Source organism: Phyllostomus hastatus, unplaced genomic scaffold (genome assembly GCF_019186645.2).
Source record: "Phyllostomus hastatus isolate PE091 unplaced genomic scaffold, TTU_PhHast_1.1 phas_contig_86, whole genome shotgun sequence".
Taxonomy (NCBI): domain Eukaryota; kingdom Metazoa; phylum Chordata; class Mammalia; order Chiroptera; family Phyllostomidae; genus Phyllostomus; species Phyllostomus hastatus.
Window position 1 is genome coordinate 40,204,999 of NW_025333977.1, and position 144,179 is coordinate 40,349,177.

At 39.7% G+C, this 144,179-nt stretch overlaps 1 protein-coding gene, 1 non-coding gene and 1 pseudogene across 5 annotated transcripts; 2 read left to right on the top strand and 1 right to left on the bottom strand.

Moving 5' to 3' along the window:
- Positions 1-4,279: 4,279 nt before the first annotated feature.
- OPA1 (OPA1 mitochondrial dynamin like GTPase) lies at positions 4,280-97,194 on the top strand. 4 transcript variants are annotated; one of them, XM_045851058.1, is made up of 31 exons: positions 4,280-4,516; positions 15,736-16,057; positions 16,721-16,817; positions 18,492-18,599; positions 19,101-19,154; positions 19,828-19,895; positions 29,286-29,396; positions 33,259-33,312; positions 36,698-36,802; positions 38,396-38,482; positions 39,721-39,834; positions 44,509-44,589; positions 44,717-44,791; positions 45,375-45,446; positions 45,529-45,628; positions 45,963-46,093; positions 48,945-49,017; positions 49,111-49,183; positions 50,124-50,239; positions 51,095-51,159; positions 52,172-52,248; positions 56,211-56,376; positions 58,635-58,787; positions 64,179-64,287; positions 64,775-64,854; positions 67,970-68,110; positions 69,562-69,678; positions 70,988-71,081; positions 71,586-71,696; positions 92,051-92,125; positions 94,191-97,194. In XM_045851058.1, exons 1-30 carry the CDS (start codon positions 4,485-4,487, stop codon positions 92,113-92,115), a joined length of 3,051 nt encoding a protein of 1,016 aa, XP_045707014.1. In that variant the 5' UTR covers positions 4,280-4,484; the 3' UTR covers positions 92,116-92,125; positions 94,191-97,194. The 4 variants fall into 4 exon arrangements, with proteins under 4 accessions (XP_045707014.1, XP_045707016.1, XP_045707015.1 ...); XM_045851060.1 differs by lacking the exon at positions 29,286-29,396; XM_045851059.1 differs by lacking the exon at positions 19,101-19,154.
- LOC123826890 lies at positions 60,425-63,136 on the bottom strand (annotated as a pseudogene).
- Positions 78,212-78,318, top strand: LOC123827685. The gene has a single exon (XR_006787325.1). It is a non-coding gene; the product is annotated as a U6 spliceosomal RNA (small nuclear RNA).
- Positions 97,195-144,179: the final 46,985 nt, after the last annotated feature.

Genomic DNA, 144,179 nt, shown 5'->3' on the forward strand with positions numbered 1-144,179 from the left:
ATATAAAGAGTAGAGAAATCAATAAACAAAGGTTTTGGTGGTTACACATGCATTTTTTTCTTTTGTATAATTTTCTATATTTTGTAAATTTCTAGAAGGAACATGTTCTATATCATCAGAAAAAGAAAATTATATATGTGTATATGCATATATATACATACTCATATATACTATGTGCATATATATAGACACACATACATATATAGTCAGAGACAATATACATGTGGGTGGAGATGCTTGGAGTCAGAGACTATATATATATATGTATATATAGTCTGTATATGTGTTTATATGTGTGTGTATATAGTCTCTGTGTATATATATTCTATGCATATGTATATAATCTCTGACTCTGCACATCAGCACCCACAGTGAAGAAAGGAGAATAGGGGACCCAAGCTTTGTGTTGGCCACACCCAAAGCTGTCTTCTCCTCAGTCTCTGTGTTACTGGATCTTTAACCTTAGTGACCCTTTCTTCCTGAAACATAGTCATCTTCTGATCCTCACTCTTACACTAATAAGACTGCCTTTCTGTCAGATGCATTTTATTTTTTCTTATATTATTTTTACAAGAAACATGAGAACTTTTAAAATTTATATAAAGCAAACTTTCAAACACATGTAAAGTGAACGGAGAAGTATAATGAATCCCCACGTACCTGCCACCAAGCTTCCACAATTATCAGCATTTTGGCATTCTTATTTCATTCAGTCTCCATCTACTTTGCCCCTCCCACGCATTGTTTTTTATAGATTTATGTAAATCTATATTTATCTGAAATGTGAAATGCACAAATCTTAGTTGTACATTTTGACAAGAGGGCACATTCATGTAACTCAGATTCTTATCATGAACATTTTCACTTCCCTAGAAAGTTCTCCAAAATTCCATTCCCACTCCCAACACTAATTTTCTGTTTTAGAATGTCACATAAATGGAGTCAGGTGGAAGGCCCTCTTTTGAGTTCAGCATGTCTGTTAGACTTCATGCGGTTACATGCATTAGCAGTTCATTCCTGTTTGTTATATTACCTCATACAAATTTATTTATCTGTGTTCTTGTTAATGAACATATTTGGTTTGGATTACTGTGAGTAAAACTGCTATGAACATTTTTGTACAAGTCTTTTAATATGTTTTTATTTCTCAGATAAATTCCTAAGAATGGACTTGCTGGACCAAAGAGGAGGTGTATGCTTAAGTTTGTAAGAAATGCCAAATACTTTTTAGTGGTTGTACTATTTTACGCCCCTCTCCCACCCCAGCAGTGTCTGAGAGTTCTGGTTGCCCCACACCCTCACCAAACTTGGTATTGTAAGGTTGTTGTTGTTGTTGTTTTTTAAGTTTTAGCAGTTTTAGTGGAGATATAGTGGTACTTCACCATGGTTTTAATACATATTTCCCCAATGACTAATAACATTGACATTTTGTTTACGTATTCTTTGGCTATGCATACACACACATACTTATATAAATACAAGTATATCTTTGTACAGTGTTGGAATTTTTTGTTAATTATTAATTGGGTTCTGTCAGCCTATTTTGGTTGCTATAACAAAATATCATAAACTGGGTGGCTTATAAGGGAAAGAAATGTATTTCTAACAGTTCTGGAGGCTGGAAAATCCAAAATCAAGGTGTCATTCTGGTTTGGGGAGATGTCAGCAAGGAGAGAGGACTAAGACCAAATATATAGTTCTCATACAAATCACAATATTACACAGCACTTCACGAGGGTGCACCCACTAAAAATACTTTCCTGGGTCAGGCATGTAAGATGAATAATGTAGGTGTGTTTGTGGAAAAATACCATCTTAAATTGTATTCTTTCCACATCACATAATTTATTTGCATAGTCATGTTCTTAATTTCTGGGGGAAAAAAACACCAAAAAGCTCTTTTTTTGTTGTTTTGGAAACATCTGACCCTCTTGGTCTTTCATTTTTTTTTCCACTTTTGATATAAAACAAGTAGTGATTCCCTTTCCTCTGACTTTACTAAACACTTGAGGAAGAAATGTGAACTCCTGGAGAAGACATGCACATCGGAGGGACAGAACTACCCCCTGGCTCCTTGTTTCACCTGTTTTTTTTTCTCTCTTTCTTTTCTTCTTTTTTTGCATGTAGGCTTGATGTTGTCAGACCTGATATTTTAAGAAAAGCCAGGATTTTTCTATTGTAAAAGTCCTTGGTTTTTAAATGTTGACAGCAGATCCAATATTATTTTTAATATTCTGAGTAGGTCAACACAAGCCAAATAAAATGGGTCTGCAGGCTGAATTTGGATCAATGGTGGCAGTTTGATTATAATATTCTGCCCCTTTTCCTCATCTGATACTATGCATTAGAGATTACTCCTTATTAGGACAAAGATATCTAACTCACAGGTTCTTTGGCTAGTGAGAGTGTAATTTATTTCATTAGCGCTTATCTATGGACATTTATGTTGTTGAATTAGTTAAACAAAGGGGCCATTAGACGGCGATGGTTCTAATGTCTTGTCAGCCTACTAAGCAAACCAGAATCTAAGCCTGTAAGTGCTTTAAGGTTAATAAATCAAAACCTGAGAAAACCAATATACCCAACCAACTAGGCTTTCCCATATAAGGCAACCACTTAAGCTATAGCCGATCGAATCATTTTCTCGCTTTACGGCCTTGCCCCCAGAGAATCTGCCCCCTAGCTCCTGCTGGTGCAGCTCTCCTAACCACTTCCAGTTTGGTGCTGCCGGACTCAACTTTTGATCAAATGAACTCTTAAAATTTTTAATTTGCCTCAGTTCATCTTTTAACTACATTGATTCAAATCTTTTGCTATTTCATGCAGTGAAGAAATAAACATCATCATGCATACACTTTTGCACATACATGGGAGTGTTTGAGTAAGATGGATGCCTAGAAGTATTGTTGCAAAACAAGGGCTGTGTAAAATGTAAAGATAACCCATTTATGAAAGGGGTTGCTGTTACTTGGTTTCTTTTTTTTTCCCTCAAACAACTAGGAAATAACAGTAACAAAGAAGTTTTCGTGCGACTTTACAATCCTGGATAGAGCTACAGTTTGCACAGGTAATGATAGCAAGCTCCTATCTGGACCTACCATTAAAACAGTCACCACAGTAAATATCATAAAGAAAATTCCCAGAGTCTTGTGTTTGGGAAATTCGCTACTAAAAGCTGGGTCTGTACTTGATGTTGTTGTGAATAGATGGATACTAATTTAGGATTCTGAGCTGAAAAGGCATTGTTTTATGCTTTGTTTGTGTGTGGGAGGGAGCCAGTGCCCTTCAAGTGAAATGGGGGACACCAGACTAATTACCTTTTACAGGCCTCATTCCTTTTATGGGCCGCAGTTTCCTCATTAAACACAAAATGATAAGAGTCGCGGGGTGTGGGGAGGAGGGGCGGCGAAGGGTATTTAGAGCCCTAGAATGGACTTAGATTACTTAGGGAAAGAATGAAGTTAGAAAGGGGAAGGGGCCCAAGATCTCTGAGACCTGGGACTCTCCAAAATTTATGGGTTTGGAAGAAGAGGAGAACCCAGCAAAGGAGAGTAAGGAGCAGCAGCTCCTGGAGAACAAGGAGAAGGTCATGTCCTGAAAGCCAAGACTAAGGAGAGGTCTGATCCCCCAACACTGGGCTGAAAGCCAAGAGGTCTATTACTACTGGCAACATGGAACTGTTGGAGACGTTGACACGGACCATTTCAGCAAACTGGTGAGATTAAATACCACATGAAAGCTGGTTAAAGAGTGCCTGGACGAAATTGTTATTGACGCCTTTATAAACTGCACAAGCTTATTCCAAACCCACAGCTGGCCTGATTGATCTGAGCCCCTTTCACATATGACCTTGGGATAGTCCGTGACTTCTCCCGCATCCCTGACGTTGTTGTGAAAGTGCTGTGTAACCAAGCACGCCGAATTAAGGAGTGGGGCAAAGGAGCAACCATTGGTCTTTATTACTCTATCACTGCCCTCATTTTGTACTCTCTGGGATCCTTCATGCTCCCTCAATACCTAATTTCTTGAATAGGTACCACCCAGTGAGATTTTATATATTAGGATTCCCTGCCCCTAGCTTTATCAGTACGTCCTTGCCCAACTCTCGACCTCTCCCTTCCTCACGCCTTTAACCTGCGAGGCTCAGAATTTCAACTCGGAAACAAAGAGGGTGAAGAGGGCTGGGGGAAGGAAAATAGACTCGTGAAGGCTCTGAGCGCATGCGCTAGTCCCCCTCGGCCCTTTTGTGCTGCTCCCCTGGAAAGGGTGAGGTGTCTGTTTGCCTGACGGACCGAGTACGGGTGCCGGACGGGCTCTCGCGGAAGTCCATGCGCCATTGGGAGGGTTGCAGCGGCTTCCTTGTGTCCTTGTTGCCCAGGGACTTTTCCTGGGTCATTCCTAGAGCCGGAGCCGGACTGGGACTGACCCCGGGCTCCTGCGTAGCCATCTCAGCGCCTGTGTGACCTCCTCGCTGGAGAGGAGAGATGTGGCGTCTACGCCGGGCCGCCGTGGCCTGGTAAGTGCAGCCTCCGACCTGGCCCCGTTATTTCTAGGGCTCCGGAAAACGAGTTTGCCCCATCACTACTAACAGAATGTGCAAATAACTCTTAATACAGACGGAGAGTGGCTGGAGGATTCTGGGGTATTTTTAAGGACCCGCAGTGACAGGAGCCCTGACTGGGCTTACCTGAGGTGCCAGCTCCAGTACCGGCCTTGTCCTTGTCCCCATGCCACTTGAAGATTCTGGGCACCTTTCAGTCTTGGCCTGTCTATTGTCCCTGCCCTTTTACCCTTCTGACCTCGCTGTTATCTCTGTCTCCGGTTGCTTCTTGTTTTTGCCCTCTCCCTCCCCGGTCTATCCTTGTGTCATCCTTTCCGCGTCTCTTTTAATCCTTCGATCTCCACGCCAGGCGTACATTGCTCCTGCAGGTATTTTTGCTCTTCTCCCGGGGTGAGGGAGACCCTGCCTCTTTCCCTAGTCCGCTGAGTGAACCAGGATTTGGGAGTCAGATCTGGAGCAGTGATGCATATGGTGTCAGAGGTGGTGATCAGAGATACCTTCTTAATAGCAGCTTCCCCCCACCCCCACCCTCGGAGTCCGGGAAAAGAGACTTGGTTTTGGATGCGCGATAGTAAATGTGGCACCACCTTTTTAATAACACTGTTACTGTTGTCCGGGCCTGGTTTAATCCTAAATAGGAAATCTTAGAAGTCTTTTCGTTTTTATGTGTTACTATATGCATTTTAATGAGATTAAAATGACTTCACATGTAGTTGTATTTCAGTATGCTTAGGTACTTCAGAGTTAACTCATTTAGGCATTCGATAATAAGCAGTACACACCAAGCTAGGCTGAAAAAACTTGGTTTTCCTGAATTAACCTCTTGAAATTTTTTCCAGAATGTTTTAAATGGTAAAGGTAATTTATAGTATTTATAAGGAATAGAATCCATTTATTTCATGAAGCTTAACTTGAGTTTAAATTCAGAACTGGATGACATACAATAGTTATCATTTTTGTCAACTAGAATCATTAAATTATTCCTAATCATGAAACTTTAATTTCTAAGTAAATCCACAGCCCTCGGTACTAAAGTTATTTACAACTTCTTTATTTCTACTCAGTATGTACTGGGGAAACATATCTAACTTTTTTAAAATAAAAAGAGAAAAGACTTTGCCGAAAAATAGCATACTTTGTTCGAGCAATTATGTAGGAAAAACTTTAAACCTGGATTTATAAACAAACTGATAAATAACATATTTGTTTATTCAGTTGGATGCTATTGGGCTAAACTGTTTCTCAAGTTACTATGGAGTCCATAGAATTGTAGTTTTAAAATGTCATCTTATGTGGGTGGCACAGTTTAGCTCCCTGCAGAAGGAGAGATGTGGAAAGTCAGAACCCCCAAACTCAGGAATTTTTCTTTTGCTGTAGTTCTTTTCATGTTATAAAGAAGTACATTTAATTTCCCATTGTTTAGCAGATGGGACTATAAACATTTTTTGACATATATATCTAAATGCATGCTGATAGACATGTAAGAAGACCAACGACCAACATTTATTTAGGTCCAATAAATATTTATATAAAATTGTTGAAAAAGAATTACATATTAGGGAATGATGTCCATGTTAAAAGAGATGGTAGAGGAGAGAAAATAGACGATTTTGGGGGGAAACCTTATGTTGGTTGATGTTTGATTTTTAGTTTGGCTCATAGCAGTCTGTTCAAAATCCTTTTCCTTCAGGACAGTGAAGGTGTTGCTACACTTTTTTCCAGCATCATTTATTACTAACACAAACTCTCAAGACAATCTGATTTTTGTATTTGAAGGTATCCTGTTTTTCCCTTCATGGAAGCTTTTAGGATCTTGGCCTTATCTTAAAATTCTCAAGGCTTTGTCCAGGTGTGGGTCTTACCCCTTTGCCACTCTCTACCCCTCCCACCCCCACTCATCTGGCCTAGCGCTCCATGGGCCTTTCTGTTTAAAAAGAGTCTTCGTTCTGGGAAATTTTTCTTCTCTTAGTTTTTTCCCTTTTATTTTTTCCTGTTTTTTTTTCCTTTTTAGACAGTTATTATATGAATATTGTTTTACTTAGATTGATCCTGTAGTCCATGATTTCCAAAATATGATCTGTACCCACCTTCTGTTAAAGAAGCATGCACGCGCCACAACGTGTGTATGTGCACACCTTTAAAAATTATAGATGTACCTCTGTACCAAGTACTTTATTTACAGTGCAAGTCTACCCCAATATAATCTTAAAGGACAAGATACAAGAAACAAACAAACAAAAACTCTGTATCTAGAAGCTTTGCTATTTTCCTCCTGAACCCCAGTGGATCATTTTATGAATCCCGTGGGTGCGCATTTTGGATGCCACTTCCGTGAGTCACTTAGCTTTTCTCTCATGGCTTTTACTTTTTTTAATATATATTTTAAGTTCTGGTGAATTGTCTGGTATTGCTGATAGATAGATATCTCACTACAGCTTTAATTTCCATGAACTCCTATTTAACATTTATTAGTTAAATCTTAAGAGATTGTAATTCTGTAAATATTGTATTGTTCTCCAGTTGCTATTTTTAATAACAGCCTGCTTCTGTTTTATATCTACAATATCTTAAGGAAGCCACCTGAGAGTATTAATTAGAATTTGGTACCTTCGCTCTTCTCAAGATTAATAATGTTGTTTATCTTGGTTCTTAGCTTAAGAGCTGCTGGTTTTCTGCAGGAACCTAGTATCTAATTATATTTAAACATGATGGATTAATAATGATTGATACAGGTACCTGTGTGGGTTACCCCTGAATGAAAAGGTTGATTTAGCAAACTCTTTTAGGTGTGTGATGTGGCAGCTAGCAGGCTTCATTTTAGAGTTTTTAGGGAGTGGGCAGGCTATCGGATCTCGTTATAAATGCCAGTATTGTTGGGGCCTGCTCTGGGAAGAATCCCTTCTCCCTCCCCCACCCCATTCCCACACACACTGGGGAGCCTTAGTTCTTCCCTGTCAGATTGCAGAGCCTAGGGGTAAGCGTTGCTGTTAACACCCAACTACACTGGAGTAGGATGGAGGGTGACCAAACCACCTTTCCCCAGCTGGTGCTTTGGTGAATCTCAATTTCTTCTTCTCTTTTCATTCTGTTACCTGTATTTCAAGAGGACCCTATTGAGAAAAATAGTCTGTCCTGTGTGAGCATTGACCTTTTAGATCATTATGAATTGGAAACTCTTGAAGTAATCTTGAGGATGCCATAAGTACTAGGATTTTGTTTTACATCAATTATCTCTTTCAGGAGACTAATTGTTTTTGCCCTCCTTAAAGAAGTCATTACATTCAATGTTGTTGTGTGATAACATTGATGAGGTGCCGTGGGAACTTCACTCTTGTTTGCATCTATTAGCTTATGGTAAAATTGGTTTCATTACACAAATTTTAGCTTCAGGTTGCAGAACCAGAACCTACTGATGACATTAAATGAGGACTTACTGAAATGAAAAATAAAAATAACTTAGGGATATTACCATTCAGCCCTGGAGTTAATCTGTTTGGTTATATATTTAGATTAATACTTTTCTTTCTTTTTTTATTTTTAAAGATTTTATTTATTTACTTTTAGGCAGAGGGGAAGGGAGAGAGAAAGAGAGAGAGAGAAACATCAATGTGTGGTTGCCTCTCATGTGCCGCCCACTGGGGACCCAGCAGCAACTCAGGCATGTGTCCCGACTGGGAATTGAACCAGCGACCCTTTGGTTCAGTCCACTGAGCCACACTAGCCAGCACGGAGTAACACTTTTCTAAAGTGTTAAAGTAATTTCTAAAAATGCCGAAAAATTCTGTGAGGGTTAAAGAGCTATTCATTCATATATTAGTGGAGCTTAGTGCAATTAATGTTGAAATTACATTTATTGAGCACTTTTTCTTTGGTCATTGCTATGTTCTTTAACTTCAAAAAAAATTTGCTGTTTAATTATCCCAATGGCATATGTTCATTAAGCAAATTTATTGAGTGCCTACTATGTGTGAGGCATTGGGCTAGGCTTTAGAAACATAATGGTAAGCAGGACTCTGGCTATATGGAGATTGCAGTTTAATGGTGCAGACCAATATTAATTCAGTAATTATACTATCATGTAATATAGATTTTATGAGCACTGAAGATAAAAGATACAGGGAACCAAGAACTGTAGTAGGGAGACTTGAATAAGAATGAAGGTTAAGGGAGAGGAGGAGTGCTCGAGGTAAAGTTCTTACGGGAGTTAACAGGAGTAATAGGAAGAGAGGAGTAAGTAGGTAGAGAGTTTGCCTACGAACAGTGGACATTAAAGCTCTGATGGGGGACAGAGTATGGCACTATTGGGGAACTACATGAACACCTGCCTGGAGGTGGGAGGGAGGGAGACTGGGACCAGTCTGTGGAGGGCTTTGTAGACCAGGAGTTTGGATGTTGTTGTAAATGCTGAGGTTGGGGGGAATTTAAAAGATTTTTGCAGGTGAGTGAGAGTGATAGATTGACATTTCAGAAGCGTACTCTGGTTGTGCTGTGGAGAATGCCTTCGCACAGACCCACGTGAGGAATGGTAGTGGAAGTGGGAGAAGTGGGAGATTTGAGATCTGCGTTGAAGTAGAAGTGGCAGAACTTGAGGGTGAGGGAGGTATCAAGAGTGGTCCCCAGGTTTGTGGCTTATGTGACTGGATAGGTACTTACGCATTTTCTGAGATAATGAGTATTGGAAGAAAGTCAGAGTTTTGGGGGGAAGGAGAAGGAGAAATATCAAGGTTTTAGATATCTTGAATTTGAGTTATTTTTTTTTATATCTAAGTAATGTTGAGTAGGCAATTGAACAGCAAGTCCTGGAACTTAACTATTTATATTGGACATACACTTGAGAAACATGGGTATATAGATGGTAATTGAGGACATAGGTGAGAATAAGTGTCTACAAAGAATGTATACAGTGAGAAGAGAAGTGGGTTTAGAGCTAAGCCTTAATAAACTCCTAACATTTAAAAGGTAGTTGGGGAGGAGGCAAGTGAAAAGTGATGCCCAGTGAGGTAAGAATAAAATTAGAGACTGCTAGGAAAGGGAGAGTGCCAGCACTGAGGAGGTGTCAACATTGTCAGATATTGCCGAGAAAGTTAAACTGAGAGTTGAAAAACCAAATGTCCATTGGAAAGCTTTTGGTGCACTTTGTAAGTGCCATTTCTCCGCAATGATACAAATTAAAATTAGGTTGATTTGGCTTTTAATGACTAGCAAGGGAAAGGAAATGGGGTCATTTTTTCTCTTCTCTCCTTTAAGATGAGAGACGACTTAAAAGACAGGAGAAAGAGAATTCAAAACAGGTCTTCTCTGGGAGGAGCACTTGCTGTATAATCTTACAATGGTTGTTGGAAGAGCGGGGAACTAGAGGATATATGTGTAGCTGGGGTAGGTGAACCGCATGTTGCCTTCTGATGGCTTCCATTCTCTCTGTGAAGTAGGGGGAAAGATCATCTACTGAGAGTTGGAGGAAGGATGGGGAGATGTGGGCAGCTAGAGAAGAGGGAAATGTGAGAAATGGTCCTAGCGGAGAGTAGAAGAATGTATTGAAAGGAGAAATGAAGTAGAACTGTCAGAGGTCTTGAGGGCCTAGGTGAGATGTCTGTTGAGTAGGGAGAAGAGTGATAATAAGGATCATCCCGGGTTTATATTTTGTCAGTTAAGTTAAACAAAAGTCAGAGGGTAAGGGAGCCTGGTGTATTTGCCCAAGAGTTGTTGAAACTATGAACTAGGGAATTTAAGGTCGATTAAGCAGGTAAATAGATCAGATGGGAACTAATAGGTACGAAGATACAGTGTCAGTGACTTGGTTGTCCCACAGGGTCAAAGATGGTTTTAGTGGTAGAGAATTATGGTCTGAGAATAATTAGTGATTACTGACTAGAACAGTCTGATAGAGCTATTATTTCATTTTAACAGGTGGGAAAACTGTAATAGCATAGTCAATAAACTATATTTAAAAAAAGAAAAACTGAGGCTTGGGTAAATTTATAATTTGCCTTTGATTGCCCAACTAGTAAGCAGTGAAGTTGTGATTGGAACCAAAGTTTATCCAATTCAAAACATTTAAGTGGATATAGGAATAGAGTTGAAAGAAATTTGAGCTAAATGTTATGGAACCATGAGGTATTCCCATAGTTGATTATCTCTTGAGTATTTTTATATCTGTAAATGGTACTTTAGTTGTCCCAGGTAAAACCTCATGGTTATTACTTACTCTTCTTTCCTCTCTTCTTACGTCTAGTCTGTCAGTCTGATACACCTTTCTTTCCCTTTCCTTTCTCACTGCTGCCGCCTCCCTTTAGTTCCTTCTCTCTTGTATGTGGGCAACTAAAATAAGATCACCTTTTCTCTCCACTTCTGATCTACTTACCTGTCTTCCAATCTCACATTGTGGCTATGTGATTTCGGGCTGTCATAAGAAAGTGCCATGCACTGGGTAGCTTAAGCACGAACATTTATTTGTCATAGTTCTAGAAGCTAAGAAGTTCAAGATCAAGACAGCAGCAAACCTGGTGTCTGGCGAGGGCCTGCTTCCTGGTTTAGAGACAGCCATCTTCTCCTTGTTTCCTTACATGGTGGGGAGAGTCCTGTGCTCTCTGTCCCCTTGGAAAGGGCATCAGTCTCATCATGGAAGCTCTGTCGTCAGGACCACAGGACCACCTGAAAACCTAATTACTCCCCACCAAGACCCCCCCTCCAGCTACTGCCAGTCACACTATGGATTAGACTTCAACATATGAATTTGGGGGAGACCTATACATTCAGTCTGTAGCACATTGCCTTTAATATCTGTTAAAATTATTGTTTAATTCATATTCTACTCAGAAATATTCATTGGCTCTCTGTTGCCTACAAAATAAAGTTGAAACTCAGCCCGGTGTTCAGTGGCTCTGTAGTTTGTTCTCAGACCTCCTTTCCAATCCACCTTCCGCAGTGTACCTTTCATGCCAGCTCATTAGGCCTGTGCCATTTCATTGTCTTAGTTCCGTACCCTTCCCTTTGTCTGGAATTTCTTTCCCTATTTTTTTATTCTTCCCACCTAATTAAGCTTTACTTCTGGGAATTATTCACTGACCACCCTAACTCCTAGGGATCACTCACTTTCCCATGAACTCTTGTACCCTTTAACTGTCTCTACTCCTTTGATATAGAGACATTCGGTATGTTATTAATTTTAAGGAGTGTATGATTGCTGGGATAGAGCCCATTTTGAAACTAAAATGGGGACTTTGCTGTCTATATGCTGAGTTTGAGGTCAGGAGAATTTAGTTTCTTGACATAACTTACATATTATAAGGTAGGAGAAATTATGGTTTATCTTAAATCATAATATCTCAAACTCTGAAGTCACAGTTTTTTTCAAACTATAAGAGGAAGTTTATTTAGAAAGCCCCAGAGGTAGAAGAAGTGAGCGGTAGAAGAAATGGGCTCAGGAAATAAGTTACAGTGGCATAAAGAAAGGGGCCCTCGGAGCTGAGGAGAAAGAGGGGCAAGGAAAGCGCAGCTGGGGAGAAGGGGCGGGGAAAGGTGCAGGTGCGCTCTGTGGAGAGAGTCTCTGGAGTCAGGGCTTTTAAAAAGTTTGCAGAATGTTCACCAAATTCTAAAAAGATAAATATTTTTTATGATCAGAAATAATTTTTACATGTAGAATTATAAATGAGCAATCTACTTAAACCCCCAATGTGTATTTTCTCCTACTATTACATCCTGTTTCCCTCAGGTTTCCTAAGTTGGAGGGGTCCTGTAGAGTCTTAAATCAGAGCAAGGCCCGGTTTCAGTCATCCTGCGGTTCCAGAGCAGGTGGCTGATGCTCCAAGATATCCACAGCCTCTTCTCTGAGGCCACACCTGTTTGCATATTCACTATTTCCCGCACTCTTACTCACTAGTGTCTCCTGTGGGAAGAATTTGGGCAATATTGACAGACTGAATTCAGTTTCAGTCCCTCTTCCACCATTTACTAGTCATTCTTCCTTAGACAAGACACTTTAAAAAGGCAAATTGGTAAAATAAGGATATTTACCATACCAGGTTTTTCTGAACATTAATGGTAGCATTTGTGAATACATCTAGCATAATGCCTGGCATTTAGGTACCCCTTTCCCCCACTATCCTTCTTCACAAATTGTTCGTGTGTTTCTTGATTGTTTTTTCTAAAGAAATTGCTAGTCCAGTGTAATGAATTAATATTTTAAGACTGCTGGGAACTGGGTCTGCCCCATAATAAGCACTCTGAATGTATGTTGAATAAGATAAATGATCAGTCATGTGGTTGTTGGTGTTCAATTTTCATTCTCTGCCAGGAGGAGGAGGGCTTACACAGTAACATGTACATTTATTTTTTAATTTTTGTTTTTATTGTATTTTTCCATTACCATTTATTCCCTTATATACTCTTCTGCCTCCATCTACCTCCCAGTAATGTATACATTTGGAATCTCTTCTCCTTTGGGTGTTTGTTTGTTTGTTTGTTTGTTTGTTTAGTCTTGGCTACTCTCATTTTTCTGGGGAGCCAGATGCCTGAGGTGTTGATGGTTTTTCCTTAATTTCCATCCCTGGTCTGTCCCATAGCTGATCCTCCACGGCAGGTGGCTGGTGGAGGCTGGTAATCAGTGGTCACAGGCAGTCCTTGAAGCTGACTGGCCTGGGTAATTCCTCCCATTCATCTGCCAATAGCAATCAAGGCCCAACTATAAGAGGAGGGTGTACTTAACCCACCCAAAGTGTGCTCCTTCAGTACCCAGGTTGGGTAGGGGAGGCTGTGCCACTGGACCCTATAGGACACCTACTACATTAGGTCACACTACTAAGATGAGGAGTCATAGCAGCTCTACCTAATACCTAGAAACAAAACACGGGTAGGCTGCCAAAATGAAGAGACAAAGAAATATGGCTAATATGACAGAACAGATCAAACTCCAGAAAAAGAACTAAACAAAATGGAAAGAAACTATCAGATGCCGAGTTCAAGACACAGGTCATAAGGAGGCTCAAGAAACTTAGTGAGGACCTCAACAGCATAAAAAAGATCCAGACAGAAATCAAGGATGCACTAATTAAAATAAAAAGCAATTTATAGAAAAACAATGGTAGAGTGGATAAAACCAAGTATCAAATCAATAATTTGGAATGTAAGGAATCAAAAAACAATCACACAGAACAAGAAGAAAAAAGAATCCAAAAAAATGAGGCTAATATAAGCTGCCTCAGGGACAACTTCAAGGGGTCTAACACTCATATCATAATGGTGCCAGAAAGAGAAGAGAAAGAGCAAGAAATTGGAAATCTATTTGAAAAAGTAATGAAAGAAAAACTTCCCTGATTTGGTGAAGGAAATAGACATGCAAGCCCAGGAGGCACGGAGAGTCCCAAACAGGATGGATGCAAAGAGGCCCACTCCAAGACACATCATAATTAACATGTCAGAGGTTAAAGATAAGGAGAGAATCTTAAAAGCAGTAGAAAAGCAGTTACCTACCTACAGGGGAATTCCCATAAGACTGTCAGCTGATTTCTTAAACTTTGCAGTCTAGAAGGGATTGGCAAGAAACAGTCAAAGTCATGAAAAGCGGGACCTACAGCCAAGATTGCTCTACCCAGCAGAGCTGTCATTAGGATGGAAGGGCAGATAAAGAGCTTCCCAGACAAGAAACTAAAGGAGTGTATCATCACCGAACCATTATTATATGAAATACAAAGGGACTTATGTAAAAGAAGAACAACATCAAAACTAAACAATACAATGGCAATAAATACATATCTATTAACAATTGGATGTAAAAAACATACTAAGCAAACAAGAAGAACAGAGAGAGACCCATGGATACAGAGAGCAGTTTGATATTTGCCAGATTGAGGGGGAAGGGTATGGTAGAATAGGTGAAGATGTAAGGGGATTAAGAAGTACAAATAGGTAGTTACAGAATAGCCATGGGGACATAAAGTACAGTGTGGGAAAGGGAGTAGCCAGTGAACCTATGCATGACCCATGGGCATGAACAATGGTGTGGGAATTGCCTCAGGGAATGTAGGGTGCTGGATAGAGGGGACAAAGGGGGGAAATGGGGATAACTGTAATAGCATAATCAATAAAATATAATAAAAAATAAAGCAAAAGTTGGCGTGCATTTTGTTTTTGACTTTTACTTACAATGAGTAGCATTAATAAAATAAATCCCCACCATATTTGTTTTTGATTGCAGTTCCTGGGATCATAGCCCCCAAGCGGTAAATTAGAGAGTAGGCTGTGGAGTCCCACTGCCTGGGTTTGAAACCTGCCTTTACTCTTTATGTTAGTGTGCACTTAGGCGAGTTATTTACTTCTGTATGCCACCTTTTCCTCTTTTATGAAATGAGGACAATTCATCCTAAGATTATTAGCAGGATTATGTGAGGTAGCACATGCTGCAACAGTGCCTGGCTCATAGCAAATGTAAAAATGTGGTAAAATATTTAATGACCTGTGACCCCTCTCCACTGCTGTCCCCCCCCCACCACAGCAACCCAGATAAGCTTCATTTGGACTATAAGGTGCACCCCCCTTTCCTCCCAAATTTGGAAAAAAGTGCGTCTTAATAGTCTGAAAAATATGGTGTAACATTCTACAAAATCCTAGGCACCTCAAAAAAATTTAATGTAATGTAATGTTGTGAGGACAAAAAAATAAAAATAAAGCTGCAAGATGAAAGGTAACATGAATAAAAGTCAAATGCAAAGTGTGACCCTGGACCAGTGAAAAATCTGCAACAAAGGACATTGGTGGTATTACTTGTCCAAATTGGCACAATTTGCAAAAAAGAATGTGTAGATGGTAGTTTTCCATTAATGTTACCAATTTCTTGATTTTAATTGTATCAAGTTTTTGTAAGAGGATATCCTTGTTGCTGAAAAAACACACAAGTATTTAGAGTAAAGGGGCATGAGCCTGCAACCTGCTCAAGTGTACAGATCAGAAAAAAAGTGTGTGTGTGTGTGTGTATGTGTAGAGACAGAGAAGGATAAACCAAACGTGGCAAAATGTTAAAAAAAAAAAGTTAATGAATATAAGCTGTTGTATGACATAATTTGGATTGGCCACATGTACACATGTATGTGTGTTTTCCCTTTTGTGTATTGCTCTTTTCATATCATTTCCTTGTGTTGTCGCTCTGTCTAATCTTTCTCTCATGCCCGTTTTTCTTTCAGTGAGGTCTGCCAGTCCCTAGTGAAATATAGCTCTGGAATAAAAGGAAGACTACCGCTACAAAAAGTGCATCTGGTTTCACGAAGTATTTATCATTCACATCATCATCCTACCTTAAAGCTTCAAAGACCCCAACTCAGGACATCTTTTCAGCAGTTTTCTTCTCTAACTAACCATCCTCTACATAGATTGAAACTTTCTCCAATTAAATATGGCTACCAGCCTCGCAGGAATTTTTGGCCAGCAAGGTTAGCTGCAAGGCTCTTAAAACTTCGATATCTCATACTGGGATCTGCTGTCGGGGGTGGCTATACAGCCAAAAAGGTGAGTTTAACTTTCCTACTGCTTGTCCAGTTATTCAGCATGCTTATTTTAAGGTTTTATAGCATTAAGTAATTTTTCTTTAGTGCAGTAAAATATAATTGGATGTTTAAGTATTTATTATGTCCCTGCTATATGCTAGATTATTTTAATGGTGTGAATAGTAATAGGAAAATGCCTTCTTAATCTTAGTTGTAGTTATCAGAGATAAAAGTGGCCTAGTGGAAGGAACACTGTGCTGGGAGTGAGAACACTGTGGTTTGATTTTCAGTGTTGCCATTTAGTTGCACAGATAGGACACTTAAATGGTAGATTCATGCAACCACTTCTCGGCTGGGACGAGAGGCAAAGTGTCCTGACCCTCGGCCTGTTTCCCTTCTATTCCACAGTGTTGTTCAAAGCTGTGTCTTGAAACCTGTTTGAAATGGTAATACATTTTGAAATTTTGCATTTTTCATATTCAGTAAAGGAATATTTACATTTTTATGTGCTCACTTGTTATTTTGTTTTTAGAAGAGTTGAGGCCACTTTGTTTCTAAAACTTTTGAACATAATGCACCCTTCTTAGTAGGTTAGCAGGTTTTAATTAAATACATAAAAATAGTTTTTCTTGTATTTTTATATGACATTCAGAGCATTTAATTGGCATTCTTTCTTATCTTTTAGACTTTTGATCAGTGGAAAGATATGATACCAGACCTTAGTGACTATAAATGGATTGTGCCTGACATTGTTTGGGAGATTGATGAGTATATCGATTTAGGTTTGTATTATCAACATTAAAATACTTGTTTTTTGGTCGTGTCTATAAGAAAGAGAACTAGTTTCGTTGAGATAGTTTCCTAACTCATGAGTTGAATGTTTAGTGGTTGTATTTTAATGATAAAAATAATAGAATATCAAAGAAAAATTTATGAGAAAAAAAGTATTCACTAATCCATCACTTTAACAAAGCTGCCACTGTTTTTATGGAACATTTTCTTTTCATTGTACTTATTCTGTGTATTTAATTAATATTTTATTTTGCTACCTAACACATTTTGTTAACATTTTCCATACTGCCAAGTAACCTTCTCAAACATCACTTTCAATGTTGTATGTTACCCAGAACTGATGCATTATAACCCCACAGCTAGTTATAACCTTAACTAGCTTTTTCTGAATGGGTACCTTGGTTACCTGTATTTTTGGAAACAACGTTCTTTAAAAGTCTGATCTTGTCCAGAGTAATTTCTCCCTATTGTCAGCCACTGTCCCCATTTTCTAATAGGTGAAACAAAGTATTTTGGTAGTTGTGATTGTTGGTAAGCCATGGTGTTCTTTAAAAAAATTTTTTTTGGATGAAATTTTTTCCTCAGTCTTTTTAAACTATCTAATGTCTTTTAGCTTACGTGTATTTGAGGTTGGAATTAATGTCTACATACACTTATTCAGAGCACTTTCTTAAAGGTAAAACTCTGCAGTGTTGACAAAGGTATTTGCAGGAAAAGTACTCTTTCAAATTATTTTTCTAATATTCCAGTACCCTGGTGTAGTGGCTGAGAGCCTGCGTTCTGAACCTAGAGTCCTGGCCTTGACCCCTGCCTGTCTCCCCCACTCCTTCCCTGTGTGTTTGGTCAGCTGCAGACCCTCTGAGCCCTGGTCCTCTCTTGGTCGGCAGGGTTGATGGAAGCCATTTTGCAGAGTTGCTCTGACAATTGTTAATGCATTTAGAGCACTCAGAATAATTGCTGGCATATATTATTATTTTGAGAATATTTATACATTTGGGTCTTCTCCAGAGAAAATGAGAAAAGTTCTTCCTAATGCAGAAGACTCTGTAAAGTTGTACTAGACTTAGACAAAATAGTTGAATGTTTTTAAGCAAAAATAAATGTGTTGACCATTTTATAAACAAAGCTAGCTAAAGTAAAATAGAAGCTTGTCTTGGGCTCTTAATTATTTCCAATTGGTCTCAGGGACTATGAAAAGAGGGAGAGAGTTCTTTTGAAATTCTGTTCTTGAACTTGAACTGGGATGTGATCACGTTTGGGAGTAGACCAAATACTATAGAGATGTTTTTCTTTTTTTTTCTTCTTTGATTCTTTGCCTCTTTGCTGTGACTTCCTCCCAAAAAGTACTTCTGATTCCAGTCCAATGTTAACATTAATACAGTGCTTCTCTCTCAAGGCATTTAACTTAAAAATCCAAAGTCTTTATCTAAACCATATGTTTGGTGAGCCTTTTTAAAAATTTCATGGCTTTTAGAATATCATCAGAATAACACATTGTTTCAGATATGTCTAGTATTCGTAGAATAATAGGGAGAAGATGGGAAAAGATTTTAATTTAAATGTATATGATATTTATATTTTATTCATGTTTTAGTGGTCAAATTATTGCTTTGACATTATAAATGAGTTGGCTTTTTTGTTGTTGGTTTTTTTTTGGTGTTCAGAGAAAATTAGAAAATCCCTTCCTAATTCAGAGGACCTTTCAAAGTTGGCTCCTGACTTTGACAAGATTGTTGAAAGTCTCAGCTTATTGAAGGACTTTTTCACCACAGGTAAGGAAGGACCTGTGTTTGATCTCATTTAAAATGTTCACAGAAGAAAAATAATTAAATGTATTCATTTGTTTATTCCCATCTTTTAAATGAAAACATTTAGTACAAATGTAACATAGTTTTTGAAAAAATATATATATCTATATAAACACAAAGTTTTATTGTGCAGTGATTTTAATTTTTGTTTAAACCAATAGAATGAAAGTTTGCAACAACTTAAACAAGCTAGGCTTTAGTCAGTGAGAGAAAAATATCACTTTCTTGACAAGTAGATGAGACTTCCTATGTGTTTGCTTTTCATATTGGTTAGAGCCAATTTGGTGATTTTAAAACATTTAATTATGATGGACCACAATGAGTAGAATTTACTAAGGTTAATCTTGGTGTATTTGCCCAATTATTGCCCTATCTTGATATACATCTGAGATCTCAGACATCTTTGTATGCTAATTCCTGTTAAAGTTTTACATTTGTATTTCCCCCTTTGCTGATTTTTCACAGGTCACAAATTGGTTAGTGAAGTCATAGGAGCTTCTGACCTGCTTCTCTTGTTAGGTGTGTAAACAGACATTTTTGCTGACCTTACCATGCCTTTTAAATGCTTCTAATAAACTACTTGCAAAGAAAATTGCAAACCAAATTTATAATGCTGCTTATGCTGAACTTCAAAACCCCAGAACTATATTGGGCAAATTCATTTTCCTTTAGGGACAAATAATAAAATAATTATTTTGTAGTAAAACTAAAATTTCTAAATATGTATCTGTATTTTAAGATTAAAGCTATTAAAAAGAATTTGCTTTACCAGAATATTTCTTGAAATTAATCTGATTAGTTTTGATAATTGAAATGAAAAGTAATTTTAGTTTGTCTCATCTGTCCTGTCATAGGTGACATTTTAAATTTATTTTTTACTCTGTGTATTCTTTACATAATGGCAGTGGTATAAACCGAACTGTAAGTACTTTCATATAAAATACTTCTTATCAAAGATTGTCTTATTTTTTCTTGTAATTTTCACTGATAGTTTAAAAAACGTGTTAAACATGTGCTATATTAAAAACATATGTATAGGTTACCAGTGTGTTCCTTAAAACGAGACTGCTTTTCAAAAGCAGTGATATTCACTCTGAAAATCCATTCACCTTTTAATTGACTAAACGTAATTTGGAATTTAGATTATTAACACCACTGGAAAATTTAAAGGACTGCATGTTTATCTTTGAAGGTTCATCTGGAGAAACAGCATTTAGAGCAACAGATCATGGATCTGAAAGTGACAAGCATTATAGAAAGGCAAGTATAAACAAGAATTCTTCATGTAGGTAGTCTTGTAAGATTTCAACAGGTTTTTAACCTACAAGGAAGATTTGAAAATGGTAACATCTGAGGAGCAAATACAAAACACTTAAGTAGAGTATTGTTACTAACCTTAGTACAGAGTGCAAGGTATATATAGCAGTTTTAGAAGTATAATTGGAGAAGCCTGTTTCTCTCAGATACGTTCTGTGAAATATTAATTTCAAGGGTTTGTCTGTAACAAAGGGTTTTGTGGTTAAATATGTATGGGAGAAGCTGGTAAAAGTACAACAAGCAGGCCTCCTTTCTTCTCCTTAGTTTCTCAGATCGTAATGTACTCATGTGCTCCGGGAGAAGCCAGTGTGCAGGGTTTTCCAGGTTGATTTAGCATGGAAACTCTTTTTCATGAAGTATCTTCTAGGGACACGTGTTTTATGGCATGCACTTATGGGAAATATTAAAGGAGTAGGAAATAGATTATTAGAGAATAAATTAATTCTGTTACATTGATAGTCAACAAAATTATGTATGTAGTTATTTAGGGTTTGTCATTTTTAAGACATGCAATAACAAAATCCATATGAAAGTTTTAAGAGAATTGCTTATGTAGAATAGCTTATACATTGCTCTATATTTATATTTTAACCTTACATTTTATTAGTCTTTTACGTTTTGGAATTTGTAAGATAACTGATACCTTGAATATTAAAAATAAGATAGATAGATAGATAGATAGATATCTGGAAAAATACTCTATAAACATTTTTAAAGGTGTATTTGTTTTTAGAGGGAGGGGAAGAGAGGGAGAGAAACATCAATGTGTGGTTGCTTCTCACACACCTCCATCTGGAGACCTGGCCTGCAATCCGGGCATGTGCCCTGACTAGGAATTGAACTGGCAACCCTTTGGTTCACAGACTGGCACTTAGTCCACTGAACCACACCAACCAGGGCTCTATGAACATTTTGAAATTAAATAAGGACTGTGTAGCTTTTTACTGAAGGTTATTATGGTTTTAATAAAATAATCGAGAAGAAATTATTTATGTTTTTTTAAGAAGCAGGAAGAAAATAATTTCTTTGTGTAGGTTCCTATCTCTCTGCCTGTCCTTTAACTTTTAACTTTTTATTCAAAGTTTTCATGATATTTCAGAAGATTTTTTGTCTTTCCTTTTAACTTCATTTTTCGGAAAAAAAAATACATTTTGAAATGTGTGTGTGTGTGCATATGTTTATGTGCATTTGCTTTTTAACTTGATCTTTTTTGATACCTTTTCCATTGGCTGCACTGTAATCAAAGGATACCCTTGATTCATGCTGCTGGGGGAGAAAAAAATTGAATGGAAATTAGCTGATTATGTACAGCTTATTTTGAGCCAAGTCCTTGGCCCTTAAGGCAGGTACCCTTACTGTACAGAGAGGAGCTAATCTAATTGAGCAGAAGGGGAACCTCTGTTACAGATATGGTAGTGTGTTTTCAAGTGACAAGATCTTGTTGCCTAGATTGGTTAGTGGAGGTCTGCATCTTTGCTTTTCTCTGATATGGCCTAGGATTGTATTGGTGAATGAGAAATCTGTTTAGGGCCTGACTCAGATGATTCCTCTCAAGTCCTACTAAGGTGATAAATGAATGATCAATAGAAGATCAGGAGCTCTACGTGATAGAAGAAGCAAGAGAAGGGATCTTAGGGAACTTAAATATACTGGGCTGGCCAAAAAGTCTGTTTAGTTTTTTCCATAAAATAAATAGTGTTTATTTTGAACACTTATTTTGAAAATGAAAAGATACATTTTACATTTGCACCAATATCTCTATTGATCTGGATATTTTGAGTATATCGGCTCTCTCCCACTATTGACTTCTAGTGGGTAGAAGCCAGGGGTGCTGCTAAACATTTTCCAATACATGAGACAGCCCCACAGCAAAGGATTGTTTGGCCAAAATGTCAATAGTACCAAGAAACTTCACAAACCACTTTTGACATGTTTGATCAATCACAGGACCTTGTCCATACACTGCACAGATCTTTTTTTGCCTTTAAGTTGCATCTTTTCTTGAAATAATAAAGTATAATATTCTGGAAATGTTGCTTGTTTTCTTCCATCTTCAGTATTAAAGTAGCTGTACAAAAATTCATCAATTTTGAAAAGTTTTTTAAAAAAATATGCTCTGATATAACAGCTGTCACAATCCAATCTAACAAAGTTGTTTCAAATGAGGTTAAAGACAACTAAGCACTTCTACAGCCATTATATGGAAAAGCTGAACAAACTTTTTGGCCAACCGAATATTTACAGATTTGATTTTATACTATAGAAAGCAAATTTATTGCTTTATTTTGCAATTTACTCCTTTGCTTGTTTGAAGATAAATGCCCTTTTAGACTATTTTCTTTTAATTTTCTCTTAGTTTATAGTGATTATCTTGCCCATTAAAAAACTGACATTATTTTTAACTATAGTAAATCTAGAGTTGGAATTAAGCCGCTTTCTTTACAGGCTAAATCAAATTGTAGCAAATGCTGGTATAAAAAATTACTATACAGAAAAAGCATTTTCAGCCTCTACTAGTGGATCTAATTTTATTAATAAGCAGCCTGATAGTTTCAAGACTTGACTCTTACCTGTGATACTTGAGAATAATGAACCGTTCAGACAAGATGTAGAAAAACTGATTTTAAGAGACCTTTCTACAATTTGATGGTTTAGGGTAATGAAGGAGAGACCTTAGCTTAGCCCTGGCCTTTTTGGGAGTACTTTAAAATATCAAGTTTGAAAATTTGGGCAATGATCGGAGGTGGTAGGTTAGCATCCAGAGTTTAGCTGACACCTTTTTGATTGGTTCAGTCTGGTGTCTGAAAGCTCCAGATTTAAAATGGTGTTCAGGGTTCAAAGCAGTCATGCCTTAGCTTAACGATTGTCTGGTTTGTGCCTAAGTTTCTGGCTAGACTTCTATTAGAAATGTAAAAGTAAATGCGAACCAAATTTTTAAAAATAATGGTAACAAATTGAAAACATTTCTACCAGTAGAACTAAAAAAAAAGATGTGTTTTCTAATACAAGAACACATCTGGAGAAGTGCTGGCAAGTAGAGGAACAGTTAGGACCTTTCAGAGTCAACTGACGTGGGAATGGTGGGGAGTTGAGGGGACACAGATGTCAGATTGTTTGACTTGAGTCAGAGTGAACAGCGTAATGGAGTGATGACCTGTGGTCTTCAGTCTGGGGTCGCTGGACCCTTGGGTGTTCTGGAAGGTTGTAATGGAGGTCTTCAAGAAGTCTACAGAAAGCATACCTTTGCACATAACAATGTATGGGCTGACTAGACTCAAGTTCTTTGATTTTTGCCTGGATTTATACCCATTCATTTTATGGACAATAGTTACTCATATGTTGCTGAAAAGTTCTGATATGTATCTTTCATAAATAAAAAATGGAAAAAACACTGAAACCACTTTTTAATAAATGCTTTTTGTTAATCAAAAAATTTAAAACTTGTATCCTCTTTAAAATATTAGAAGGAGCCCATAGTGTGAACTGAGTAATATTTTTGAGACTTGGAGACTTTTAGAACTACCTAAAAACAAGTTAGAAAATGGAATGGTGAGCCTATTTTAGTGAATTAACTTATCAATAGATTTCTGTATAATAGTCATAATACATTCTGGGTGACAAGACTACTTTGTGTATCTCCTTTAGATTCAGTAAGATTGTTACATTCTAGTGAAAATTAATTTGTTAAATGAGATGTTTTATTATCTGTGCTTTTGTTCTGTGTTTCTGATTGTTAATGACCATATCCCAGAAATAAGGGTGCGGTCATTCTGAAGGTTACAAGCACAATTACAATTTATAGAAAATATTTGGAGGGCCTTTTAAAAGTCTAAATCATGAAAAGGGATATTACTGCTTTAAATATCATTAAACAGTAATATGTTACTGCTCTTTCTTTTCACATTACTTTATTTCTTATTTGTGTGGCTTATGTTGTACCTTCTAGCTGATATAGCTCTTTCCTTTTCCTCTGCCCAATTTCCACTCATCCTAAAAGCCCAGCTCGTTTGTCACGTTCATTAAGGCTTCTGTAATCATTTTAGTTGAATTAATTATGCTCTTAACGTTTAAAACACTTGCGAAATGTAACACTATTTTGATTTGCATTCTTGCTGTTGATAGGATGTTTCTACCACAGAATCGCTGTTCTCAGAGCACCTAGGATAGTGCTGAGCCCTTAGCAAAATCATTTGGTTAATTTAACTCAGTAGAAGAGACTAATTTAAAGTAATAAATTTGATCAACGCCAGCAAGAGTGGGCCCAGAGATTTTATGCAATGTGTCTTTGGTCTGATTACCTATGAATTTCTCTTCACCTTCAACATTTGGCAGCTATTGAGAAGGACAAGAATTATGAAGGTAGTGCATATACAACTAAATTTGTAACAAAGCAGTGTTGCTTAAATAGTATTTACATTTCTGGGATTCCTTATGTAACAAATGTGGTAACTGGCAAAATGCAGTTCTCACAACCAGCACTACATCAGGTAACTACCAACTTAAGAAACTTGAGTTGCCTGGGCATCTAACAGCTAGCAATTTATGCTTGGTTGGATTCCTAGCCAGGAAGCCAAATCACTTGTTTAGTGAATGAGTCGGTGGGAAGCAAAGGGATCAGAGGAAGAAAAGCAGGGACGATCTCATGAGGACAAGTGGAGTGGCAAATCAGGCAACCTTGTTTTATTCCTTAGTAGTAAGCACACTGCATTTTTATGTCATTTAAAAAACATTAAATATATACTGTGTACATACACAGTGCAGGAAATTTACAACAAGGGGGATTTTGTAGGAATTGTAATATTCTTAATACTTTTGCTAATAGACTGATTTGTTTATCTCTTAAAATTATTGTAGCCCTGGCTAGAGTAGCTCAGTGGATTGAGTGCAGGCCTGCGAACCAAAGCATTGTTGGTTTTTTTGATTCCCAGTCAGGACACGTGCCTGGGTTTCGGGCCAGGTCCCCAGTAGGGGCCACTTGAGAGGCAACCAACCACACACTGATGTTTCTCTCCCTTACCCTCACTCTAAAAATAAATAAAATCTTTAAAAAAAAATTAAAAAATTATTGTAGAAATTTTCCAAATAGTAAAATTGGATATAGTATTTCTGAACTGGAGCAAGTTAAATAATACAAGTTGAAAGACACATTTCCTTCTGATAACCAATAATAAACATTTTCATTTCCCTATAAATATCATGAACAGTTATATATTACTGGGAGATTTAAAAAATAGTAAAATAGTTCTTTTTAGGTTGTTAAATAACAGAGTTATTCAAGCTGAAAAGTAGTTTGATGACTAGAAATATTTTGTAAATGTAAGAGGAAAGATATCTTCACTTTCATAAAGTTCTTTTCTGACCCCAAGTTACTTATAAAAGTAATATAACAGGGTTTGGCAGACTTTCCCTTAAAGGGCCACAGCGTAAATATTTAAGTTTGTAGGTCCTAAGACCTCTGTGGGCAACTTAGCCAGCCCACCATAATTTGCCTACTCCTCTAAAGGGTAATTTAAATATGCCTTCCAAAGTATTGTAGTATTACCACTTTCTTCTTTAAAATGTAGATTGAATCTGGAGGGTCAAAGGTCCTTTAAAAATGGTGAGACCAAAGTGGTAACCGAATGGTGTCATGTGCAGATTTTGTAGTCACACTGCCTGTGTTCAGATCCTGCTTTTCCTGCGTTCTGAGCTGTGTGGCCTTGGACAAGTCCCCTAGCTTCTCTGAGTTACTGTTCAATCTTTGTTAAAAGGGTTGTTGTGAGGATTCTGGGAAGCCCTTTAGCACAAGATCAGGCACATAATAAAACTAGGTAAGTTTTGGCTGTTAGGGTGATGATGATGATGATGATGGTGATGATGATGATGATGATGATGATGATGATGATGATGATCACCGTCATCACTGTTGCCTTACACTTTCAGTGCATGAGTTAACGTATTTATTTCCTCCTCTTTTCTTAATATCAGTGGAGTGTGCTTTCGGGATTGCAAAAAATGGGAAAATGGATTGTAGGGTTGAAGTGTAGCTTATGTACAGAATAGGCATTTTTTAGGAAACCAATTTGGTTTTACGCTGGAAACTTTGTGTGCAGCATTCAGTAAAAGTAGGTTGTGGTTCGAGTCGCTCAAACAAAAGACGTGTCAAGCCCTGCTCCAGGTGCTGGCTCTAATACGTGCAATGTGTCAGGCATTACACTAGGTGCTAGGTATAAAAACAAACAGGATAAGGGTTCTGCTTTGCTATAAATTTTTAAAATGTGTGAAAACTGTAGTATTTTAAATGTATTCACATATGTATGACTTGAAATTTCCAGATTATTTAAATTTTTTTCTATCAAATAAAGTTTTGGTTTTTGCAGCATTTTCAGTTGATACTTTGGTTTCTGGAGTTATCACTGATTTTCTTGATATTACATTATAATTTTTAAATTTATTTTTAGAGAGAGGGGAAGGGAGGTAGAAAGGGAAAGAAACATCAATTGGTTGCCTCTTGTACACACCCCAGCTGGGGACCGAACCCACAGCCCAGGCATGTGCCCTGACTGGGAATTTAATGGGTGATGCTCAACCAACTTAGCCACACCAACTGGGGCCAACGTTGTAATTTTTTTAATTACACGTACTGAGGACTCCGTACGTGAAATATGAGACTGAGAGTTGCAGTGTCAAGGTGACAGTAGCTAGAGGGTTAGAGAGTATATTGTCTGTAGTTATTTACAGTAACTTAATTGTTATTTATAACAATTGTATTTGATATATGTATATATATCTTTAAAAAATATGTGCCATTTCTTAAGAGAAAAATGTCTGAGTTTGGGAAAATATTTATTGGAAAAAAATGTGTTTTGTCCATTTGAGGAGTGTGTCTTGCTTAGTGGATACACGTATTTCTCCCCTTCCTTATTCCGCATGGCCTTAACTGAGAAGATGCACAGCCTACTGCCTGGTATTCAGGGCGAGATTTAGTGCCTGAAATTGGATAAGGGTAACATCCTTTAGTCATGTAGCATAGTGTAAATAGCTTTTTCTATTTTTCTGTGTCTGATTTTTATTTTCTTCCTACTTCTTTCAGGAGGTAACAGTAAATTTCAGCTCTATTCACGTAACAGTGCTTCTTTCAGTATCAGACTTGGAAGGAAAGTGAAGTATCACTAGAAAGGGGGTGTTTTCTTGTAATGTAATAGACATGAGAGTATTTACCATACAATTTGTGTATGTATATATAAGCAATAAATTAGGGAGGGGTTTTTAAGCTATAAATAAAAAAGAACCATGTGCTGATAGACCAGCACAGTTAAGAAACTTGGATGATTAGAAGTAACTATGATAAATGATTTAATAAATAAAAATAAGTTGGGCCTTTCTGTTTGATGAACGTCAATGATACAAAAAATGAAAAACATGACACAAGAAATCATGGGAATGATGAGGGTAGTGAGTTGGCATTGTCTTTCTTTGATAAACTTTTCAGTGACCATAAAACTATTTACTTAAAAGATACATCTTTATAAATAAGATTTTTATAAATATATTTTACGTTCACTTTGAAAACAGATGTTGAAATTTCAGTTATGTTACTTGCCACTCTGATGTTCTCTTGTCATGCAGAAATATCAACTAGTTTCATCCTTTGATTTATAGTAAGGCAGCCGGTGTCATTATTATGGGCAATGATTGTAGTTTCATGTGTGAAAACTAAGAATCAAACAAAATTAAAATCCCCAAAATTATAAGCTAATACTTTCCCTTAGTTTAAAATGCTTTTTTTGTTTGTATTTACTTCTTTTCTGAAAAACTTTTTTATTTTTCTAAGTCTTTGGGTTATATGAAGTAAACCTAGTTATAAAGAAAGCCCCTGGGTAGAACTACTAATTAAAATTTGAATGTATTTTATCTTAAGAGACTTTCTAATTAAATTATACGAAATAAAATGTTTTTAGCAGTTGTTATAAAAAGCTCTGAAGCTGTCTGAAACTCCTAATTTAAATTATTGAGTTATTTTAATTAATATCAGTTTAACTTTTTACTTTTATAATCTGGTGAATATCTAGCCCATTGTTCTCCCAGAACACCACTCTTGTGCAGGTTAGCGACCTAATTCATTGGAACTTGATCTTTTTTAGGGTTTCTAATTGAGAAAACATTAGGCTTGTGACATTGTCAATTCTTACTTGTCTTTTCTCCCACATTCCTCACCATCACTTGTCTAATAGCACAGTAAATAAAAATGCCGTACAGAAAATGACATGTATTTCAGTATTATGGCACATGTGAATACATTGTGATAAAAACTGCACCAGATTAACATTTCATGATTATTAAATGGAATAAGTTTTAAACATTGAAATGGTGATTATTTTGCACATAGGCCCAAATTGGTATATTTCTTATTTTTAATTTTTATAATAATTGTTAATTGTGTAGTGTTATGGTGCTTTTGCTTTAGTAATTAATATATTCTATATTGTCAGAGGCTATTTTTATTTAATGTCAAAACAGCTCATAAAATGAAAATTTAGTCAAACTACTTATTTGGTACTGTCTAAAGTCAAAACTGCTTAAAACATTTTTTAATTTGCAAAAAGAAAAGCTCTAAATTTTAGTCAAGTAAGCTTGTGTGTATAGGCATATAGAATATATGGATTAATGTAAAACCTTGATTAACTTGATGCTCAGAAACTCAAATTAATAGTTTTGAAAGACTATACCTTTTAATTGAAGACATCAGATATCAAGAAAAAAGATTTACTGAAAAATAATAATTCAGTAAGTAAGTAAACCACTATGTATTCTCCATTCAGTCCTATGAGAATTATAGTTGAGAATGAAAAGATTTAGGCCTGTAAGGTCAACACTGTTCAAGAACTGTGTCTTTTTTCCCCCTCTATGTATCAAGTCTAGATCATACACTAGCTTATATTGGCCCTTCAGAAATAAGGGTTGACATAATTTGTTTCCTGTTACTAGGAAATTTACTTAATTACAGCACCAACTTCCTGAAGATTCCAGTTAGTCTAGGTTTTATTGTAGGTTGATAATATATATCTGGTTCATTTTATTCAGCAAACAGTCACTTATTACATTTTCCTTTTCACTTTTTAAACTATGCTGTTTTTTATTTCTGAGACATCTAATTTTACTGAGGGGGAAAAATGGAAATGTAGTTACAGAGTCCAGTTATATAGTGGCTCTAAAAGTACATAAATATTTCCATTTTTTGTTGTATGCTGTCCATTCCTCCCTAACTTACATCTGTTCCTTTCTTGTGCTCTTTGGTTTAACATTGTTCTCCTCCCCAATTTTCCTCTTCTCCTCATTGTAAACTCATGGCAGGGTCTGCTTGGTGAGCTCATTCTCTTACAACAGCAAATTCAAGAACACGAAGAAGAAGCACGCAGAGCTGCTGGCCAATATAGCACGAGCTATGCCCAACAGAAGCGCAAGGTGATGGATGGTTTAAGGGGGCTACTGATGTGTTGACATTAATCAACCATTTCTACCAAGATCATGTCACCTTAATCCATTGAGAGATTCCAATTAGGAGAAGTTATTTTTGACAAAGTAAAAATATGAACGATACATAATACAAATAGGTAACTTGCCTGGAGTGGGTACACATACCCAAAATGTATATTCTCCAAGAATTAGATTAACTGTGAGGGTCCATGGCTCTGGGACCCTCACAGTATTTAGGGGAGGATTGTGAATTGCGATTTACTTGGTCCAGTTATTTAGTCATCCTAAGTTCATAGCACCTTGTCTGTTTACTTGTTTTCTAAGTTTTTATTTCTAAAATGAAAAGGATTACTACGGTGACCATGTTAAATTTAAAGAATGAAATGTATTTGTTGTAACTGAAATGGATCAGCAGAGAACAATTTTTTTTATAGAAGAATACTATTTTGATTTAACTTTTGGGAATATTCTTATACAGACTGATAAACTCATTGCATTAAGTTTGTCCACATTCATCAATAAAGTCAGCACAAATTGTACCTTGGATCACTGAGAAAAACATTAGAAATCTGATCTAATTCTGGTCACTAAAGAACAGGTTCTAATAAAAATCAGCATAATCTATACAAATATTTGGTTTTAGGTGCAATCAAGAAGTCCTTAAAAATGTGCTTTTGGCTGTTAGATGACCCCACAGCGTAGATCCCCAAGGTCAGTTGTTCTAAAGGGACGTCCGAGTCAGAATGAAATGAATGTAATGATGTTAAAGTTACACTCTGATGAAGTCAACTAATGATCAGTTACTGTGACAGAAAAGTTTTAAAGTTATGTACAAATCAACCTCAGGAAAAATTATTCATCCAAACATATAGTTAGCTTCCTGTAGGTTCTGATATTGGATTCAGCCAACATTACAGATGATGATTTAGTGCACTTCCACTGGCTCACTTTATCTCACTTGGTGGTGGCTAATACTTGAGAGCACGTACCCCAGTTTCCTTCATGTTTTCAGTGTTACTTCCTGGCTTTTCTCAGTTCCATGGCTGTGGGATCAACAGCTGTATATTGCTTAACTTTCAGTGAATGAATAACATAGGTAGATAATAGAAAATAAATTATTTCCTTACTTCATTAAAGCATGTGCGTTACCAAGGAAAGAGCTCATGCAGTGACAGTAGATTAACCTGCCATTGCTGCTTTTGCCTCCTGTGAATATGCACACATGCATAGAAACTTGTATGAACCTGTTGTATATGGATTTTGGTATTTCAGAATGGCTTGCTTAGTAGGAAGAGATACTTAAAATCTTAAATTCAGGCTTGATTGTGAGGAGCTAGCAAAGGTTTCTGTGTTCCAGCTTTAGTTTGGTTTTCTGTAGAGGGTTCTGCTCTTTCTCCATAAGTTTCACAGCCCTGGAATTGTAGAAAAATCCCAGTTTCAAAACCATTGACACCCATTTCTGTCAGAGTGAGTTTAAAGTTAATTTAGTAATGCAAACTGAATATATTAAACAATAGGACAAGAACTTATTCTTGTCATAAAATGGTTGAATTTTATCAGCAAAGTGCATCAAAATAAAATATACCCAGATTGTTAGTTAAGACCTTAAACAAGTCACAGATTAAAAATAGCATGTGCTAGTCTCTTAGGAAAATATGTAAAAGTATCTTCTCATTAATCTTTAATACTTATTTTGTAAACCTAAAGGTTTTTACCTTGTTTCCTAGAAAATATTAGGTGTAGTTCTTGACTCCATTGTCACTTGTAATGTAACATTAATTTTGATGCTCCATTAAGCTAAGCGGATAGAAGGTAAAACTGTGCATGAGTTATTCTTAACAATCATGCCAGAAGGGCAAATGATAAATCTGAATACTAAAATAGGAATTCCTAAAATAGGAATTTATAGAAATCTTAACAGTCATGATACTAAGTGCCATTAGCATAAGATTGTGCTTGTAATGGTCTAATAACCTTATATCATTTTAATTTTTGTATACCCTTCTTATTTTACCAAATTACTCAGTTAACTTTCTAAGCCCTTGGCTTATAGTAAACAGTCTAGTGACTTTTTTTGTATAATTGTATGAGCTTCCTAATTATTGCCCTACTGTGTAGAATAATGGTGAACTTTCTATTGTAATTTAGGATATATTGCATGAAATCATTAAATATTCTCATTCAAACTAAAACAGTTTGTGCTAATGCTGTTTATACATTTCATACTAATTTAGCTACTGTTGGATGAATATTTAATGGAACAAAGTAAATCAAAGTACCTTTTAAAATGAATTGGGAATTTAATCAACATAACAGAAATTTTATGATCTCATTGATCTCATTGTTTTATGATCTCAGAGTGATTGCATGCTATATGATCAAAATGTGGAATTATTTTTTTCTTTATTAGCCTTCAATATTTGTTCTTTGGTTTGTGGGCTCTTCTCCAACTTTCTTGGTTCCTGACATTTTAAGAGGCTATTAATAATAATTCCTGTCCAATCTATGTAAACACACAGTAAAATAAAAAAAGTTTTCTATCCCCAAGTCTCTGCTTGCTATACAGGAATGAGAAAACAACAGTAAAGTTTGTTTTATATTATCTTTTTTCTAATTACTGAACCATATTTGCAGATTTTTTGGCATAGGCTTTTAAGGAAAAAAAGAGTATGTACCTATTATTGCCAGCAAGCTTTGTAATTTTTACTTAAAAGAAGTATTTGGGGAAATTTTTGAGAAAGTATTTGGAAATAGGAATTAAAATCTCGAAACAACTGCATTGCATGGATGAGAATTATTAATGCCTTCTTAAGCAAATTACTTAAAATTTTTTCATATACATTTACTACAATGATGTCTTGATTGCTTAAATAGCCAATGAATGACAAGGATTTACATGAATTTTAACATGGTTTTTATGTCCTATGAAATAAATTCATGTTTACAAATTTTGATTGTCAGAAAGTAGACAATTATTTTGAAAGACCAAGGAGGACATTTTCTGCACCTCACCAAGGAGTCAAAGTGCAGTTACGTGGATTTGTCATAAGTGACATCATTTTGATTAAAATTGATCATTGTGTTTTATATTTACAACTGTATTGTGACTACTTTAAAGCCTATTATACAGTAAAGTTCTTTGTCGTTTTGGAATATTTCATCTTAGAACCATTAGTATTAATAACAATTTGAAGTAGTTTCCACAATACCTGTGGATTTTGTCCTACTTTTGTTTTATGTACAAATTAATTTTAGTTGCTTTACTTGACTTTGTTGCAACTGATGCATTTGCTATGTGTTAGCAGACCATGCAGTAGAACTGGACTTAAAAACAATCATCTGGCTCCACTAGAGCTCTGAAAATGCAAATTCTTTGCATTTATTAAATACTTCCCTACTTACAGAAGGGAAATAGATAGTATTTCCTTAAAATGTACACTATGATCAATGGACTTCTTCAGTACCTGTAAATAATAACATGTATCTGACTTCCCAAACACATTTCTGTAGGGCTATCAATGCTTTATTTCTCCATGCATCCAACTGCCTGTGCCTGGGTACAAAACAGGCTATGAAGAACTAGCAAGCCCTTTATAAGAAAAGACTAGAATGTCAACAGGAAAATGTTGTTTTCTAAGGTTTTTACTTAATGTAAAATTTTGATGAGCTATTTTTATTGATGAATACAGTTGTTTTTTACTTAAATATCATTTGATTTAAAATTTGCTTTGATTAAATATGCATGCAAAGTCAGCTTTTACTCTTAAAAATACTTTTTCAAAATTTTAACTTACTGTACACTCAATATCAAACTAATTCTACTTAAAGTTAATTTATTTTAAATATTTAGGTGTCAGACAAAGAGAAAATTGACCAACTTCAAGAAGAACTTCTGCATACCCAGGTAATTCTGATGAGTGAAAAGAACCAGGGATGTTTTTATAAGTTGATGTGGAGATCTATTTTTTTAGCAAAGTGAAATTTGGAATGGTTTAATGATAGAATGTTATTCTCAGTGCATGCAAAAGCTAAGTGAGAAATAAGGAACAAAGAAGGACCTTATAAATGTGGTTGACTCATTTATGTTTGAAAACCTACTTTTGAGTGAATCTTGTGCTTCTAATTTTTAAGAAAAACTATGGAAAAATGAAAGAAAGTGGCTTGTCCTTATGTAAACCTATGCTTGCATTTTTACATTTATAGGCTAATTAATTTAGGTAACAGCTACTAATTAAATCAAGTCACAATTGAGTTTACCACTGTTCTAGTGAGCTCTCAGGAACTTTTTCCTTTGCTTCTCTAAAGCCCAAAACCAATCAGATAAGTTTTCTAAGGGTATTTCTGGCACTACTTTGAAAAGCTATTCTCATAATTGATTATAAAGTTATTATTATTATTATTATTTTCAAGATGTGTTGTTCTGTGCAACGTACCAAATAGGTAACATTCCAGTACAAAATTGCCTCGTCACCCACTTCATTGTTAGTTATTCTACATAGATAACAATAATTTGCAATATTTAAGATATTTTTACTTGGGGTCTCTCTTTGTAGGGGAAAAATTCAGCATTGGGTAATCTAGCTGAAATTAATTAGCATACTTTGAGTCACAGGTTTCCTTAATATCTATGAATTGATTCTCACATGTTAGAATTGCCTGTGTTCTGGGCATAACTGTGTATGTATTTTTAAGCCTTCCTAGCCAAGCAGTTTCAATCTGCAGCCAGAGGCTAAGAGTCATTGGTCACAGTGTGGTCTCTGGAGCAGTAGCATCTACCAAGTAGTACTTGTTAGAAATGCAGATTATAGGCCCCATTCCAGACACAATGAATCAGAAACTCTGAGAGTGGAATCCAGTGATCTTTGTTTTTAAAAGCCCTCCAGTGATTCTGATACATTCTTCCATTTGAGAGTTACTGGTCTAGAGCTTTAGAGGACAGCACAGTAACACATCTCTGTAAAATTGCTACGGAATGGAACCTGTACCAAAGAATGATTTCATCCCCAGAAATTTCGTAGATCTGTTATTGATTCCATATTTACAAAGAACTGAGCCCGAGGAAATCCTACCTACCACCCTTAGAACATTCATTGATATTAACCCTTGGACTTGTGTGCAGTGATAGTTGATAGCCACTGAGCATTGGCACAAACACTGTATGGAGAATTTATGGTATAATTAAACCTGGGGTTATCTGTATCAGTGATATCCAATAGAAATACAATGTAAGCCACACGTGTAATTTAAAATTTTCACATTCCTATGTGAATAGGAATGCAGAGAATTGATTTTAATAATATATTTTACTTAACACAGTAAATCCCAAATAGTATCATTTAAACATGTAATTAGAATAAAAAATGTTAGGTGCTTTATTTAATTATTTACTTACTGAATCATAGAAATCTGATATGTATTTTACACTTAACAGCACATCACAACTTGAACTGGCCACATTTTATATGCTTAATAGCTGCATGTGACTAGTGGCTACCATACTAGACAGGAAAGATCTAATTCTTAAATGCTGCAACAATTTTGTTATATGCAAGGTCTGTCTGGAAAGTATCCAGCCATGTACTATGAAAAGAGACATTTACTGAAGAAGATATAAGAAACATTGTACATGGGACAGTGGTGCCTCAGTTTCCTCCAAAGTAGGCACCTGGGACCTCACTCAGTTCTCCCAGTCACCATCAGCTGCCCCATTGTATTTTCTGGAATCTCATTGACAGTCTGAAATTTCTTCCCTTTCAAAGGAGATTTTACTTTTGGGAACAGGCAGAAATCACAAAGCACCAAATCTGGGTTGTAGGGTTGCCGAGTCACCTGGGTAATTTGATGTTTTGCAAATAAAACTCTGCACAAGATGTGATGTATGAGCAGGTGTGCTGTGGTGATGAAACTGCCAATCACCAGTTGCCCATAGCTGGGACCTTCCAAATCATCTGAATAGTTTCAGGGGAGGAACGCCCAAGCTTGACCACACAGTACACGTGCTCATTCAACAGCGTCTACCACCCCCACTGACTTGTACAGTGAAGTCGTCATTGTTCATGCCTGTGTATTCTGGTCCACTCTCCTTGTCTGCTAGGTTATATTGATGTCACACAAACCATTCTCATTAAAGTAACAGTGGTTGGGCTTTTTCTAGATAGACCTTATATACCACTATTTTTATATACTATTACTACATAAAAGTGAGTAAGTTCTGTAAAAAAAAAAAAAAGGTGTATAGTATAGTATAATCTAACCTATAGGTCTGTTTGTTTCATACTATATAGTTAAACTACATAATTTGTTTTTCTTTAATTTGGCTTAAATTGGACATTCTCTGAGGATAGAATCATGATTTTCTATCATGTCCTCAGATGATCACAACCTTAAAAAGTAATTCTAAGAAATATTTTCCATTATAAAAGGCATGATATTTTAAGTTGAACATAAACATTCTGCTGGTTGTGGGATGGAATAATTCTTAATAGTTTTCCAAACCTTGTTAATGCTTAGAGAAGAAATAATAATGTATAAACTGAAAGGACCAATTACAAAAGGTCACATTTATTTAAGAAAAGTGTGTAGCCAAGCACATACGTCAACAAAACAACCTGCTTAAATATATTAATTCTTCTTAAAATCTGTTTTTATATCAGCATTTTAAAAGTTAATGTACAATCTCTGGCCACAGAAGTTTACCAAAACTTGGAAGAGTTTGAGCCCTTGACTCAAACCTCTGTTCAGAACTCTGAACCTTTGCCTCACGTGAAGGCTTCAGGAAGTCAGTGCAGGTGACACAGTCACTAAAGGGCCTGGCACATGCACATAATGCATGCTCAGGTACTGTTAGCTACTACTCTTTTATACCATTTCAGTTAAAACATAAAATAATTCAGGGAATGGGAAGAATTTGAATTTTTGTCAACTACCCCTGTAATGAAGACTCAAAATTTTGATGTAAAAGGAAATGTTGCTTCATGAGATATACCTAAGGACAGTCTTCTTTAAATGCTTCCATTTCTAGCATTTTAAAATAATTTCTTCATTGTAAATAGAATTTTCCATGTGAAATGTCCAATTATAATAGAAAATTATAATGAGTTTCAATTTGTATAATATTCATAATTTACTTTATTCACTCAACACTTTCGTAGGAGCTTTTTAAATGAAATAATTTATTGTAAATAGGAGATAACAACTTTAACGATTTTGGAAGCTTTTAATTTAGACTTAATTAATGTTATTTATTAACCTGTCTTTTTCCATATAGTTATGGCATTATTTTGTTTCAGTTAAAGTACCAGAGAATCTTGGAACGATTAGAAAAAGAGAACAAAGAATTGAGAAAATTAGTGTTGCAGAAAGATGACAAAGGCATCCATCACAGAAAGCTTAAGGTATTTTAAGTTTTTCTTCATTCGCTGTAGTTCTCAGAACTTGGCCACTTCACACTGCGCGTTCACGAACACCAGTGTGTGAGGAACCATGCAGTGCTCTGTGCTGCTCTGCTTTCTCACCTGATATCCCTCGGGGTAGGGAGGTTCTCTCCCTGTATTAGGACAGTTTACAAACTGTAGTTTTCAACATTTGTTTTAAACTGTGTCCATTAAGTCTACATACTTTTAACAGGCATTTCTCATCAATCAGTTTATTTTCTGAAATTCCTAGTTTATCTTTAGGCCAGTTTCATTTCTGTAGCTATAAAATCAGAATTCTGAGTGGATGGACATTTATATATGACTTACCATCATTGCCTAACCAGTTTTTCCAGAGTGAATGATTAGGCTATTTTCTTCAGTTTTAAGAAAGTTAATATTTTCTTCTGGAAAGTTCCTTAGGCATTTAAAGAATTTTTGTAAAAGCATATGCTGGTACTGTTATCAGCATATTGATAATTACGATTATCAGTAAATTAAATTTTATTATTGTTCACTAAACCAAGCTGTATGTGCTAAATTAAATTGAAGTAATTCTTTTAACTTCCATATACATAAACTGGATTTGTATGTAGCAAAACTCCATAAATCATGGCACATACATTTGGTAGCCTTGGTCCAAAGAAATGTAATTGTAGTTTAACCAACACGTATTAGTAGTTCTGACTTTAAATCATGACTGCATAAAACAAATAAATAGCATGTTTTATTTACAGATTACGCATGGCAATTGAGAAAAGTTATGTCCAAGTGTTAATATATTTTGAGAGTTTATCTCAGAAACAGCATTTTCTGTCATAAAATTAAGTGGCAATGAAAATTTAAAGAGTTTTTTGTTTATTTTTCAGTAGAGGGATAACAGTTGCTTCCCATTTATTATTTCTAGGTGTTAAGAGATTAAATCAAATATTTATTTGAACCTTGTCATTTGCCAGGTACCGTGTTCGATCCCGTTTCTCCGTACAGGGAGAAACAGTGCGAATGCCTGCCCCCGGTGCTCGCAGTTTAGTCTGCCCGGTTGTCAAGCACACTTGCTCGTGCTTACTGATTTAAGAGTCCTTTTGGTGATTCTTTCTCCACTTCAATGCTCTTTTCAGCCTTTCTTCCCCGAGGCCCCCACTCCCCCCGCCCCCCACCATCCATTTATCTATCTCTGTCTCTGTATCTGATACATACACCACATTTGGTAGAAGATGATTTCCTTTCAGTTGGTCACCTGGCCCATTATTTGGCTTTTATGGTATTAATGGTATGACTTTGTTGGGCATTTAATATTAACTTTTCAATATTAAATAGTAACTTCCCTCTTTCACTATTTAATTAGATTAGGAAACCTGAATTAATGTACTTTAATAATCAGTGACTCTCAAAATAAATTGGATAAGAAGAAATGGAATTTTATTCTATACTGTTTTACTATTAATATATTTATATAGAAAAAACTATGATGATTATGTGAAACCATTTTGAATTGATCAACTTTTTTTTCTCAACACATCTGTGGTATTTTTTAAATGTTTTCACTGTTTAATGTTAGTGTTTTTAATTTTATAGAAATCTTTGATTGACATGTATTCTGAAGTTCTCGATGTTCTATCTGATTATGATGCCAGTTATAATACACAAGATCATCTGCCAAGGGTAAGTGAAAAATTAATATATAGTGAATTATTATGCCCATTAGCAAAAAAATACTTTAGGTTTTAAGAAAGTTGTGTGTATATATATGCATATAAGTGGGGATTCCCCAAAACACCTGGAATTTATTTATAAAAGTTGTGTATTTATTCTTACACATTTAAACTTCAGTCACCATAAAAGTTACTCTCCATTTGAGGCAATACACCTATCGAGATGTTTTTTCTCTGCTCAAAACAGTTTTTGAACTTACTGATTTTGATGCCTTTTAGTGCTTTTTTGTTTCACCTCTTTGACATCAGTAAAACGTTTACCTTTAAGGATTTATTTCATCCAGGAAAAAAAAAGTCACTCATTGAAAGATCAGGTGAATAGGGAAGGCAGGGCATGGGGTCCATGCCATTTTTGGTCAGAAACTGCTGAAAACTCAGCATGGTGTGGGCAAGTGTGCCCATATGTCACCCATCATGAAATGGACAAATGCAGTGAAAGAGTCTTCCAAAAAAATTTTTTCCACTGAAGCTGAATTCAGCCTCTCACAACAACGCCAGCTGGTACACTGATACAGATGGGTTCCTAGAGCACTTACCTAGCAGGAGAAGCCTGTACTATAAGGGGCCCATCCTCCAGAAGACAATTTCAGTTTTATTTGGGTCCCCCCCTCATATACATACACACAATACATACACATGCATATATACACACATAGACTTAATCAGAGACATACATTTTACCTATATGTTATATATGTATTCCAGATGATGTCTTAAGTATTGAATGTTGTTTGAGTATTTTGATATATTGAACTTAACATTTATATGTAATAAAAGAAGGCTATTAGATATATGGCATTATATATTCATAATATCCATGATATTAAAGTACCTGAGCAATGGATAAAATTTGGCACATGAGTGAAATTTAACCTCATAGAATTGAAAATGTCTTTGTAAGCAGTAAACTAACTATGGGAAAGATTTGTAGAGCATGAATAATTTTAGAAACAATGGTTTAAATTAATGTAGGTTTTTAATAAAAATTCAGCTATAAATGGATCCAATTCATGTTTTCCTATTTATATTTTCAGTGTGCATACATGTATCAGCTATCATTTTTTCATGGACGATACTATCATTTAACTGTAGATATTTTAAAAGACTAAAAAAATCTCAGCAGCATTGCAAATTAAGTAGATGCTGATATTGAATAACATGAGTAAGTGTGACTTGTTTTGTGGTAAGGTTGTCGTGGTTGGAGATCAGAGTGCAGGAAAAACTAGTGTGTTGGAAATGATTGCTCAAGCACGAATATTCCCGCGAGGATCTGGGGAGATGATGACACGGTCTCCAGTTAAGGTAAGAAAACGGGCCATCCGAATGACGTTCCTTAGGAAAGGAGCCGCTTCAGTGAGCTTTGTTTATTGTGTTGAAGAATTTTCACTACAGAAAGAATTGACACATAGCATTTGGAATTATTCCTATTATAGAAGTCAGTAGAAGGCACAGCCAGCAGGCCAGTGTGACCGGAGCTGAGTGAGTGAGGAGAGAGTGATGGGAGAAGAGGACAGTGGCACAGGCTATACTTAGGCCTTTGGAGTTTACTCTGAGTAAGAGAATGAGAATCTTGGAATTAGAGTAAGTAAACATAGATAATTCCCTGGCTTTCATGTAAAAAAGGGTAGAGAAATGGGACAGTAGCGGTTGAAATATGTTGGCTCAGTGGAGTGTTTTTAAAGATATTTACATGCTATATGTAATGCCATAGTTGGGGGAAAATGATGCAAAAGAGAGGGAACAGAGGGAGCAGAGTCATTGAGGTAAAAGAGGCATGGACTCCGTGTACAAGTTGTCCGCGTATAGACGCCCTAACAATTCATCCATGGTCACAGGAAGGAAATCCATGGCTACAAAGTCTTTCATTCACAGGATATTTATTAGGTGCTTAATATGTGCCAGCACCGTCCTAGGCAGTGTGCTGGTGGACAAAACAAAGACCTTCACCATAACAGAGGAGAAGTTCTAGCAGAGAGAGATAAGTAGGGGACATAGTAAGTGACTAAATTACATGTTATGTTAGAAGGTGGTAAGTGTGCAAAAAAGAAAAAAGTGGAGCCAGACAGTGGGAATGATGGTGCTAAGGTGTGGGTGCTTAGTTGAACTAAGACTTGGAGAAAGTGAGGGAGGGACTAGTGTGGCTATCTAGTTGAAGAGTGTTTTCATACAGTGAGAAAGCTAATGCAAAGCCTCTGACAAAGATGGCGATTATGTTCAAGGCCAGTGTGGCAAGAACAGTGAAAAGGAGTTAGGTGATGAGATCAAAGGATTAACGTGGTGGCAGGGGGCGGGGGGGGGGGGTAGTGGTGTCAAGGGAGCAGATTATTAGAGCCTTGTAAGTCATCGTGCAAACTTTGGTTTTTATTTTGAATAGAATCAAGCCAATGGAGGGTTTTGAGCAGAGTAACATTACTTTTTAAAAGGGTCACTATGACTGCTGTGTTGAAAATAGACATAGGCCCTGACCAATGTAACTCTCTTGGTTGGGGGTCATCCCACAAAGTGAAAGGTCGCCAGTTCGTTTCCTGGTCAGGGCACATGCCTCGGTTGCAGGTTTGGTCCCCAGTCAGGGTGCGTATGAGAGGCAACCAATTGATGTTTCTTTCTCACATTGGTGATTCTCTCCCTCTCTTCACCCACCCCCCCCCCAAAAATAAAATAAAATAAAGAAAGAAAGAAAAGAGACATAAGCAAGAGAGGTAGAACCAGGAAGACCATGTAGGAAGCTGTTGGAGCGTCCAGATGATACTTGGACCAGAGAAGTAGCAGTGAAGGTGATAGAAAATCATTGAATCTATTATGAAAGTAAAATCAACATGATTTTTTGACATATTTGATATGGAAAGAGAGAAGGTTAGTTGTCAGGATAGCTTGAGGTTTTTGACCCAAATAAATTAAAGCATGTCATTGGCAGGGGGGAGTCTGGATTATAGTGAGTTTGCTTTGGGGAAGAAAATCAGGAATTTTGGACTTGCTAAGGGGTGTTAACAAATTAGCAGTTGGATATACAAGTTTGGAGCACAGTTTGAGCTAGAAACTTAAATTTAGGAGTCGTAATCAAATATCTAAATGTAGTGTATGAAGCCAGTGTCTCACTGGATAGGATCGCCGGGGTGGTGAGCAGAGATAGAGAAGACAGAACGAAGGAGTGTGTCCCAGGCACTCGAACATTAAGAGACTGAGGGAGTTGGAAACAACGAAGGAGCCTGCGTAGGAGAACCAGTGTGGTAGGAAGGAAACCAGAACAGTGCAGTTGGTGTCCTGAAAGTCAGGGGAAGAAAATATGCGGGAGAAGGGAGTGACTGGCAAGGTCAGTGCTGCTGAGAATCAGAGAAAATGACGACCGAGAACTGATTATTGAGTTTATAGTAGAGGCAAGTAAGTAGAAATGTGGAAGTTTCCTTCTGATTGCTTCCACTTCATCAGTGACCTCAGAACCTGGATTATCAGCTGTTAAGTAAAGAGAGGGGAGAAGGTATTGAAAATTGAGTAAAAGGAAAGTGTGAAGTCTGTTCTGGGCAAGTGGTGAGTTGGTACGGGAAGTTGAGAAATACCGGGATTGCTGAGGGGTACTGACATCCCCATTAAGATCCATGGTCACAAACTTAAGAGCGAACTGTATGGTTGTGTTTTATTTTTCTTTTAGTGCAGCTGGTGAGTGTACTCCTCAGAGTAACTTAGGAGTTGGAAAATTGGTGTCACCAAGAATGAACGCCAGAGTAGTGGCAGAAAAGGAGGCCATGAGACTGATGCTAAAATCTTTTAGAAATAGAGCCAGTTCATAACTGCAACCAGCAGTCCAGTATGATTCATACAGCGCACACGTTTGGGATCTGACTGAATTCAGCCAAGTCGTGTTGAGCTAGTTCTTTTTCATTGTTCACTGGGAATGGTTTTCAGCCGTATGCCACAGAATTTAGAAACATGCGGTACCTGACCAGTCAGGGGCACTTACCTCTTTTCCCTCAGATTGTCAAATAAATAAATGACAACAGCCAACACAACAATAGCCATCTGGCGCAAGTGAATCAAATTTATACCTATTTTTTTTAGATTGGCAAAAAATACATAGTTTTCTGTGTGCCACAGAATTTTAGTAATTAGTTTATGTATGCCATGAGATGAAAAAGGTTAAAAATAGCTGTTCTATGGTGTCAATTGAATGTACCACACTTTACAGATCCATTTTATATTGATGGGCATTTGGGATACTTTTAATTTAGAAAGAAAAAAATGAACTGACCATACCTGATATAATGTTCTGTGGACTGTAACAGCATTGTAAACCAACCCCCACATTGTACATTGTGATCAGCACCCTAATTGTAGTGGCTGTGGTGATGTTGTATTTTAGGAAGAGCTCACTTTCTTCATGCAGCATGGACAGAATGCTGGAAACCCATTAGGCTGGTCATCTTTTCCAGTTTCCCTTGCTCCTCTAGTGTTTGTCAGGACTTCTCTTCCTTGGTAGACTCTGATTTCTACATTCTTCTTCCCTAGGACTGCATAGCATGTTAGCCTCATTAGCAGCAGCTTTCTGCTTCATTTCTTTTTTTTTTTTTTGCAATTTTTAAAAATTTTAATTGTTGTTCAAGTACAGTTTTCTGTCTTTTACTCCCATCCCAGCCCATCCCCCAATCCTCCCCACCTCCCTCCCATTTCCACCCCCCTCTAGTTTTTGTCCTTGTGTCCTTTATACTTGTTCCTGTAAACCCTTCGCCTTTTCCCCTGAAATTCCCTCCCCTCTTTCCTCTGGTCACTGTCAGCCTGTTCTCTATCTCAGTGTCTTTGGTTATATTTTGTTTGTTTGTTTTGTTGTTTAGATTCCTGTTAAAGGTGAGATCATATGATATTTGTCTTTCACTGCCTGGCTTATTTCACTTAGCATAATACCTTAAAGGGAAATTGTGTGCAGACTGTGGGGCTTGGAATTTGGAGATTCATTTCTGCTGTACATTTCTGTCTGGGTTCTCTGGGACTTTGGTACTCTAAGACGTGGCTGCTTGAAAACCCTGGCTCCTCAACCCAGTGTAACTGCTGTAAGTCTTGAACTTTTCTCTTGGGCTGCTCTGTGCCACAAATCAGCAAATGCCCTGAGGAAAAACAGCTGCAGGAATATGCCCCCCAGACCCTTTGGGGTCTTGGACTCAGGCCACAGTGCTCTCTGATTCCTTCAAGCAGCTGGTTTTGGTTTGTTATCTAACCTGTTTGCCTCATCTCAGTAGAGGGAATTGTGTTTTAAAATCAGATCATTATAGTGAAGCTTGAAAAGTAACACTTAAAAAAATCAAGGAATGTGAAATTAAGAAATTGAAACCACTGACTGTTAATCTATAAGTTGTTAGAGAGTTTCTTGCTCAAATGATGCTCCTTGGGGGAAAGCCGCCTCAGCTGTCCTGTGCTGAGTACCACTCTCTTCTTTGGCACCCTAGGTTTTGCTACACTGTTCTGATATCTCTGGATATACCTGTCCTAGAATGGAGATATATATACACACACACACACACACATAATAATCTAAAGCAGGGACAGTCGCTTCTTCATGTGTCCCCACCTACAACACTTGACACAGTTACCTCTCAGTAAACAGATGTTAAATAAATGAATTGTCCTTTTCCTAAATTTACATGTGAAGTTAAATGCAAGATTTTCAATTGATGGTTTTGTGTTCAGTATACAACATTGAATGTGACACAAGAAGGGCAGCAGCATTTTAGGTCATCAAAGATATAAAGTAGTCAGCAACGTTGTTGGGCAATCACAATACATGTGACAGATGTGTGGACAATACAGATAGAGAATTCTGTGGTCTCCATGCTGCCATGTTGGCAGCCCCCAGGGATGCTCCTCGTGTGTGTAGTGTGAAGGGGCGCCTGGACATGTGCAATGAAGTGGCTTTATCTAGACCATGTAAATGCTGTGGGAATGAATATAGATTGTAACTCATTATTACATCTCAATTTCTGTTAATTTCAGGTGACTCTGAGTGAAGGTCCTCACCACGTAGCCCTGTTTAAAGATAGTTCAAGAGAGTTTGATCTTACCAAAGAGGAAGATGTAAGTAGCATTCATGTGAGGTTTATATGTGTAACTTTATAGGCTGCATAAACTTATACAAGACAACTTAATGGAGTGTTTGGTAACTGAAGATTTTCTTAGGACTTCATTGTTTTTCTACTTACAGCTTGCAGCATTAAGACATGAGATAGAACTTAGAATGAGGAAGAATGTGAAAGAAGGCTGTACTGTTAGCCCCGAGGTAAGTGTTGCAATTCATTTCAACAATGTTTTATGGAAATCTAATGGTTGTGATTCGAAATAAATCATGGTTTGGCATTGACATTTAGATTGCCACTCTTCCAAGATAACAGGTTTGGGTTTTTTTTTAGTATTCCAAATAATGTATCACTTTGTGGGTAATTATCTAGCAGCAACACCTGGGAACATTTTAGGAACCCACATTCTAAGGCTGCACCCAGGACACATCAAATGATAAATTGAATTTAGGGCCCACCAGTGTGTAGTAACAGCTCTCCAGGTGATCCTGATTAGCCCTGAAGCTGGAGAACCACTGCTCTAGTTAAGTCTCCCAAATTTACACACACACACACACACACACACACACACACACACACACACACACAAAACCATGGAAACCTAGAGAGATTTAGTGGCTTGCCCAAAATATAGTTACATTTAGGATCCAAAAAAAATAACATTTTTTTCTGAGCACCATATCTGAATGGATAAGGTATAGAATTTTCAGAATATATATGACCAAAGAATTCCTCACAAGCTTCCTCCAAATTAGTTTTTCTTTTTCTTTTTTTCCCCCTGAGTAGACCATATCTCTGAATGTAAAAGGCCCTGGACTGCAGAGGATGGTGCTTGTTGACTTGCCAGGTGTGATTAGTGTAAGTATACATAGAACTCGTATTTTATCTTATTCCTGTTGTGGAAAACATTTATAATGACACTTAAATCCTTTTCTTTAAGACTGTGACATCAGGCATGGCTCCTGACACAAAGGAAACTATTTTCAGTATCAGCAAAGCTTATATGCAGAATCCTAATGCCATCATCCTGTGTATTCAAGGTAAATCTTATCAAAAGAATTTAACTGCACTGATAAGCTTCCCTTAGCAATCCAAGCTTTGCTGTAAATATGCAGACTATGTAAACATACAAGACGAATATGTTTCACCATCTCTTATTCATTTCACTAGTACATAGAATTGAGATCGGGGGTATTTTGATAAATTTCACTGTATACAGGCATCATAGAAATTGTTATTGGCTAGTGTATCTTTTCGTAACAAAGATGAGTTAAGAAAATCTTCCTTAGTATAATGTAGACACAAAGATGTAGCTTGTGGGAGTTTTTAAAAGTCCACTGTGCAATTATTAAGTGTTGTTTTTAATTTTTTCAGATGGATCTGTGGATGCTGAACGCAGCATTGTTACAGACTTGGTCAGTCAAATGGATCCTCATGGGAAAAGGACCATATTTGTTTTGACCAAAGTAGACCTGGCAGAGAAAAATGTGGCCAGTCCGAGCAGGGTGAGGCCAGCAGATTGTCTGTACAAGCTCCCGCTGTGACAGGGGCTGTTTGTAAATTTTAAAAAGTCCTTATGGAACACTTTATGGATTTTTCTTGGTTCTCTGTAAAAACAAAGCATTGGAAAGTTACAGTAAAGTACTTAGGTACAATTTCGAGGTGTAAATAAAATTCCATAATTATAGTTAATTTGCTTTACAAATACTTAAACTGCGCATGTTGCATACTCCACTTTAAATAATTTTTCATGCTGACATACAGTCATTAACCTTATTTGTGGTGCTTCTCTTTAAATTTTCTAATTGTTGTTCATAAATTGATTTAAAACAAGTGACAATATATCTGAGAACAGACTGAGACCAGAAAAAGAAACAAAACAAAACAAAACAAACAGCTAGTGACAATACAGATTCCTTTTGGACTAGATGCTTTTTTTTTTCGTAGTGTATTAACATCTTTCCTAACCGATCAAAGACTGTATGGCAGATTTTTGTATTAGAGAAGGCATTACACTAGATGCCAGGTGTCAGCATTCTTATCTATGCTCCAACACTAAAGGAGTGTATGCCTGGGCCAATCTTGTTATTTTTTCAGTAATTAGTGCACAATCCAGCCAGTGATTTTCAACTGCTGTGCTGCTGCAGGCACACTGGTGTGCCACTAGGATTTTTAAAACATGCAGTACTTGACTATTTAGTCAGGGGCACTAACCTTTTTTAACTTATATTGTCAAATAAAAAATAACAACAGCCAATACAGCAATATCCATTTGTTGTAAATGAATCAAAATTATACCAATTTTTTGGTGTGTTACAGAATTTTAGTAATTAGTTTATGTGTGCCATGAGATGAAAAAGGTTGAAAATCTCTGGTCTAGGTAATCTCTAGGGTCATTTTCATTTCTGCAATTCTGTGACTCTGACTTCTGTACATAGTGGTCAGTGTTCTTCCTCTCTGCTTCTTGTAGCAAGGAAAGAAGTTTATTTCAAGGTAGCATGTATAAGTGTTACCAAGGAGCAGGCCTTGACTTGGGTCATGCTCTCTACTTAATTGTAAAGGTATAAGGTGCCCTGGTTAAGAGTGCAGAAACTGTAGCCAGATTGCCTGATTTCAAATCCTAGCTCTACTCTTTGTTAGCTGTGTAACCTTGGATAAGTTATTTAACATCTTAGTGGGTTAGGCTCTCATTTGTTGGAAATGAAGATGTTAATGGTATGGGCTCATAAGTTGTCAAGGTTTAATGAGTTGAATGTTTGTTTTAAAAATAATCAAAATAATCCTTGGCACAAAAGTGTTATACACATGGTGGCTGTTGTCTGTTCTCATTGTTATTATATCTTTATCCCTCATGGAACAACAACTTTAGATATAATTGCCCATCCCTCATGCTACTGCTTAGAATTGTCTCCTTTCCACCTGAGACTTTTTGAGACTGTATCTCTCTATTGGGCTTCAGAGACAGATCACTCCTACATTGACTCATTGTCTAAGAAGGACCCACAGGACTAAAACACATAGGCATGCTTAACACTGAAGATTTATTACAATGAAAGGAGACAAAGCAAAGTCACAATGGGAAAAGGCACAAGAGATGATGTCTAGAGGAAACCAGACTCATGTTTTCCCAGTAGAGTCACAGAGGACATGCCTAGTCCCTCCAGCAACAGGTTACTCATTAAAGACTCAGCACCTAAGCTTTTATTGGGGCCTGGTTTTGTGGGCACCCTCAAGTACCAAAATTCCAGACGCCCAAAGGAAAGCAGATGTTCAGCATAAACCACACTGCTTGCACAATGAGCTACTGTTATTTAAGGAAAGTTTTATATTAATATAGGGAGTTGTTTACTAGCTAAGTTCCCAGATACCAGACTAGGACAAGCAGGCCTTTCTAAGGACAGCATTCTCAGGCCTGCTGTGTTAACTCTCAACTCTATGACCTTTGCTTTGCCTTGTTTTATGGGTAAGGCCTGCTGTGGCAGTATTAGTCCTGATATGGACACGGGGAGAAGTGAGGTAAAAGTAAATTTCTGTGCTTTTTGCCCATCTCTTCAATCCTTTCGTTTCTTTGTCTTCTTTTCTAGGATAGTGAGTCTGTATTTCTTTTGAAATGCAATTGAAGCTTATATAGCAGTCCTTTTTTATACCAGAGTCAGCGTCAGCTTAGGGATGTGACCTGTATTGGAAGAGGGATTCTTACATCAGTAAGTCTTCATCTGAATGGGCTTCTGGAGTAGGAACTCTGACCTTGTACAGATGATAAGTCTCTGTGCAAATGTGAACTTTCTACGGAAAAAGTCTGTAATTTTCATTACGTTTAAAAAAATATTTTTTACCCTAAAAGAGTTGAGAACCCATGGATTCAATTTTTTTTTAAAGTTAAAAAAAAGACAGTTCAACCTGGTTAGACTTTAGGTATTTCAGGAAGAATATGGGGAAATAATAGCAGCTGCCATTTACTGAATCTTCTGCACTCCTGGCACTGTGTTAAGTATCATTTTCACTTCTTAACAACCACTTTGAACAAGCTGTAGTGTATTTAATGCCACATAGCTAGTTAAGTGGCTTAGTAGAAATTCAAACAAAGGCCTGACTCCAAAACACTACACATTATTGCAGGTTTTAATTTGGTACTTGTGTTTTAATAATACATTTTTAATATACTAAAGTTAAATATATTTAGTTTTTCCTCAAATAGCAATTGAACTGCATTTTAATATTTTTGTATAATTTACATATTTAAATGAACATATATGTATATAGCATTATTAAATTTGCTTTCTAAATAGTATATAATGTTCTTTAAAATTATGTAAGCCTTCATCTCACATTTATTCTTCTCACTTTTAAAAATAGATTCAGCAGATAATTGAAGGAAAACTCTTCCCAATGAAAGCTCTGGGTTATTTTGCTGTTGTAACGGGAAAAGGTATGCAGAGATGGATTGCTGTAATTGAAGCTTTTGTTGTTTTCAAGTAATGAACATTAATTTTCTTAGAACTTTACCACCATCTTTCCCTAGGCAACAGCTCTGAAAGCATAGAAGCAATAAGAGAATATGAAGAAGAATTTTTTCAGAATTCAAAGCTCCTAAAGTAGGTATCTTGTCTAAAAATTTAAAGATGTTATAGCGAGGGGCTAGTTTAAACTATTTTTACTTAAAAGTTAGTTTATAATTGTTAGTTTGACATTGACTCTCCAAAATTTTTCCCAAATGGTGATCTGTACCTACTAAGCAAGTCCTCTAGCTACTCTGGCAGGATGGGGAGCAGGTCATCACGTGGTGCTGTCCATGCCGACACAGCAAACTGGCCCTGGTAGTGTGGGCAATGAGAGACTGCATGGACACCTCTGAAGCTGATTGACTTTTAAAGTGATTTTTAAAAACAAACACTTCATTTTAAATACATTTAGTCTTTCACTTACAGTATTAGGGAAGGTTGAAATTGGACTGAAGATGTCAAAGGGATATTCCTAAATAAATATTGACAGAAATTAACAGAAAATAAATAAGATACTAACAGAAAAAGCAAAAGCATGAGCTAAAGAGCAACTGGTTTATAGTAAAACTTTACATGTAGAGAGTCTCTTGAAGTAGAAAAGTGTGTTCACTCTATATTGGTATGGTAAATCAAGGTAGTTCTTATAATCTCAAGTATTATCCAGTGGGACAGGAGCTGGCAAGCACATAGAACTGCTGTCCAATACAGCACAGCAGTCACTATCCTTGCATGTTCGTTTAAATCTAAATTAGTTAACATAAAATTGAATTAAATTAAATTAAAAGTTCAGTTCTCAGTCACACTAACCATACATTTCAAGGGCTCAATAACCCCATCTGGCTAGTAGTGCCTGCCCTATTGTATAGTTCAGATATAGAACATTTTCTTCATCACAGAAAATTTTATTGGACAATGTTGGCATAAAATGTATACGTGGCTGTTCTCAGTAGCTTACTGTAATGAGCACATTCTCAAACTTAGTATAGTCCTTTCACCATTTTACATATACTTTAACTCTTGTTACTTTCTGCAGGGCAAGCATGCTAAAAGCACACCAAGTGACTACAAGAAATTTAAGCCTTGCTGTATCGGACTGCTTTTGGAAAATGGTACGAGAGTCGGTTGAACAACAGGCTGATAGTTTTAAAGGTAAGTTGGGTTTCTGAAATAAGGCAACATATTTAGATATTGCATTACCTGGCAATTTTAGGCACTCATCAGGTTCTTTACTCCCTTTTTTTAACAGTTGTGTTTTAGTTCACGTGCTATCAGATGGTATGTGGAAAGTAGAAAGAATACAGTCTTCAGTTGTAGCACTGCAAGAATAGGATTTTTTCCTTTCAGAGGGAATATTGCTGGGAGCACGTGAGAGTTTAAACACATTATAAAGTTTACAGGAATGTATGGGAGAAAATGCTTAGCTAACTACAGTGAAGTCAGAGTCCCCTCTAAGGAGGAAATGGATTAGGAATCAGAGCAGCCTGTGCTTCAGCTCGTCCCTGAGTCCTGTACTTTCCTGCTCCATGGCTTCCATGGTTTCATTTGGTGAGAGTGTACATTTCTTCTCTTTTCCCATTTAGATATCCTACCTATTTATTCCATTTAGTCCCTGAGCAACCTTGTGAGTATTGTTATTGTTCCCATTTCACGGAAGAGAAAATTGAGGCACAGAGTACCTTACCCAAGTAACATACCCAGTGTCACACAGTGGCAGACCCAGGATTTGAATCTTAGTGGTGTGAACCCAGAGTCCATGCTCTTAGCTGCTGTACTAACTGCTTCAGTTGTGTGTTTTGTGGATTGAAAATGGAGAAACTAGAGTCAAGGAGATTCGTTTGGGAAATTTGCAGTAATGAGATTCTGAGATGTTGAGAGCCCAGAGTACTCAGGAGCTATAGGAGCATTCAGTTAATGCAGGAGATATGCAAAGTAGCCTTTAGCTTAGCCACTGCATCTGGGGAGAAAGACAGTCCTCAAACTTGAACATCTTTCCTTCTTCCTCAGCAACACGTTTTAACCTTGAAACTGAGTGGAAGAATAACTACCCTCGCCTGCGAGAGCTTGACCGGGTAATATTTGTGCACTTCGTGTATTTTGAATATATGTAATCTGGAGATTTTCCACTGATGTGCCATAACAATTTTTAAAACATGCAATACCTGGCTAGTCAGGGGCACTGACCTCTTTTCCATTAGTGTCAAATCAAGAAATGACAACAGCCAATACAACAATAGCCATCAGGTGTGAATGAATCAAATTATACCTTTTTTTTTGGTCAGATTGACAAAAAATGTATTTTGGCTGTGCCACAGAATTTTGGTAATTAGTTTTTGTGTGCCGTGAGATGAAAAGGGTGGAAATCACTGGTCTAACCCAGTTTTGTGCTCTGACAAGAGTTACGTTGGCAGGTCAAATTCGGTAAGCCAAATTGCTTTGGCTTTGACCGTGATTACTAATGTAGAGCTGCAAGAATACATTTCCAGGAACAGTTATCATTTCTGCCGTAATTTAAATTCTTTTTCATAATAGTAAAACATAATTAGGGACCATGGGATGTCAAAACAAGCATTTAAAAATATTTTCTGAGATGAATATTTTCAAGGTCTTAGAGAATTAATGTATTTATGTAAATGTAAACTTTTAAAAGTTATACATCAGTTTTTTTACCTTTTCAACATTTATTGTGGAAGAATGCACTTCAGTTTAGTGGGATTTAAATTCTGTTTTTTCTTGATTTTAAAATGCCATTGTTTACACCATTAGTTTACTAATATACTAAATTAATATATATTGATACTTTCATATAACATTTGTGTGGAAAATTTATCTGAACAAATGTTATGTGAAGTTAAGTGAATAAAGTAGACATTTGTTTCATTTTCTTTGTCCTTATCTGGATATTGGGGTTTTTGAAAAAGAGATTAGGATAGAAGAGCATTATTTGCTGGTCATGCATGCTTCGGACCTGAGCTCATCCTACTGGCTTGTCAGAGGCCTTCTTTGTAGTCATCTCTGAAGATCATGGCAGAGCACATTGACTGTCTCATGAAAATCTTACTTACTTGTATCTGTGTTGCCCAGAATGAACTATTTGAAAAAGCTAAAAATGAGATCCTCGATGAAGTTATCAGTCTGAGCCAGGTTACACCAAAACATTGGTGAGTATTGGACCTTTTCTCAAAGACTTTACTATGTGAATTATAATGAAATACTAAAATTTAAATTGATAAAGCAGTGATTTATTGTAGCCTTGGCTCATCCCCAAAACATAGGCAAGAACATAAAAGTATTATAGTCCAATTAACTACTTACATAGAATAAACTATATGTTTAGTGTCTTTCAGAAGAGATATTCTGAAAGATAGCTTTATACTTTTTTTTTAATCTTGCTTCATCTTAGGCTTTTCTTTTTAATATGTTTTATACAAGTCACATTTCAAATTGAATCCTGTTTGAATTTTTTTAATAACAAGTAAATGTATCATTTTGAAAAACACTCATACAAATCTTTCAAGGCAAACTATTACCTTCATATTATGTTTTATGTAAATTTGGTCACTCTCAAATGTGTTGGAGTAGACACTGTAGCCAGAGTAGTGCAAATATACTATGTCTAAATAGCCTTGAGATTCTTGCAATCATATGTCAGTTAACAAATTCCTTGTGCATATCTTATCTTTCTAATGAAGTCTGTAATGTTTTAAAGAATTTATCACTCTTATAGCATAATTATTTTTACTGCCATTCATTACAAAATTTCTCTACCTCTTCCATTTGCTTAGTTGAAGATTATCAAAATTGACCTTGTGTAGTAGTGTCCATTACTTAAGTTTGAATTCGGTATTACTAGTTTCCCCATCTTGGTGCCCTTCCTCAAGAGTGAAGCCTTTTCTCTCATCAGATAGTCACAATTGATCTTGACCTCCTCTCCTTTTAAAAGAAAAGGATTCTGATCTGTACTTGTTGACTGATTATATATAACACAACTTATCTTTGTTTTTGTTTGTATTGTAAGCCAGTTCTTTGGCTTTCTGTAAGCCAATTCATTTTTGATGTAGCAAGAGATAGATGTGTGTGCGTGTTCCAATTCTGTCCAAAAAGTATCCAGCCATCTCATATGAAAAAGAGACATTTACTGGAGAAGATACAAGGTACAAGAAACATTGTATATAGGACAATGATGCCTCAGTCCTCGGCAAAGTAGGCATCTTGGGACCTCACACAGTCCTCCTAGTTGCCACCAGTTGCCCTGTCATATTTCCCTGAATCTCATCAACACTCTGAAATCTCTTCCTTTTCAAAGATGATTTTAGTTTTGGGAAAAGCCAGAAGTTGCAGGGCACCAAATAGGGCAATGGGTCACCTGGGTGATTTGATGTTTCACCAAAACACCCTGCATGAGATGTGATGCATGAGCACATGGGTTGTCGTGATGAAGCTGCCAATCACTAATTACCCATAGCTGCGACCTTCTGAATCATTTGAATAATTTCCATGGAGGATTGTTCAAGTTTAATGCAAAATTTTATGCAGATTCATTGCTACACTCGCTCATTTTAAATGTGACAGACACAGGACACATGCTCACTCAATGACATCCGCCAGCCCCACTGACTAGTACAGTATAGTCATCATTGTTCCCACATGGGCATTCCAGTCCTTGCTCCTTGGCTGCCAGGTTACATTGATGTCGTGCAAACCATTCTCATTATATTAGCAATGGCTGGACTTTTTCCGGACAGCCTGTGTGTGTGTGTGTGTGTGTGTGTGTGTGTGTGTGTGTGTACCCACAGAAAATGAATATAATACTACTTGCCTTACTTGGTTGTGTGAGGATAATGTACATAAAAGGTGATTTGTAGGCTGTAATAACTAGTAATGCTATTTATGGGAGAAAAATGTGTTTCTGTACATTTCTGACATCATCAAATGGCATGGTTGGTTTTTACTGGACAGATCAAGTCTGAAATGAAAGTATACCAGCACTAGAGCAAGCCTTGAAGGTAAATCTCCTTTATTTAACACATAGGTGGCCGAGGAGGATTGTGAAGGGACAGGGAACCTATACTGCCAGATTGCTTGTTCAGATCGCAAGGGAGAGAACTAGGACCTCTGGCTACTAGAGATTTATTCTGTGTGCTGCTGGATCAGATGATTTTGTGCATTTTCTTCATTTTTTCTCCCAGGCTCTATAGCTTAACACAAGCATTGATCAAAATAGCATATCCTAATCTTAACTATTCATGCCACATTGAATTCAACTGCAGTGAGCCCAAAATGTTTTATTTTTCTGACATGATTGGTGCTGTGTCTTAGGTAGTATCTTTCTGCTGCATAATGCCTGATATGATATTTTATAATATGTGCCTAAGATGCCTATAATTATTTAAGTCACAGGACTTTTTAATCTATATACAGTGATCTGGAAGCAGTGTTATAAGCATTTTATGTCCTAACATAAAATGTTATGTTCTTATATATATTCCACTATACTTTAACAATACTTTAAGAAAGTTATTGGGGGGATTAGGCTTGACATATGGTGTATTATAGTGAGAAATAGCCTCTCAACATTTTCGTGAAATATATCTGATCATTAGGAATCAATTACTGACATTAAGCAGGAGATAAATTGATATATCATTAACATTATGTGACCATCATCACAGATATATATTTTTAAAAATTTTATTTATTTATTTTAGAGAGATGGGGAAGGGAGGGAGAAAGAGAGGGAGTGAAACATCAGTGTGTGGTTGCCTCTAGCACACCCCATACTGGGAATATGGCCTGCAACCCAAGCATGTGCCCTGACTAGGAATCAAACCAGTGATGCTTTGGTTCACAGGCTAGATATATTTTTTTAATTTGTCATTTAGAAGGATAGCTGGCTGGATTTATAGAAACACTTTTTTTTTAAAAGAAATGGTATCATAGTATGGATCCAATGTTTGGTGAAAGGTATTAAGTTTATTTTGTTGAAGTTAAAAGACCTCTTGATAAGCAGAATGTTTTTGTACACTGTAGTTTTATATTACAGTAGAAATTAGTTTGGGAGATGCCAAATGAATATTTTCTTGAGATTTCAACTTTTTTCTTGATTGAAGTAGTTGTCTTTTTCTTATAGAGATTTTCCTGTAAAATAACCTTTATGGCAGAATTTTCCATTTCATTGCACATCTTTTATATTGTTATCTTAGTCATGAAGTGTTGAACAATATTACCTAGCAATATCCTGTAATATCTCTCTTGTGCTGTGGTTGATAAAATTACACCAACTTTTCAGCCTTGGACTCCAGTTCACAGTCAACACATATAATGTATATATTAATAATAAGCAAACAAGCCAATGAAGAGATGCTTAGAATTATTAGTCACTGGGGAAATGTAAATTAAAATCACAATATTTTACCACTATAAATCTATTTGGATGACTAATGTTAAAAGAGCTAACCACACCAAGTGTCGACAAGGTGTAGGTCTAGAGTTCTCACACTCTGCTGGGAGGAATGTAAAATGGTCCCACCATTTTGGAAAAGTTTGGCAGTATCTTAAAAAGTTAAATATATAATTACGATATGATCAGCTATGCCACCTCTAGACCCTCTAGACTATGTACCCAAGAAGAATAAAAGAATGTCCATACAAAAACTTGTATGTGAATGTTCATAGCAGCTTTATTTGTAATGGGCAGAAACTAGAAACAACCCAAATGACCATCTGCAAGTGAATAAACAGATTAATGTAATGGAATACTACACAGCAATAAAAAGAAGTGAAATAATAATGTATATACCATATGTAAATCTCAAAATAATTATGCTGAGTGAAAAAAGACAAAATAAGAGTGCATGCCATATGGTTGCATTTATATAAAATTCTGGAAAATATAAACTAAATCTGTAGTGACAGAAAACAGATCCAGTGGTTACAACTTTCGGGGATGATGCGTAAGTTCATTATCTTGACCGTAGTGATGCATGGGTGTGTACATATGTCAACACTTTAAATATATGCAGTTTTTTGTAAGTTAGTGATACTTATGATAAAGCTGTTTTTAAGAACTTAATATTATATTTAAATTTAGTGTTCTTGAAGCTTTTTGTTTTTTAAATTTCAGGGAGGAGATCCTTCAGCAATCTTTGTGGGAAAGAGTGTCAACTCATGTGATTGAAAACATCTATCTTCCAGCTGCACAGACCATGAATTCGGGGACTTTTAACACCACCGTGGATATCAAGCTCAAACAGTGGACTGATAAACAGCTTCCTAATAAAGCAGTAGAGGTTAGGATATAATTTAATTAAATGGGTAAGAAGCATTATCTGAAGGGAGTAGGAGCTGTGAAGTTTAGATTGTATTCCCATCACAGCCACTATCTTTCTTTTTATCTATATACTCCATTTATTCTTCATTCCTCATCTTTGTGTTGGGATTATAAAGCATATAATGTATATATTAATAATAAGCAAAGTTTAATACTGCTACCAGTTACTACTGTTATAAAACTTGACTAAATGTTATAAAACTTTGTTATGGTGTTGGTGTAAGGATGTTGTTTCTCTTCCAAAGGTAACATTTAACAAAATGACCAAAATTTGCTTAAATGTGAAATATTTTAACTTATTCTGTGGATAAAGATTCCATAAGGACATGTTTAATGGATTAAATATTTCATATATTGATTTTCTGCAAGGCTCACTTATACTTAATAATTTACTTGTGTCTTGCCAGAAGGTTAGACTAAAAATTATAAGAAAGTGCATTAAAAAAATGCATTTCTGTTACTCGTGTGTCTTGGCCCTGCCACTGAGTAGTGGTATGATCCTTGGGCTGGTTGCTTAAGGTTTCTGTTTCCTTGTCTACAAAATAAGGGTGATAATGTCGCCTACCTCATAGATTGTTATAAGGAGAAAATGAGTTAATGTATGTGAAATACATAGACAATACCTGGCCCGTAGTGATTGTTCAGTAAATGCAGCTGCTGTTACAATGACGATGATGATGACCATCATCCAGATTGATCAGCCATGCATGTTACTCTGAAGAACGATTGTTCTAACAGTCGGTGTGTCCAGCACTTCTGTGTGAGGATGTGCACAAAATTAGAATCAGTGTTAAAAATAATTTTGTTTTTCACACCTTAGAAACAAAATGTTTCTGATTAGGTGTTTCATACCTTTCCTATCCCTTTTCAGTCCTAGCTTCTTCACCTCTGACCTCAATTTCCTTAAGCCTCCCTACAAGAGAACTCTGGTAGTCATACCACCTAAGCTGCGTGTTGCTGACCCCTGGTCAGTTCTCCACACATTCACCCCTACAGTAGTTAGAGCTGCTGCTACTGCTTCACCAGCTCTCCTCGCTACTGATCAACCCTAACATTTTGGGGCCCTGTCTCATGACAGGATATTTTTATATGCTACGGTTCAAGCAGTGGAAGCAGTCGTAGAAATGGCAGTGGTTCTGTCTCCTGCTGCTTTGCACCTTCACACCTAGTAGTGGTACAAAAATACAGATCCGCTGAAGGTCTAGAAACATCCATTTTAATACTCACTGTGTATTCTTGGACAGACACCTTCCTTTATACCATAATTTCTTCATATTTCAAATGAAGAAGGCTAAATATAAAATACCATTAACTGGTCTACTTTAACTTTAAGTATAGTTCTTAATTACTTTTGGCACTGCTCTTCCTCTCACTATTCATGTAATTAGGAGTTTGCTATAATACAAGGCTGAATAACACTCAGCTATGTTGGAGAGCATTGATACACTGCTTCACATGTTTGTACAAAGACAAAAATGTGAGGAAGACTAAATCATTAAGAAGTTTTATCCCTGGCTGGTGTGGCTCAGTAGATTGAGTGCTGGCCTGCAAACCAAAGGGTTGCCAGTTCGATTCCCAGTCAGGGCACATGCCTGGGTTCAGACCAGGTCCCCAGATGGGAGTGTGCAAGAGGCAGCCACACACTGATGTTTTACTCCCTCTCTTTCTTTTTCCCTTCCCCTCTGTCTAAAAATAAATAAATAAAATCTAAAAAAAGACAAAAGAAATTTTAAACTTTGTACAGTGTGGAAGAGGCAAGCAAACTCAGGCGTTGTAGAAAATGAAATAAGTGAATTAAGCCTGGTAGCTGGCTAGAGTGTACGCCCTGTCTGAAGGAGCAGCTCCCATTCAGCTTTGGCAGGTGGTGGTGTCAGGGAATGTGAGTATAGTGTTGCCAGATAGCTCCAGAAAGGCCGGAAATGTAGATTTGTATGTGAAGTCTCTCAATTTTTAAATACTGGGTACTAATTTTAAAAAATTTTAAACACTCTGTATGTCTAGCACCACATGTCAGGAATTCAAATCTGTCCCACCAGATACCAGGGTAAGATCACTAAGCTAGAGTTTATATTTGCTGACTTTAAAATGTGGGCTCACGTGTATTTTCTGATAAGCTGATTTATCGCATCTTTTTGACCTAAAGTCATCTGTTAATTTTTCATGTTACACATTAAATGAAAGTATGTAATATAAATTTTTTGTTTTAAATAATTCTAGGTTGCTTGGGAGACACTACAAGAAGAATTTTCCCGCTTCATGACAGAACCAAAAGGAAAAGAGCATGACGACATATTTGATAAACTGAAAGAGGCTGTTAAGGAAGAAAGTATTAAACGCCACAAGTGGAATGATTTTGCAGAGGACAGTTTGGTATGTCATTTGTATATTAGGGTGTCTGCCTCATACCGGTTTCTCAAATTGATATTTGTATAGGAGACTATTTTTACGTGACTGAGTTGGATTTCGAATTTAAAATAATGAAGGAAAGAAATAGATTTATGGTATGTAATCGACCCTTTGACATTTCTCTGCACTTCTATAATTGTCTTCTGTTATTTCTTTCCTGGCTGTCATTTCAGAAAAAAAAAGTCAAAACTTCTCAGTAAACAGGCTTCTGTAAACTTCAGCAAATTATTATCCATTAGCCTGAACTAATAGCTGCCTCTCATTTTACTCTCTGTGTCAATGAAAGGAATTAGATGTGTTGATTTGTAATGGATTTGAGACATGAGATGTTAGACTCCCAAAATCATAATGCTAACTACCGTGTGTTGAATGCATACAAAGTACCAGAAACTCTGCTGTGTATTTTGTAAGCATTATTCTAGTTCTTTTTTTTTTTCAGAACCTATTCCAATTTCATTTTATAACAGTATTGCAGAAAGCAAAATGCCATTTAATACAACTTAAAGCTGCTGTAAATCTAATCTGGCATAATTACTATACACAGGGTCAAAAGCAAAGGAAAAGATGTTCAATACAGTTAATAAATCCTTATCAGGCATTTGGTATCAGCTTTAAATGGTCTAGCTCTCTTACAACCATCAAAAAACCGCTCCTGCCTCTACCAACTCCTCTCCCCAGTGTCCTCAAACCTGTGGGAATTACCGAACTATCTGAACGAGACAGGCATGCTCAGTAACAGAAGGTCAGCTTTGCATGTAGTGTTCTACACAAATGCTCCAGCAATGGGAAGTAGTGAAATGTGGAAATGTAAAGAAAGAAAGCACTAAAGTTTTAAGCAGCCTGAGTATTTAGAAAGGAAGAAACAGTTTTCTCTTTCTCTGTGCTCCTGGTTCTGGAATGCTGCCAAAGAGCATGTGTCTGAGAAGTGCTAGCTCTGTGGGGCGACGGCGTCTCTCAACTCTGTGCGTGGTCAGCAGAATTCTTCCTGATGTCTAGTCTGTCGCTTTTGACTCTGTTCACAGTAAAAAGTCACAGAACTGGAAAGTCAGAAGGGTTCAATGTAAAAAGATATCCCCAATGAATTTCTCAAACATTAGAAAATTTTCAAGCTGTAAGAAATGTTTTTAATTTATATTAATTTTTTTTCATACAATTTATTTACTGCAATCTGAAAACTCTAAATATTTACTGTAATTCAATGGGAATTCAATGAGAAGCATCTGGGAGAAGGAAAGTCGTTACCTAAATTAGTCAGTTTCCTTTCCGCACAATAGCACCTGTTCAAGTAAACAGCACCTTATCAAATGAGCCAGAAAAAGCAGGTGGTTGTACACAAAGTAAACTGGAAACAAAACAGATCTCCCTAATTTAAAAAAGAAAGAACCAAGAATATGTAGAAGTGGTTATAAAACAAAATAATATATTAAAATGCAAAGGAACAGTGCAGGCGAGACCTGTTAAGGTAAGGTTTGGTGCTGGCATTTTAATCCTTCAGGCTTCTGGTCACTGTGACTGTTCGTAGTATAAATTTGCTGGAATAGTGGTATGGCATGAAGACCGAAGTGGTCAAAATTCTTCAGGCTCATGAAGTTGAATGTTGTTTAAAAAATGGATTTGTGCACTTGCTCTCCCTCCTGCAGTTCCGTTTCTTTGTGCTGCACCACTCTCGTGAACAGCAGGTGGGGCGCTGCCGTCTGGCTCCCCGACGGCCTGGGCCAGCGCCTGCTCATGATCAGCATCTGTATCTCCTGTGATCATGATGCGATTCTCAGTTCTGGTTTCAGATATCCCACCTTTCATAGTCTTGGTGATGTGTGTGGTTGTGGTTGTCAACACAGAATCCAATATGATGGTCTGTACCGTTATTAACATGTGTGAGATTAACATGTGTGAGATTAACATGTGTCAGATTAACATCTGTACCGTTATTAACAGCTGCCCCACCATCAATCTGTGGAGACTCCTGTGATGGCTTTGATGTCAGTTTGGACAATAGGGACTTCTTTGCTGGAGATTTCTGTCCTTTATGGGGCATCAGAAGTGTTTACCTTCTCTGTCTTTACCATGGGTGGCTCTGAACAAGAAATAATTTGAGGCAATACATCAATGTTAGCATGAGACATCTGTCCATTAACTTTGTGATACTTGTCCTCTGTGTCTTCGCTCACATCTTCCTTGATAGTGCCTTCGTGTACACTGTCCTCTGCAGAGGTCTTTGGGGCGGCCACATTTTCCTGGGTCACTGTTTCTACTGTGCTCACACCGGCACCTGCTCGTTTGCCTGGGCTGGCTCCTGACACTGGCTGCTCCCTCTCTACTGTCTTGGCTGCTCAGCCCCAGTTCTCCCTCCACCTCTTCTTCATACTCCTCCTATTCTTCCTCTTTGGTGCCCTCAGTCACACAGTGTTGGGGCTGTACACTCCCCCACCTTCCTCCTCGCCCTCACTGCCGCTTCTGCTTTCTGAAGACAGGGAGGTGGAGTCTTTGTGTCAGAGGCTCCACCTTACAGATCTCCTCAGGACCCACTCCCAGGTGATATCTCTTTGCTGTTCATTTCTTCCGTGACTATTTTCATCTTTCCCAACCCCTGCCTATTTCTTCTCCTCCTCTACATTCAGAGTCTCACGTGAGTTCTTTTCTTCAGTGAGTTGTACATGTGGGGCTTTAGTGGGGCTTCTGATGTCCCTTCTCCCATCCTCATTCTGTACCACGGCAATGCTGACAACTCCACAGCCAAGTGCTGAAACCCCCCAGCAGGGCCAGGAAAATCCTTCGTAGATAAGGCTTTGGTCCACAACACCAGTAGAGATCCATCCAGAATTCTGGAGACCTGCTTACTCAATTTGCCCTGGGCTGTCAATACAGATACTTGCCTGGTGGGTCTAGGCCTGGGTGCAGCCACTGTAGTGAAATTTAGACCCTAAGGTCAGGAATTTGGCCTTTGGTGGCTGGCTGCCGAAGACACAAGCCTGTAAAAAGTATGATATTTCACATACACTTTCCATAGCCTTTCCACAGCCGGTTCGGCAGTTTGAATCCAGCGGTGCTTTCAAACTGTTCCAGCTCTACTGGCCTAACTTTAATGTAAAAGTTACTACACTAACAGGAAATTTTCTGGATTTTCAGCCAAGCAAAATGATTGATTCTCAGTCTTTGTAAGTGAGGAGCCCATTAGCACACAGGCCCTGCTTAATGTTCACACCTTCTGAGTCCTTGGCACGATGTAGGTCAATTCCATACATGGAAAGCCTCTTTGCGTTTTCTATTACTGAGAATCAGCTTGTGCTGGAGATAAGCTTCTGTGCATTTTTTGCAGCTCTGCTGCCTTCTCTTCCAGCTCCTTCATCTGGGAGGGGGCAGAATGAAGTCACTGAGGTCATGATGGGCGTGCTCTTCCAGGTCATAGTCTCCAAGCAGCCTGTAGTGTGGAGATCCCGGGAGGGTGTCAGTCACAGAAGGGCAGGGCAGATGGACAGAGGCAGTGTCCTGCCGGAGCTGAAAGCGCAGGAAGTATCTGGCGATATCTTCAGCAGTTGTCTCGTTTGTCTTGCAGGATCTAGCCAGTTTTTCTGCTCATAGATTTCCTGAAACAAAAGTCCAGCGTAGTCCTCCAAGAGGAGGAGCACACACTTTTTCAAGTAACACTTACCCTTAGTGTATTTTCCAGGTCCCAACTGTACTGGAGGCCATCTAGGAGGGTCACTTTACAGTTCTGGTCTTTTTGATGGCTTTTTGAGCAGCCTTCTCTACTTTTAGCTTATTGGTCTACACTTTCTTTGTCTCCCTTTTTGCTGCTGCTTCTGATTTGTCTTCTTGTATCTTCTTTACCTTCTCCTCCTCTCTCTCCTTCCTTCCTTCTTCAGCGTGCCGTGCGTCAGTACTGCTCACTGAAGGTGTCTTTCCTCGACACCAACTTTAATGACCCGTTGTTTTCTCGAAGCTGTTTCTTCAGCATCACCCTTGGCCTGCCCCTCTTCTTCAGGAAGATTCCTCTGTATCTAAAACCTGTTCTTCCACAAGCTTGGGTAGGCTTTTTTTTATCTCCTCCATCTCTGGCCACTACTAAATTATAGGACTTTTGTTTCTTAAGTTACAGGTTATGAATCGAGAAATGCTTCTACTCTCAGACAGACTCTTCCACCTCCTCAGGCGGTGTGGACTACATGGGCTTTTAGCTGGAGGAGGTGATTGGGAATCCTTTTCCTCTTCTGGATCACATGACTGATTCTGCTGATTTTCTCCTTGGTTGTATCTGCTCCCAGCTGGTCAGATTCCTTGTTCTCTTCAGAGGCAGAGCCTACATCAGAAGTCATGGCCACAGCTAATGCCATGGCCAGTTTGTGGTTGCTGTTTTGCCTCACAGTTGTTTTCTAGCCACGAGCTACTACTAGCTGTTCGAACCTTCTGGCAGCAACACAGGAAACTACCCTTGTCACCCATTATCCCACAAAAATATAGTCAATTTCTAGGCCTGTTTAGTTCTTAAGCATACTGTATATTGTTGTTGTTGGCATAGCTGGGATATAAGCCCCATTTGGTTTAATTATAAAACCTGACTCCAAACCTCCACCACCTGATAAAATCTTTTGTTACATTTGACATTCTCATCACCATAATCAAACCTTATTAGGCACCTGCTCTGCTCAGACAGTTGAGAGGCACTGTTGAATGATAAGATGAAGCAGTTTTTTAGGAAAATGCAAAGCTGATTGTGGACTGGTTATAATCATAATTTTTTAGAAGAAATAGTTGTTTTCATATTTATTCTTATTAGCACCCTTATCAAGATTGGCTTTGGGAGAGAATAGTGCCATATTCACTCATTCATTCACTAACCACAAAATTTGGAAACTAATTTTCTTACAATAAATAGCATTTACTTAAGAGTGCTTTGACCTTATAAGCTTTCCTCCATTACATTTTCCATTGCTGTTACCAATAAGATAAAGGTTATTATTTTTCCCCTTTTTGTTTTTTTTTTAAATGCTAACATATAAGTCATATGACCAAAAGGAGAGGTAGAGATGGACTGAACTGCTAACTCCTGAACACTAGGGTTTTCTAGGTGAGGATTTTATGTAGTTAAAGGTGTAATATGACCCCCTCTCCCCCAGTGATCTTAAAGATCGTCAGCTCATTTAATTTGGGCAGGAAAAAAGTCTCCGTTTGTTTTTTAGACAGGAAGCTGACAAATAGATAATAGGACCTTCTGTGTTTATGTGGAAGGAACATACTTTCATGTTGTTTTAGGTACATCTGTTATTTTGGATATTTGCTTAGCTGTCAATTTGAATAAAATTACTAAACAATAAGACACAGATCAAATTAACTGTTTTTCTTTCCATGTTATTTCAGAGAGTCATTCAGCACAATGCTCTAGAAGACCGGTCCATCTCTGACAAGCAGCAGTGGGATGCAGCTATTTACTTCATGGAAGAGGCCCTGCAGGCTCGTCTCAAGGATAGTAAGTGGGGACATGGGCTGCTGAGTTCTGAGTATTCCCAGTGACGAAGGAATCACCCAACTTCAAAGAACATTTGTTTAAAAAATTAGTATTTCAAGGTCTTTGTTATTAATACTGCAGTTGAATATTATCTGTGGGATTTTTTTGGTCGACTGCTTAGTAACTAAAATATTCAATAAATTAGAAACATGTTTATAAGTGCCGATTATCTAAAAAGCTATATTCAAACTATTTTAGTGTTTTCTATTATACTTATGAGAACTTTACAAGCAATTGTGTTTTTCATAGGTTGTAAACATATAATTAAATTTTTTCTGATATATTCACCCTATCAATCATATAATTTTTCTTCATTTTAACTGACTTTAGATTGATATATCACCTTAAAGTAGTTAAGAAAGCCAGAATATTATGTTATAATGCATGTACTTGGTAAATGATAAAATTCATTATGAATTTTTTTAAAAGAATTTTTTTAAATTTTTAGCTGAAAATGCAATTGAAAACATGGTAGGTCCAGATTGGAAAAAGAGATGGTTATACTGGAAGAATCGGACCCAAGAACAGGTAAAAACAAATCTCTGTTCTTATGATGATAAAATTTTATTCATTTTAATTCAAGCAGTAAAATATAACCTTTGCACGTCTCTAGAGCAGTCTTAATAATTTCAAATGTTTGTGTCAGCCTTTCTTAGATATAAAATCTTTAAAATAAACAGTAAACTGTTTACCTTATACATGAAAGATATTTTATAAGTGAAGTAGCTTGCTATTGAAAGAAAGGGGAGATGAAAAATGCCCCTTTTGTGATCACTTTGTTCATTTCAATTTCCTATTTATGATAAATTGAAGATTAAAGTTATGAAAAAAGAAAAAGAATAACAAGGATTTCAGAGGATGTAGAATAAATATGGTTAGAATAAAAATAGAATTTTTTTAACTTTATTTTATCATCTTTGGATTTTTTTGTGAGTTGTCCATTTATGTTCTTTTACACTTTTTGTTCTTGTGTTCACAAAATAAGTATAAAATTTCAGACAGGAACTAGAATTTTGGAATTCACTTATTTACATTTAATGAGCACTTCAGAAGAACAAAATGGTGTAAATAACTTTACAAATGCATAAAAGAAGTAAAATGTGTAAATTATTGAAGTCCCTATCCTCCACTCTTTTTATTCCTATTGTTGTGGCTTTTTTTTCTATCTAGCATTCAGTCTTACACCACTGTCTCATTCTTGTTTGTTCCTTAAGTAAAAGAGTGTAGACAGAATACAGAGCGAGAATGCATAAAGGCCGGAGGTGATGAGTGAGAAGAAGAGGTGCATCCGACCCACTCTGCTGTTTCTGAGTCCATGTGATTGGAGAGGGAGATAGAGATATGGAAATAATGAAAGAGGAGCTAAAGAGAATGAAATATTACAAAATTACACATTATTCCTATTTTCTTATTTATTTTATTTTTATTTTAAATAGAGTCAGTTTAATTTTACGATCAACACCTATTTTTTTCTAGTTTCTTTTGTTTCTTGTTTTATAAGCTATCAGATGAGTCCCAATTTGTCTTAAAATAGTGAAGGGACAGTATCCTCTTCTTTTTTTCTGAAATGATTTTTGTGGAAAGAAAGAGTCTTTAGGAGACTGAGAGAAGCTGGAGAAGCAGACCGAGGTAATGATGGGCTATGCCTGTGTTCATTCCGGGTGCGTCAGCTATCCCTGCTGTACGTACACACAGACTGAGAGCAGGCGGTCTGCCAGAAGAAACCTCCAGGGGACCCATCAGAGGTTTCTGACTTTGAGACAGAAGGAGGCATTAGTTGGAATAAAAGCAGTGTACAGCAAATAAACACTGAAGAAAAATGATGTCTGACCTTCAAGTCCTAATGCAATAGGCTTAGAGTCTCCAGACAATTAATGAGGGCAAAACTTGCCTCAGTGACTTGTGGTAAATATGCTTTTGCCAAACACTCTAAGACAGAAATGATTCCTGGTTGTAAGTTATTTTTCTCAGGAACTTAAACCCATAGGGGTCCCTTCAAGAGAAGCAGAAGAATTCGTTTTAAGGCCATACGCATATCTGCATCCTAGAAGAGGAATAAGGAAACCCTTTAGAGAATAGCATTCACCTCCCTGGGTTTCAGGGCAGGGCATATGTAAGACTCAGGATCACTTTAGAACACAGGCCTTAATTTGGATCATAGAGGGGGTAAATCGAATCACCTGGGAGGTGTTTGTGTATGTTTGTTTAATTCTCTCAAAACAAAGCCTACTGTCAGACTCCTGTGGAGTTCTTCGTGGCTCTCTAACCTTGCTAACCCTCCCACTCCCAGTTGAAAACCACTGTTCTAGACCTCATACCTGGAAATTACAGTAAGGAACAGATTCTAGAGGAGGTTGGGAATGTCTTTGGGTCTCACTTTGCAAGTTTAAGGCAGCCATCCACAATTCTTTCTATCCTTTTGAGTGATCAGATTTAGCGGGGAAAGAAACTTAAGATTGTTCTGTGTTAAACATGATAAATCCATACTCTGAAACTGTTTTGTGCTTTTGTGGCATTACTTTTTCCTTAGTTTTCTAGGAAAAGTCTATCTCTGAAAATTCTCACCTTGTCTGACCTGGTCTAATGCAGATCTCGGTCAGGATAGATGGGAGAGGAGTGCCGCCCTGCAGACCGAGTGGGGTGGGGCAGGTGCACGGGTGGGAGTGAAAACAGGATCAGAAGGGCTGGGGAATGTCCTCTCTGGAGATTTCCTTCCTACCTCAGACCAAATAGCGGATATTTAAGGCAACAGTGAAATTTCTCTTTATTAAATAATATTTCTTTCTAAAGTGTCATGTTTTCAGAGAATATTAATTAGTTTTGTTTATACACCAGTTATTTGTGTTTAAGTGTTATTTTTATATAAATGCTCAGATTCCGTAGGCTGGTATAGTTTAGGCTAAGTGCTGGTAACTTGCTCAATCAGTGAATTTGAAGCTCTTTTAACCATACAATTTTAAAAGAAGTATTGGAAAATGAAAAGATACACTTGACACTGTATAAAAGTCTTATTTCCAGACCTATCACTAGTGTATATATATTTTCCTCCTTTGGTGAAGAGATGATGAACAATTACAGAGAAGAGACTGAAAGTGAATTTAAGAATAATAGGCACCTTACAGAAGCAATCTAAACCATGATTTTTAATGAAAAGACTTTTTAAAAATCCCACTATGAATTTTATATTTAATTTATTTGAAAAGAAACTTGCCAATAGGTACTCCGAGGCTCATAGTCATCTAGTTCTTAGATATAAGGCATTTATACAACACTGTCTCTTCTCATGTACTCGGGGTCCTGTTTCCCAGATTAAAATCACACTCTAAGGTCAAGAATGAAAGTCTACAGTAAGATGGCTGGTTACTGTACCTTCAAGAGTAAAATATTTTAGAAAAGTAAAATACAGGAAATAGGGCTAAATCAACATTACTTTGCTTTGCCTTGCTTCTCTGTCCTTCCTTTCCAATCCCACGCTGCCCTGCACTCACACAAGCCAGAGCCATGTCCTTTCTTGTGTGTGTCGATTGAGCTTGTGTCCCCTATTGTGCAACAACAGTGTGTTCATTACAGTTGGGACTGTGTTTTTATAAGTGTGCCAGATCATGAACCAAGTAAACACCATCTCCTTTTGAATATTTTAAAGTGTGTTCACAATGAAACCAAGAATGAACTGGAGAAGATGTTGAAATGTAATGAGGAGCACCCAGCTTATCTCGCAAGTGATGAGATAACTACAGTCCGAAAAAACCTCGAATCCCGAGGAGTAACAGTAGATCCAAGCCTGGTAATGAATGTGCCAAAAAGCGTGAACTTGCTTCCTTAATCTCTGTTTCTTGTTGGACAATGCCTTCGGATTCTCTTTTTCCTCACATACAAAAAAATATGAGAATAAAAATAATTACACCATGGACTACTTTTTGCTTACCTTCATGATGCTTATTTGGGGAAAAATTAAAGAAAAAACTGTTTCTGGGCCTGTGTTTCCTAGTTAGGGTGTAAGTGATCAAAACCTCATTTTAATATTAGCTTAAGTGAAACCCAACAAGAAAAGTAATTATAGTGAGGGAAACAGTCATAAAAGAAATTTCAGAGCCACATATAATTCTTTTAAAGATTACCTTCTATTTATGTTTTCTTATTTGAGAAATGAGTATACTTATTTTAAATTCCACCACAGGACAGAACAAGAAAAGAAACCTGAAATTCAAAATAGTTAAATCTGTTATACATATAGCTTTAATTTATAAATTGAAATGAAATTAAGACTAATGATTATGTGAAATTATTAGTTGACTGTATGTAGATTTAATTTATCCCCATTACCCTAGCTCTCATTAACAGTAAGTTATATTAGTTTGATACTTTTAAATTTTATGTGGCTATAGGTGTTGATACTTTGGTTAATACAGTATGAGGGGCTTTGTCCACATTTCTGATATGAATTGGCTGCATGTCTTAATTACTTTCTGTGAGCAAGAAAATCTCAGGTTTTTTCTAAAAGACACTTTGCTCAGTGCACTTTATAAAGCTATAAAATAGGCAGCAAAGTACTGTGACAAGAATAGTGGATGGACTAGATGTCAGGAGATTTGAATTCTAGAATAGTTTCATTTTGTTTGCTAGTAATATTCCCTGTAATAATTGATATAATCTCTCTGAGCCCGACTTTTTTCATTGTCATATGGTGTTGATGATACTTGTTGTTATTGTTGTTATGCTTTAAAAAAGACAGTGGTGTGAAGGAACCTTGAACACTCCAAAGAGGATATAGCAGTAACATGGAGTGGGTCATACTGATGTAGGAACTGAAATGTAGTGACCAGAAAGGAAGTGTTTTGGGTGGGTTGATGGGCATGCCCAAGACCAACATCCTAGTCCTACTCTGTCCAAGGCTTACAACCTCTTTTTGCCTTGGAATCTTTACCTCGAATTGGGGGAAGATAATCCCTACCTTGTCTGCTCTGGAAGACACTAATCTGAATGTGTCAGCAGGGTTTGTTAAAAGCACTGTAGATGTTGAAGTACATAAACTGGTGGGAGTAGTAGTAAATCTAAATCTAATCTTTGTCTTGAAAAAAAATTCATGCATAAAAAAGATTGGTAGAATAACAACTTTGCCATTGGTTTTAATTAACTTTTTTGTAAATATGCTTGTATATGACTTTTCAGAATGTGTTGGATTAACCTGAAGAATGTATAATAACTCCGGTGTTTGTTTTGTTCTGTTCATTTTAGATTAAGGACACTTGGCACCAAGTTTACAGAAGACATTTCTTAAAAACAGCTCTAAACCACTGTAACCTTTGTCGAAGAGGCTTTTATTACTACCAAAGGCATTTTGTAGATTCTGAGGTGAGGTTTCTAAAAAACAAGTAGAAATGTTTCTTAGCAATAGTTTTTTAAATGCTTAAACATAAACTTAGGCTTTAGCATTATTTTTAAGTCCTTTGATCTTCTGGAAAAAATGTGTGATATATAAAGAATACCCTAACCCATATATTTTCAAAGATATTTGCCACTTTGGTAGGACCTGCATCTTACAGGCACATCATCCCAGTGCCTCTAAGATTGTGTGTGCATACAATAGGCACTAAACCACTTTAAAAAAATTTGTATGTTAGAAAATAATACATTCCCATTGTACAAAATTAATGCAATAAATAAATGTAAAAAAACATGCAAAAGGAAATAGTCCTCTATAATCCTTGACCTAGAAGTATTTCAATTAAAATTTTTGTATATTTTTGTTTAACTTTTGTATGTGTATAACATAATCATACATTTGCATAATGGAAATTATACTGAAAACAGTTTTTTATTGTGCTAGTTTCCTATTATTATATTGTAATTTTAATTGTTTCTTTATATCACTAAAGTCTTGTTTTAAATAATTCTTTTAAGAACTCGAAAGTTCTTGGACAGTTGTAGTTTAATGCTACATTTTACAAAATAACCTCTAGGTGGCAGGAGATGATGTATTTTTGAGCACTTTCTTAAAAGCAGAAATATTTCTTAATGTATCCTTCTGAAGGAGCTCTATCAATCTGTGATCTTATGTGAGACCCCTACCGTGCTTTCCTTGTGAGTTTTCAGCAGCTTAAAATAAATTTACATTTAAATGTACCTATGTAAAAAGTGGCAAAATTTTTTGCATTATTTTAATTGTTGAGAAGACCTCTTACAGAAAAGCTTCTTTTTAAAAAAATATCATTAATTTATTTTCATATACAACTGAATTTCAAAAGTTTCTTTAGTATATACTCAAAGATAAGAGGTTAACCTAAGAACAATTTTTAACATGATTGTGAGTTGAAACTAAATACAAATTAAGGGTTATATAATATGCTATGGATTTCTACTTGTATATAACATAATGAAATGCCTTACTTCTCAAGTCTGTTTGCTTTGTTACTGGAATCAAAGCAAAATTACTTAGGTGTGGGGTAGATAGAATCCAAATCATGAAGAATTTGATGGATCCTGTACAGAAAAGATTCAGTAGCTTATATCTACAATAGGAATATGAGTAGATATGTTGGGTAAATCTGAATATTTTTATTTAAAGCTCAGGCTGTAGTTACTCACTGTAGTAGTTATTGTGTTTATGATCAAATTTATGTTTACATTTGCATTTGGTAATTTTAAGTACCTAATATTGCAGTTGGAATGCAATGATGTTGTCCTATTTTGGCGAATACAGCGCATGCTTGCAATCACCGCAAATACTTTAAGGCAACAACTTACAAACACTGAAGGTAAGCCACAGAGGGACTATTTTCTAACTTTGACATTAAAAATAATAGTAATAACATCCATAGTTAAAAATATTCCGAAATACTTCCTTTACAGTAGTTTCATTCAAAAAACTGGAAGTTACTATTTGCCCCTAAAATATTAATGCAAATAAATCATAATTGAAAAGGATGGGAGTTAAAACATACCAGGAATCTCTCTTTATTACACAAAAACTCTGTTAGAAAAGGACCACTAAGCATCACTTGGTTTTTTGAGAAATCTGTGCTTCTGTTAAAGTGTTAGGTCTGGAACATATGACTTTCTCTGAGATATGTATTTAGTTTTATGTTGTTAAAAGTGCTGTATAATAGGTAAATATTCTCCATATAACTGTGAGAAGTCTGAACCTAATAGATTTAATGCGATGAGAAAAATAAGAACTTACTCTTCATATATTGTTAATTTCACATCCTTGGGCATTCCTAAAAGTGGTGCTCCTCGGCATTTTTATTTACTTTAAACAGTCAGACGATTAGAGAAAAACGTTAAAGAAGTGTTGGAAGATTTTGCTGAAGACAGCGAGAAGAAGGTGAAGCTGCTCACTGGTAAACGGGTTCAGCTGGCTGAAGACCTCAGTGAGTAGCTTTCCTGCCTTTCACCTCACTGCCTTTTCCCCGTGCCCGTTTCTGTTTGTTTGTTGACCCATTGAATCTCAAACTCACAGAAAAGTGTGTACAGTGAACTCTGTTCCCTGGACTATTTGAGGGAAAGATGCTAACTTGAAACCCCATTGCTTCCAAGTACTTTAATGTATGTTTCTTAGAAACGGGTTTTCTGGCAACTATAATGCAGCCATTAAAATCAGGATGTTAACACGGACACATTACTGCATCTAATTTCACACCCCATTCAAGTTTCCCCTGTTGTCCTAACATTTTCCTTTCATGTAACAAGATGTTCCATGCTCATTCTGTACTTCCCTGATCCAGCTTTTTAATTTTTTTTTTATTTTATTTTCTTGAGAATGGTATTAGAAGTCAAGGCTGGGAACTAGACATGCTCATTGTTGCTGGAATATCACTGTTCCCAGACCCCCTCAGTGGAAAGAGCTGGGGAACAGTGTTATGTGTGTGCGTGTGCACGGGGAGAGACACATACACACGTTTGCATCTATATTCCTAGCCGTATGTATGTGTCTATATTGAAAACCGTAAGCTGATACTGATGTTCACCATTTTAATGCAGTAATACAGGGTTTGTTCTACTTTTCTCCTTTTCCATACTTGTAACTCCCTTTTTCTGACAAGAAATCTGGCTTCAGGTAACATTAATATCTTTACTTATTTTTATCAGTCCCTCTGTATGAACTCAAACTGGCCACTCTCCCCTTCACTGAATAAATGTCCTTTTTCCCCAGCTCCAGCTCTCATCACTGACCCCAGGCCACTACCGTGTTGGTGCCTTTTTTACCTCATCTAGGCTCCAACATCTCAGGTCACGTCGCCCTTCTTTGTAGAGGCCTTTTTACTGAGCCCATGCTCTGACCCTCTGTGCTGACATCTCCCCTGCGCCCTACACCAGGACTCCCTCCCTCCTGAAGCCAAACTGTGTTTTCGTGGAGACACCCTCTTCATCCTTCTTCTGCTCTAACACCCTGCACCAGACCACCTTCCTAAACAGATGCTCCCCTCACCCCTTGGCCAGGCCGCCAGCAGCCCGGTGTGAACACCCCCTTACACTGGGCCAGGCTTCCCCCCTGCACTGGGCTTCTGTACTGCACTAGGCGGCTTTCCCTTCCCAGCACCGTCCTCTACCCCAACTCCAGCTGGACCTTACTAATTGCTTTGTCACTTTGTTTTGGGTGGGGGACATTTATTTCCTGATGCCAGTAGGTTCCTAGCTTTAAGATGTTTTAATTGGTTATTAAGATTTCCTTAGATCTTTAAGAACCCAAGGAAGTCAGTGAAAGACTAATTCTATTAAATAAAAATAAAATTACTGGGGGTTGGTACATCTTTTGAACTTAACTTGTTACAAGTTTCCCTTATTTCAGCTTCCTGAAACAAAGTACTTTTTCTTTCAATGTATATTTAAATTTATTATCTAATGAGTTTTCTGATATCTAAAAGAAAGCATATGGTGAATAGAAAGTTCTTCACCCTGGGTGGGTAGCTCAGTTGGTTGGAGAGTTGTCCCAATATACCAAGCCCGCGGTTCGATCCCCAGTCAGGGCACATGCAAGAAGCAGCCAGTGAGCGCATGAGTAAGTGGAACAACAAATCATTGTTTCTCTCCACCCCTCCTTCTCTCTCTAAAAAAAATCAGTAAGTTAAGAGAAAAACAAAGTTCTTCAAATTTGAAAACCGTTTCTAAGCTGAATGTGTGTCACTACAATACAATCCCTAGAGTCGCTAACAGAAAGCAGGCAGCTTTCCTATTTCAGACCCTGTGCCCAAGCAGAGTGCTGTCTTTCACAGTTTCTCTCTTCCTCCTCTCTCCATTTCTAAGTTATCTGAGCTCTTCATTTCTGTCTTTTCCTTTACTTTCTTTAAGTAATCTTTTTTTGAAACATATCCCATTTTAACTTTTATTTCCATTTTCTGTTGCCTTTCTTTTGTTTTGTTTTGTTTTTTATGCCACTTTGGCAACCTATTAAAGTTTGTGCTAACTTATAGAAGATCTGTGTTTCACTCAGAATTGCCATTTGTTAGCTGTGTTATATCAGGCAGGGTTTCTCCCAGAGCCTTAGCTGCTTTGTGAAAATGACTACTTCCATAGCTGTTGCACAGGATCATTAGGAGCATTAGTTCAAAAACATTTGGAAGCCCCTGGTCCATAATTTTGTGCTGATTTATGCTGTTCCAGGAAGAAGGGTGTCCGTGTCACAAAGTACACGAATATATTTGTGTTCCCCAGGACATCATTATCAGGCAGTGACATACCTCAGTGTATTTGACCAGTGTACACATTTTTAAGAGATTTTAAAAAAATGATGTGTCCTTTCTCATGTTTTATAATACAGCCTTTTGTGTAACCTTATCACTTTCCATTCTCAATTTGATTCTTAATTTAAAGAAAGTATATTACTAACGCAAATCTGTGCACTGTCAAGCCAGGTCATCTGTTCTGCTGGTTTTGCTAAGAAACTCATGACTCCCTTGAAGTGATTTACCACTCTGTATGTATAAAATTGTGGTCATGTTAACGTACCACATAATGTCCTGGGAAGCAGGTGTTTCCCCAGTGACTCACTTCACCAGTCACACGAAGGGAGGTGAGCCATGACATTGTCCACGGGTTGAGAAAGAGTCTTGTGTATCTTTCCTTATTGTTTATCTTCAGTCTGACACTTGGGAATATGGTCGTGGATACTTTCAACAAGAAAACTTTTAAAATTGAACAGTTACTACTGTGTTACAGGGATCAAAGTGTCTTGTGTAAGTATTCAGTTAAAATAAAGTGTATTCATTGACAGAATTTAGAGCAGGGAGGCAATCAAGAGAGGTTTTACTATAATTTTAAAATTGTATAGGGTAGAATATTATAGAGATTTGTGAAGTTTGATGATACCACACTTACTGCACTTTACTTTAGAGATTCACCAACTGATTGTCCTTTAAGATAAGTGCATAAGAGGTTGTTTGGTCGTTTCTCATATCCTGGAGAAGATAGATCATGTTCACTAGTGAAATGAAACCACGAAGCCTGGGTTAGGGAGGTCAAAAAAATGAGAGGCAGGACCACGTCTTCTAGTTTTGGGAGGCTCACAGAAGTCATACTTGGGAACTAGGACTCTTCGGAGATGTGGTAGATTCTAGAGCTGGAGCTGGGAAAGGCAGGATGAACCTGGGGCATCTTAAGATGTGGAAAATAGGAAGTACTTGAAGAATGGTGGGGACATGTCAACAGGATACAGAGGCTCCAGCTGGCCAAGAGTAGGACAATTTGGACATGGAAATAAATAATGACAGTTATAAATTGTAACCCACGGAATAAAACATCCAAAATTAATAATTGTATAAGTAAATGAATAAAATACGTGATGGGGAATGGGATGTTTGTAAAATTACACAGAATATCACTGCATGAACTAATTGAAAAGTGGAGAAGTAATTTGAGAGTGGATCAGCCTGGCAGTACTCCCTGGTCAAGTGGTCCAAGTTAGTATTGTCAGTAGCGGTCAGATCAGATCTGCGTGGCGCCTTCGGAATGCAGTGAGAAGAACCCAGCATCATGTTCTTACCAACAATGTATAACTTAAGTCTAATTATAAAAATACAGCAGGCAAACCCAAAGTAAGGCATGGTCCACAAAATAACTAGCCTGTAGTCTTCAGATAGACCAAGATCGTCAGAGGCAAGGGAAGCCGGAGGAACTATTCCAGGTTGAGAGAGACTAAAGATGTGCAGTGTGTGACCCTGCACTGGACCTTCTGGCTCTAAGGACATTAATGGTCCAGTTGGTAAAACTCGAAAAGGATCTGAGGGTTACATGGTAGTAGTACCCCAATGTTAATTTTTGAACTTTAATTACTTGTAGCTAATACACCATAGAATATTTGGGGCTTTGAGAGAATAATGGCAATAAATTATTCAGGAAATATGTTCTTCATAGTGTTCTGACAGCTTTTCTCTAAGTCTGAGATTATTTATATAAAAGGGAAAAAGAGGTTCAGTTTTGTTTTTATAACTGATAATGGATCGGGCTCATATGAAGATAATTGAGAATAAAATGAGACTTCTGAAAACCAGGTCTCTGAAGATGTCAAAAGACCATTACCTCATGGACAATTGAGCAAGCTGTGTAGCGCACCTTCCCCCCTTAATTTCTTCTGTGCAGAGTCTCGCCACCCTTGGACCTGTCCGGTGTGCGTGTTTGCCTGCTATGAGCTTGGTGGGGTTGTCTTGGTTTTGTAGTGAAGTTTATTTCAAAGGATGTTAATAGATATTTAAATACACTGTTAGATAAAATTTATTTGGATTCCCAGCAGAATTTTTAATAATGCTCCCTACCTATTTATTCAAATAGACTGCAGTTTTTAAATGCTTTCTTTGGAGAGTAGAAGATTGGTATATTGTAGCTTAAATCAAAGTTTTTCTATTATGATCTGTTTTATGATTTATGAAGTTTATGTTATGATTGTCATCATATAGAATAAGTGATAGTGCTATCATTTCACAGACTTTCTTAAAGAATTTTGTTCTCCATTCCACCCCAGCACTGGTAACAATTGCTGGTAATACTGCTAAACTGAGCTTCATCAGCACTGCCTAGAATTCTCTTACTGTTTGCTCTGAATATTGTATCAACTGTTAACTAGGTTATTGTGAGTGTTTGGCCCTTAAATCAATTGCCTAGGATTCAGAGCTTAGGTTTCTTTTAAAACTCTAGTTCACCAAAGCTCAAGTTAAACTTTTCATTCTCTGTGTACATAGTCAAAGAATCATTGATACCCAGGAATTAAAAGGGCATTACCAATCATTTAGTTCTCTCTTTCTAAAAACTACAGGGTCTTTCTTGTTTTACAATAGATTCCTTCTCACTTTTGTATCAGAACTTGAAGCTGTTTATGAATGCATATTTGAGTACTTTTCTCTCCCAGATAATTAGGTTATGGGCTTTACATGCATTCTCATAGGTACAGTCATTTTTTTTTCATGTTTATAGATCAAGAAATGGAGGCTTAGAAACACATAGATAATAAGTGGTAAAGTCGGGATTTGAGCCCAGGTCTTTTAATTACTGTGCCAAACTAATTTAAAAAGAAAACCTCAAACTATTGGACAATATAATTACATAAAATGGTTCTTTATATTTAGAAGCTTTCATAGTTAACCATGCCCTTTACAGGGCACATCAGAAAGACATACATATTAGTGATGATGATCATCATCTCTGCATTTCCTGTACTATATAAAGCTTTGCAGTTTAAACTGTCAAAGGATTATGAAAGATTTGATAGAATTAGAACATCTAGGTAGGAGAATACTAACATGTGAGTGAAGCTCCTGAACAGATTGAAGAATGTTAATTTTCTTTATATGACTTGTAATCACATCTCAAGTATAGTCTGTTGAGCGCCACCATAGTTAAGAAGTATCTGAGTGCCCCAAACTCAGACACGGCTTCAGTGTGACGTGTCCAGGCTTAGAGCCGTCAGATTCAGCTGTAACAGATACAGAATTGTTTCTGAGCAGTCGAGGCTTTTTGTTGAGCTAGTCTATGAGGGTTGAAATGTTTCATAGTAAGCTTCAATGTATTCATTTTTCTTGTACTTCACAGAAGATATGTTTCAGTCAAAACTGAATACTTCATATCTGCATCTCATTTACCAATGAAATGTGAAAACAGTGGTGAACTCCTTTCCTTGGGCTGCCATAGCACAGGCGTGTTTTAATGCTGTAACGTGATATCCTTAATGTTAAAACCAGTGTAGCTTAAAGAGGCCGATAAATTAGAATTTTCCAATATCCGCGGCTTTTTACTCTGGCAGTTAATTTGCTCTGCTGACGCCCTACGCGAGGTGGCAACAGCTGGCCTTTTTAGTAGAGCTGGGGGATTAGAGAGTAGGAATCACAGCAGCGTGCTCGGCCTCTTGCCTCTGTTGACTGTTCTTTATTGTTTGATGCCTGAGCATCTCCCAGACAGCAAGCAATTGTTTCTTGAAACTTAAAGTTTGTTTCTCTTGGGAGTGTACAATGCTGGTGGGGCTCGTCTTTGTGTCTCTTCACTTTCCCAGTCTCCTCTTATCCTCCACCCTGTGCTTTCTCTTGGTAATTAGAAAGGAGCAAAGATACAAGCTTTGTATCTTAGTGTGCAGGAGATTCCATTTGGACTTTAAAAACAGAAATATAGACTACAGATGGAAACCTTTTTTTCCCTGAGCTACCAGATACTTAGTAACAAATCATTTTTATAAGGAAAACTTTGTTCTTCATAATTAATGTACTAGTACATTTTTGAAATCATGGTGATAAAAAGGGAACAGCAACAGAAAGATTTAATACCACCATTTTAAAAGTTAAGATCAGAAGAAAAATGCACCATAGCTGCTTAAATCTAAAAAGACCCTTTCACTAGTTCTGAAGCATAATTCTAACTTAAAGGATAGTTCAGACGTATCTTCATGCCACATTAAAACTTGAATAAAGTGCTCGCTTCAGTGGCACATATACTAAAATTGTAACGATGAAGAGAAGGTTAGCATGGCCCCTGTGCAAGGATGACACGCAGATTCGTGAAGCGTTCCATACTTTTTAAATTAAAAAAAGAATAGAGAAAAAAAAGTGAATAAAAAATAGTCGGAACATAGGTAGAAGGAATCTTCAGCCAGAATGATTTCGTTGTTCTTCATTTAGAAAAGAAAAATCTCAAGATATTCTTGAATTTAATTTCCATTATTTCCTTCATATTCCTGAACTCCCATACCTGCCATGTGCTTGATGGACACCGTGGATAAAAACGGTGGCCGTGAAGTAGTGAGACTGAAAATAATTCTAGAAAGATTATTATAGTCAGAGTTTGGAATTTAAAATGATAGGAAAGGAAGGTCAAATGTTTAAAATTACTTTTGCAGAGGTGGGGTGCTGGCATGCATTGACAAGTCTCCCTCCATAGGTGACTCGTGCCACCCTTGCACCACTGCCCCTCCGCCCCTCTTCCCCAAACCAGTGCTCTGGAGAGTTCTTCCTCTTCACGGCAGTACAGTTAGTTATTAATTGAGATGAAATTGGCATATATCTTATTTTAGTAGAGTCTGATAAACTGTGAGACCTGATAATTTGGTAAGTTATTCAAACTATATCTATAGAAGCATGTTCATTTTTTCCTGTAGATATAACCAAAGAAAATTACTTTTAACGGGACTTAAAAGAGAAGGGGTTGGAATTTCTATGTACATAGACCCAGAGAGCACTTAAACAAAGAAACAAACAGAAACCACCATCAGAGAACAGAGTAGGGTGCCCTGGAGAGTAAACATGCGCAGTGAGGACCGTGAGTCCTATAACATCATTTGTATCTAAATACTGTTACTGTGTGTCTTTGGCCAATAATTATAACACCTCAATACTACTTGTCTCATCTCTTAGCTTCTGGCACATTTCTGAGCAGTCTTTCCTCTTTGTCTGTCTTATATCTCTCACTGTGCCTTCTTCTAGACTATTATCATTCTGTCCGAAACCAGTGTTTTTCCTCCACCCCACTTATTATCAAAGAAGGTAAATACCTTCTTTCAGTGACTAAAAACCTTACTGCCAGTAATACTTAACTGAGCAGAAGGCAGGCTTCCCACTGTAGGCAACCAAAATAACCAATTTAAGAAAAATATTTTTATGTTTATTATGATTGATTTATTCTGCCAAAGTGATTTGGTTTTTCCATAAATTCACTGTTCTTTATATGTTACATATTGTATTGAATATGTGTTCAGTGACTGCTTGATCATGAGCTTTTAACACAGACTCTTCATTAGCCCCCTTCCCTTGTCTTAAAAAAGTTGCTGTCTGTTCTCACCGTGAGAAACCTTCTTTCTACTCCGTCATGCCAGAAAGCTCCCTTTTCCTTTCCTTACAGAGCAGCCTGCGTTTGCTGCACTCACCCAGTGCCCACTCCCTGGCCAACATGTGTGATCTGGTTTCATCCCTAAAGAAACCACTTCTTTCTGGTAACCAGTGGTTTCCTAATTGCCAGTTGACCAAAACACTTAAATAATTTTTTAGATTTATTAGGAATTTTTAAGTTGATTGGAACATTTCTGTTCCCTTTGATATTCATGTACTTTTGGGGATGGTTATTAGTAGAAATGAGTATTTGGAAAACAGAAAGATTAGAATGCTTCCTTCACTACAAAGTAAGTAAGATAACATTTTTCTGGTTTTTGTTCTCAGTGTTTATGGTCTTTAAGGCATCTTTTCAGGGGAAAACTGATTAAGTTTTAAAATTGTGCCTCTGTTAAACACTGTTTTTTGTAATAAGCTGAAATTGCCAAATTAAAGCTTCTAGAAAGATAGTGAAAGACTATTTTTACTGTACGTCTGCATAGATAAAGTGGACTCTGTGTTGTGTTGCAGCTGAGCGCGAGAGCCAGAGCAAGAGAGATGCAGAGAATAAAGTGATGCCCAGGAAGAGCCCTCTGTGTTAGAAAATAGTTATTTACACACAGAATTCCACATCACGAGTCTGAGTCGTGTGCTTTCCAGTCATTGATGAGAAAATCCAGACTCAAAATGCAGCTTTAAGAATCAAGCACATTTTTTATGGCCTAAGTCTATTTTTTAAAGACAACATTGAAGGATATTAATAAATTGGTACAAGATTAAAAGAATATTTTCCACTCTGTACAGGCTATTGGTACTCCTTTCCTTATTAGCAAGTATATGCTTTTTCTTAAACTCTCGTTTTAACTGATTAAAAGTGAGGAAAAAGATAAGAAAGGTCTCTTCAATAATTTATGGATTGAATTTTTCTTTTATCATTTAATGTAGGTTTTATTTATGTCTTATTGTGCTGTGTGTTTATGTGTATATTCTTATGTATAAAAAGGCCAGTCGGCACACAGAATTAAAGCTAGGAATTAGGGATTTTTCTCTTGCTAATAACGTCATGTCCATAATGACTGAGTTCAAAATGAAATAACATCTTTGAATTTAGAATTAAACTTTGATTTGTTTTATTTTTAATTGTTTTCTGTATTTTCTCCATTTCTAAGATGGAAAAAAATTGAATCTAGTCTTTCAGAACAATCTAATCACAAACAATCCATTGGCCTGTGAAACAGCATATTAAAAAAATAAAATTAAGCAAGACATGATTAAATTTTTTAAAAGTGCAGTCTTAAAGAACAAATTGATGCACACCAAACTGATGACCTCTGTGAAGTTGTGTTCTCAGGGTAGGTGGAGAGAGGGTTAAGGGGAAAGGAATTTTAATTTTTTTATTATTTTATACATTTCTAAACTTTCTTTTCCCAAATGAGCATAATTTCATATTATTAATTATTGTAGTCATGGAAATGATGAAGCTAATTCATGATATGATCAACCTTTAAAGTGACAGAATACTTTCCCCAATAACCTCTTGGTGATGGTGACACTGAGACATGTTTTATGGGGCCACACAGGGACCACTCGTTGCGGTACTGGAAGGATGTTCGCCCGTCTCTTCTCTCTTCCAGTAACTGTCTGTCGTGCGTCTGTCATGTGCGAATGAACTGAAATCTGTCTTGAACTAGTGACGTTTTCAAGCTTATACACCCATTTAAGATAATAGATTTTCTCTGCTTCATTATTATCTACTGTGTATGAAAATAGTCCATTTTCATTTCTGTCAGAGCAGCTGTTTCACCATTTTGAGTTACAGAAAGAAGCTCTCAGTTAAATCATTTTTTCTGGGCCAAGGAATTCAAGTCTGTTTAGTTTCTCCTTTTCTTGATGACACTTTCTGCTCTGAGTGATATATATAGACTGTACCTCTCTTCACCAAGTATACTGCCAGAAATTTTAGGTGTTTTTGTTTCTGTTATCACAGAACTAGTATATATGCATTGTGGAAAGTTAGAGAATATAAATGGCAAAAAAAAACCTTTTTAAATATTTTATTTATTTATTTTTAGACGAGGGAGAAAGAGAGGGAGAGAAACATCAATGTGTGGTTGGCTCTCTCACACTCCACACCAGGGAACCTGGCCCACAACCCAGGCATGTGCCCCGACTGGGAATTGAACTGGCAACCCTTTGGTTCACAGGTCAGCAGTGCTCAACCCACTGAGCCACACCAGCCAGAGCAAATGGCAAAATCTTTAAAACAGTTGCCACTACCTAGACATAACCACTGTAACACAGCATTCTAACAGATTTTTAACTTGGTCTTAGGGACATAATTTCTGTCACACATTTTCATAAAGAGATCTTAGGTTGGCTTTCTCATACCTCAAATCTTCAGTTGATCGTTATTGCTCCTATTTCTGGTTTCTCCTCTCAGAGTAGACTAAAATTTTTCTTCTTTTTCTTCATATAAACTTATTTCAAAAAGATTCACTGAGATGGAAAGCAGCATTAGTAAAAATAAAACCTAGTACCAATTATTTTTAAATAGGTCAGGTATCCCAGGGGCTATATTGTAGCAAAATGTACTGAAAAGTCATTCTCTTTTGAAAGTTAATCCCCACCCGTATTCAGGACCCTGGCACTTCCTATGTGTGCTTGTGCTTTCGTTATGTCTCTTCTTTCTTCAAAAATGTTCAAGTCATTCCAACCTTAAAACTATTGGACTGATTCCTCCGTACACCCAGCTACTTTTGATCTTCATTCTCTTTTAAACAGGAAAACCTTCGAATGTTTGCCTGCTGCCTCCACTTTTATCATCTACTTAATTCTTAACTTTGTAATCTTTTATTCTCATTTCTACCTAAATTGTTTTTTCTAAGATTGCTGACAGTCAAGAAAAAGCAATGAATGGAAACCATTCTCATATAACTGTATGATTTGGTACTTTGGAATCCAAATCCTGCTTGGGACCCTATATCTGTCCCTTAACATTTGTACAGAGTTTTACACTCTACAAAATGTGTTGTGTTTGTCCGTGCTTGACCCTTGTAAAGGTATAGGAGGCTTGCAAGGTATTATCCCCATTGTTTAGTTGGGGAAATGGATGTTCATTGAGGGAAATTATATAGCTAGTCTCCTAAATATATGGCAAAGGCGGAGCTAATAACATGTGTTAGAGATGATATCTTTCTAGATTTGTATTGGGACTTTGTTCATCTCTGATCGTTAGGTTTGTTCTTGTGGGTGACTGTAGATAACCAACCAAGTTTGTATAATTTAGCTTATTTTTTTATAGTATTTTCAGTGTGTAAGTTTCTAGGACACTGAATTTGTCTCCTAAAGACATGTAATAGTTTTTCTTCAAAAAAGATAACCCAGGTTTATAAATCTACATGTGTATTCTTATTGCTATGTCAATTTTTGCTTTTCCTTTTTCATAGAAAAAAAGAAATTGTGACTTAAAATTTAAAGGTGATATTCTAGATTAATGAATATGTGAAATTAATTCTGAAGTTATTTTCATTTCTTTGAGCCTTATTGTGACGGCGTCTGAAACCAGTATCAGTAACGATGCCTCCTTGCAGGGTTGTAAGAAGTAAGAGCTGAAATCTTATGAAATCAGCTTCATGAAACATGAATGCCTATTAGTTCTCCTTGTGATAAGTTTCGTAATACTTTGTCCTAATGCAGCATGTTATTTAAGAGATATTATACTTCATTTTTGCTTTTCATCTCAATAACTATTAAAACCTGTCATTTTTTAATTCCATATTTTTTTCATAAACCTTTAGTTTGGTTCATAACTCAGAATTACATTCTGTTTTGTATTATTTTCTTTTACTTTTAAAATTACATTAATGAGCTGACTGTTTAAGAATCGTTCTCATGATTCATTCATCTGTTACGCCTCCTTTTTAAAGCTTCAGCACTGAAGGTCTTTGACAAACCAATATTTATAACAGTTTGACAGCAGGATGAGGAACAGCGTTTGTCTTTGTAACAGCTTGAAGAAAGACCCTTTCCAGGACCCAGTCATGCAGTTACAATCTTGACCTCTTTCTTATGCTGGGAACATACATACAGCAGCATGTGTTTTCTTGTCCCATTGACTGTCCATTCACTTCCCATCTGTTTTGCAGTCTTAAAGGAACAGAAGGGGCCCTCTTCTTATAAATCTGTCTTTGCAAGTGATAAATGATGTCCTGTCTCTTTAAGGACTGCCTGGGTGGTTTTCCTTTTCTTAAAATGTTTCAACTTTTCTCCTAACAAAATTCAGGATAAAATATACTTCAGAATAAGAGGAAATAGAAAAAGAAAAAATGATGGATTATTTTAAATCCTTAATTGATTGGGACTGAATATTTTATTGGCTACTAGGCAAAATCTTTCCCAATTAATTACTTAAATCATATTTTAAAAATTGTATTTATATTTAGACTGTTCAACGGGGACAAAAAGAGTATGTTAGTTTTGAGATAGGGTATTTATTCCAACTTTTTTGGAGAAAATAAAGCAATGTATTATTAATGAGTTAGCATATAAAATAACTGTTAAAAATTTTTTTCCACCATAATTTGAATTGATATATGTAACTAATACATGGAGTATTTTATGTACTGGGTACAGAATGAAATAATTCACTGTAGACTTTTATAATCTTAAGATAGAATTAATCTAACTTTTACATTTAAAAGACAATAATAGATCACATAAAATTTATGATTTTTTTCTTCAGTTACTGAAAATAAATACTTTATAGATGTTAATCATTGAGTTTTCCAAGAATTGAGCTGAAGTTATTTTCTCTTTTCTCCCATGCAGATATATTCATAGTAGTTTAAATATGACAAATATTGCCCCCCAAATATTCTTAAATTTACTGACATAAAAAGCTTTAATGGTGTAAAAGAGACCACTTTTAGAATATATTGTATGAATCAGCTGCCTAGTGGTATGTCTTCTACAAACTAGCATGATAGTTTGTTTTTAATTCCCTGCCTTGTCCAAAAAAAGAATTTGAGGCAGCTTACAAAGACCTGTCTTGTGCAAGAGGTAAAAATACTTTAATGGAAAAGTTAAATGAAAGGGAAAATAAAATCCAGGCAAGTGAAATAATGTGAAATTTGGGGTAAGATTGGTACCCTCTCAAAATACATGCCCGAGGGTTCTAGGTACTTTGCTGTAAGTAAGGTGCAGATTTAGCCCTGAGCTTTTAGTAGTGGATGCAAAATGGGAAGCAGAGCTGATTTCATGACTTATGGTCACTGTCAGACACCAACACAGCAGCTGCTTAGGTGAAACCTAGATATTCCCAGAACACCACTGAGAGAAATTCCATCAGTTCTCATAAAAGGAACACTGAGATACATGATAGAGTGAATCAGATATCTGCATATAACGAATTACATGCATATAACGAAATATCACGAATTTCATGGGGCTCTTAATGTTCTCAATGTAGGCCAGTAACGTAAGCAATTCTGAGCAAAATCAGTGATGTAGTCCAGATTTATAGCTACTTTGTTTGCCTTATCCAAAGATGAAATATGTATAGTATCTAGAGAAATAGATGGATTATACATTCCTCCATCCAATCATCTGTAAATACTGTTTCGTACAGCTAAGCCTTTCAGTAGGTCTCAGATAGCAGAAAGTTCAAGGTTTTACACTCATTCACATTGACACACACCTGGAATGGTGCTACTCTTAATTAGTTAAAGGCAGATCCATAAGGGTTAATAGTTAGCTAAAGTGGAATTAGGGTTGCCATCCACTTATGAAAGTTGAAGGGCCTAACCAAATACAAAGACCTGAGTATAAGGAAGGCTACTCTCTGGTCATCCATACTGAAATCTTTTGGAGAATTGGCCTCAAAATATCAACAATGTACTGTAAGAGGTCTTGATTATATTAGCCAACAGGTGCTAGATAGAAAGGTGGAAATGGTTAGAGTAAAAACAGCACCCCCAGCCCCCAAAGAAAGTCAGTCAAATTTATCCACAGGTCACTTTGAGCTGTGTTTTATTCAGCAGACATGTTATAATTTATCTCAAAGACTTTCTTACGGCAGCTTTTTCCCCTAAATCATGTTGTTTTGGGGATTGAAAATAACAAATTTTTAAAATAATTGTCTTTAATGTTTGAACTAAGTACTGGTTAAATCAGATCACTCAACTATGAGTGGCTGAACAGTGAATATTGACTGACGTCAATTACATAGCAAGTTCTGTGCTAAGCTGAGTGACTTTAAAAGACAGATTTTTTCTAAGCATGTATAATGATTCACAAGCAGTCCCACACTTATGGGAAAAGCAGCATAAAACTGACCTTTCTAAAATGAATTATATAGCCATGTGAGAATAATACTGTCATTTGTGATTGGAATTTTTACCAGAAGCTTAACATGAAATTTAAAAAGATACTGAGTGATAAACAAAAGACAATAAATATTTTAAAAGATCCAGTTAAAGCATAATGATAATAGTGCATGTCAGTCCTGAGTTTTTAAGTAATTTGGGCTTTGGATGCTTCTGGACAGATTCCTTCCCTTTATAGATAAAGAAACCAGGACTGTGACTTATCTACATCATAGGTGAAAGGCAAAGCTGGCACTAGAAACAGTTCTCCTGAGCACAATATTGTGTACCTTTTAATACATTATATTTTGTCTTTATAAAAGTCATATAAAATAACTACCCTATTGATTATTTAGGAGTGTCAGACCAGAGATTTTTAACTTTTTTTTTGCATCACACTCCTTTCACTTTTGTATATGCCTGTTAAGTCCATGTTTTAGAAGATTTGTCTGCAATAATATACTTACACTCTTTAATAGAAACATAGCTACACTTACATCTCCACATCTCAAATAATTGTTATGAGAGTAGATGTAATTCTAGCCCAAACAAAGATTTTTATTGGAACTGTGGAAGCAATGGAAGTAACCCAGAGAACTCTGTCACCACGTTCACAGACCTCCTAGAAGTCTGGGACACCCCCGCGCCTCTCACGCTTTGAAATTACCGTACCAGCCTCACATACCTGCCCAGGACACAGGACTCCTCCTTCTGTAAAAGGGTGTGATCTGTCTGTCTTCATTAATGAGTCTGTTTAAAAATAATCGTGGGTATTTGTAGGAAAAAATCTACCAGGGCAAGATTCAGAAGTGTTAGATTTAGCTACACACCTTTGACTAGCTCTCTTTGGTTCTTCCTTTGATTAACTAACTGTAAAAGGTACACATTTTTCCTTGTGCTAAATTGAAGATTTTGAGTATAGTTTTGAGAATCATGAATCTGGTCTCTTATTCATCTTTTTTTTTTTTTGGGTTGTACTGAACTTTTAAAGAGCATTTGTAGTATAATTATCTAATTTTAAAAAGCAAGACTTTAAAAAAAAAAAGCCCTGGCTGGCGTAGCTCAGTGGATTGAGCGCGGGCTGCGAACCAAAGTGTTGCAGGTTCGATTCCCAGTCAGGCCACATACCTAGGTTGCAGGCCACAGCCCCCAGCAACCGCACATTGCTGTCTCTCTCTCTCTCTCTCTCTCTCTCTCTCTCTCTCTCTCTCTCTCTCTCTCTCTCTCTCTCTCTCTCTCTCTCTCCCCCCTCCCTCTCCCTCCCTCCCTCCCTCCCTCTCTTCCCTCTCTAAAAATAAATAAATTAAATATTTTTAAAAAAAAGCAAGACTTTGCAGGAACAACATATATTACATAATAAGAAGTGTTCTTTTAATTCTCAGTGCTTTAGTGAGCAGCTTCTTCACCTAAAGCTGTCCTCAGTACAAAGTGTGTGTGTAGCATGTCATAAAACAATTCTGTAAAGGCATATTAGGATATTTGGATGTGTGATTTGTTTAACATACACTGCATCAGTAAGTTTGCAGTTTGTTTCTTTGTGCCTTCTTTAAAAACATTAAAAGTTGTAAAGGGTTTATTTCAGTGCATGTGGTAGAGTTTTGTGTGTGATTCTTTGTTCCTGTTTTAAACTGTTATTAACCACTGAAGTGAACCTTCCCTTGGGTTTGGCCTTTCGTATTCACAGTGTATTCAAAACCTAATTACAGATTAGTCTATATTTGAGACTTTTAGAGCAAGTATCAGAAGACTCAAAAGGAATTTGAGAGTAGCAGTATCATTTCATGTGGCGATAAAGAGACCCAAAACATGAATGGGTGTCAAGTCATCTGAAGATCAGGAAAAAAGGAGCTTCCCTGAGCCTGATGGTTTATGAGTTGGGGATTATGGGAATATTCATGACTCAGTCAAGAAGCACAATGAGTTGATGTTTGAAATAGTTCATCTTTTAAGTAAACATTGGATAAATGGAAAGTAGACTCAGTATTCACTACATGTAGAATTGGCTGTTTCAGTGGAACAGAAATAGCAGTATGTTAATCCCTTCCTGAGTTGGTTTAATTTATCAAGTCAGTCACAGATTTTACAAGAATTCTCTAGCTGTAAATATTTAATGCAAGTGTTTAACAGAAAAGGGAGTTTCCTTTATAATTAGTCATGGTAATCTGTACACATATTTCTATGGGAAAGTAATTTCTAATGGAAAAGTAGTTAAATATAATAAGATTCAGGGATTTGAAAACACTAATAACTGGAACATTAGTTTTGAAGGCTCAGAAAGTAGAAAGCTTTAGTTGCTAACATTCAGCCTTGATTTTTATCGATAATTCCGTTTTCTATGCAGCGGATGGCATAGTTAGTATACAAAACAGTGCTGAAAACTTACATCAGAATTTAAAATGAATGAATTCAAATATAGGAAATAATGCTGCTTATTATTTGGGGTGTGTGTGTGTGTGTGTGTAAAAATATGTAGCTTGGTATAATATATAGCTTCCTTATAAAGCCTGAAGCCAGTTTCCTTTCTAAAGCTGTGTGCATAGTCAGCATATTTGAACCTTCTTAATAAGGTGCAATAATTAATTTAAAGTTTCTTTCTCCACTGGCATTGTGTTTTTAGAACTGAGGATTATGTGGTTCAGGTGACCCACCTAGCTTGCCTCGATCTTCACTGTCCCTGCGTACCTTGCCCCGTGTTCCCAGGCTTGCTCCATCCAGCTCTTGTGCTCCTGGCTTCTGCCCTCTAGGTCACTGGTGTAACATCCAGGAAACCTGTCAAGTTTTTTTTTTCTTCTTGATAACATACAGCACTTATTTTCTAGGCTATATTTTTGGAAACTTCATCATTTATCAAGTATTTATTGAGCATGTATACTGACTCAAACATTGTTGTAGACACTGAAGATGCTGATTTTTTTTTGTCCAGTTTCATACTCTTCTCAGGATTTCTCCAAATGTGTATAGATCAAGTCTGCTCAAGAGATAATATTTGTCAGATGACACCAACGTGTTACATATGTTTAGTCATCCCTAGCTGTGGAACAGTATAGGAGGTGCTTGGTAACTATTTGATTCCATAATTTTTACCAAAACATGTCTTGTTTCACATAAAAGGTAAAATGTACAACAAATACACTAGAAATAATAGCATTTGTTTTGTTACCACGTGGAGTGTGCATGTGGCAGCAGCTCTGGTGTGCATTCGCAATCAGAGGAGTGTGGGCGGGCTGCCTCTCCAGACATAATGGCCTTATCCTTGCCACTGGTGTCTGCGGAGTTGTATGAGGACCATATAAAATTTGAAATCACCCTGAAACACCCACAGACTTAGACTGAGGGGGGGAGTCAGCAAGGGATTCTCCTCAAAGGCAGGAGATCATCTGTGTTTCCATGTCACTGCATTAAGTACGTTATGAGTGAAGGATTGACCAAAGAAATGAAATTTTGTATTTGGTGTTAAAAGGATACACTTATTACAGTGAATTTTTTAAAATACTGACTTCCATCTTCTCCTCTCCTCCTCTCTTCCCCCTCCCCCCATTACTTTGTAGAGCCTGACCTAACTTTGTGTCATTCTTGAGGTTTCAGGGTGTGGTGATAGTACCGTGATATTCCAATTGTAAAACATTTGTAAAAACAGCTTTTTATGGGAAATTTGGAATTTTTTATTCTGTGTTTTTTGTAAAGTAGATAAATATTCCTTTTACATTCATTTAGAAAAAGAACACGCTTGTCTCTAAGTTCAGAAGAATTTGGATTTGATTTAGACGCCTGCATTCAGAGTGGCTCTCGGTCTCTTTCAGCACAAATAGATCTTACTCTGAAAAGTCTGTGAGTGAGGCTACTGTACCACCGGCTCGCAGATAGCCTGCCCCTGAGGATGGAGGTCATGGACAGCGCACGGGGTGGATAGAGCTGGCCCTGCAGCTGCCTGGTTTTATGCAGATCATGGTGCAGACAGAATTGTGTTTCCTCTCTTCATACAGTACCGCTTTCCCAAGTAGAAGGAGTTCCCAGTGAATGTTTAGTGGAGCCGCTCAACAGGAACTGCTTTGGTGGAGCAGTTAGTGGCGCTGACTGCTCAGTGAGCGGAGCTGCTGAGGTTCTAAACACCTGTTTTAGATTTCCATTTGTTGTGCTCATTAAGCTAGATAATTTTTTAAAGATCCCATACATTTCCAGAATTTTATAAGATAATTTAGAAAACTTATTTTCTTCTACCCGCTCCTCCTCTTAAAAATTCTTCAACTGATGAACTGTACTATGTGGAACTCTCTAATATTCATTGAGGAAAATCAGTGAAGCTGTTCTAAGCAACTAGATGAATTAATTTTAAAAATAAGAATAGTCCTTATTTTGAGAAAGGAAGTATGTTTATTGGTTCGACTGCTGGTTAAAAAAATAGTACAGACTAACAAAAAATACAGACTAAACTTTCAAGAGATAGGTTGGGATTATTTTTTCTAATTTGTCTGGTTTAACATTTATATAAGGAGTTAATGCTCCCTTTGTGAAAACTTCCCATATTTCCTTGTTGAATAACTTGATTACAACAATAGGAGTTTTTCTGTAGATTTTGTGTTTCAAAATACTAAGGATTAGAACTATTAAATTACTGGAAAACAATATAAAGACACTGTTTTTTTTTTAAGATTTTATTTATTTATTTTTAGACAGAGGGGAAGAGAGGGAGAAAGAGAGAGAGAGAAACATCAATGTGTGGTTGCCTTGCGCCACGCCCCCACTGGGGATCTGGCCTGCAACCCAGGCATGTGCCCTGACTAGGAATCAAACCAGTGACTCTCTAGTTCGCAGGCTAGTGCTCAGTCCACTGAGCCACACTAGCCAGGGCAAGACATTGTGTTCTTTGTATGTAACCATGATAGGATTGGTTGAGTTCCTATAATGCTAATAAGAAGCCATAAAAGGAGTAATTTTTATTGGCTGCTTGTCACAAGTACTGTCTCTTGGGTAAAAAGGAATACTTTCATCTTTAGTTAGAGTATTTTTAAATGTGAAAGATGTAAATGTTGAATATCAATATATCTTATGATTTTTCTATAAAGTAAAATGCTTTGCTTTTTTTCCTTTACATCACTAGCTTTGAACCAGTTGTTTACTTTGTTAATTCCCATTAACAGGTTAAATCGTGTTAAAAGGACAGAAATATTTGTTACTGTGCTCATTATAACCTATGTTTTAAAATAAGAGTTGTATGATTAAGTTAGCAGTGAAGTGGAATAAATTACCATTTTTCATTTTTAGTACTAAGAGATTGACATGTACAGTGAATAGTTTGCATTTGTGAGGAAAACCTTTACACTTCAGAGAGAAATTATAGATTTTGTTTTGGAAGTCTGTAAACATGAAAACCTAAAATCAAATAAAATAACGTAAATCTGTCTAATGGTGCTGGTGTTTCTAAACCTTCCTTTCTTCATTCACAGCTAGAAAAGTAATTTTTATATGTATTTTAAAATGTTATTGCCCTTTTCATGTTTGTTGCAAATATTTCCTACAATTTCTTTTGTCTTTTAACTTGAGAATATTTTGACATAAAGGTATATATTTTAATGTGGTCATGTTTGCTGATCTTTTCCTTTGTAACTCTTCCCATTACTTTATACCTAGAAAGTCATGTCTCAGCCTAAGGCCAGTTAAATATCTGAATTCTCTTTTAATTTTGTTAAGTAGTTTTATTATTTTATATATTTTCTTTTGTTCCAGGTATTGCTAACTCTGAGTCCTTGGCTGGACTCCAGAGAATCTAAGAACAACTTATAATTCTATACATAATTGTATATACATACATTTTTCTGTGTAAGATTCCATAACTTTTATTAGAATCTCAGAAGGGTCTATCATAAATCCCACATTCCTTTTCCAAAAAAAAGATGTTAACACCTACAACTATAATCCATTTGACCTTCATTTGGATATAAGGTGGTGTGTGGTGTCAAGGTCCTCCTTTTTCCCTTTTACCAAACAGTTAAAAGTGTCCCAGACCACTTACTGAGTAATTATCTTCTGTGATTTGTAATGCCTTTGAAAAATAAATGTCTTTAATTTTATCTCCTTTTATCTCCACAGAGAAAGTTAGAGAAATTCAAGAAAAACTTGATGCTTTTATTGAAGCTCTTCATCAGGAGAAATAAATTGTATTAAGTGAGTAAAAGTCCGCTTTCTACATTGGTACTGACTAAATGCAAAATTCATATGTTAAAAATTTGTCATTCTCCTTCACCACGTACTACTTGCTCCTTAAAAATAATTTTAACAGTAGGCATCTGTACATTTCATGTGTTGTATAATGTTATTTTAAATAACTCATTCACCTTCGAGCAGAACTAAAAATATTCTCTACAACTCATTTTGAACAGAAAAAAGGTGAACAGGCTAAGATATTTTATAATATGTAGGTAGCTCATAAATTTCCCTCATATAAAAATTGAACTCTTCATTTTCTTTGTTCATGTTTGGTGGGTAATTATATATATATATTAGTTTGCAAAACTTTTTATTTGGCTTGACTAAGAATTTTATTGATTGTTCTTAATCTTATTCTCTTATGTTTAAAACATTTAGATAAACCTTCTTCCTATTTAAAGTAACTCAGATAGCCTTAGAACTTACTGCTCTCCCGGCGTGGGACTCCTTTGTCTAGTTCTGCGGTCTGGCACTGCCGGCGTGTTCCCCACGAAGTGTTGAACATTGGGAGACTCTGCTTAGTAGCAGAGTCAGTTGTCGATTATTGCTGAAGAATTATGATTAGGTCTTTTTTTGTTAAAGAAGTTTAGAAAGGTAAAATGCTATGATTAAGACATGATTATTTGTTTAAAATATTTAACTAATCACTTTATCTGTGAACCATATCCTATAGGCAGCCTGTAACAGTCAGAACTGGAAGGAGTAAAAAATGTAAAAGATTCTCTCCCTAGCTGCACTGAAAAGGACCTTAGACCTCAAACTACCTACCGGCCGTACTGTGGGGGCAGTGTGTCTAAGAAAGGCTGGAAAGGGAAGCAGGACTCTGTCCGACAGTACACCAGCAAGGGCTGAGAGGAAGAAGTTAGAATGCTTTCGATTACTGCTTTGTAACTGTTTTGTTTGTCTTTTTTGTAAGACTGATGGTCAGATGTATACAAAAACGTATCTAGAAATTAAATATCAATAATCATTAACACAGGCCAAAAATAATTCATTGTTTTTAAGTGTCTGTGTTTGTAAAAATCTTATTCAACTTTGTGTATGAATTTTTTTAATCAGTGTTACGATATCACCTTCCTCATCATAATTACTATCTTTAGCTAATGTTAGAGATAAACATTTTGACAACCTTCTTGACTTGAAGATTCTCTTCAGCACAAAAGTTCATTTGATTTTTTTGTTCAGAAATGTGTTTTGTTGGGGGGGAGAGTCATGATGTCACAGAAGCCCCACTAAAAATATACACAACATTTCTCTTTTTAATGAAACGAGGAAGCCCAAAGCCAGCCATTGCTTTGCATGATAGTTAGCGTCACTTCCCCACGATGTCAGTGTGATATCTAGAGTTACTGTTGCTGCTGGAACAAGCCTTTTCCTGCCCGGGAGTCTGCCCCAGGAGGCCGCCAGGGCCGCACGAAGAGCCAGGCAGTGGTGGCGTTGGTGGGCAGGGCAGCCATCCCTGCCACCTTTGTTCCCTGCTTGTCTGTGGCTTCTAGGGCCCTTCCCGTCCCTCGGGGAGTTTGCCTCTGTGAACCGTTACAAACATCTGTGAATTAGACAGATGACCTGTTTTAATGTACCTTTCAAATCCGTTTAAAAGAGAAAATCTGGCAAAATGGTGGCCTTGCTTCATTCTGATCATTTTATAAAAGTTACTGAGCATCTTAAAGAATAGTTCCTCAATGATCATTTTAACATATGTGGAGTTCCTCCGCCTGATAGTTTTAAGTAACACATTCTGACACTTGCTGAAAATGTTTATGCCCAACACAGTCCTGTGCAGATTCCTTCTACCGATCCATTTTAACATATTGTGGTTTTACTTTTTTCTCTAAGAAATGAACTTGAGTATTTTTTATTCATATGCCATTTTGATGAAATTATATTAGATTATGGTAGGTGATATTTTAAATTTAATAAAACTAGCAAATTGCAAACTTAGGCAGTTAAGCTTCAGCATTTTAGAGATCGTGCAGTAATGTCTCCCCAGACCTAAATTTATCAAATGTGTTTATTTTCACAGATTCCTACTCATAATATCATCACCTCAGCATATATCTCTGAAGAAAGAAAACTACAAAGTCTTTTGTCCTGCCTTTTTCCCTCCTGCTATCACACCTTTCTAACCATAAAATAAAGTCATGGGATAAAAATAATTTATGTGTGTTAGAGGCACTTTACCCACCGGCTGCCTTTTGAACAGAAGAGCAAGGAAACGGCGTTAACATCCGATTCATGTTGTACTGAGGTGGCAGATCAGGATGGTGTGAGTGGTCTGACCGCTAGGTTCAGTCCTAAAGAGAAGAAACTTGCTCTCCTGCTTGTCGTCTCACTTGTGGCAGCACTAATCCAACTCATGCGTTAGCCGGTGTCACTCCATGCCAGGTCCTTGTCCAGAACGGGAATGCTGGGTGTTCTGAGATAACACTTGCAGCAGTTTTCTAAAAGCTGTCAATTGTGTATGAAGTGATGGTAACCTACTAAGTTGCTGTCCGTGTCTGTAATGTTCTCTGTCCAGAAACTCTCTGACCATTATAATTCAGTTTATATTCTTCACGTGAAAGAAAACTAGTTAACAAAAGAACCCCTCATATGGGGTAATTTGGATTACAATTCCGTGTACATTCAGTGAAAGAGATTTCAACGCTTGTTGACAGTTTAGAGAGTTGCCTTAGAAGCTAAGTCACTCACAGCTTACCTATTTGATTCCATTGATGTTTTTCTGCTCTGTATCTATTTGAAATTCATTTGTTTTGGATGTTAAGCTAGGCTTTTTGTTAACAGTGGCTTTTTACCTGTCGACAGATCTATTGGTTTGTGACACGGGATAGGGAAGACTAAGAATAATCAATTGAGTAATTACATTTTGACTGTTGTCAAACATTTCAACTAGGCAACAGGAAAGGGCTTTCTTTCATAGGCCTATATTTTAAATAGAAATTATTTCAGCAATCAGAATAATGTTCACCATCCCCTGTTAACTGAATATTTAAAGAAAAATACAAAGTTTAATTTACTGCAGTTCAATTACAATAATACCCTCACAACATTTTCACGTTTTATATAAGTATTTTTATTGGCTAAAGGACTTTAAAGCAAACAAATATGCCATTTTTTACTTCAAATGTTTTACTCATTTAACTCTGCTCTTTGCTGCCATTTCATTAAGCCTTTATTATTCTAATCAAAGTGCCCATTGTGTAATAGTTTTTATTTTATAGTTTGCAGTTTTCTAGAAATTATGTTTTGGTAACAGTTCCCTTGCCACTTGGCGCTTTTCTTTTTTTAAATTTAACATCACTACATCCTTCACTGTGATCTCTCTCAAGGTCTGACACTTAATAAGCAAGTTTGAAGCCTATCACAAAGTATTTCAGAAACTGAGAGTTCAGTTGGTTTATGCTATTTAATAAAAAAAGCAGACGCAGCTTCCAGCAGCTAGGAGCAGTAGACATCATTATTTGGTGGATGAATAGTCAAGGGCACTTCCTGTGTCTGTCAGATTTGGGGATGGTGAAGGGACAGAAAGGGGGCCCCCACTGTTCTGTGCCAAGATTAGGAGGTGACCTCCCTGGCTGACTCCTTCTAACCAGTGCTGGCCAGTGGGGAAACCCCTCCCTGAAGCAGACACTGTGCAACCATTCATTCTCTTGTAGCTGTGAAACACAGCCACTTCACACAACTGCAGGTCTGTGTCTGAGTCAGAAAGGAAACAGGACCATGTTTATTTCTGTGAGCTCTAGGTAGGAAAAAAAAATGCCTTCAGCTCTGTGTTCTTTGGTTTCTCCCAGGCAAAAGGCTAGTATTATGGAAGTACTTTTGCCACATCCCTTTGTGTAAATTTAAGAAAGGGGGGTGGGGTGTCTTTATTTCTTTGAGATCAGTATTTGTGATTGAAATATATAAATAGATGATAAAAATGAATATTATTAAAAATAACTATATAGGACTCCAGACATTTTCCCACCCTCATCAGTAATATGACATCTCTCATGGATGATAGATATTTTCTTTTTTTGCTGATCTCACACTAAGCATGCCTGTTTTTTTTTTAAAGCCAGGTACTTAATTAAAAACATGTTAATAAAAGAAAATAATAAAATTCAGATTCTCAACAGTAAATCCTTGTGTTGTGTCTGTAGTTCAAAAACTACAAATGATTCAAATTTAAACAAATCACTTCAGAAATTCAATGTACAGAAATTAAATTCTAACTAGACCAGGAATTATTTGTTTCTCATGTCAGGATTAGCAAAGAATAGCATGAACAGAGCTCTCTGTGGAAGACTGGACAACTGCAGAGAAATGATGTCTGAAATTCACCGAGCCAGGGCACCGATGTAGAAATCGGACTGTGGGGGTGGTGCGCAACGGGACACAAGTCCCCCAGGCTTCACGGCTGAGCGGGTGGGCCTATGAGGCTGTCTCCCCGTTTCAGTGGCTTGACTGTATTCTCTCCTCCTATTAGACCCCTCTTCCGGGCTTTAGTCCAACAGACTCCTTCCCACAAGTAATTTGTCCTCCAAATGCCAATGCGTAGAGTGAAAAATGAGTAGGGAACATGGCAGAGAGTGGTGTTTCCTAAACTTACGATTTGGGAATGTTATACCTGATGGTAAGACTCAGAATGTAGGTTTAAAAGATAAATTCCTTAATTAGTTTATAATTTTATATTTATTTATTTTAGATTTATTTATCTGTGTAAAGAAATACAGTATTTTAGTTTTCTAATTGAGGGGATCAAAGTAATGCTCTTTATCTCAATTCTCTAAGCTGGTATAAGCTGTAGTTTCAGGTACTTGAGCAGTGTGGAAATGTGCTTATAAATATGCTTACCTGCTGAACAATCATGGCTGTGTTTAAATACTTCAAACAACATTGTTTTTACTTGTGCACTGTGAGTGAACTTTGTATTATTTTTTAAAGCCTTCATACTACATGTAGATGTTATTGCAATTTATCTTTTGCCTGTGCTTGATTTAAGGTCATTTGTGTAGATGAGTAATTAAAGATATTATCTAAAGAGAGCATCTTTTAAGTTTTCTCTGTTCTAATGATGGAGAGAGAGACCTCTTCACCTACGGTCATAATTTGACCCCCGGGCATAGCCAGATTGGTGGGATGACAAGCCTCTGATGTGACTCTTCTCTGAAAGCCCTAACTTCACGTCTCACACGTCACAGTTGTAATCTCATGGTCAGACAACACCTTTTTATTCATGTCTTGATACTTGTCAAAATGTTTTGGTATTTGGGAGGGTAAAATATACCAAAAATGCCAGCGTGTTTAGTTAGTTATACATGAGTCATAACTAGGTCTTAAAACTAAGTAACCTTAAAGATCACCGAATTCTATCTACCACCTGATTATGAACTCCCATTTCTCGTTTCTCATTTATTATTTCTCCCAGAACTTTGTTCATAAATGATGCTTATTAAATACTTATTGATCATTTGATGTGTAAAAGAAGGCAGAATGTGGATGTGCCTTCTCCAGGATTCATATTAACTGGCTAAAAGTCAAAACTAGGAAAACACTCAAAGTCATGATGACTTCAGTAAGTAGCACACAGTGGCCGACACATGGTGTGTTTCTGGTGAGTAAATGTCAAGAAAGAGACAAAGTCTTTGATTCCTTTAGGAGGTTTATAGGGAACGCTCCGTTTAAATCCCATCAGCATTTGCTTCGCTTATCAGTACTAACAGACCAATTCTAGTGTAAGGCCTGAGAAATAGTTGTATTTTAAATGTGTCCTTCTTTTGTACAATTCAAGTTCAAAATCTTCATGTATATAAAAAGTTTGAAGAATTTACCTCCTGAAAATTTAATAATTTATCTCTTCTCTTCTAATTTTTCCAATTGAGTTAATCTCTATCAAAATGAAGTAGCTACCATGTGCTTGTAAATGATACAGATGTATTATTTAATTGTATTACAAAATGCTTTTTTACAATAATCAAGCATACTCAGTTTGTGAAAGGTGAAACGGTCATTTTCTACACATATTAGACTAAGCTGATAGATGTAGAAAACTAAGGAGATAAGACAAGTACTACAAAAATTGTCAAAGGTTAAAAAGGACATCCTCAGGAAAGTTTAAATGTGAGTGATCTTTAACCTGAAGAATACCATTTTATTTTTTGTAAAGAGTAAGACAAATGTGTATCACAAGGCATTGGGTTAAATCTGTATCTTGAAATGACCAGCGAGTTACCAGCTTGAAAACCTGAATGTGTGTTATATATGATTGCTCTCTGAAAGACAAGGAAGTAACTACAACTTTTTAATGTTTTTAAATCACTCCTTCACCTTTTGTGGTAAAGAATTCTTGTTCTTTGTTTTGTTTTTGCATTTAACTAATTAACCCAAGTGTAGTCTGGTTCCTATACAAGCATTTGAGAAAATTCAAAAAGTCCTTTGTTGAAATATACAGGTAAGTGGGGCCACGGAAGACCCGTCACCACGCCAGGACACTGCCAGCCGCTGCCTGCAGAGGCACATCTATGGCTGTGCAGAGAGCACAGGGGACCCTCCCCAGAGTTCAAAGCAGAAGGTCCATTCTGCGCTTACTGTTGGAGTGACTACATCACAGAGCAGCGTAGCAACAACCTAGAAATTCAAATACTAGCCACTGGTCAGAAAATATGGTCTTGGTTTGACATGTTTTGGTACTTGCCAAAGCTTGCAAAACCTCTTGAGAAAGTATGTAGGGAATAGGTTAACTCCAACTTCCTGCTTTGCTAAAGTTTACCTGTGAATTAGGCTAAATCATCAGAAATCAAAACAGCCTGGACTTGCCTTTACCTACCTCTTAATTTATCGAATGTCTGTGGCTTTCATCAATGGACACTATTTTGTACCTATTTGAAGAAAATGCACATCTTCTGCAGAAAACTGAATGGCCTGTCCCTGGTATCACTTAAGTTCATTAAGAAAAGGATGAGCCAGTAATTCCGTGACTGCTAAGTTTCCTGCTCCAGACACGCGGACACGCCACTTTCCTTCTGTTAAAGAGGACTCAAGACCTTACCTGTTTCTTTGCTTCAGCTGCCCAGAAATATTGAAGTTAATTTACCTCTTAAAAGATGAACCAATCTTTTTTATGCTTCCTTAGTTTGTGTCTCATTTTTGTTTCTAATACCTCTTTTCCACACATCTTAATGCAGGCAGTCATTAACGAAATGCAGTGCTTACTATTTCTCCATTGAGCAATGTGTTTGTCCAGAGGGCTGGAGTGCAGTCATGGTGGTCATTGGCGCTCTGAGTGCAGCACAGCCAGTACCCTTACATGTCACAAGTACAATTTTTTTCTACGATCAGTTTATAATATAGTAAAAACCGGAAGTCACCTAATGTATGCCTTAAGAACACAGCATGCACGCAGTGACAGGAGTGAACCTGCCTCCTAGCCGCCATGAGCACCGCTAACGGGAGGAGGAGGCACCTGACATGTGTTGGAAGAAAGGGTCTACAGCTAGCTGCCTCATCTGTAGCCACCCAGGGGTAGTCACACACCTAACAAGGGCCTGTGCTATAAAGGTCTTTGTAGGGTCAAGGAAGCATGCTGTCTCTAATCATGTACATTGTGGGATCCATCTAGACATCCCCCTGAAGCCTTCTTAATGGCCGATATCTTGCCAAGTATTAATCCCATGAAACTTTTTTTGTTTTCTTTTAAATTTTGAAGTTAAGAAAACAACTTAAACCTAGAGCATCCATTTTCAACTGGTGTGCCAGGGCACACTGGTGTACCACAAGAATTTTTAAAACATTAAGTAATTCCTGACCATTTAGTCAGAAGCACTGACCTCTGTTCCTTTAGACTGCCAAATTACAAAATGACAACAGCCAAAGTAATAGCCGTCCCATGTGAATGAATCAAAATTATACCTATTTTTCTCAGATTGGCAAAAAAATACATTTTTTGGTGTACCACAGAATTTTAGTAATTACTTTGTGTGCCATGAGGTGAAAGGGGTTGACAATTGCTGATTAGGGCAAAGAACCCAGTATGCTTTGTGTTTTGCATCCATTGTCGGAGGCAGTGCTGTTTCCATTTTATCAATGAGGAAATAGGCTCAGAGAAGCCTTAAGGTCATTCTCATGAGTAGCAAAGTCTAAATTTAATAAGCCTGATTATCAGGGAAATGAATTTACTTATGAAAGTAAATAGCGTAGTGATGCTCCTAGAAAATGAAAAATGAGCGAACTTGACAGAAGTGGCCCAGGGTGGTTTTCCCTGACCTGGTGAGCTGCTGCTGCATCACAAGAATGGAAATAGCAGAGGTGTGGTGTGCGGCTCCCGTGGGCCCTGGAGGACAGGCAGTGACCGAGGTTCAGAGGGCTCTGTTCTCACCTCCCCTCCAGACCTTAAGCCTTAGGAGTAAAAATGAGGACTTTGTAATTTTTCCTCAACATGTTAATCCTATTACCTTTCCCATCTTACCTATGCAGATTCTCAAGATCTTTTTGAGTAAGCCCAACTAGTAAGATATTGCACTATGTTAACCCCAGTCTTTAATACCTATGGTATGTTATTTCCCCAAATTTTGCTTTCTTGTTTCTAATAAATTTAACACTGAAGGAAAGCTATGCGTGGCAGTCTACAATTTCAACTCAATTCATTTTCAGGAATATTTTACATGTTGTTTACTTAATTTTCTTTCCCTGAGAGTCCCTAGTTTCCCGAGACTACTGGAATTGAAATGGGTACTTTCCAGCCAACATTCTCTATCTTTTCCTTCATTAGAACCTCCTCATATGAATGCTTAATTGAACATCCCTCCCTTTGCTGCCCCTACAGATATGAGACTCAGCCAGCACAAAGCCACTCCCATTTTCATACACTTAGATTTCTCTTTTGAAATACCTGAGATATTTGCATTCTTGCTCATTATACTAATTGCTGTGGTCATAACAGAATCAGGATTGTGAGACTGTAGTTCCAGTGCATCCAGAGTGCTGTTTTGTCACTATGTGGGTGCACCAGGCATTTGGATCCCGTTCTCTCCGCCGGGCGCCCCTGTCGGAGCGCTTTGCCAGCTGTGTGCCCTGCGATTGGCCGGGCTTTTGATGTGCAGATACTACAAGTTGGTCACAAACTTGTGTACAATGGGCCTGTTCTGGTTCATGTGAAAATCAACATCCTTTTTTGTGTTCCCGGCTGACAGGATGCTACAATACTATTAGCATTTGCAAAGAGTGCGCGCCGTCCAAGGGTGTAACCGCAGACCGTGTGCTGCTCAGTTTGTGCCTCTCTATTCTGTGAGGGACACAAAGAAGCTGAAGGCAGGCAAAGGCCTGTCAAATCCTGTAACGTAGCGCTCGACCCCCAAACTCCACTTGGCCTCCACGCATCTCTTGTTCCCGATCCCACCCCTTCCTCTGAATGGGCTCTGAGGTAGGTAAATGAATTCAGAGGCCTGGTGGGCGGGGGATTCCTTTCTGACCTCATTCCTGTACCATTTGTTTGCAGGCTTGTAGGGGGAGAGGAGGACATTTTGGAATCCTTTGTGTCAAATCATTTTCTTGCAGGTTGGGGAGTTAATGGTAACTTTGTCTGAAGCCAGCCAAGCAGAAAGCCTCCACGGACCAGGCGTGGCGTGCTCACCCTCCTCAAAGTAACTACAAGATGAGAATGTGGAAACAGGGAAATTTCCCAGAGCAGATGGGTACGCCGCACGTCTGCCCGTTCAACATCTGGTAGTGGCAAGCCTGAATCTTCCCGCGTGTATAAAATAGAGTCATTCTTCCTTTAAAAAGAGTTGCTGCTTTCTGAGCCACCATGGCTTTTATATTGATGCCTCTCATGCGGAGACTCTTTTCCGCAACCGGTTACATGTATTCCGAAATACTTTCAAGCCTTCTACTTCCTGGCTAACTACAGAGTAGGGTGTGATTTCTAGAGGTGTTATATCATTTTTACCCTCAGATTTACTTCATTTATCTATAAAATGAATTAGAAGTATAGAACAATTGCTCTTGGTTTCCTAAAAAGAAGAAGGAAAGAGGCCCACAGAGAAGCAGCAGCACATTCAGTGAGTAGCTAGAGCCCTGCCCCTGACTCCCAGGCCAGAGCTGTTGGTGTTGCGTACAGACTGAAGTCAGGAGCCGTGAGTGATCAGGGACCTGGATATTCACAGGGAACCTCCCTCTTTTAAAATTTTTTGAAATCTTCAACAGCGTGTGTCAAAGACATCCTCAGCCAGCACGCTGCCCCACCTGCCCGCGAGTCACCACTTGCAACTTGTGTTTTAAACTGAAGCTTTCTGTTCACCTCTGGTCTCAGTGAGTATAAGTGACGACACCACTAATGGCTTCTGAAAATAACAGGATTTCTGGCCTTTCTTAGAGGTGCATAGAGCTTTAGCTTCATTTACGATGATCTGATAATCTCATTTATTAAATGCCAGCTGTATCCCAGGCACTTGAAGTGCATCACCTCTTAAAGTCGGTGTCAGCACCATTTGAGCAGCTGGTGAGCTCTGGCTCAGAGAGGTTGCCCGAAGTTCCAAGGCTGGTGAGTTGGCAAAGTCCTCCTGTGATCACATGTAGGTTTGACTGCAGAGCGCACAAAAAAGAGCAAGTGTTGAACGGGCTGGCCGTGTGCTGAGCGCCTCAGGATAGCGTGCTCTGCTATCCTGAGACGGCAGCTCTCCTTTTCATGTCGTGAGCTGTTTGGCAAAAGAAAAAAGAAAAGAAAAAAGTTTGTATTTTCCTGAAGAGAGAACTCTGCACCACTTCCAGCACACTGGCCAAGTTGTTGCTAAAAGAAAACCCTACACACACTTACATAAAAACCTTTTGTTCTAAACGTCAAACATTTCAGTTCTGAAAGTCACATTACTGAACTTCAGCAGGGGAAGATGGCACTTACCCTGCCCTTTTACACATTTTACGTGAATTCTGAGTCTCCAGAGCACGTTCTATTTTTAAGGTTATTGATGAGGAGGTAGCCCATATCTCAGCAAAAATTTTGCACTTGTTGCACAACTTCGGTAACATCTCCTAACAAAAGGCTGCTACATCATAAAGGAGATGCAGTTACCTACTAAGCGTGTATGTGTTCTAGATTTGTAACCAGGAGTTCATCTTTGGTTCTGGAAAAAGCAATCCTACGGGAGAAACTGTGTCAGGACAGAGGCCCTGCTGAGGAGTGGAAGGCAGTGACGTGCACACACCGAGTTCAGACGTGGTTTGCATCTTCAGAAAGGCAGGAGCCCAGCGTCGGACCGTGGAGCAGGCGCTGTGCTTCTCTCCGTGCTCTACTGCTCCCGTGGAAATCACCTTCTTAGAGCCACATCCTTCTTCAGACCCGATGCGTGAAAGGGCAGGTAGCCTGTGAGTTTCTGCCTTCGGTTAAACTTAGCATCTAAAACTGTTCCGTAACCACGGGAAAAGCCTCCTGGTACAGCTAAGTCAGGCAGAACATTTATTCTTAAGTGGAAAGCATCCTAATATTTTTGTCTCCAAACCAGGCATAAGGTTTCTCTTGAATCCTCATTATCCTTAATAATGACAGCTAACATTTATTGAGTGCTTATTATGTGTCAGACACTTGTAAGCACTTAACCCACATGAATGCTGTTAATTTCCACCATCCTGAGAGACAGGTACTGTCTACGAATTGTTCCCTTTCATCAGAGTTTGCTTAGTCTGTAAATGGCAAAGCTGGGATTTCCACTCTGGAAACCTGGTTCCTGGTCCGTACACTTAGCCACCTCACTATCCTGTAAACTGCTTCTCAACCACAGATGAACTGCATTGCCCAGTAGGAAGCGTTGGGAGAAGTTATCATTGGCAAAGGAGGCCAGAGAAGTTGGAGAGGTGGTGAGTTCATAAGGCAGACTCTTGGGGGCTGCAGCTAAGAGATTTCCTGCTTCCCCAGAAATGTTTGCAAGTAGAAGCAGCTTTGCTGGCTCCTCGGTGCGCCTCACCACACCCAGGTGCTTGGGACCCAGGCAGCCCTGTGCAGGGCACCCCTGACTGCCAGGGAATCAGCTCAGACCCAGCAGCTCCTCCCTGCGAAGGGTAGAGGTCAGGAGCCCGGGTTTATCTACGCTGAAACATGGAAGGGCAAAGACAGAAATTCAAAGTAAGCTCTTAAAGAGACTATGGATTGGCTGCCTGAGAGAGGACACAGTGTGAGCTGTATGAGTTCGACTTCTGTTCATGGCCAGGCAGGAAAGGGGTTGGCTTATTATTTGCTAAGAACCCCACTACCCAGTCTGTGCCTCATCTACCATGTGGGTATACAGGGGAATTGGGATTTTGGGCCTTCAGAGTATTCAGTATGATTGCTAATATTTGCTATTTTTACATTTTTCTAATTCGAACAGGTTTTTCTTCATTCTCATTTAATACTATCACTTTAACTTACTGTGTTCTGGCTACTCTGGATATAATTATCGGGAAATGAAGCAAATGAACTTTTAAAATGTCCTTAAGTCCCGGAATCTAGAAATAAATTGGTGTCTTCTGGAAAGCCCACATATTTGTAAACTCTGCACTCTCCGTTCAGTCCCAGCCAAGCTCTGGAAAAAGAAATCATCCCCCATTCATTCCTCAGCTCACTCCAAGCTGGCATGTCCTGTCACCAGCTGGGCCCCTCCACCACATCCCCACATCCTTTCTGCTGCCACCAGCGCCACTCCGCCAGTGGCCTCTCACTAAGGCTACCAATGCCCACCCCCCACCATGCTGCTAATTCACCCACACACTTTCATATTTACTTTGCTTGATCCCTTAAGGCCATTTCTCTCTCCCTACCTCCCTCCCCTCCCTCCCCTCCTTCTCTCTCTCTCTCTCTCTCTCCCCCCTCTCTCTCTCTCTCTCTCTCTTTCTCTCATTTCTTTGCCTTCTGTGCTTTTGTGACATCCCTTTCTCCCAGTTTTCCTTGCAACAAAACAAAACAGTGCACGCAGACCTCCCTGAACACTGGCCTCTCCTGGGCTTGCCCTCAGCACTCTCCCAGCTGCACGTTCTCCCTGGCCAGCCAGCTCCCCGCCTGTAACGGCTCGTGGTTCTGAACTCGAGCTCCCTCCTGTTCCTCTCCCGGTGCTCCAAACCCTGGCTGCAGCTGACTACTTGCACGTCCCTCAGACACTTCACACTCGGCCTGTCCAAGGAGCAGCCAACCCTTTCTCCATTAAACCTGTCTCCTCTCCAGATTTCAGTATTTTGGTGACAGGCAGTACGACAGACACATAGGAACTTCCCAACCACTGATTTCTGTAGTTTTTATCTCACTGTCTTTTGTGCCAGCCTCACCGTCTCTACACACATCACATGGTCTGCGTGTCTCACCCCCATTAGCACCGCAGGCCTTCGCCCTCAGCTCTTCCGTACGTCCTCCCCGCTCATGCCAGAATGAAGTATCCAGAATGTCAATGTGATTACTCGATTAAAACTGTCTCCAGATAGCTTTGAAGTTTAAAATTTTCAGCACAGAGTTCTCCCTGATGTGGGATCTGCCCATCTCTCTGACAGTAGTTGCAACCATCCCCTCATCCCATATCTGAGCCACAGGCCCTTTCTGATGAGATGGATGATGATATTAATGAATGAGATTTTTTTTAATTGTAAAAAGAAATGTGTTGGAAGCTCTGCATAACCAAGGAGACCAGCATTTTCCAAATGGCAATGAGACCAGATCAGGCATAGGGCAAGACTCTTTCCACGTAGAGAGCACATCTCAGAGTACGGAAAGCTCATCGATACAGTTTCAGGTTCCACACGGCATCCAACCTTTGTCAAGTGTCGGGGCAGTAACAAGGAAGAGTCACAATCACGGGAAAAGGTTATTAAATCCTCCTTCTCTTCTCTAATTATATTACTTTGTGAGGCCATGTTTTCTTCACATACCATATTTTACCTTGTATGATGCACACTTTTTTGCCCAAACTTTTGCGGGGAAAACAGGGCGTGCATTATACATGGGTATAATGATTACATACCATGGGTATAATAACGGGCATAATAATCCTGTGTATCATGCGCACAGAAATGTGGGCGCTCATTATACACGGGAGCGCATTATGCAGCTAAGTACAGTACTTCGGCCAAAACAATATATTGCAATGGATTGAATGCAGAAGCAGATATAAGGATCCAGTTACCTTATATCAATTCAGACAGTAAAGAAAATTGTAAATTTTTTTAAAAGCTACTCTTATTGCTGCAATTTTTGTGTATCCCTTTTTATCAAAAAATAATTTATGTTAACATGAAATTGTTTTATTTCCTAGGTTAATGAAAAAATATTTTAAATATTTCTTAGCTTTAATTTCTAATATATCAATATCAGATATTAAGTGAAATCTTGAATTTTTTAAGAGACTAAAACTTTGAAAATTACTGCTTTGTACAATGAGGCTTAGCTATAAAATCATACCCTTTGTGTAAAATGCATTCCCCATGAGAATTAGCTCTTAGTTTCCCAGCCTGAATTCAAGATATATTCTAAATCAATGGCAGGTGTTAGAAGACCGTCTAGCCAATGCCAGTGATCACTGGTGCAAGCTGTATGTTCAGACCAGCCGCAGCACACACACCACAAGAACCACTGTCCCCACTGGTACCCGGGTGTCCATGTCTTACACCTGCTGGACAGTCTTTGGGCCATATCCCACTTGACCCATCATCACATCTCGCACCTCAACCACCCCTTCTTTGAAATATTTGCATCTCTCGGCTTTCACCACAGCATGCTCTGACTCTCCTACCTTTCTGGCTGTTTGTTTTATGGCTCCTCTGCTGGTTCTTCTCCTCTACCCAACCATTAGGTGTTGCAGTCCCACAGAGCCCCATGCTGGCCCTCTTCTCAATGAGTTTCTCTCCCTAGATTGCATCAACTCCCACAGCATCAATGGTGATTTCATTGCCAGTGATTCCCAATGCCTATTTAACATTATCCCATGCATTTCTCAAAGGTCTCTCGTAGTTAAGCTCATTGTCATCTTCCTGGCTTGCACTCACTCCATTCTGCCCCATTTCACTAAATGGTAAAACTGCTCGCCTGATGGCTCAAGCCCAAAACTAGACGTCATCTTTACCTCTTACTCTCCCTCAACATCCACACACAATCATCCGCCAAGGCCTATCACAGATCAGTGAGCATCTGTCAGATCCATTCACGCCTCTCCATCCGCACTGTCACTGTCATGGCCCCAGCCATGATCTAACTCATTGCCTCCTTGCTTCCCTCTGGCTTACCTCCACACTGCCCGATGACATCTTTAAATTAAACATATGGCCCCTGGCTGGTGTGGCACAGTGGATTAAATGCAGGCCTATGAACCAAGGGGTTATCGGTTCAATTCCCAGTCTAGGGCACATGCCTGGGTTGCAGGCCAGGTCCCCAGTGGGGGGGGCGGGGGGGTGGTTTATGAGATGCAACCACCCGTTGATGTTTCTCTCTTTCTCCTTCCTTTCCCCTCTCTCTAGAAATAAATAAGTAAATAAATAAAATCTTTTAAAAAATAAATTACACATATGATTGTTATTCTTCTGCTAAAAACCCCTCCATCAGCTGGCACTGTCCTTACGACAAAGTCCAGAATCACCAACAGGGCTTTCAGGTCCTGTCAGGTCTGCCCCCGCCTTCTTTGGCCTCCTTTCTCCTGGTGTCCAGTCGAGGAACTGACAGGTCTTTGGAGACACACTGTGCTCCCCCAGGCTTTTGCACATCCTCTCCTCAACCCTCAATTCTCCATCCTCGGACTGACTGCTGCTTATCATCAGGGCTGATTCTTACCGCCCTTAGGAGCTCTTCCCTGACCTCAGCCCTACTCAGTGGCACCCTGCACTCTGCTCTCCAGGACACGTCACATGTCTAGTTACTTATCCAGTGTCCACCTTCCCCACTCAGACTGCAGATTCAGAGAGAGACACCATCTGATTTTCCCACAACACAGTGCCTACCACAATAGATTCTTATTGAATGAATGAATGAATGAATGAATGAATATATCTGAATGCTAGAGCTCTGAAGTATTTTAGAGACTCAAACTGTTTGAAAGCACAGCAGAAATAAATCCTCAAAGGAAAACACCACAAAGCTAGCTTGTTGGAGCAATAACAGAACCGAAGACTTCAGTTCTGATTTCTAGCCTGATTTTCTTCCTGAGATGGTATGAGGGTGGGGCCCTTGGGCCCTGCAAATAGACAGAACTGGGTTAAAATCCTGGCTCTGCTACTTGCTAAGTGCAGGTAGCAGAGAAATTCTTCTCTAAGCCTTGTTTTCCTCATTTCTTTAAAAAACATGTGTATGTGTGAGTATACAGTAGAACTCATGGAGTTTTTAAGGTAAAAATAAAATAATACATTTTAAACCACTTTCAAGAGTTCAGCACATGGTGAGTGTTACTATTCTCATACCACGTTGGTTAAATTACAACAAGATCCAATCCACAGTTATTTCCAAGCCAAGGACAAGAATGGCATGAGGAATACTGATGGAACCCTATCCCTCCCCTGCAGCGTTCACTCACTCACACTGACACCTGACCATTGTTCTCCAGATGTGTTCCTTCCACGCTGTGCAGAATGCAGGGTTGCCCTGACCGGTAAGCCTGTCTCCCAGGTCTGGCTCCCATAAGGCCACGGAGCTGCCTGGCCCAGCTGTACCCTGAGGACTCACTATCCTGCAGTTGATAAGCTCCAGCTGAGAGCTGCCTGGCTTGGTCTCTAAGAGCCCACCTCCCCTGCACCCAGGTGTGTTCAGGCAGGCCCGTGAGCACATTACTTCCCGCCCTGACTCGGTGGGCTGTGCTTCCGGACTCTGAAGAAAATCTGGGCTTCCACGTGGATTTTTCTTGAGAATTTGCAGAGAATCTAGTTGTAAGTTATTTTAAAGTACAGCTTAATGAAACTGTTACGTTAGGGATGATGTTTTTGTAAATTTTATTTATTTTTTATTATTGTTTATTCTTACAGTTTTCCCAGTTTTTTTCCCTTTGCCCTTCTCCATCCAGCCCACCCCCAGCTCCCACATGATGTCAGTCCCATGTGATGACATTTTTAATGCAGCGAACAGCATTTTTGTTTGCTTGGGGACCCATCACTGACAGAGAGTCTCAGGCCTCTGTGTGGGGAGAACCTGGTTTCCCCAGTGACCAGCCCTCTCTGACCACCTATCAGCCACGCTTCTCCCATGTCTTTGGCTGCTAGGAAGCCAAAAACTAAATTCGCAGCTTATTCTTGCGGTCACATGGAAACTCACATTTACATGTCTAATGGTGTTAAATGTTCCCCTGATTTGATTTTATTTTGCCTCCTCCCCATTTACTTTTGATTACTTCATCCGATTTTTGCGAGCATTTCCAAAAGCTACCTCTAATTCTTTTGCCAAATGAAGGAAAGTGTAGACAAAGAAGCGCCTGCAGCCACCAGGGATGCAGCGAGTTTGTTCTCTGTGCACTGACACCAGCCCTTCCCGAGCAGCAGGTGGCATTTCTGTAACTTCTTTGTTCTTATTCCCTTTACTCCATCTATGAAGTAGAGGCCTGGGTCAGCCATGGGAAGCAGCACAGAAATGCCTTATGAAAATGGGTTCTCCATCCGGCTGGAGGAGCCAGCCTGGACCCAGCGGCTTTGGAGCAGAAAGGCAGGCAAGACATGGGTAGGAGGGGGCGGTGGCGGCAAACCCCAGGGCGGCAGAGGAATCTGCTTCTCTAATGAAAGGGCCCTTCTATCCAGGGGATTATAAGAATATTCATGACCCTTGAGATCAGCAGGTGAGGTTCAGCCCTCCCTACTCATCCTTTGGGCAAATAGTCCAGAAATCCGAGGTTGCCTGGATGAGAAAGAAACAGTGGGAGCCGGGAGCTTTTCCTGCTTCCCTTGGCCCCCAAACCCCTTCATTTGCAGAGGAGGGCAGGGTGGGGGGCACTTGTCCTGAGGTGAAGCAAGGACTGTGTCTTTCATTTCTAAAGAGCAGGCTGCCGCGGCCGAGGCAGAAGTCCCGTGACATGACTTGAGACACAAAATGGTATCTTAGCATCGAAGACCCCCTTTGACAACAAGAAGAAAAGCCCTTTTCTTCCCAGCCCGGATTAGGCGAGGAGGGAATTCTCCGGAACATGTGCGCATTGTTTCGTGGAGGGCAGCCAGCCTGGCCCGGGGCTCGCCTCCCAAAGTCAGCGCAAAGAAGCTTGTCCCCCGTGTAATTAAAAGGGAAGGGAAACAGCAGGGAGTCTTGTTCTGCCGCTGCCCACCAAAGTGGGGATCCCGGGGGGATGGTGTGGCCCAGGAAATTGGCTAAATTAATGGTTATCGCAGGCCTCACTGAATGGGTGGGCCCTGGAGGCAGAGAGAGGGCAGGGCACCGAGTCTCATCCGAGGTCTTCTGATAAATTAGGAAAAAGAGAAACCCTCTCAGAGAGTAAAGATGTCTAAGCTCCTTGTCAGTGGACGGGAGAGCAAAGCCATCCCTGGGACAAGGCACCTGCAGCCAGGGGGTCAGCCCCTCCTGGAGAGCCGTGCCCCGAGGCAGTTTGTCCAGCTGACAGGAGCTGGCCCCCTGGCTCTCTCTGGCAAGGCTGGGAGCCAGGAGGTCACAGGTCACGGCCCAAGCTGAGGCCTAGAGCTCACAAAGGGGAGCAGGGGCCTCCCTTGGCAACACAGTCTCCGGATAAGTGGTCTCATGTATCTGTTGGTGGGAAAGCGTCTCACTCAGAAATTACTGGGAGAAGTAAAAACCCTGACCTGGAGGCAAACACATTTAGCATTTGTAGGGTTTAACCCAGTTATGAAAATGAAAACTTCACGAAGAACAGCTTTTCAATTGCCATTTCCTGAAAACTGGAGTTCAAGGACGTGGGCGTCATTCCTCGTTTTCCCCAGCTCTGCAAATCCTGCAGGCTGGATTTGCAGGGGACCTTCGGCAATGTGGCGCAGCAGTCTGGAAATTCCTGACTCCTCTCCTGAAGCCTGACTCCCAGGACATGAGGGGAAGAAGATAGTGACAACAGCCACTCGGGCTGGTTTTCGAAGATCCCACGTACCCTCCCTAAGGCCAGATCCTTCCGCAAGGCCATGGCGGAGCGGCAGACAGGCCCCAGCACTCCGCTTTTTCTGGTACGTGATGGATCCAAGTCAATATCGCAACGCAGACGTGGCTCCTCTGGCTCTGCAAATATTGGTCCAAAGACTTGAGCGCAGAGACACTGTTGACAATTACGAGATGGTGGCATTGTTGTCTTTGTCACCGTGAAGTGCAGCTCCGTAGAGCCTGGCCTAACACCCTGTGTACACAGAGGAGACAGCGTGCTGGGAGGCCCGTGTGTTTGCTCTGCCAATATTCGAGGGTTGCCAGCCCTGCAACTTCCCCCCTCCCGGGGGCAATCTGGAAGAATCAGACACAGACTACCCTCTTCTGCGTGCTGTGGGAGGTGTGATGAAGGCAGCAGGGTGCAGGGGCTGCCAAATAGTGTCTAAGCCACACGCTTCCTTTACACTCTGTGGCTCACTTTTTTAAAATGTATTTTTATTCAAGTGTAATGTACACATATCATCTGTACAGCTTGATGAATTTTCACGAATGGTCACACCTTTGTACCATGCAGGTCAGCAACCGGAACATTTGCAGCGTTCCACAAGCCCTCCTGGGCTCCCTCCCAGGGACCTCCCCCTGCAAAGGCGACCAGTATCTGGACCTCTAACATGGAATAGCTTCACCTGCTTTAAGCCTTCTGAGTTTGAGACTTTCCCTTATAATGTGAAGCCAATGCGCTGTAGGGCGCAGCAGGGCGCACTGACGGGGCAGCCCGGCGTAGACTGAGCTCAGCTCGGCCGTCGCTGGGCCAAGCCCCTTCCAGGCTCTGGCTTCGGGTTGACTCTGTTAAAGGACATACTTCGTCTCTACCTCTTGGGGCACTTCCGGGCCCAAAGTGTAGTCTGGCTCCACCCGGAGCACGGGGTGGGGTGGGGCGGGGCGCACTGACCACAGGAGGGAGGTCTACGAGCCCGTGTTCATGCACAGGCTCCCGTGTGTGTTTTCAGGAGGTGGCAGCCGCCCCGCCCCTCATGCCTCACTGTATCTCCTCTTTCCAAACCACCATCCAGAAACGTCAGGAGATGGATCAGGTCAGAATCCCCTCCACACCACCAGGGTACACCTGATTTGTTCCAGGCCTGAATCTGGTCCATTCTATCTGAAAACCATTCCAGGCAAACTGAGAAAGGGAGACTGGAAACTTCCCTCTAAATAATGTCAGGGCATTTATCATACTGCTTTTTGCATTCCCAAAGCCTTTTCCGGTTTGCATCGGGGTGGGGTGGGGGATGGGGTGGGAGAGAGTGTAAAATGGCTGACAGAAAGCACGCCAGAGCTGAGGGAGCTCAACCTCCTCACCTGCAGGAGGGGGAAAGCAGGCCCAGAAGTAGAAGGGAGTTGCTTGACACCCTGTGGAGAGTGTGTAGGCACAGGCTCCTGCCAGTTTGCATACCCGGTCCTAGAAGGCTTTTAAAGGACTTCATTGCTAATGTCAAAGAACAAAAACCCATCTTTGCTACACCCCTCCCCAAGGAAACACAGCAAAAACAATTGTTTCCACCCACAAGAATTCTCCTTTGCGCCTCCTTCTCCCCTGCATTTCACACCAACCTCTGCACCTGTCCCCACCCAACTTCTGCAGAATCCGCTCACTCCATGGGCTCACAACCCTGTGCTCTAGTACTGAGACCCTCATTTTACAAGGTCTGCGTTGTGAAGGGTATTGCCTCATACTACATACATCCTTGGCCAGGGAGCTGGCTTGAAGATGCCAAGTTGTGGAGAGACTTTGTCTACCCCCTGCTGCCCAGCCGGGTCAGGCTCCTTGCCTCTGGGTGTCCAGAGCACACTAAACTAGACCTTGGATTCTGCGAGCCCCACACTCTGTCCGCAGCACACATGTGAGATCCACAACTGCCAGAAAGCCAAGAAATGGCACAGACTAGAGGCAGAAAGGCTTGGGGGAGAAAAACCTGCCTCCCCGCCCCACCTCTCCCTCGCCCCCAGCCCCTAGCCCCTAGCCCCCAACCCCCAGCCCTCAGGATTCCATGTGGGAACCCAGATGCCCACAGCCCCTGAAATCTTGGAGAACTTTATAACTTCCCTTGTCTGGAGGCCTTGTTTCACTCTGATGTCACGTACCAGCAACATCCAGACCATGTCCTCGGTGGGGAGGGCTGGAGGCTAGGGAAGGGAGTGGACTCATGTCTGCACGCACGCACGCACGAATTTTTGGAAAGCCCTGCAGGACCCAGGGAACTTGGCAAAAGTTCGCTCTGGGCACACAGGGTTCTTTCTGTTCCATTCTGTTCTGACTCCTGGGCTGGCCCTGGGCTGGCCCTGGGCTGGGCACTTTTGGGAGAGACAGAGGGAGAAGAAGAACATGCACTTTAAGCTCAGAGCCTCACAGTTTGGTAGGAATTAACATGAGGAATAGTGTAATAATCCCAGATCATAGGCAAGAAGTGGTAATGGTTAAGCAAGTGTACAGTGACAACGCACCTAATGTGGTGTCTGGCACATAACAGGTGCTCACAAATCGCCTTGCAGGAGTCAGGTAGCAGAAGTTGGGCTGGTATGAATATACCCAATGCGGGTCTTTGTCAAGGAAAGGAAGGAAGACTGGGGGTTGAGATTGAAGTGTAGGGTTTGAATTAAAATATGACAACCTGTTACAGAACACAACAAGGGGGGCCTGGGACGATATACTATTATTGAAAGAAGGCCCCAGGTCTGTTGTGTCCGCCGCCCTGGGAAAGACGTCTCTCAATGCCAGAGATTTGTGAAAAGGAAAGGAAATGTTTATTTAATGCTATACAAACTTCAAGCAGTGACCTAATGTCTTTATCAAAAATCCTAAAGTCCCTAAAAAACACCCACAAACACACAGTCCTTCCTTCCTTCCCCCTTTGCCCAGTCCAGAGTACCATATCTCAGGAAAGGAAATAGAAGTCCAAGGCTCAGGCAGTCCTCTGGTTATTCCTCTCAGGGCTGCGGGAGTCTCCACTCTGTCAAGGCTGCATGGTTCCCCCTCTCTCAGGGCTGCGGTCCTCTCTGCATTTCTACAGCTGCGTGGTTCTCCCTCTCTCAGGGCTGCGGGAAGGGAGAATCCCCACTCTGTCTAGGCCTCGTGGTTCTCCCTCTCTGGGATGCCGGAGTCTCCCCTCTGCTAAAGACGCATGGTTCTCCCTCAATGGCTGCCGTGTCTGGGTTTAAATCCCCACGCCAATCTTCTTCTGCAGCCCCATTTCCGACTCCTCCTACATTTGGGCACACTTGCCCTCAATCTGCTGTCTTCTCCAGCTTTTCTGGTCGCCATCGTGGGTCTGGGCAGGTGTCATCCCATGTCATGGAGCCAATCTTCCCCCAGATCCCACGCAGGTGCTGTAACTCAGGGGACCTGCCTCCCAGTCACATCTTGGGGGGGAGATCCCTTTCCATCCCCCTGGCCTAGAGCATGGCCATGGCTATTTAGCATATCTAAGTGACCAGCCAAAGGCTATAGGTATGCTAAATGACCATGCCATGGATTAGCTGCAAAGCTGCCCTGCATGTTCTTGCTCTGTGTGCCCCTTTCCCCAACTCACACCTGTGGGGGAAGGGGTGAAGACACCTTAAAATCTCCTGGACACCTTGAGTTCTGGACCCCATTTCAAATGCCCATTTGGGGTCCCCCCTCTTGGCTGCACCCTGTAACACACCTAAGGACTTGGGATTTTTTGCCCCGAAGGTGATGGGGAGTCATGAAAGGGTTTTGAGCAAGAAAAAGACATGATCAGAATTGCTTTCTGAAAAGATCCTTTTGACTCTAGCATGAAGAGGAGAGGAAATTCAGAAATGAGAACTGGGGGTGTGGCTGGGCCACCATTTCTGGGTCCAGGTGTAAAATGGCAGGGTCTCCAAGGCCGTGGCAGTAAGGATGAAGAGGAGGGGACACCTCGGGCGTTCACTGTTTCTCTGCAGCCGGGCATCCTCTCCCTCAGTGCTGGGGTGGGATGGGGTGTGGGGTGGTGAATTGGTGTGTTCTTGACCTGAATAAGTCCCAGAGACAGCCCTCAGGAAGGAAGCCTGGGGGTGGGCGAGGGCAGCAGATGGGCCAGAGCTAAATGGTGGCTGCCCCTGGCAGCATCCTGGTTCCGGCCTTGGCCTCGCTCCTGAGTCTAGGTCCTCATCAGCTGTACCTTGCAGGGTTGAGATGGACTCAGCCTCAGGAAGCCTGGATTTAGGCTCTCTGTTGGGCATCGTGCCTTTCCCCGGGCACCCACGACTTGCCAGCATGGGGCATCCCGGCATGTGTCTCACACTCACCCTCTGAGGTAGGTTGTATTGTGCCCATGTCTTAGGAAAGAAAAATAAGGCTCAGAGAAGTCAAGTGAAGTATGGGTGGAAAAGGAGCAGGATGTCAGGTCTTCCGTTCCCTGCCCAAAGCTCATTCCAAAGCACGACCCTGCCAATGTTCAGCCAGAGGGATAAGCAGGATGCTGCAAAACCTTATGGAAGTGAGAGTTTAAAAAACAGCAAATTATTTTTTAAATAATTAAAAATATTAATTATATTTTTAATCTTTATTTTTAAACCAATTTCCAAGTTCCAGAAGAAATGTAAGAAAAGTGACCAGATCCCATACACTTTTCACCCAGACTCACCATTTGTTAAAAGTCTCAAATATTTGTTTTCTATGTTACCTTTGAATTCAGGAGTTTAGACTATTTCCATTTAATGTGATTATTGATATGCTGGGCTTCGATCTACCATGTTACTCTTTTAAATCTATTCTCTTGGTATTTCCTACTTGTCTGATTGACTTTTTGTTTCCTCTTTCCACTTTTTCTTCTTTTTCTTTAGATTTTATTTATTTATTTTTAGAGAAGGGAAAGGAGGGAGAAAGAAAGGAAGAGAAACAGCAATGTGTGAGAGAAACCTCAATCGGCTGCCTCTCTAACACCCCCGCCCGGGGCCCTGGTCTGCACCCCAGCCATGTGCCCTGACTGGGAGTTGAACTGGTGACCTTCCATTTTGCAGGACGATGCCCAACCCACTGAACCACACCTGTCAGGGCTTTCTTTTGAATTAATTAAATATACCTTATGATTTCATGTTATCTCTTTATTGGCATATTAGCCACACCTTTTTGTTTTGATTTTTAGTGTTAGCTTTGGGTTCATGATGCACATCTTTAATTCAAATAATATTATACCCCATGTATGATATGAGAATCTTACAAAAGTGCACTTTTATTTTGTGTTCCCTCAACCTTTATACCATTGCTATCATACATTTTACCTCAACACAGGTTGTAAATTCCCCAATAGATTATTATTAGTACTTGAAACAGGCAACATTATCTTTTTTAAAATCGTCTTTAAGAGTGATTTAAATAATAAGAAAAACCCCATATGTTCCAACCCATGCAGTCACCGTTCCTGGTGCTCTCCGCCCCTTTTGGGAGACCCAGGTTTCCATCTGACATCATTTTTAATGGATTTCCTATAAGATTTCCAGTACTGTAGGTCTCTGCTGATGGCCCCTTTCAGCTTTTACAATATATGTCTGAGGAACTTCATGCATGAAAGACATTGGGTTGGCCAAAAAGTTTGTTTAATTTTTTCTGTATGATGGCTCTTGTAGCACTTCAATTGAAACAATTTTGTTAGATTTTATTGTGGCAGCTGTCATATCAGTGTGCATTAAAAAACAACTCATCAAAATTGTTGAAATTTTGTGCAGCCATTTTAATATTGAAGATGGAAGAAGATACACAACATTTTTGGCACGTTATGCTTTATTGTTTCAAGAATGGTAAAAGTGCAATTGAAATGCAAAAAATAAAGATTTGTGCAGCGTATGGAGAAGGTGCTGTGACTGATCGAATGTGTCAAAAGTGGTTTGCAAAGTTTCTTGGAACTATTGACATTTTAGCCAAATAATTATTTGCTGTGGGGCTGTCTTATGCATGGGAAGATGTTTAGCAGCAGCCCTGGCCTCTACCCACTAGAAGCTGATAGCAAGAGGTAGCCAACATACTCAAAATATCCCAATCAATGCAGTTATTGGTAAAAATGAAAAATGTGTCTTTTATTTTATGGAAAAAACTAAACAGACTTGTTGGCCAACCCAATATTTTCTCTGGGTACAGAATTCTAAGTTGGCTTTCCTTGTCAGAATTTTGAAAATGCTTCTTCACTGTCTTCTGACTTGCATTGTTTTCAATGTGAGGTCTGCCTTGATCCTCTCTTTGTTCTTTCACACCAGCTAAGTCTGTTTTCACTAATAGCTCTTTACCCCCGGTTTTAAGCACTTTAATCAGGATATGCCTTGTTGTATTTTTCATCATGTTTCTTGAGCTTCGTGGGGGGGGGGTTGTTGACCTTCTTGGACCTGTGAGTATGCACTTCTAATTAAATTGTTTCTTGTGTTTTCCTGTGCATCCCCTCCTGTTCTTCTGTGACCCAATTACCCTTATATTATACGACTTGGAGATGTCCCACAGCTGATAGGACAGTTCACTTTTCCTGTTCTCTCTCTGAGTTTCTTTTGGCTTTTATTTTGTGTTTCTGTTGCCATAGTATCAAATTCACTAATCTTCTCTTCTACAGTCACCAATCTGCTGTGACCCCCATGTGGTGCATTTTTCATCTCAGACTCAGGATGCTGGAAACTGGGGTGGTGGGTAGAGAACCTGTGCATGCAGCTAGAGGAATCAGAAATGTTCATGGAAGAGGTGACATTCGAGATCAGCCTTCAAATAATGGGGAGGGAGGGTATTTCAGGAAGAAGCAGATGCAGGTAGAACAGGGAGAGTTCACCACTGGCAGAGGGACCAGCAGAAAGCAAGGCAGACAGGTCAGGAAGGGCCCTGCTGCTGTGGACACAGTTGCACAGAGTACAGGAAAGGGCAGAGAATGGGCTGGGCTGCCGTTGAGGAGAGCCTTGCATGTCAGAGTCTTTTACATTTTTGGAGGCAAAAACATTAGACTGGGATTGCAATCAAAACCACAGCTTTTTTTTTTTTAAAGATTAATCTGTTTTTTTTTTATTTTATTTATTGATTATGCTATTACATTTGTCCCTTTCCCCCCCTTCCCTCCCCTCCACCCTGTACCCCCTCTCCCACCCACGTTCCCCCCCCTTTAGGTCACTTCCATGTGCAATTCTTATGAGTTCTTTAGCTTCTACCTTTCCCTGTACTATTCTTGCCCTCCCCCTATCTATTTTCAACCTACATTCTATGCTACTTATTCTCTATACCTTTCCCCCCCTCCCCTCCTCCCACCCCCCTGTTGCTAGCCCTCCATGTCCCCTCCATTTCTGTGGTTCTGTTCCTGTTCTAGTTGTTTACTTAGTTTCTTTTGGTTTTGCTTTAGGTGTAATTGTTAATAATTGTGAGTTTGCTGTCCTTTTACTATACATGTCTTTTTCTTTATCTTCTTTTCTTAGATAAGTCCCTTTAGTATTTCATAAAATAAAGGCTTGGTGATGATGAACTCCTTTAATTTGACCTTATCTGAAAAGCACTTTATCTTCCCTTCCATTCTAAATGACAGCTTTGCTGGATAGAGCAATCTGGGATGTAGGTCCTTGTCTTTCATGACTTGGAATATTTCTTTCCAGCCCCTTCTTGCCTGTAAGGTCTCTTTGGAGAAATCAGCTGACAGTCTGATGGGAACTCCTTTGTAGGTTACTGTCCCCTTATCTCTTGCTGCTTCTAGGATTCTCTCCTTTCGTTTTTACCTTGGCTAATGTAATTATGATGTGCCTTGGTGTGTTTCTTCTTGGGTCCAACTTCTTTGGGGCTCTCTGAGCTTCTTGGATTTCTTGAAAGACTGTTTCCTTTGCCAGATTGGGGAAGTTCTCCTTTATTATTTGTTCAAATAACTTTTCCACTTGTTGCTCCTCCCCTTCTGGTACCCCTATAATTCGAATGTTGGAACGTTTAAAGGTGTCCTGGATGTTCCCAAGGCTCTCCTCGATTTTTTTTACTTCTTATTTCATCATGCTTTCCTGCTTGGTTGATTCTATCTTCCTTCTGGTCCACTGTATTGTTTTGAGACTCAGATTCCTTCCTTTCTCTATTGGCTCTCCTCCGCGTATCTTCCTGCATCTCTTTTATGGTAACCTGCATCCTTTCATCTAAATTGCGCCCAAAATCAACCAATTCCGTGAGCTTTCTAATCACCAGCGTTTTGAACTGTGCATCTGATAGATTGGCTATTTCTTGGTCGCTCAAAAGGATGAGTCCTGGGGGACTGATCTGCTCTGTTGCACACATGTCTTATGTCTTTCCCTGTCTCTCCTTTTTTTTTTTTTTTTTTCCCCGGACTGGTCGCTCTTGTTAAGGTGGGGGGCGGAGCCTTAGGTGTTCACCGGGGCTGGGCGCCCCAGTCGCTAGATTGTGACGTTATATGTGGGGGCGGGGGCGGGGGCGGGGGCGGGGAATCAATGGCGGCAGTTCAATTCTCCTGGGCCCAGACCTTTCCCCGGGCTCCTGGGCTGCGAGCTCTGCCCTGGTCCACAATCGCTGCCCCACTGGCTCCGGCAGCTGCAGCTTGCGTACTCAGGGTCCACCGCTGCATTCCTGCGCCCCGATGGCTGTCGCGCCGATTCCGCGCCAAATTTCCCCCGACCTCCGTGTGCTGCCGACCCGCACCAGCCCCGCGCCCGCTCGGCTCTTTGTCTCCTACCAGTCTGGATGTATGGGTCTACTTCAACTTCTTGGCTGTCCGACTTCCATTCAGATGAATCCCCTGTCGGTTCTGGGTGTTATGCTGACTGTATTTTATTGTTGTTCTAATCTTGGTTGTGCGAGGAGGTACAGTGCGTCCACCTATTCCTCCATCTTGCCGGAATATTCTGCAATCAAAACCACAGCTTTATTGCCATCAAGCTCAGAACCAAACACAGTCAAAACCAGAATTCCTAAGAGAGGTGGAGTTACAGATTCCTTGTACCCGAGTGACTTCCACTCCATGGTCGTCAGCTCTCGCATCTGAAACAAGAGGCCTGAACATCGCTTCTCCCTGTTTGTTGTACATGACCTCTAGGTGTCTTTCTGCTCTAAGCATGCATGACTTCACGAGCCAACTTAATTTTAGTAGCGTTTGGGAGTCATTGATTATGAGTAAGAGAGTGACATGCTTTAAAAAAAAATGAGTATTTGAGCATTTATAAGCAAGTTTGTTGAGTAAGTTCTTGTTATGAAAATGGTTAGTGAGACTTAGAAGGAAGGCACTACAGGCGTGGATGAAAGTGCATGTTTTCCCATCACTGAAGAAATGAGGGTAAAGGGAAATCAGAGAAAGGCAGCATTAAGGATGTGTTTTTCATGGTCTATTTTGCAATCACATAAACATCAAATGATGGTTTCAAGTGTTGAATAAACCCAAAACTGTCCTAATAGGGAATCCCAGCTGAAGACTGAGACAACATTTATGACCCAGCTGGCCCCTTCGAACCTGTGGGGTGGTGAGAGCCAGGAGTACAGCAGGCTCGGGTTCAAGGGTTTCTGTGTCACTGATGGGACTCCATCACCTGTATGGCTCTTGGTTTCTTCAATCTGTAAACTACTGAGAACAGTGTCAAACTCAAAGATTTTTGGCAAAATTTAAATATGATTATCAGCATGATATTGGCATAAAGAGAGATAAACAGATCAATAGACAAATAGATCAACAGAATAGAGAGTTCAGAAGTAAACTCATGCATTTAATTTTTGGCAAAAGTACAAAGACAATTCAATGAAGAAATGATAGTCATTTTCAACCAGTGGTGGTGAAACAATTGGATATGCAAAGAAATCCTTCCATTTGCCATATACTTAAATTTTTATGAAATGAAACATAGAATGTAAAAACTATAACTATAAAACTTCTAGAAGAAAACACAGGGGGAAAACCCATTGATATCTTGAGTTAAGCAAATACTTCTCAGGTCCCACAACTAAAGCATCATCCATAAAATAAGAATTTGATAAATTGAACATCATCAAAATTGAAAGCTTCTGCTCTTCAAAAGATACTGTTAAGAGAATGAAAAGATAAGACCCAGGCTGGGAGAAAAATCATAGATCTGATGAAGGACTTGTACTCAGAATATATAAAGAACTCTTGAAATGTAATCATATGAACTCAAAAAACTTGATTAAAAAATGGGCAATAGACTTGAATAGACATTTTACCAAAGATACAGTATGACAAATAAGCACATGAAAAGATGAGGTACCACTGAACATCTATTAGAGTGGCTAAAGTTAAATATTGAACCTACCACGTGTTGGCAAGGATCTGGAGCAAATGGAATCTTCCTACACTATTTGTGGAAATTCAAAATGATACAACCACTTTGGAAAACAGTTCTCAGTGTCTTAAAAAGTTAAATATGTAGCCTACCATGTGATCTCGTCTTTCCATTCTGCCCAAGAGAAATGAAAGTGTGTGTCTGTACAGCCAGAAACTGGACATAACCGAAATGCCCACCAACAGAGAAATGGATAGACAAGCACGGACATAGCTACACAATGAAATACTACTCAGCAATCAACAAGAACAGGCTGGTGATTTATGCAACAACATGGGTCAATCTCAGAAGGGTTATCCCAAGTCAAAGAAGCCAGATTTTTGAAACCATGCATATTGTATAATCTATAAATCCTGCATTCTAGAAATTACAAACTAATATATAGTGACAGCAGATGTGTCGCTGGTTGGGGACTAGATGAAGGTACACAAAGAGGCACAAGGGAATTTTGGGGCAACTGAATGTGTTTCCCATCTTCACACTGGTGATGAATTCAGATATGCGGAAACTTTAAACGTGTGCAGTATATTGTGTATCGGTGTATACTTCAATAAGGAAAAAAGAACATAGGCTTCTGTGTTGCACAGACATGGATTCAAACCCCTCAAATAAATCCTACTCAGCAGTTACAGACTGTGGGGACTTGGGCAAGTCGCTCCACCTCTGCGAACCTCTCAGTGGTGTCACCCATAGAATGATGATGATGATGATGACAATGATAATCCTACCTTCCTTATAAGACTGTTGGGACACAGAATAAAAGAATACATATAAATTGTTTACCACAGTACCCAGGACATAGTAGGTGCTTAATAAATGCTAATTATTTTTACAGTGCTTCCCATGGCTCTGGCTCCCTACAATTTCACCTTGTCTCCACCCTTACCTCCACCCACTGAACTCTCTGTGTCTGATCATGAAACAGTTTTGGCACTCTGGGTGAAGAGGGGCCATTCGTGCCAGGCAGAAAAGAGCCAGCTTCTGAGTGAGGCAGTTCCGCTGGGTCTAGATATCCTGTCTTGTGCCCGGCCCCTGGCCGTGCTGATGTTGGCACCACCAGGAGCCTTCCTTGGGGTTGAGACTTGGCCGAGGAGGAGGCTGGCACAGCGGAGGCCGGAGCCCTCCCTTTGTCCTCAGCCGTCATGGAAGTTTCCACATCCACGCGCGCTGAGACGCCCTGTGGTTTGTGGGCCTCAGCCCTCCCTCCAGGGGGGACCAGGCACTTTGGAGGAGGGTGGCCCTATTGTCCAGGGGATTCTTCGGCCACAAAGGCCCTGCTGAAGTCTCTCCGTCCCTGGAACAAAACTGGGACTAGAACTTTCATGAGAGAACAAGGCCGGCTCTGTGTGGCCGAAGCCGTTGAAACTTTAGCAGCAGTGGCTGAGACTGCAACCCCACCACTAACTTATTCTGGCAACAACCACGTCCCCCTTTCAGTTAACCTTTCACTTCCTCTGAGTTCCTTGACAAAGAGCTGCAGAGTGTGGCGTGGGGTGGGGAGCGTAGGACTGGGGGTGTGGTCAGGCTGGGGGTGGTGGCTGGGAGTAGTGAGCAGGTTTCAGATGTGGTTGAAATAAAAGGAGTTTGTTCACTTCTCCAGCAAGGTTTGCTGTTTGCCTGGTGGCTGCTGACGGTGCCAGTTTTAAGTATCAGATCGGACCCACAGAGGAGCCCCAGTGGGAAGTGAGCTGAGCTCTGAAGGCCAAACCTCTCCAAATGGATATCCGCAAGCATTGTCCGCAGTCCAGGCATTTGGGAATTCTGGAAGAAAGGTGGCTTGTGCACTCCTATGTTCACCAAACATATTGCCAGGACCCACTTCAACCTCACGACCAGGAGGTTCATATTGTTTCCAGATGAGGCAGTGAAGGTTCAGATTGCATTTGAGCTTTGGAGTCACAAAATCTTGTTTCATTCATTCATTCATTCAATAGACACTCAAAATTGTACAATGTGGGTGGGGTGTGGGGGATACAGTAGTGAACGCAATGCAATTCCACCCTCAGGCTGCTCACAGCACAGTGATTTGGGTTCATCATGCTTTACTGTGTGGCCCTGGACAAGTTACTGAACTTTTTTGAGTCCCAGTTTTTACTTGTGATAAATGGGATTCTAACCCTTTTCAAGGTTTGCCATAAAGATGAAGTGGAATTAAAGGAGTTGATGTATGCCATAGCCCCACACCTAGCACGGAGTACCGGCTCCACAAACCTGCCATGGTGGCTCTCAGTGATGAGCAGCTTGGGATTCAGGATACTCTTGTGTCTTCACAGGGTGTGTAAAGGCAAAGCCTGGAGTGAGGCAGCTGGAAACTTCCCAGAGCCACCTCCACCCTGGGGTGGGGCAGGACCCAGGGGACCATGCTATCCAAAATGAAGCTCCCTCCGACCCAAGGAGCCCTAGCGTTCCTAAGGGGTTCTTCTGAAGGTGCTGTATAAATTTGAAGCATTCATTCCACACACGTATTTGGTAGCATCTTCCATGGGCCAGAAGCTGGGCAACTGATGTTGCCATGACACCTGTTTCAAGGAGCGAACGGTCCAGTGTGGGAGGTGGGCAGGCCACAGGCAGCTACAATGCCCTATAGGAATGGAGGTGCCCCGAGATAACAGATGCTCCAGCCTTGGTGTCATGGGGCTGCTGTCTCTCCGCTTCTCCTCCCCTCACCGGTCACCTGCAGTGCTCCCTTCGAACAGTATGGTCCTCACTGCTGCCACAGCCCAGGCCATGTCCTGCCTGACTGCTGCGTGGTCCTGTCTCCTGTGTCTCCCTTCCCTATCCCACATGGCCTACCACAACGACCATGTTCAAACAGAGCTCGCACCTCCCTTTTTTGCTTAGAAATTCTCCATGGCTCCACTGTTACACATGTGCGGCCTCTCCGAATGCTGGCCTAGCCTTTCCGTCCAAACTGCCTGGTGTGTCCTCCTGGCTCCGGTAAAACTGGTTGCCATTTCTCCTTCAGACCTGCTCGGTCTCTTCCCTAGGGTCCTCTCACCCCACTTCTAACACCAGGAAGACCATAATTTTAGACAGAGGTTTGTTTGTTTGTTTGTTTGCCCAGTCTTTATTCTGTTCATTCTCAAATCAGTTTCTAACTACTGACAGTAATTGCTTAAGAAACGACACTTCCCAGCACGGGGGACCTGGCTTGGCAGTCATTTATACCTGTAAGTTTTACCAAGCACTGCTCACAGACACTCGCTCTTCTTCACAAACACTCAGGCATGAAGGCAGGGTGGATGTTACTATTATTTCCATTTTAAAAGCGAGGAAATCATAATAAAGAGCTAAAGTGAGGCAGCCCAGTTAAAAAGCAAATTCAAGATCTGTGAGCTCATAGTCTATGTCCCCTCCTCGCCTATTAAGACCAAATGGGCTGTTTTTCCCAGGGGAGCTTTGTGTCATTCATACATGTTTGCTGAGTTAACGTGGCAGAAGAGCCTTCCAGGCAGCACTGCCGGTACCCGGGCAGGCCCCGGGGCAGCACGCACCGGCTTAGCCTGCCTGGTGACTCGGCCTCACACGCCATCGCCTGCAGCGCCACTCACACACGCCAGCTACCTCGTAGGCATCAGGCCACTGGGAGCAGGGGGCATGGTGGCACCTCCGCCCGCCCCTGCCTTCTAGGGGGAGCAAGCAGTCCTGGTAGAAAAACGGTATTGGCAGGGATGGACGAGGGCTATGGTGATGTGAAGATTCCCAGCAGAGAGGTCGGGGCCAGAACCCTGATGCTCTCTGGGGGTTTCAGAGAGCCTGGGGGAGGGAACCGCTGATCACGGATGGGGCAGAAGGCACAAAGGAAAGGACCGCATGCTCTGGAGTGGGGGCGGGGTGGGTGGAAGAGAAGGGGAAAAATGGGGCACTTCCCATTCCACAGAAGTCCCTGGCTCTCCTGTCTGAATTCCCTTTTTTCCTAACTAGTGCTGAGGCATATCTTTTATTTTGCTCTTATTTTTATGAGAAATATTGAAAGTTTAGGATTTTTTTTTTAAACAGAAAATACTAGATGATTTTGAAGGCACGTGATCCCAGGTGGGTCCTTAACAGAAAAGAAAAACCAAATAAACCATTTCCTTGCTCCTGCTATAAACCAAACTGGCAGTCGAGATGAACTCCCTCTGCAGCCACATAAAAGGCCGGTGACGCCAGTGCCAGCTTCGTCTGCGTCTTCTACTGACGGGCAGTTCCCGGCAGCTGGAGCCCGGGCTGCTTCGTGCCTGGCACCGCTCCCCAGTGGTGGGGAGCACAGCCCACTCCTTGCGAGGAGTCGGTCTGGCTAGGTGCCCCGGAAGTAAGAGCGGGGGTGGGGGCCGGCAGGCATTGGAGAAGAAAGTCAGTCTGAGGACGCTGGAATGACTGTCCCCCTGGGGCAGTCAGGGCCCCCACAAAGCCCTGGAAGGGACTATTGAGATTTAATTGTGCAGACCCACGTGGCTGATGGGAAGGACATGGGAGGGGCCCTAGGGGGGCTTCTTTTTCCTTTCTTCCCTTTCTTTTCCCTTCCTTACTTTTCCCCCCAGCTGATGGGATAAAAAGAAACGATGCCTGTCGGTCGCAGCCTGGGGACTCTCTTAGGGTTCTCTGTGTGGCATTATTTAAAAAAAGACAAAGCCTCCAAACAAAACACAGTTGTATGAGCACAAAAGTCCAACTCCACGGTTGAAATCTCCCTTTCCATTCCCAGGGAAGGGTTTCCCCAATGAACCCCGGCTCATCTGCACAGACAATGGGGTCCCCAGGGAACTGCACGTGATCAGACCAGTGAGTGAGGGGCCCCTTGGGTCAGGGGAGGGGGCACTCGCCTGGCCTCTGTGTGCTCCCTGCAGCTCTGTGAACAGGGCATGAGTCTTCTGTTTTCAGCCCGTGTCTGCTGTGTTCAGACGTGCTCCCAAATGCCCAAAGGATCAGGGCATGGGGTACGTCCACGTCCATGTCATCAGCCCCACCGTCACTCTCATTTCACCATCTTGTCTGCGTCCCCAGGAGACTGACACCGTGGCACTCAGTGCAGGGCCTGCACAAGGGCACAGAAGACGACTGGATGAACAACTGTGTGTGGTGTGTATGTGCTTATACGTGCATTGTCCCAAGTACTTTTAAAAGTTTATAAAAATTTCAAAAAGAAAAGAAAAGAAAGATGTCTCTCAGCTGCACAAATCTGGGAAACAGGGAGAAACCTGGCATTCGCGCCTGAGTGGGCCCTTTCTGACCTGGAGGGATCTGGGGGCGCTCCAGGCAAGGTTTTGGTTCAATCACCAAGCCCTTATTCTGTGAAATGTTAAAGGGACTTATCTAAGAAAAAGAAGAAGATAAAAAATAAGAACAGTAAAATGACCACAAACTCACAACTATCAATGACCAAACCTAAAAAAAAAAACAAAAACAAAAATGAACTAAGCAAACGACTAGAACAGGAACAGAATCACAGAAATGGAGATCACATGGAGGGTTATCAGCAGGGAGGGGGAGTGGGGAGAATGGGGGAAAAGGTACAGGGAATAAGTATAAATGGTAAGTACAAAATAGACAGGGGGAGGTTAAGAATAGTATGGGAAATGGAGAAGCCAAAGAACTTATATGTATGACCCATGGACATGAACTAAGGTGGGGAAAGCTGGTGGGAGGGGTGATATAGGGTGGAGGGGAATAAAGGAGAGAATAATAGGGGACAACTGTAATAGCATAATCAATAAAATATATTTTAAAAAAGGAAAGATGTAGGAACTCTTACCTAAATTATTATATTAACCAAGTCACTGAGAGAAGCAGAATTTGGGGACCGTAAGGACACACCCTGGGCTGTCACAGAAAATGGAACCGTCTCTTGTTTTTGATACTGCAAGACCCTCCATAAGAGAGGCCTCTCTCCGGGATAAAATCTCATGTATGTCCACCTGGAGAATTGCATCTGGGGACACAAGCCTTTGAGAAGTCAAGGCATGGAGTTTACAGAATCACAGGAGAGCAGAGCTGCAGAGAATGGAAAATTCCTTCAGCCCCTCGTTCTACAGGTGCAAACACAAAGGCCCTGGAAGAAACCCTACTTCGGAGAAAAACAGACTGGAAACCTCTGGCCACATGCCTTCATAGCCCCAGCGTTTAACTCAAGAAGCTCCCTGCCTGGACTGCCTCCCCGATCAGACTGAACTGGTCCATTGAGCAGATGTTCTAAGTTAGGAGGTTTAGCCTGTGGGGTGAACACTTTTCTCATTCTCAGGTTTTCCCAGGGCTTTGGCCACTTGTGACAGGCTTTAAGGGAGACTGTCCCCTAAAGTGCTTTCCCCTGTCACAAGTGCTTTAGTCTCCTCAGCCACAGTGTAAGGTGGCACCCTCAGGCCTTGGAGCAGGCTGAGGACACATCCCCACATGGCCTGTGGTCTACATTGGCCAGTGGCCCCTGCCAGTGGAGACTACAGAATAGAGCCCCAGCTCGCAGGGAGAGGTGCTAAGAGCAGCTGGCCTGGTGGGGGCAAAGGGGCAAAGGGACTGTCTATGAGCTGGTTCTCTCTCTCTCTCTCTCTCTCTCTCACACACACACACACACACACACACACACACATATAAACGACTCTGCTGGGTGAGGCTGCCATGGCAGTGGTGGTCCATGACTGCCGCCTTAATCTGGCTGCATCCCTGCCCTTCTTCAAAGTACAGCTAAGGCTCTAAAGCTTCTGTGTGGCCTTGGTTTAAGCACTGCAGGCCCAGGGCAGGCTTGGCCAGCCCTTTATCCTCCCTTTTAATCCGCGCTGTGCAGCCTCATTAGCAGGCCTCTGCTAAGCCGTGAGCAGAGTGACCAGTTCACAGTCCTCAGAAGGACCTTTGCTTTACTCTCAATCAGACCCTCAGAATCAGCTTCGATAATCTGGGGCTTTAGCAGGATGAACAAGCCTCATGTTTGTATTTGCTGCTGCTGCTCCCCTGGGCTTCCAGTTGTTTTCTGTTGTCATGCTCTCCTTTCACCTTCCTCCTCCTAAAGTGAGACCTCTCTTCCCGGGGACTGAAGGATGGTAGACGACTGAAGGCTGCAGCAGAGCTGGCTCAGGGACAAAGACGGGAGGAAGCGAGGAAGACTCTAGGGCCCAGCGGGGCCAGACAGAGCTATTGAAAGAGGAGTTGGGAGAGCAGGGAGCAACCTGCCTCTGTACTGGAGACTTGGGCAGCTTTAGGCAAGTTCCTTCCCTGTTGTTGCCTCAGTGTCCTTATATGTAAAATGGGGCTCAAATAGATGCACTGCATGGTTTTACTGTAACAGTGAATAAAATAATAAAAATAGTGAAGCTTTGCATATTCCTGTGGCCCAGGTCTGTGGACTTCCACTGACCCACAGAAACTTCTCTGGCCAAAGTGGAGCTAACAGACAAGGCAGCATTCTCTCTATGCTAATAAAGTAGTTACATAACACTGTCCCAAGCCTCCCCAGTGTAGTGGTTGCAGAGAGGAAATCTGATTCCCCCTGTGGCTGGGTATGGAGCAGGTGCGGTGGGGGGGTCTGGGCCGAGGTCGGAGGGTGACAGAAGGCACTCAGGGAGACTCTCGGAGGGAAGTGACAGAGTGGATGACTCGGGATTGTCCTGGTTTCCCTGCACTATAAGAGATGCTCAGCCAACTCTTGAAAGTCTAGGGAATTTTTGAAATGACAACTATGAGAATTCCCATAAATTCTGAGTGTCCTTTTAAAAAATGATCTAAACTACTTCTTGAGACCAGTCATTTTTACTTGGTCAAGCTCTGGGACTGACTCCATCTGAGACTGGATGAGCAGGCAGCTGAGTATTTAACCAGCAGGGTCCTCCCCACCTGAACTCCCTCCATACCTGTCGGCCTGCCCTGCTGCCTACCACCGCCATGACAGGCACTTCCTCCGTTCCTCCTGGAAGCCGATCACCCAGAGACAGGGGACAACATCTGTTATCTGTCACTGACTGAGCTGTCTCAGTGTCAAGCAGGGCAAATCTTATATATATATTGTTCTGCAGCTTGATCTTTTTTGTTGACTCTGTCTTGGATGTCTTTCATGACTAGTACATGTAGGCTTCCCACAGGCACTTTTCAATCGCTACAGAGACAAGGAAGGACCACCCAACAATCAGAGATGCCTGACAACGGTGGGGCAGCCTTGTAAAGTAAAGAGCTTCCTGTCACTAGAAGCGGTCAAGTGGACGCTAACTGCACAGTTAGTCAGAGTGAGGATTCCTGCGCTGGGCGAGCAGGTTAGAGTAGCAAGAATAAGTAGTTGATATTTACTGAACAATTACTGTAAGCCGAGCACAATTCTCCATACTTTACATGGGTTCTCTCATGGAACACTCACAGAACTCTGTTAAGTAGGTATCCTTACTGTTTCCATTAGTCCACATAAGAAAATGGAGGCACACGTCCAAGGTCACAGAGCTGGTAAGTGGCAGAGCCCGGACCCACCCTTGGAGAGGATGCCTGCAGAGGCCAGGGTCTCAGCCTTAATACTGTGACTTTACAGGAGATCTCCAGGCAGATGCCCTTCCACCTCTGGGGTGCAGTGACTCCCCACTTTGCCAACAGCTGGCACCACTGGTGTTCCTGTGAAGCTGGACTTTGGGGTCTGCTACCTTCCTTTGCTCAGCCAGGCAGTAAGGCATACAAAAGCTGTGTGTTTTTGAGGCATAGCAGGCTTGCCCCAGAGGAAGGGGGTAGAAGGAATGTCCCCTCCGGGCATGGCTCACCTGAGAGGGGCAGGAGGCCACCGGGGCACGTTCTCCAGTTGGCATCTCCGGCCTAGTGCCAGAGGCAACAGAGGCCCCCTGGGGTTGCTGCAGTCCTCCAGGGGCTACACCAGCTGTCCCATGGGTATTTTGACCTGATACTCCATCTGGTTGGTGTGCACCTGACTTAGCCTCGGGCCTGGAAGGAGATGAAACCATTTAGGGCCAGGCGTGTGTTGACTTGGCAGCTGACAGAGTGGCAGCCAGCAGTGCCAGAACCCCTGCCCTCTGGGAATGGGCTTCCCCATGGCCGAACACCTTCCGTAGCTCCACAGGAGCGCTTCCTGCTGCCTAGGTTTCCTCACAAGGATTCCTGCATCCCTTTGAAAGAACAGGTGGAAAAAGGAGAAGATCAGTTTCCCAGCACAGACGTTTCAGGCAAATCAGCTACCATTTGTTGAGCTCCTACCACAAATCGAGCCCTTGACAAAATGCAGTTTCCACTGTCGCTTCTGGTGGTGCCTCTTCTGATACCAGGGGACATGGGTGAAGCATATGTGTCTGCAGCAAGTGGAGGGCAGCGGTTGGAAATGAGCCAGTTTGCTTTTCCACTGCCTGACTGTGTGACCTTGGACCATTCACTGAACTTTTCTGTGTCGCACTTTTACCCATCTGTGGAATGGGGATAAGAAAAGTAGATTGCTCGGAGATTGAGATAGGACATAGAAAGCACTTAGCATACTATCTAGCACTGAATAAACATTTTCTTCAGCTACTGTGAGTATCTCACTTGTTATTAGCAACTATTTATTAGGTCAGTATTGTTATTACTCCCATTTTATAAGTGAAAAGGGAAGGCACAGAGAGGTTCAGTACATCACCCAAAATTACATAGCTAATAATTGACAGAGACAGACTACAAACCCAGGTTTTTCTGGCGGCAGAACAATCACTCTTACCTTTCAACTGAACCGTCCCCAGGAGCTCCTAGAATGCTAATGTAGACTTTCAGGAGTGTTCCTGAGGTTGTTTCCCATCACTGATGTGATGAGGAGTGTCAGACATTCCCATGGACACCAATAGGCTGCTCATCTGGAGAAACTGCTTATATTGATCAAAAGGCCGAGGACCTTCCACAAGGAATTCAATTAATAAATCTTTCAAAGAGAAAGCTGTGGCAGATGTGAATTCAAATGCAGTATAGTTCGCTGAAGAGACCCCTGGGCTGGGTCAGGAGACCCCCGTTTCCTTTCCGGTCTGCCACTAATTTGCCATATGACCCGGTATGTGATAGGCCTTCTGCAGGGTCAGTCTTCTTACTTGTACAGGGAGGGTTGGGTCTCCATGCCCTTCAAGAGGCCTTCTGGTTCAACGAGTATTTTCACTCATTTATGCAACACGTTTTATTGAGCACCTCCCATGTGCCAGGAACCATTTTCGGAGCTGGAAATGCAACAACGAACAACAGCGGGCTGTGGTCCTTGCCTGCACAGAGCTTGAGGAGGGATCGGGAGGAGCAAACAGGCCATGACCACTGAGTGGCAGGCCCTCTGCAAGTCCAGGGCTGGGCTGCCCTGCAGGAAGCTGCCTCATTTAGCTTGAGGAGCCAGACAGGTTTTCCTAGAGACCCAAAGAGTGAGCAGGTGCTAAAGTGATAGGAATAGCAGGAAGTTTTTGAGGAAAAGCCGCAGTTTGTCAACTCTGAACATGGTGCATGTGAGTGCAGTGTGGCTGGGACTCGGAGGGCAAGGGGGGAGGAAGCAGCTGGCAAAGGGGCTGGGCGGGCAAGCCAGGCCTGATGTCGTGCCAGGCCTCGACAACTGGGTTAAGGATTTTGATTTTACCTTTGTTTTTTAAAGTACATTTTATATCAGTTCTTATGAGGTATAATTCACATATAACATTCACCAATTTTAAGTGTACGATTTGATGAGTTTTGGCAAATGTGTATAGTCATATAATTACTATCACAATCAAGATAGAGAACACTTCTATTACCCCCAGAAGTTCCCTCCTGCCCTCTGGAGTCAGTTCCCCCCTCTTATGGCAAAGATGGATCTGCTTTCTCTCGCTATACTTTTGCCTTGTCTAGAATTTCATGTAAATGGCATCACACACTTTGTAGACTTTTGCTCGGTATCATTTCAAATTTAGTATATGTGCCGCCAAAGCGAGCGTTGATTTTTGTCTTTAAATCATGCAGGGTTTAAGGCTGACTTGCAATTTAGAAAGATCACCGAGGCCACACCACAGGGGGCACTAAATCATGGAGGCAGGAGTGGAAGTGGGCAGACCTGGGAAGGAGCTACTGCAGCAGACTGCTGCAGAGGTGGTGGTGCCTGACGGGGAGAGCAGACCATGGAGAAGGAAAACAAGACGTGTGGGAAATTTAGAAGGTGGACTAGGCAGGACTTGGCCTCCAGTGACTCGACATGGTGCAAGAATGAAGAAGATCCGGGAAGTACAGCCACAGCAGAACCACGCAGGGGAACTGGGTTGTCGGGCTTGCTGACATGCAGCTGTACCACAGCAGGGGCCTGAGCCAGGGAGCTGATCTTTGCTCTCAGCTGGCTTTCCCGGAAGATCCAGTGCCCCTCCCTGGGCTCACAGCTCCAGGCCAGGCCTGAGCTCCAGATCTGTCCAACCAGGGGCAAAGCGGCTGTTCCTTTTTCACCGTCTCCGAGCGCCACTGCATCACTGTGTTCAGCCAGAACCATTCATCTCCCCCACCCCCTGCCTCTTCCTTTTGGGGTCCCCCATTTCTGCGAGCAGCAGCACCCTCCATCAGCCCACTTTCAAACACAGGCTCTCCGCACCCCCAGGAAGCAGTGCATGCCTGCAAAATCAATGCACACCTCTGAAACTTTGGGTCTGGCTGAGCAGACTGCTGTGAGGGGCAGGCGAGAGAGAGAGAGCAATTATCAGCCTTCCCGACTCCGCCCGCACTGTTGGCAGGAATGTTTTTTTTCCTGGGTGTCAATACAAGCCCAGGGTCATTTTTCAGTTTGCCAATGTCTGTAATTGCGTAAGGCTGAGCGGCTCTCCAGAGAATCCCCGCCGTTCCCCATTCTCTCCTCCCGACACCGCTCTATAGACACGCCCCAGGCCATGGATCATGTTTTTCACATAACCCGTTAATTACTAAATAAAACAACCCAGCCTTCAACCTGATTAGCCCAGATTAATGGCCAGCAGCGGGTTTCACGCGCCTGCACAATTTATCACTGAAAAGAATTGTGTCTTTAATGATTTAGCTACCTGGTGTAGCAGGGCCTGCTTAGGGCCCCGGGCCTCCGAGAGGAGTTAATTGCTGTTCTTCGTTTCTGACCTGGAAAGGCCCAGGTGACAGTTCCCATTAGCCAGGCTTGGCCTGCTTGATGACAAAGGATGGCAGGAAGCCCTTCCCTCCCACTTTGTGCCGAAGATATATCGAGGTCAAGTGTCCCCAGCCCCACCACGCCAGCTGCCAGCTGGAGCAGGTTGAGTCAACCTGTAAATTTATACATTTTTCTCCCTGCCCCTGCCCACCTCCTGCCCTTGCTTCCTTTCTCAGTATGGTGAAAGAGTGAATCATTTTTGTCTGTAATTGTGAAATTTGAACACAAATTCTAGGACCTTTCATAAAAATGAGAAAAAATATATTTCCTCTGGTTCCTTTTTTCTACACTTTAGCATGATTGGGCTCTTCTGTAGGGTAGAGTGAGAACATTTCTTTAATCACTTATCATTGAAAGACCCTTTGGTTACTGGGCTCTGCAAATGTCAGAACTGGCCTTAAGCATCTGGTCCAACTCTTGCATTTTTCAGACAAGGGCACTGAGGCCCCGGGTAAGGGAAACAAGTCATCCAAGGGGACACAGCTAGGTGATGCGAGATGGAAACTATTGCCAGTTTTCAGGGGAGGACACTGAGCCCTTGTTTTGTCCAATAAACCTTGTGCAATGACGGGAATTTATCTGTACCATCCCATAGAGTGCCTGCTGGTCTCATGTGGCTGCAGAGGGACTGAATTGTGGCTGCAATGACTGAATTTTCCAATTGTTTGTTGCTGTTACATAGAAATACAATAGATTTTTTATGTTGGTCTTGTATCCTATAAACTTGCTGAACTTATTTATTAGTCTAGTAGTTTTTAATAGAGTTATTTTCAGAGCAGTTTTAAGTTTGCAGAAACATTGGCAGAAAGTACAAAACATTTCCGTTTACCCCTCCCCAATCTCCCCCGCCTCCCCCACCTTGCACACAGATTCTTCCCCCTGCGCCAGATGTCTTACCTTAGGACGGCACATTCGTTGTCATTGGTGAACCAACACTGATACATTATTATTAGCTAAAGGCTTAGTTGAAGGTTCACTCGGTGTAGCCGGGTCTATGGGTTTTGAAAAATGCGTGCTGTCAGGTGTCCATAGTCGAAGTACCATGCAGACAGCCTCACTTCCCTGAAGCCCCATGCTTCACCCGTTCATACCTCCTTCTCTCCCCCAAACCCCTGGCAACCCCTTGCCTTTTTACTGTCTTTACAGTTTTGCCTATTCCACAATGTCATATAGTTGGAATTATACAGTATAAAGTGTTTTCAGGCTGGCTTTTTTCACTTACCAATATACACTAAAAATTCCATCATGTCTTTTCACAGCTTGATAGCTCCTTTTTTTTAATCATGGATTAGCATTCCACTGCATGCAATGAACTGAGCACACGGCAGTTTGTTTGTTCAGTAACCCATTCAATAATGTCTTGGTTGCTCCCAAGTTTTGGCAATTATGAACAGGGCTACTATAAACATGGTCTGCAGACTTTTGTGTGAATGTAAATTTTTAACTACTTGGGTAAATTGTACCAGGGAGTGTTCTTGCTAGATTGTATGGTAAGACTGTGTTTAGCTTTATGAGAAACTGTCTTCCAAAGTGCTACGCCGTTTTGCTCTCCCACCAGTAATGCATACGAGTTCCTGCCGATCCATATCCTTGCCAGCCCTGATGTTGTCAGTGTTTTTGATCTGTGCCACTCGAATAGGTGTGTGGTGGTAGCTTGCTGTCCTTTTCATTAGAATTTCCCTAATGACATATGGTGTCGAGTATCTTTTCATTTGCCTATTTAATATTAGTATATCTTCTTTGATGAGGTGTCTGTTCACATGTTTTGCCCATTTTTTAATTGGCTTGTTTGGTCTTATTGTTAAGTTTTTGGAATTCTCATATAGTTTGGAAAATAGACCTTTATTGGATATATCTTTTGAAAATATTTTCTTCTAGTCTGTGGCTTTTATCCTCATATCTCTTTACAGTGACTTTTGTAGAACAGAAGTTTTTAATTCAAATAAAATCCAACTTCACAATTCCTTGTTTCATAGATCATGACTGTGGTGTTGTATCTAAAATGTAATCAAACCTAAGGTCATCTGGATTTTCTCTCATGTTATCTTTTAGGAGTTTTATAGTTTTGCTTTTTACATTTAGGCCTATGATCCATTTGCAGTTAACTTTTGTCAAAGATCCTTTGACTATATTTCCTGGGGTCTACCTCAGGGTTTCTGTTTCATGCCATTGACCTGCCTATCGGTTCTTCCCTCCATGCCACACTGTCCTGATTACTGTGACTTTATAGTAAGTCTCAAAGTTGGGCAATTTCAATCATCTGAATTTGTTTTTCTTCTTCAGTATTATGCAGGCTATTCTGGCTCTTTTGCCTCTTCATATAAACATTAGAATCAGTTTGTCAATAGCAACAGAATAACTTCCTGGGATTTTGACTAGGGTTGCATTGAAGCTATAGATCGATTTGGGAAGAGCTGACATCTTGACAATATTGAGTCTTCCTATCCATGAGCATGAAGTATCTCCATTCATTTAATTTTTCTTTGATTTCTTATGTCAGGGTTTTGTAACTTTCTTCATATATATGTATCTTGCACATATTTTGTTAGATTCACAACCTAAATATTCCAGTATTTTAGGTGCTAATGTGAATGTTATCTTCTTAATTTCAAATCCCAATTGTTCACTGCTGGAATATATGAAAACTATTGAGTTTGTAATATTAACCTTGCAGCCTGCAACCTTGCTATAATTGCTTATTAGTTTCAAGAGATGTTTTGGTTTGGGAGGTTTATTTGGTTGATTATTTTGGATTTTCTATAAAGACAATCATGTCATCTGCAAACAAAGACAGTTTTCTTTTTTCACAATCTGTATGTTTGCATTTCCAAACAAACACTTGTTTTTAAATGATTTCCACATGCCATTTTTTGTCTTTTTCTTTTTTCTGGTTTTTAAAAAGGTCTAAAATTCTACTATGTATAAGTGGCAAAACTATCATTAATGGCTAATATTTATTTTTCAAATCCTATCACTGTATGAAATGGTCAAAGTAACATAAGTTTATATAAAAACTATTAATAATTAGGAATTAATGAAGGAATCCTTATTTTAAATGGAAAATCAGCCTAGAACTTTCTGGAAGAATTGTATTCTTCATTTAAAGTACTTTTTTTTAAGAAATTCCTTTGGTAACTATTCTGTGTACAGCAAAATTTCCTGGTTTTGATTTGAAAATGACTTCATTTTCTCCTTCTTCAATAATGTTTTAGTTGGGTTTACTGTTGGGGACAACAGTTTTCTTTTAGCTCTTTGTGACTCTGTGGGTTCCAAAAATATGTATTCTGCCTGTTTCTTTAGATCCATCTTTCTAGTTACAATTTTTTCTTCAGCTGTGCCTAATTTTATGTTTAATGTACATGTAGTTTTTATTATCCATTTGTTTTTTCACTACAGTAGTTATATTTTCTCATGTTTAGAATTCTATCTGGTTGTTTTACCCCAATGCCTAGACATTTTTGAGAGAATTTTGTTTCTTGCTCATTTTTTAATCTCTTTCTTTATTTCCTAAAGCATTTTCTGTACTTTTCTTCAAATGCACTCATTTTTTATTCTGTGTCACATAATTCATACATATGAGATCCTTGGGAATTAATTATGCTATTTGTTATTTATGCTGATTCTTGTTTATAGTGGCTGTTTTTCGTGTGTTTTTAAGTTTTGGACTGTGTGCTGGTGTTCCATTGGGTTTTCCCATGGGAACCAGTGAGGATTGTAAGTGCATCCTTACAGAAGGATATGCATTTGCTTCTTCCAGGTAGGGCTGGGATGCTGCAACCCCAGACCATTTTAAAGTTAATTCTGCTTGGGGTTTCCAGTCAACATAGAGAATGTGACTTTAATCCCTCCTGCAGATATCTTTCTTTTTCATCTTTCTTTTACCAGTGGGCAGATTATTTTTAATTTAGCCTTTTACTGAGACTGTAACCCTTGAAACTTCCCACTTTGTGGGGGAGCTCCAGCTCTGATTTCCCAGTCTACTCAGGCTGAGTGCTGAGGCCCCTAACCCCTGCAGGGCCACTGCAACTCGGGTTTGCTTCAGAGACGGACAAATGCTCTCTTCGCACCAACTCTCTCTTCAGTTTTGGCTCCTGGTGATTTTTCCTATTTTCTGGTCAGCTGCTATATTTTATCCAGAATATCTATATGTTTTACTCCAGGAGGAATTTTCAAGCTCTCAAGCTATTTGCCAAAAATTCCATAGCACAAAGTATCATTGTAAATAGAGCCAACCTTTTACTTCACTGTTAAATATTGCCTTTACTTTGAGAGGATGGCTTGTGTGTATGTTGCAAATCCATACAAGGTGGCATACTACTGACCTGCTTACCTACCACAGAAAAGAGAAGCACATTTAAAATAATTTGTCTTCTTGTAAGGAAAAAAAATGTGTGCCTTATTTTTAAGTGCCTTGTCATGAGATAATCTGTGGGGTCTTCATTTGCTATTTAAAATAATTGCTAAATCTACCTAATGAGGCACATATGAACTGCATACACCTTGTAATAAGCCCAGAACAAATGATGAGTTTTCTGTCTACCTGCCCAAATTATGGCTATCTCTCTGACATATCTTGGATGAAGGCATCATTAATGTTAACAATCCTTAAATTCTGTATTTCATAATCCCATAAAATATATAGAAATTCTAACATTTTCTCCACCCCAGTGGCCCATCTCACCCTCCCTCTGGGCAGCAGGCACTGTTCCCGACACTGGAAACATTGTTGGTTGTCACAGTTGGGAGAAGGTACTTCCGGCCAATGGGCAGAGGCCAGGAATTCTGCTAAACCCCCTAAAATACACAGGATGGCCCCCACAACAAAGAATTACTTGTCAAAGATGTTCAAAGTGCTCAGGTAGAGAAACACTGAATTAAAGACACATTCCTCAGGAGTGGCAATTCCAGTGCTTTTGTTTCATTCCCCACTGCTACCGTCCACAGTCCTCCTAGTTCAAGCACAACAGGCTGTGGATGCTTCTTCCCCCAAATGGCCATTTCTTCCCCCCCACCCCACCCCAGTTCTTAGCAGAGCTCATGGGGTTGGTGTGTGAAATGCTTTCCAGCTGTAGTATTTATGATTTAATATCTGTACCTCGGAACTAGATGGTTCAATGGATTCAAGAGAAAGGCTTTTCCTAATCCTTTGCTTCAAGCAATTAGTCAGATATTGTCACTATTCCAAACCAAAGGGCCTCGTGGGCATTTACTGTTCCTGTGAAAGCAAACTCCGGGTGACTACAACGCAACATCTTGCAGAGTCACAGGGTTCTGGTTCTAAAATAAAAACAGAGGTAGGATGACGTGGGATGGAGTCGGAAATGCAAGAATGGAATGAACACAGTAGGTGTGTGTGTGCTGTGGGAGTGTGTGCATGTGCAGTAGGTGTGAGAGATTTTAAAAGTCCCATGTGGCATATCCAAAACCCATTGCAGCTTGGATGAAACAGTAAACAAGGTGCAGACAGGCAAAGGCCAAAGAGAATACGAAGGGGAATACAGATTCCAAGCCACTCATTAAAGAAGGCTTTGAGAAATATTTGCTAGAAATTAGAAGAGAGCTTTTCACCCACTTCTGTTCAATCATGACACAAACTTGCATCAAAAAGCGCTAGGTCAGTGGATGGAGTAAAAGGAACCATTGCTCCGAGGTGTACTCAGGACTCCGCTGGCCTGGGCCATGCAGTGCGTTCCTCCCCACTTCTTCCCTCAGGACTGCACCTGGGCCTGAGCCCACCCTGCCTCCAGATGCCATCTGGCCTATCAGTGGCTTTCCACTTCACAGAATGTCCAGATTGGAAGGCCCTAAGACCCCATTTATCCCATCTCTGCCCTGCTTTTTACAGGTGAAGCAACCAAGGGAATGGCAGCCTCTTGGTCCCATTCTGAGTCAGGCTCTTACTTTTGAGGGCGGTCCTCCTTAGTTGGAGGGGCCTCCCAGGCCCTGAAAGGAAAGTGAAGTGGGTCAGAAGCTTGCCAAGGGCTCACCTTGGCACAGGGAGCAATTCAACTTGGAAGAACATTCTGCCCAAAGTGGAACCCAATTCAGCCTCAGAGAACAGATGCACAGAGGTGTTTTAAGCCTGGATCGATGCCTTTTCCCACAAGGAGAAAGAAAATAAAATCCATGTTGAACCCTCTCATGCTGCTAATGAAAAGGAGACAGGGCTGCTGGGGTGGGGGCAGCCAGCGAGCGGGAAAGGAGGTATTTACCCATTGAGCTTTTTCTGCCTATGCAGTAGATCTTCATTATCTGCACTGCCTGTGGTTCTCCAGCTCCCCGGGGAGAGGCTTAATAACACAAACTGCTTAATAAGCAGCGACCGGTGCCCTCAAAGAGTTGATGGAAGGGGAAGGCAGCGCCTCCTATCTCCTAGTTCAGTGTGTTTCCGGTCTCACTGCTGATCTCTGAGATGCTGGGGAGAGTCAGGCAGAAAAGGCAGCTGCCCCGGACCTGCCCCCCCAACACACACACACACACAGACACAGGCCTCTTACTTTGGCTCGGTGGAAGCTGACTCCAGGGCAGTGTTGGCAGTCACTGGCCCTGAACATTTTTTCAGGGAACTAAAGCTTCCGCTTTGTGTTCTCTTGAGCGCAGATTTCCTACTTGGGCACTGTCTTAGTCTCCCCCCCAAGAAGTCACATTCACTTCTTTTAAATTTACCAAAACTAAACAGCGCTAGTGTGTGCCAGATGATGTTCCAGGTCAGCAGTTTTCAACCTTTTTCATCTCATGGCATACATAAACTACCAAAATTCTGCTGGACACCAAAAAATATAACTTTCACGAGACTGACAAAAAAATAGATATAATTTTGATTGACTTACAAAAATAATAATACTAATTACCTACCTGTTTTTCCCCAAAGTGACTTTTTAAAAAAATCAAGTGCCTCTACTTGTATATAAGAATTTCTGGTACCAAGAATTAACCAATCAGGCATACACCTATTATGCAATGTGACCAATAAGATGCAACTTTATTATATGACCTGTATTTTTATGGTTCAAAACAGGGCATTCGCACCCGACAACTATTGCTGTGTTGACTGTTGCCATTTTTTTTTTGTTTGGCAATCTGCAGGAAAAGAGGTCAGTGCCCCTGACTAAATAGTCAGGTATGACATGTTTTAAAAATTCTTGCAGCATACGGCTTGAAAATTGCTGTTAGATGCTTTACAAATATTAACCTATTTAATCTACAAAAGAATTAGGAACTGTTTCTAAACTCTTTTTGAAAATGAGAAAACTGTGACACAGTGGAGTAGTCTTCCAGCCACGAGGAACATGGCAGTTTGTGCAATTTCTCACCTCTGTTCTGGATACAGGCTTGGCCTCACTTTTCCTCTGCTCGCTGCTCACAGTCCCACACATGTTTCTTTTTGTGTGTGGGGGTGGGGATGGGGGTGGGGGGTAGCGGCCCCTCTTCCCTCGCTGCTCTGCCTCTTAGCCTCTCTCAGCCTGTAGGAGACATCCACATGTTCTTCTCATTTGTACATTTTCAGCTCATTTATGGTTCAAGAGTTTCCTCAAAGATCAAAAATTTAAAAAAAAGGCATTTCTCTTCTAAGAACAGCCTAAAAAAATGTCCCAGGTTTTATGCACAGACACATTATCCCAATGTCACTTGTGAGACTGAAAAATCGAGAACAATCTTAGTGTTCACAGAGCAGGGATCAGTTAACAAAATATGAAGGAGTATCATGTAAACATTAGAAATCAGCGGGAGCCCTGGCTGGTGTGGCTCAGTGAATGGAGCACCACCCTGTGAACCAAACAGTCCATGGTTAGATTCCCAGTCAGGGTACATGCCTGGGTTGCAGGTCAGGTCAGGTCCCCAGTAGGGGATGCGTGAGAGGCAACCACACATTGATTTTAAGGAAAAAAATACAGTAAGAAAGAGCATGGGATCCACATTGTGTATAGTATAAAAATTAAACTATCATCACTGATAAGTAGGTGGGGGTAAGATATTCTTAGTAATACCTTTACCTTGTTACTTTATTATTGCTTTAGGGCTTACATTGTACATCTTTAACTAATGTGTATACCTTCAAGTTATAGTATACCACCTCCCGTATCAGAACTTTATGTGTACTGCATTTTCCTTCCTTCTGCATTTGTGCTGTTGTGAAACATTATACTTCTACATATGTAATAAACCCCATGGTGCACTGTTATAAGAGTTGGTGTGTGGGGCTGGCCCCACTGAGCAGGGCACCACTTCGGAGGGTGGTCAGTGCATGCTGGCCAGGTCAGGCAGGTCAGCTTGAGTGGGTCATTACGGGAATGTTGGGGTGAAGTGAATATTAGCAGGTTAATGGACAGTGTCAGAACTGGCTCCTGTCAGCACAGGGCTGACTAAGTGGAAGTAGGATAAAAGAAAGAAAACCAAGAAAAATGGCTCCCACCAGAGCCTTCATCACTGGAGAAAGATCTTCCAGCACGTGCCCCAGTGTTAGTCAATAAGTCTGCTTCATGAATGACTCAGGAGCTTTTCAAACCAGTACCTCTCACTGGAATTCAGAGTGAGTGGGTTTGTGCACAAGCCCTTTAAGAGCAGAGACTCAGTTTCTCACAGCCCCTCAGCTCTCCTAAATGTAAGTCTCAATGGTCCTCAAAATCAGGTGTTTTGGGAGCTCTTTTCTCTGTGTGTGCCCCCCCCCCACACACACACACTGGAGAGCCCAGTGTGTGTCTTGGACCTCTCGCTTCTCATGGGGGACCTCTGTGGCTGTGATATTCTTCCTACTTGTCTCTGCTCCTCCTAACCTGTCTCAGTGTAGCTTTTTCTTCATGTCCTCAGCTAGAGAGCCCACTCTGCTCACCTTCAGGGCATTCTCAGAGACAGTTGCCCTCTATGTAATTGTATTTTCAGTGTGTCTGTTGGAGGAAGCGAACCTGGGATCCCCCTGCTCTGCCATCTTGACCCCACCTCTCCTATTATTTCTTCAACTATTTTTTTTTCTACCTCATCTCTTTATTCTCTCTCTGGGACTGTAATGACACAGAGTGTGGCAAAAGTAGGTTTGCAGTTGTGAGTTCATAAAACAGAGGTTATTCTCATATTCTTTATTATTGTATTATTTCCCATACAAACAACTGTAAACCTATTTTTGCCCCACCCTGTATATATTAATCTGCGTTGTATTTCCCCATAGGCCATGAAGGCTCTCTTTTTCCTTTTTGATGTCTTTCATCTGTCTCAGTTGCGTAATTTCTGTTCATTCATCTTTAGTTTCATTAGCCAACTTTCTCATGTAGTCCCTAATCTGCTAAGCCCCTCCAACAGAATTTTTTTAATTTTTAAGTTTGCATATTATCCCCTTCAGTTTTAGAATTCCCATTTGGTTCTTTTTAATGATTTCTATTTCTCTGCTGAGATTTCCAATATATTTAAGTCATCAAATATATTAATACCAGCTTCTTTAAATTTAATGTCTTGTCTGTTAATTCTAACATCTCTATCACATCAGGGTACTTTTCTATTAATTAAAACTTTTTTTCTCTCGAATTTGGTTGGGTTAAATTTTCCTGCTGCTTTACATGTCTGATCATGTTTGAGTATCTATTCCTCAACATGCTGATGGGATGCAGGTAGTCCAGGCAATGACACCTGCCTTGGAAGGGCATGAAATTTTGTTCTTAAAGGTAGTTAAATGATTGGAATTTTTTTTTGGTCCTATCATGCTTGTTGCATTTGGGGGGCAGGTGGTGGAGTGGGTCTGTTTTTGTTTTGAGCTTAGTTTTAGAGTTGGCCCTGATTCTAGGGCATGGTTCTTACTCTGAAGACATAACCTCTTTGGGTCTGAACTGAACCTTCACAATTTCTCTGCTTGGGCCAGAAGTCCAATGTCCCTCAACACTGCAGGACTTCGGTGTCTCTTTTCATGTCTCAGGCCTGCAGCGCGTGACCTTCGCTAGGCCTCTGGAGTCTTGGCCTCGGTGTGTGCGGCTCTGTTCTCGGCGGCAAACCCACAGTCAGTCCCTATGGAGACTCAGGGGCCTGACTTTCTGTGAAGTTCTTTCTTCTCTGATGTCCTGCCATACAAATTCTAGCCTCTTCCGGAGCCTAGAGTTCTGATCTCTGCCTCCTCAGCTCAGAGAGAGCACTATTCAGCATGGGAAGTAGGCCTGGGCAGAAAACGGGGGTGACCATGGGACTCTCTAAAAACATGTGTCTCACATGTTTTGTCCCTGTTTGTAGTTGCTTAAAGTGGGAGGTTAATTTATGGATCAGTTACTCTATCATGGCTAGAAACACAAATCCCCATGTGATTTCAATTCTTTGCGATATTAGTCCTCCTGATGCTACAGAGTAGAAGGGTCTAATTTCTCTTAAACTATTCTAATATTCTTTAACAAGTCCTCTTTGCTTAAAGCAGGAAGTCATGTATCGCTCACCCTCAGCTAACTGTGTGATTTCACCGAGAAGGTTTATGGGGATTAACTAGAAACTGGCCCAAATATATTATAGAGAAATGGCTGCTTTATTGCTGAACAAAATCTTTTCTGACTGCAAACTCCCAAAGGGAAGAGGTTCAGCATTAGGTAGACGTATTCTTCTAATTTTCTCTCTTACACCTAGGAAACATGGTGTCACAGCACATGAAATCATTGCTCTGGGTTATACTCATCTTCTGCCAGAACCTCTATTTCCAAGTT

What these genes read in the sequence shown, in the direction of transcription:
- OPA1 (XM_045851058.1), top strand. Translation starts at nt 4,485, where the DNA reads ATGTGGCGTCTACGCCGGGCCGCCGTGGCCTG. An exon ending in GTGGCTATACAGCCAAAAAG is followed by an intron (nt 16,058 to 16,720) that starts GTGAGTTTAACT and finishes CTTATCTTTTAG; the next exon opens with ACTTTTGATCAGTGGAAAGA. An exon ending in TAACAGTAGATCCAAGCCTG is followed by an intron (nt 68,111 to 69,561) that starts GTAATGAATGTG and finishes TGTTCATTTTAG; the next exon opens with ATTAAGGACACTTGGCACCA.